The sequence below is a fragment of the Grus americana genome, chromosome Z (assembly GCF_028858705.1).
Source record: "Grus americana isolate bGruAme1 chromosome Z, bGruAme1.mat, whole genome shotgun sequence".
NCBI lineage: Eukaryota > Metazoa > Chordata > Aves > Gruiformes > Gruidae > Grus > Grus americana.
In genome coordinates this window covers 80,147,842-80,292,020 of record NC_072891.1, presented here as the reverse complement: position 1 = coordinate 80,292,020, position 144,179 = coordinate 80,147,842, and the positions used below count along the sequence as shown (strand labels likewise).

Here is a 144,179-nt window from a genome sequence, read left to right as displayed (position 1 = left end):
TTCATGTTTTATAAGAATGCTGTGGCAAGAAGTAACTTAACCCAGATGATGTTGTGTGATGTGTGGGGAGGATGGGCTATTGCAATTGGGAATGAAATGAATGAAATGTTTCTTCTTTCTTCAAAAATTACGAGCCATAACCTCAAAAGGAGACAGTCACATCCCTGCTATGCAGCATTCAGCTATGGACATCAGACCCGATTTCAGCAGGGATGAATTACACAGTGTCAGAGCTTTCCCTGAGCTGAGAGCTTCCCTTAAAATAAGTCTGATGGATAACACAGCTGATGGAAAATGCTGGGCAGCAATCACATGATGAGATTTTTACATTGCACAAACAAGCCTGACTAGCAGAAATAATCTGCAAATGGAGCAGGACAGTCCTGAGTGATGTGTAGGAAAGAGCTGAAGAAGTTCCAGAAAATTTAAAAAAAAAAAAAAAAAATCACTTTGCAGCATCACAGAATCATAGAATAATTTAGGTTGAAAGGGACCTCTAGAGATTATCTGACCTCCTGCTCAAAACAGGGGCTGCTTCGAAGTGGAATCAAGTTCCTCAGGGCTTTGTCCAGATGAGTTTCAAACATCATTAGGGATGAAGAGTCCACAGACTTCCTGGGGAACCTCTTCCAATGCTTAATGACACTCACTACGGAAAAACTCTTTTTTATAGCCTGCTGGAATTTTCCCTGCTGCAACTTGTGTCCATCATAGCATCACAGAATGGTTTGGGTTGGAAGGGACCTCACAGCCCATCTAGTTCCAACCCCCTGCCATGGGCAGGGACACCCTCCACTAGACCACATTGTGCAAAGCCCCATCCAACCTGGCCTTGAACACTGCCAGGGAGCCAGGGGCAGCCACAGCTTCTCTGGGCAACCTGTGCCAGTGCCTTACCGCCTTCACAGGGAAGGATTTCTTCTTACTATCTAATCTAAATCTACCTTCTTTTAGTTTAAAGCTGTTACCTCTCGTCCTGGGGTTTTGGGTTTTTTCCATTCTCCTTCCCATCCCTGTGGGTGGGGAGGGGTGAGCGAGCGGCTTCCTGGTGGTCAGTTACCTGCTGGGGTTAAACCACAACGCTGACTATTACACTTTCAGTCTAGCCACTCAAACAAGTTTCACTAACTTTGTACTCCACCCACCCAACCCATAGTCTCCACAATTTGTCACAAGGATACTACAGAAGATGAAGGCACATGATGTTCACTACCCTTCCTCATATGCAGGACCAGTCATCATAGAGAGCAACTACGTTGATCAGGCAAGATTTTTTCCTTGAGGAACACCTGTTGGCTCTTCCCAAGCATCTTAAGTTCCGTCTTGTGCCTGGATATGGCTTTCAAGAGGATTTTCTCCATAATCTTACAAGGGACTGAGGGGAAAACAGCCACCCTGCTGTTTTCTGCACCATTTCACTTGCCCTTTTTGAAGACAGGTGTGACAATTTCTTTTCTCCAGGCATGAGAAGCCTCCCATAATCACCAAGACATTTAAAAAATGACACAACCTCTCAGTGATGTCCACTGGTGACCTCAACACCCTCAGGTGCCTCCTGTCTTATCCCATGACTTGTGCATTTATTCTGCTTAAGTCTTCTATAATTCAGCCTTCCTCTGCTCCTTGGTAGTGCTTCTTCCCAAACACAAACCACGACTATATTTTGGTAGCCCTAATTCCTCTAATTTTTAAAACAGTGATCATTAATACATCCAGCCATCATGCAGTACTGCAAGAATTGCATGTAAGAAGTCAAAAACACTGGTGTCCACTTTATCTCTTGTGCAAACATTGTACATGGAGATCTGCAAGGCTGACATGAGAGGCAGCCAAAGGAGGGAGTCTTACGGTGGCAGGACGGTCCTGTTTCAGCTAAAGAATGAAGAATAAATAGATAAACAGTTTCTACAATCTTGAAGGCCACGGTGCCCAGAGTGAGACCTTGTGCTTGATTATCCATGAAATGAATATTAAAGTTAATAAACTGCATATGATAATGAGCTTAAAGAAGCACATGCTAAACATATTCAACTTTAGTACTCAACTCTCCACCCAAAACACATTAAACATCACCCTGGGGAGGGGAGCAGCTAAGGTTGGGGTATAAAGGATATTGACGAAGTTACCCTTGGGGGAAGAGAAGAGACTGAAGACCCCAAAGAGGCAGTTGATGGGCTGCACTCCTTCTCCTCCACACAAGGTAGGCACACCTTCTTGGTAAGCATTGTGCCTTCACGTTTTGGTGACAATACTTGGGACAACATTTTGCTGGCATTATAATCATATACTAGAGCTACTGCAGTAAGTGCATTGATCAATGGCTATTCCAAATTTTTTACATCTGTCATCTTATTAAATTACCTATCTTTTCTCAACTTTGCAAAACTGTCTCAGTGAAAGTCCTTTAGGGGCTCTGACAGGCAAACATTAACTTTGATATGTGACTACATATAATCCTTTAGCCATAAACCATTGACCAAGTCTGGGGCTAAGACTGGACCTAGCTGCACCTAGGCTCCTCTCTGAGAAGGAGTTTAGAAAGCAAAGGGGTCCTTTCTGAACCTCAGGAATCAATGGGAGGGCCTTCTTTAGCCACACATCAGACTCGCATCCTTTACGTGACAAATACCAATAAATCCATTCTGGTATTCTTTGGTGCAAGCTCTACAGCAGTCTTTGGAATAAGTGTCCTGGTTCTGGCAAGGACAGAGTTAATTTCACAAAGAGCCAGGACAGGTGAGCCAAGCTGGCCGGGGGCTATTCCATACCATGTGACGTCATGCTCACCATAGAAGGGGGCTAGTTGGGCAGGGGCGGCCGCATGGGTTTCGGCACAGTTCCAGGACAGGCTGAGCGTCCGGTGGGTCGGTCGTCAGATCGGTAAATTGTTCTCTGTTATCAGGCATTGTGAATATCTGTTATCAGTGCTGTTGTTGATTGTTCCCCTCTCCCTTGCTGTCCCAGTAATCTGCCCTTATCCCAACCCTCGAGGCTTTGCGGCTGTTTTTCCGTTCTCCTCCCCAGCCCGCTGGGGGAGGGGTGAGCGAGCGGCGCATGGTGCTCAGCTGCCGGCTGGGGCTGAACCACGTCAGTAAGTCAGACTACACCAAAAATCAAGGGCTATAGTTTTCTATACTGCCCAAAACCTTATTCAGCAGCAAAGACTAACAGAGGAGATACCTCACAGTAATTAATTCCTAGGGGCTGACTATCATGACCTGAGGCATTTTGATTAAGAAGATGAACAAATGAATTCCCTGATCTTTTGCACTCCTGGTACCACTCAGGCAGAGGGGGATTTTGTTGGGAACCCCATGTTAAACTCCTGGAGATGCACTCTGTTTTCTCTCCATAGAGCCCTGATGCTAAGCCCGTCAAAGTCAGTGGAAAGACCTTATTGCTTTTCGCTATTTCTGTTCTTCTAGTACTGTAGCTGCAATTTTTTAATTACAAGTAGACTGCTTTTTGACAGACTCCAGTTTGTCAAAAGTATATGCACTTTTTAAGTGTAGGTGCTTTGACCTAGAAATAATATGCTACTTCTCCACTGTTCAAAGAGTTCAAAATAAAAATACTTTAATCATTTAGCTGTTATTACCTTTTGTTCCAGTTTCTCTTTGGACCAAACAGAAGGTAAAAAGTTATTTGGCAAATGCTGTAACTTTGCCAAAGTTCTCTGACACTGTGGGCAAAGTAAACACTAAAGGACTGTGCACCCATCTTCTCAAAATAGCTTCTGTGCACTTAATTTTCCATAATTACAAGTGGAATTGCTATAGAGTGCAGTGTTTCATTGACATCTTGCTCACGTCACAACATCTGGAGAACACTGATCTTTTACCAAAGCCTTAGCCTTGATGCAGCACTGCCCAGCTCTCCTGGTCAATCAGTTACTTCATTGGCTCAAACCTATTTGTCTTCGTCCCACTGTGGATATGAAGACTGCCCAAACGTAAGAGTGCAACAACAGTGACAGCACCAGGACTCCTTGCTGCCCCTGTGATATGATATTCTTTCAGCTAAATCAATGCTCTTGTAATTCCCTAAACAGGAGATTTGATCATTAGGAGACCTCAACCACTGGTGACACGTGATTGGAGATGCATGGAGTGGACATGCCTTCGTCTTTAGAGTACTTGCCAATCCACAAAGCATGTGAGATGGAGCACAGCCTCTAAGAAGAGGCAAGTGGCTTGGGAAATTCATTCTAACAGGGAAACAGGAATCACCCTCAAATAAAAAAAAAATAAAAATAGTCACAAGGCATGCTGTGATTAATGCTCACAAAGGCTACATGCGGCTCTGTAAATTCCCTGGGGAAATACCTGCTACGTTCAGGGATCAGCTTCACTCTGCAAAGCTGGAAGAAAGAGTGGTAGGGCAGCAGGGGTAGGCAGTCGGTCAGGGAAACCTTAAGCAACTCTTTTCTCCTCAGTCTTCCAGGGAGTCCTGGCAAAAGTCACAGGGCAACATACTAAAGACACGGATAAGGGAAATTTTTGCAAGGTATGGTGGATCACTCTGATGCAGTACATCTTAATTTTTACCTCCCTGTGACAGCAAAGTAAGGCTGGTCCACAGCTGTAAAAGAAAATTATATTAATGAGGCCAGGGGTAATCCATCTCCTGCTGAACATACTGCATGTCTCCTGCTGACTTCAGTAGGAGTGAAATCAGACCCAGAATGTACAGACATATGCAGAAAATGTTACATATTGCAAAACAGGCTCAGTGGATAGCGTTAGACACAGACACGAAGGAGGAGAGCCATCTTCAAATGGCTTTAAGATGGAAAAGGCAGCAACATCTCCTGGGATCTTTCTAACAACTCTTTGGAAATATTACTTGGATTTACACTTCTCAGGCTCTGTCCTCCTGTAGCCTCACCTGCTTTCCATAACCGTGTAAGACAGCTGACTGTCTATGCCTTCCACCACGCAGCATTGTGTAATTGACATGATATAAACCAGCCCAGCTCTGTATGTCAGAACTGAGGACTTCTGAACTATTTAGCAGCTCTGGAACTTAAAGATGGGTGTCAAAAGCTGTAAGTCGTTTTCTGGGTTTACAGATGCTTCCTTTGGTATGTCGTAAAACTGCTGGTAATTGAATCCCATAAGACACTGTTTTCAGAGCAGTTTGTGAATCAAACTCAGCTAACAAAAAATGAGTTTCTCATGTTTCCCCTTGTAGGAGTGCGATTCTGCAGTTCCTAAGGTTTCTCAGCTCTCACCAAAGCTGCAGATGTAAGGGGACGTGGCCCATCAGCCGGGCTGAGCAGTTAGGTACCACGTGTTTCCCAGTGGATGCACAGCAGACAACAGAAGGAGAAAGGTGCAGGACTGCAGGTTTTCTGGCATAACTCAGCAGTCTGTAAGACAACTGCCCACGGCATTTCTTTTTCCTGCCAAGCCTCGCAGACCTGGCTGGAAAGGAGGAATCAGTCCTGTAGAGTTACCAGGTCTGCACTCCCTTTGCCTTCTCACCAACAAACTCTGGTATTTCTGGTTGCTGCTCACCTTTGCAGCCTCGCCTGGTCAGTCTCTGCTGCTAACCTGAACCCCACACCCCACCGTGCTCCGAAAAAGGAGCGAGAGCAGGGAGAGCACCCTGATGTGGGAACAGGACTCAGTGCTTCTCCCTGCGGTGCTGGCAAATCTCCTTGCACTGAACACTTAGACCCCAGCCAGGGACCGTGCCAAACCTTCCTGGCTCTGGTCTTTGCTTCCTGGCTGCCTCCCAGGTCCTCTGAATGCCTCCCTGTGCAGCTGTATCCCTCCACAAAGAGACGGTGCTTGTCCACCCCTCGGCCAGTCCTGTTCAGCAGCACAGGCACGGGAGACAACTCGATATATCCAGGGAAGGAGCGGCACTGGCTTTCCCTGGCTAGGTCAACATTTCACAATCCGGCCCTGAAGTCAGAGGCAATCCAGGGAAGGGGAAGCCATGCTCTGTCATCTGTTTTGTGCCAGAGGAGACATAAAGCCATGGCAAACACAGCCCACACAGCTGCAGGGGACACTCTGCCTTTGACACTTTGATTTGAGCACTTCTGGGTTTCCAGGATGCTACTAGAAGCCAATGTGACCAGAGCTACCTGAAGGAATCTGTTAAAATGCAAAGAAAGTAAATACAGCTTTGTAACTGTGCTTGGTTTGGACAGCCCAGTCCTTAAAATGTTGTTTTGGACAGTTTTGACCCAAGCTTCGACATCTTTGTGGCCAGTTATTTCCCAGATGTCTGCCTGTATGGACCATAATTTGGGTAGCTGCCATCTGCCAGAGAGAGCTTCCATCATGGCTATCCTTGTTTTTCAGGCAATGGAAAGCCTCTTGGATTCTGACACAGGACCCAATTCAGATTTTTGCGGTTGTAGAAAAATAACTGGTAAGCAGAACAGGAGCCACAGTGGCAGATGGAAGAAAATCTAATCTGGTGTTACCCACCCTGCCCCTCTTCCGTGACACTTCCCTATGCAAAGACTTCTGATGAGCTCATACACAAGTGACAAAGTGATGTGCACAGCTTTCACTACAAGGCGCATGCATTAGCTCATTACAATGGAGAAAGCTACCAAAGCACATAAGGAGAATTAACCTGTTGCAATTATAGTCACATTGTTAACATTAATAATGAAGTAAGAGATCTCCATCAGCTACTCACCTGGGAAAGATCTCTGATTCTTACTTGTAAGTAAACTGTCTGTCTGCAGGTCTCTTTAACTATGTCTCTTCAAATAATAGTACGTCTTCCACAGAGCAATACCTCACACCTATATGCAAACTTAGAAAATCAAGCAGCTTCTTTCAGCCATTTCATTTCTTGGTTTTACATTGCTGCTTTTAAATGCAACGGCAGCTTACAGTTCAAGGGAGTTCCCACACCTCCCAACATAAAGAAAATCACAAAACACTATGCTGCAGCTAAAAGAATTACAAGAGATGAAATATTCATCTATGCACACACAAGCATATACACACACATACGATACTATGGATTAGCAACAGGGAGAGCTGCTGCCCTTCCTCCTCCAACCTGCTGCAGGTAGATGATATACTGCAGCTTCTCAAGCACATACTCCCCCAGCATCGAGAGGAGGACACTGCAGGACAGAGGAGATGCAGGCATAGCCAGGGGAGTAACAGGGCTCTTCCAGATGGTGCATTTCCATCTGCAGGGTAGCAGAGCCCCTCTCCTGCTCCATCATCCCGTGTGCCGGACATAGCCAGCTCACATCTGGGGAAAGGGAGGAGAGGACTGCAGCCCATGCTGCACATGTGCTCAGCACAGATCCGTCTGTGAGGATGTGCAAAACCAGAGCCAGCCACGTGAATCTCGCTTTCTGCACGCAAGGCCTGGCAGAGCAATCATATTCATTTGCAGCTCTGCATTTCCTGGTGTCGTTGTGAACCACACATATGCATGACACAAATAAATTCAATTGACTTGTCTGAAAGATGTTGCCCTTATATGCTGCAAAGTGACCCCACGTCCTTACATCAAGGGGTTTATTTGAGAAAATATCCCTTGTTTGGTTGTCTTTATATCCTCCAATAAAATATGTCACACTATCGTATTTCCTCCTCCTGTTCGCCTTTCCATACTAAATAGTTCTGGTTTTTTTAAAGTTCTCCTCATGTGGTTTGTCCTCCCCAGGCACTGGGTAATTTTAATTGCCATACTCTGGACCTGTTCTCTCATACAATAGCCTCCTTTAATCTCTTCTCCTGTGAGATGCAGTCATCTGCCACAAGATTTTCAGGATGTGAGGAGGAAAAAGATTTTCCACATCTTTAATTGTATCAAGTCGGGATTGTAGAGGAGCTGCATTCTCCCCAAGCATCTGCATCCCCTTATTAAACGGGTTGCCTTCATCAGACTGGCAACGCACATCACAGCCAGCCTTGACCTGACCCTCTTCTGAAAGAGGAAGAACGCCTGAGGCTTGTGATCGCTCCTCTGCTTTGCATCATCTCTGTGAGGGACCATGGGAAATCACATCTGACAACCACAAGGAACGAAGAGGGGAAGTGCAGACCCCAAGGAATGAATCTGCAGCAGGGCAGGCAGCAGCGGCGCTCAGGCTTGTTAAGTATAGAAACTCTCAGAGTTCAAAAAAGGTTGGGAGGTAAAGGAGGGAAAAGAGAGCAGGAGGCAGACAGGAGAAAATTCCTCGTTGTCCTGTAAGGTGGTCGGTCCACCAAAGGGTGGGCTTTGGGTTACTCGAGTGCCACTGGTGAGCAGCTATGGAAAAGGTCAGGTAGGAACCATCTAACAAGGGCACAGAAGGAAGGGTCTCACCAGCTGTCTGCGTGGCAGGAGACTGAAAAAGGAAAAAGACCACAAGTGGGATGCTCCTGGGGCTAATTAAGGGAGCTGTTCTGCACAAGGCAGATGCCAATCTTCTTGACTGACAGCCAGGAGGGGAAGGTTATATTGCAAGAAACAGAGCTGAACAAGTACAGAGATGGAGTGAGATGGGCAGAGAGAAAAGCGAAGGTGCCCAGCAAACACGGAGCAAGAGGCTCCTCTTCCTGCTGGAGGGCAGAGGCTGTGCCTCCACGGGAGGTCAGGCAGGACTCCCCTCAGATGTACCCCATGGCACAGACACCTGGGGTCACCCCAGGTTTCATCTAATCCCAGACTCCCTTGTCATCCACTGCTGATGGAGCGGGAGAGTAGACCACTGGTCTGACCCACCTGTGTCAACTCCAAAGTCCAGTAAATCACTGGAGAGATCCTCATTGGCTTTTCTGGTATTTCACTTAGATTCCTGTATTTTAAATTAGTATGTGGCCAGAAGTGGTCAGAATAAATAAGGCAAAGCAGCGCATACATCGACTAAAATTAATTACACACCAGCTGAGAATCTAACTCAACAGACCAAAGTGTTACACACAGTCAAGTAAAGCCTCTTTATAAGGCAGCATACGCTTTGTTTGGTTTTTCCCAAAAGCGGATCCAACAAGGGCAGTCAAACAGTTGCTGTGGCAGAGGAAAAGTCTAGGACTGATGAGGCAAGGCAGGAACGGGATCGCAGCAGGTTTTGCCTGGGCAGGGAATGAGGGGTCTTCAGGCTCACAATCATTTTTGCTTCTCTCATGAGTTCATTTCTCCTCTGTCTCCCAGCTGGTGACTCAATGGACCTAGAAAATGGTAGTAAGGATGCCAGGTTGAGTCTCATCCTATTTGTACAGAGCAGGAACTTGCCACCTTCCTTGTGCATCCCCAACTCACAGTTTTCTTGCCTCAATGCCCACGGTCCAGCTGCCCACCTGATAAAAGGAAAAATGCATAAACTCGGGTTCCAATGCAGTTTTTTCCAAATAAAACTGACATTCCTATCCTGAGTGCCTTTGGGCAGGTTAAAAGCATGAAAACAAACTTTTTCAAATAAAATCTTGTTGGCTATGAAAAACCACAGTGAGGGTGCATGAACACTGCAGCTACAAGATAGGCTCAAAACACCTTACTGCACAGATTTCTTAATGGATTTTTTTTTTTTTTTTGAGTGTGCTGAACTGAAAAGCTTAGACTAGAAATAACTCTAACTCCTGTTGAAATACTTAAAAGTTGCCTACTTTTTTTCCAGAAGTCTTGTTTCAGCACAGAAGCAGAGGCTGACCGGGGATGTCCTCATGCATTTTGTTTACAACAGGCAGACAAAACTCCTTTGTACTCACAAAGGGATGTATTTCAGCCCCCTTGGGCTAGAGGAGGTGTTCATCCCTTACTTGGTGGCTCTACCAGAGGAAGGCAGCTCTCAGATCAGCTTCTGGAGGTTAACCATAAGACATTCTGAAGGTCTGCAGCTCCCGGTTGCCTTGTCCACATCTCCTCCATGGTCTGTCCCACAAGCCATACCAGCTGGTTCCAATCCTGCCCCAAAGAGAGCAGGTGAGAGGCAATTTTAGCACTCGGGGTAGGTTTCCATCTCTGGTACGTGGGACAAAGCAAGACAATGGATAAATCTTGCCTCAAGACAGTCATTTGGACACAGAAGGGGACAAATTATTCAATATAAACACTCATAGACTACAGAAAGTAACGGACCTTCTAACCAACATGTACAATTGTCGTGGTTTAGGCCCAGCCGGTAGCTGGGTGCCACGCAGCCGCTTACTCACCCCTCCCCCAGCGGGATGGGAGAGGAGAAGTATAACAAAAGGCTTGGGTCGAGATAAGGACAGGGAGAGATCACTCACTAATTACCGTCACGAGCAAAACAGGCTGAATGTACAGAGGAGATTCATCTAATTTATTACTAGGCAAAACAGAGCAGAGCAATGATAAAATACAATCAAGTCTTAAAACACCTCCCCCCACCCCTCCCATCTTCCCGGGCTCAACTTCACTCCCGGCTTCAACCTCCTCCCCCCTCAGCGGCACAAGGGGGCAGGGAATGGGGGTTGCGGTCAGCTCAGCACACATTGTCTCTGCCACTTGTCCTCAGGGGGAGGACTCCTCTCAGCATTCCCCCGCTCCAACATGGAGTCTCTCCCACGGGCTACAGTCCTTCACGAACTGCTCCAGCCCTTCACGAACTGCTCCAGCGTGGGGTCTCTCCCACAGGGTGCAGACCTTCAGGAGCAAACTGCTCCAGCATGGGGTCCCTCCCACAGGGTCACAAGTCCTGCCAGCAAACCTGCCCTGGCGTGGGCTCCCCTCTTCACGGGTCTACCGGTCCGGCCCGGACTTGCTCCAACGTGGGCTTCCCACGGGCCACAGCCTCCTTCAGGTGCCTCCACCTGCTCCGGCGTGGGGTCCTCCACGGGCTGCAGGTGGAATCTCTACACCCCCTCATCCTTCCTCCATGGGCTGCAGGGGACAGCCTGCTTCACTATGGTCTTCACCACGGGCTGCAGGGGGATCTTTGCTCTGGTGTCTGGAGCGCCTCCTCCCCCTCCTTCCTCACTGACCTTGGTGTCTGCAGAGTTTCTCACATCTTCTCGCTCCTCTCTCCAGTTGCAAAAGTTTCCTTTAACTCCTTTGTTTTCCTTCTTAAATATGTTAATCCAGAGGCGCTGATTGGCTTGGCCTTGGCCAGGGATGGATCCATCTTGGAGCCAGCTGGCATTGGCTCTATCAGACACAGGGGAAGCTTCTAGCAACTTCTCACAGAAGCCACCCCTGTAGCCCCTCCCGCTACCAAAACCTTGCCACACAAAACCCAACACAACAATCTTTTACTTGGTGTTCCTGCAATGTGCAGCGCAGTGGGGACCTGATTCTGCTTGGCACCTCTGGAGGACTCCACAGAAATACAAATAGATAAATGTCCATAATTGATCTCAATCCTCACATAGATTACAGCCACGGTCAGTTCCCGCCCTCACCTCTGATTTGATTAGTCAGAAGAGAGAAATTGTTTCATTTCTGTGGCAAAGAGTCTTTGTTTGTGTCTTTAAAAGTTTCTGAATTCAGAATTAAGAAAAAGAGAAAATGCCCTCAAAATAATAAATAAATGCCAATCTTCAGAGAAAATGATGGTGTGGCTGAATTTCCAATGCTAGTATCAGCAGCAGTTTCATTAGCTTATGAAAAAAATATAGAGCAATGTTATAGAGAAAGTGCAGTGGAGGGCAGAGAATGGAATATTTCACCAGACACATCTTCCACTCAAGGAATGGATATTCTCTAGAAAGCTCAAAGAACATCCTGGCAAATCTACTCCTGTATACCGTCTTACAGCAAGTGTCTCTGTTTTTTTACAAGCTCCGATTACTTTTAAGTTTTTTCTGATTGTTCACATGTGGGATCTTTGCACCATACACTCGCTTTCCTATATGTCGTCCTGCCTCCACAAAAGACAACAGGCAGCATGGCTGAGTCCACAGCTAATGATGTTCAAGTAATTTCCTCATCAGTGAATCCTGATGGCATATTGAATATGAAATACAGACCTGAAGACACAAAGACAATATGTCCACATTAAAGTCCTCAGTGATAAGGACCAAGGTGATAAGGAGAAACAAAAACACTATGTTCACAATAAAGTCTTTGGGGATAAGGAGAGTCTAGCAGATTTTTTGCTTCTGTTTTACAGAAATCTATGGTTTCAACCGTATCTCACTGCCTCCTTGTAGAGTTTTCTCTGAGGAGAAGGCAGTTACCTCACCACACACCTCCAATCTAGACAGCAGCATTTTGGGACATGCCGATGGCTTCTGCTGAAATATTAATGTTGTGTGCATTTTTCTGCAGTAGAAAAACAATCCAGAGGCCTAGCATAGACAACGTAGAAACAGTTGCTAACCAAAATAAATATAGACAGGTTTATTATTTATTTATTTCCTAGTCTGAAAGAAGAAAATAATCTTTGCAGGGAAATTACCTGGTTTTAAAGAAATCGTTAAAAGCTTATTGCTACAGTTTGGTTCTAGGATCTTTTAAAGAGCAGTTCATACTAAAAAAACCCTACTGCTTATGTCTGAGCTAGACTTCATACTCTCAGACTTTATCAGTCCTGTTATCCTGGGATGAAAGGAGAACAGCTGAGCAGGTTTTTACAAGACTGAAAACTCAACAAAAAACCAACCTAACGAAGGATTCCAGTCTCCCGGTAATTGCTAAAAAAGATTAAAAGAGATAAAAAATTACAAAGCTTGAGGACAACCACAGGAGATATTCCCTTGTTTCACGTAAAAGACTGTAAACATCTGAATCCATGGGTGAAAACTACTGATACTATCTTTTTTCTTGATGGCTTTACCTTCCCAGTGTCACGTTGCAAGCAAGAGTGGCTTCAGGCAGAGGTTGTGGGAAAGATACTGAAATCAGGCACCTTTTGGAGGAAAGAATCACGTCCTGTCAGCTCCAGAGATAACAGGTCCAACCAGTGAAAGTGCCACAGGTGTATTAAAGCTCACATTTTCATTCTTGACCCAGGCAAGCCTATGGAGATGATTATTGTATTTAAAACAATAATCTGTGAGGAGTTATCAGAGGTACATCTGTCCTCCACAGAAAAATGACTGTCTACCTACAACCACCACCTTCACCCAAGTGACATGATGAAGTCTTCAGTATGGCCAAGAAATACCCATTAGTATAAGGCAAACTGCATGAAAGAAAACAAACAAACAAAAAAAATTTTTTTCATATTATACAATGTTTCACTGAATTTGGATATAGCAAATGAGTAAATAATGATCTGTCTCCAGAATAAGGAAGTGAAATCGTACCTGTTAATTTTAATTATCTTTTGTCACAGTTTTGGCATGATTATACAGTGCCCCCAGCCAAGCTAGTTTTCTGTGAAGGTCTCCTTATTAACAGATATTAAACAGAAAATTCATCAGAATACATGAAGTGGAAGACAAAATTAGCACCTAATAGGACTTTTTTATGACTGCTGCTGTTCAGTGAAACATACAGGAAACTTTTACCTATCTACCCTTTGAGGAATCAGGATTTAAAGCATGTGATAGAAAATGAGATTTGACTGGACTATGTTGAGACATTAAATATATATATAGAGAGAGAGAGAGAGAGAGCGAGCACAGCACTGTGGGGAGGAGCCCCAGAAACTTTTGACTGGACAACATCCACTTGATGTGATAATTTGGCTCCCTCAGTGACCAAACTGATTACAAGAGAAGTGGAAGGAGATATTGGCAGGCTGGAGCCTCAATACTGCTACCACATGAAACTGAGTGATTTTACAAATTTTTCCCAGATGTTATCATGGAAGAACATAGCACTCTATAATAATGTAAGGAATATATCTTATCTAGATTAATAATCCTAGTGGAATTTCTTCTTATCTCGTGCATCTATTTTTCTATGCTTCTGCATATGACTGCAAACAGAGAGGAGTGTATTGACACTACAGTTTCAGCAATTTCATTCTGCATTACTCTAGGACTTGAACCTCAGCTTTTCTGAAGACCAAACAAGCTGCAGGAGGTGCTATGAGTCTGCCAGTGATCAAATATTTTTCTTGTTCTCCACATGCCAGTCAAGGAGACAACATAATTGTCTTTAACTGACATTCACACCCTCCCAGGTAGGCATCAGACAGCAGCTTTTGGTTTGCATAATTGTTGGCTCCAAAGATAAGTGGTTCCACAAGAGACGTTTCCTCAGGTTTTTGAGAAGAAATTTTAAGTCTAGAGGATCACTGTGGTTGTAGTGGTAATGGTAGTGCTATTATTATTCTTCACAGTGCACTGTATAAATATTGCACTAGCAAGAACATGTCTCAGTCCCTTGCACAGCCACAAGGCACCATCTCTTAGAGGGTTTTGAAAGCACCAGAATATGCGATGGACTGCCTGGAGTGGGGTGTTGCTGATTTGCAAAGGTTGTAGTCCTGAGTGCATTAAATCTTTTGGAATTTTTCTGTGAATTTGTAATCTGAGATGCTTTGTAAGTCTCAGTCCCAGGAGTTTATGTAAGCTCTGCTGGTAATACATGCAGTATGGCAAGTTGGTTAAGAAGAACAAATAATGCCCCTAGCTAAGAACAGAGAAATAAATCTAGATGAAGTTTAGATAAACTGATGTCAGAGAACCAGTCCATAAATTAACAGTCTTGAATTTGGGATTGATTTTTCAGCTGAATTTTTCCTCCCCCACAGTGAAGTCTTTTTGTTAACATACGTGCGCAAACTAATTGACCTAATGAAGCTGTTTTGTTTGTTTGTAGAATTTTAATACAAGAGAGGGAGGCCACTTTTCCAGGTCATTGGATGTTGAGGGTCAATAGCAACAAATTTTATTTGAGCTTCACCTACTAGAGCTAATTTCAGATTGTTCTATAATTGCTCTTACAAAGCAGTTCCTACAGAGCTAGGGCTAGTCTAGCAATTCAGTGATGTCTCATGAGTTTTTATTTAATTTGTTGGAAATTCAATGATCATAGAATCCTAGAATGGTTTGGGTTGGAAGGGACCTTAAAGATCATCTAGTTCCAACCCCCCTGCTGCAGGCAGGGACACCCTCCACTAGACCACGTTGCCCAAAGCCTCATCCAACCTGGTCTTAAACACTTCCAGGGAGGGGGCATCCACCACCTCTCTGGGCAACCTGTTCCAGTACCTCACCACTCCAACAGGAAAGAATTTCTTTCTAACATCTCATCTAAATCAACCCTCCTTCAGCTTGAACCCATTCCCCCTTGTCCTGTCACTACACTCCCTGATAAACAGTCCCTCTCCAGCTTTCCTGTAGGCCCTTCAGGTACTGGTAAGCCGCAATTAGATCTCCCTGGAGCCTCCTCTTCTCCAGGCTGAACAATCCCAACTCTCTCAGCCATTTATACATGATAAAATATATGACCTAAAGAAAACTTCTAAATCCCTAATATTTAACTGAAGCAGTGAAGCTCCCTGGCATCATGAGAATGTTAGGGAGATCAAAAAGGTTTTATTAGACTCAGATTTTAATTAGCACAAATCTTTCTGTGCATTTATTAAGGACAGGAGCTGAAGATGTTGCTCCCTCCAGGGATAAGGGTAGGAAGAAAGTGAACTCTTCAGAAAACAACATGAGATCAAGAGGCAGCTGACAGAGCCCTCATGGACACTAACGGGCTTTCACATCCCTGACCAGCCTCCTACACCCCTGCCCATTTTCCAGGACCCCTCTTCAGTCCACCCCAGGCCCTCGGGGGGGGCACACAGGATTAGGTGACAAGATTGGCACCGTTGGGTTGGAGCTAAGGTCCAACCCTCCCTCTAGAGCAGCCCTTGGAGAGGGGCTGCTCTTGGTGGTGTACCAGTGTCTGGCCTTCAGCACTGTAGGTGCTCTCCTGCACCAGGCACAGCCATCCAACACATCTCCAGCAGCAAAACGCGAGGGGTTTTGTTCTCCATAACTCAGCTCAGAAACATTACCTGCATTTCCTTCGAAATTCCCAGCCGCTCTTTGTAGCATGTTCTGGAAGCAATGAGATTTTAGTAATTCAGAACAATCTGGATGTTAGGCTTCCTAATGGGCCACAAAACATTCATTAATAATGGCAACCATTAACTCACTTTTGACTTTCAGAGAAGAGAAATGAGTGAGATCTCAGCTCCCAGCCCAGATCCCACACACCTTGCATGTAAAATGAGGGTTCCCACTGAAATCAGATACCAATGAAGCTGACAGCGAGGCAGTAGTCTCTGGCTTGATGTCATCTGTTTGCGTAAGTGGCTTGCAATGTCCTGGACCTGTAACCTTCTGATTTCAGTGGAGCTTATAGACATGATGGACTCCCTCTGCCTGGAACGGCTTGCAAGACCCAGGCTGGCATCAGCAGCTCACTCCTGTACCTGCCTTTATGCCTTTCTAAAAAGCTTAAAGCTTGTTCAGACGCAGTTCATGTCTCTGGACAGACATCAGCGGTAGCTGGAAACCTCAGTCCCGTAAGCGACAGGTCATATATTTTTCCATAATACGTCAACAAATGAAATGACCGATGCCTGCTAACAGGGTGACTGTGGTCAGATAGCGTGCCCTGATTATCCAGGAAGAAAAAACACGGGGGAATGATGCTATTTCAGTGAAACCCTGGGGCCGGGGAGCTGCAGTGGTCGGAGGCGCTCGCCAGGGGGCTCTCCTGCTCCGAACGAACCCAAAACCGGAGGCGGCACCGCCCCGCTCCCAGCCATCGCGGGTTGCACCTTTCGATTCCACAAACAACGGAAAACACGGCTTAAAAACGTCTTTTTAGCGGCTGGCCAAAGAAACACAGCTGAGTATGTCTTCAGACACTACCTGGCTGTGGTGCTGCGGCTACTTCCACACAAATTCCTACACGGGTTTTATGTAATTCACTAAGCAGATTTTCAGGACGACTGAAGTTTTCCTGGTCACTTTAATGACATGAAAAATCTGCCTTCGTAGAGGTTTGCACTATCGCTTTCCCTTCAGCAGTGGTCCATTAATCTCGCCAGTGCCACGGCACGATTATACGTGTAATTCTGTATCTTTTTAATTTTTACTGCGGAGTTCTTGCAAAATTTAAGAGGCTGTATGGCATATCCTGGGGACCAAGGTCTCCAATGATTTTGGCAGAGCATCATTTTTACTGTAAGTGTTTATATAAACCATTTCAACCCTTAAAAATTCCCATCCAGCACTACAGGCAACAGGCATGATATCAAAAGGGATGGACAAGATGAACAGCTGGATTTCAAATTCTTTCAGACAGAGCCAAGTCACCTCAAGCCAAATAAAACAGCAGCACATTTGAAATGGAAGAACATTAATACTGAGGGTATGCTTCTTTAGGATTAGGTTTAAGGATTTTGACCAATACCCTAAAAGGAAACAAAGACCTGAAAGATTTCTCCAGGGATATACCATCTTCTACAGCACAAACCAAACCAGCACAAGGCAATTTTAGACATCACTGCAGAGCAACACAAGTCTAGGTTGGAGGACATTTGCACAGTGTTTTTGAATTTGCATTCTCCACTATTTCCACTTTTTCTTTTTTTCTGTCTGGCTCTCCCTTGGGCCTGAATGTTTGTCATCTTTAAAATCACAGTTTCTTTGCTCTGAAATGCAGCCATACTGTTGGAGCAATATTTCTGTGCAAAGTCCAGCAAGGACAGCATATTGTTCCCGTATTTCACAAAGATACCACTTTGCCAGCAGGGATGTGGGCACTGGACCACAGCTATTTTTCTTTAGTGCTTAGGCTTAGAGCTACAAACCTCTGCTCCACAGCTCACTAATTAGGGGCAGGATTTGTAATGACTCCGCACCTCATTTCACAGGCCATGTTTTCAGACTGGTTGAATGCAAAATTTTCAAAAAGTGAGGCTAAAACTGTCTCTTTTGTCTTAGGCTTCACATTTTTGAAGTTATGGTTGTAAATGGAACAAAGCTTTTCATTTCCTTAAAGAGCCTTGATTAATATTTAGTGACAGACAACTGCAGCTGGGAGTGAAAAACCAGCTCATTGTTGAGAAGAAAAAACACCTCAGCTTCAAGGGTAAGAGCATGGTGAGTTTCAAACCATGGAAAGCTGCTGTTCGGGGCAAGTAGACAGCCTGCCCTGCAAAACCAAGGGGCAAGCACTCACAAAGCAGCAGAAAAGGCTAATGCGCTCGCTGGTCCTCCCCCAGGTCCCCATCCCACAGTCCTCTCGTGGCCCATCACACCACACCACATCCTGGGCATCAGGATCACCTCCAAACCCCATTACAGACACCCAGGCCATCCCTTCAGAGCCTGACAAAAACCCAAACGCTCTGTGCCGCTTGCACGTAAGATGGAGAAAGCTGCCCCTGCCTCACCTATTGGGGATTAAATGTCTCTGAACAGCCATGCTCCTGAAGATGCTTTTTAAATAAAAGCATTTGTGGTAGTGCTACTCCTGGTAAGGTAGAGCTGGGTGCTTGTCATTATGGCCCCTTTCCTGTGCCCTTTCATTGGGAAGACGAGCTTTAGTTGGAAGAAAATAATGAGAAATTGTGTCCAGAGCTGAAAATCTTGCTCATTCTTTTTGTCAGAGAAGACAGATAATAAGTGCTTTCCACTGCAGACACGTACGAATGGCAGAAAACCTGTTCTTCTCCAGAGGATGCTTGATCATGTGTGGTACTGGCAGGGATGAGGAAGAGAGGAAAGCATCTAGCCGACACTCTTCAGGCTGCCTCTGGAGACCCGCTGCCTCACTGGGCATCTGAGAGGCAACTCAATAGCCTAAGAGGCAGCATGGGGCCAAACAGGATGTGCTGCTGCTATTTCTGTGGCTCCGATCAATCTACTTAGCCTTCAGCTAAAGGTGGGAGACTGCCGTTCCTGGAGAGAGGAATGCGAAAGGCTGCAACGGTCAAGTAGCTGGTGTTAATAAAATGCTCTGTACATGCAAAATCTCACTTGGATGCATTGAAAAAAAAGTCCTTTATTTGGAGAACTTACTTTTACAAAAGAACGTCTAAGTGGTGGAAGTGCAGGAGTTTGCCTCAGAGCAGAGGTCAGTCGCCAGAGGTGGTTTCATCACCCATCAGCCCACTTGTCAGAGACAGAGCGCAGAGCCGGAGGCAGCAGACCCTGGAGCAGTGTGATGCTGGGCATGCCTTGGGCGGGCGGATGGCGCTGGCTCACAGCCACGTTGTGTGTCCTTCTCCCGGCCCGGAGGAATGACAACGCACACAGCTCCAAGGGTGCAAGCTGGAAAAATATGTCTCTGCCTCATACAGCAGGATTTAATGAAATAAACGGAGTAATGCACTTTGATTATGAACACTGATAAATTAGGTCAGAAAATGGATCATCCAATCGTGGTATTAAGATGAAGAAAGCTCTGTCATATGTCAGCAGAGAGGGTTACACAGCAGGTAAATGAGTAGGGAAAAGACCCATATACAGAAATCAATGTGTTTCCATCCTAAATCAATATTCCTTTATGTTCCCAAGTAGCAGTGCTTACCTACAAAGAGGCTATTTGCAATAACCAATTATAATCTTTAGGTAGCTAGTATATGGCATGCTGATGTACCAAAATTATAAAACTTACCTAGAAAAAGCACTCAGAATTAGGCAGATGCAAAATCTTTCGGAAGGCTGTTCTAAAATTTTCAGGAATTGAATCTGTTTGTCAGGCATCAAAAATAACACGAGTCATTAGAAAATTTACATCACTGACTTGGAAGAAACAATTTACATTTTCTGATAAATTATAAGCCATCAGCCTTAAGGAATAAAAGTGCAAAAGTATATATACAAGGTTTAGCACTTTCTTCTGGTTTATCTCATTAATGTCTTGATATTAACAGCATGCTCCTCTCACGTTAAGCCCTTATCTAAAACTCTACCAAAGGAAGATTATTTCTTGACTTTCATTGTAAGTTCTTATGGAGGCCAAGAACCAATTGTCATGAAAAACAGAGTTTTCAGCAGAGCCCGAACCTGTGTTGACAGCCATCTTTCCGGAAAAGCTGATTACTGGCATAGCTGGTCTCCTGTCTCTCTGCTGCTGTTTTCCAGTTCAGAAGCAGCTGCAAATACATCAATATTACCTGTGCAAATGCTACGCACACAGAAAATCGCATTTATTGGAATTATTTGCAGCATATACTGTTACTGTAAAGTTTGAGATCCCTTAGGCAGGTTACTTTGTTCGCTCTCTTTTAGGTGATGCAAATTCTTCCTTAATAAAATGCTTCATGTTAATTTTAGAACTACTCCACGAAGAGCCTTCACCCACACTGACAGACAGACGCAGAGCAGCGCTGGTCCAGGGCAGGAGCGGATGGTGCACCTGCTGACTTGATGATGAATCCCAGATTCAGTGTGTGTTCACTTCTCTTGACCATTCCTGCAAGCAAACCAAGCTTAGAAGACCACAGAGTGTGGCATCCAAACCACTGTGGCTACAAGTAAGTCACAGCTCTTGACGTGCTCCTTCAGCTGGGGCAAATTTTGAATTTTAATGAAAAGTTTCTTGAATATGACTGAATACGATTCATGTTAAATGACTGGCTGTTAACAGGGTTTGTGCAGCTCTGAAGGTTATTTGGGATCTTTGTTCTGTAACATCAAATATGGCCAGTAATGTTACAGCAAACAAATTAAGGGGTGAGCTAGAAACTTTTGAACTGGATTTAAGATATATCAGATATCAATTAAAAGTGCCCTGTCACAAAGCTTACTGGAAGTGGAGGAAACTTTAAGAAGTATTCAAGTAATGGTGAGGAACAGACCCATCTTGAATTGTTCTTTCATCGACTCTAGCTTCTGTGCGTATACGAAGCAACGGCAGTGAAGGATACGGTTCTTTGTTACTCCTGGTCGGATATAGCTTTCAGGATTGAAGTGACAATTTTTCCCATTGTACTAGGCTACCGTTTTCCCTAACAGGGCTTCTTTCTGTGCTCCTAGGGATACTTTCTGAAGCTGAAGGTTGCATCCAGCTTTTTGAAAGTCCTCAATTATTTAAAAAAAAAAAAATCTGCCAGAAATACCAGTGCTGCTACAGCAAGAATCCATGTTCAAAGAGGGGAGGGAAATGCTACCATTTTAAAAACTGGAAGGAAAGAAATAAATCTTTTCTTCTGGCTTGCTGGAATTCAGTGTTACTTACCAGCTAGTGGCTTCATGTTTTTTCTTCCTGTCTTCACAGTATCTTGGGTTTGATTATTCCTTGTGCATTCGTAACACACCATACAAACAGTTCACCACTTTAGTTGAAACAATGGTACTTAATGTACTGCCTGAAATCCTCGTTTTTTGCAGATGTAAAGTTGCCTAATATTAGGTTGAGGGGCAATTATATCAAATTTTAACTACAGCAGCTGAAATGTGCGAGAAACAAATGTATTATTTCTTCACATCAGTGTTATCCTTGCACTGTGAGAGCTGCGTAGTCTGTGAATTTTATCCTGTTTCAGTTAAAGGAGACTCTTCCCTTTGACTTTGAGGGTGGATGGAGCCCTGAATTTGAAACAGTGAATCAGTTTTGAAAAGATGTTATAAGGCTTTTGTTTGAATGAAAGTATATATGTTGAAAAGGCTGCTGTGTTCTCATGCAGCAATGAAATTATGCAGAACATGGACCATGTAAAAAAGCTTATATTTTATTAATGAGTCTGTTAGTGTCAGTGTAGCTTATTTTTGTAGTAAGCAAATAATTTTAATTTTCTTGTTTCAGGACCAGAGCAATGGAATGTCTCTGTTGTTCCAAAATGTGCATTTGATAAGGATTGTTTGGCTCACAGCAAAGACAGCCTACCAGGAATGCAAAAATCCGCATTTTGTGTTTTTCAGCCATGGGTGCTTGCTTTTATACGTGGCACAAGGAGACAGAAACTGCAATGATGATTTTTTTTTTTCTTCTGGTACTTTTTCCACTAAAGCATCATGAACTCTCTACAAACATATGGCTCATAATTCCAGTCGTATGACTGAACATTGTATTTCCTGTATAACTCAATTAGTGTATTTATCCTTTCTAATTCTTGCTGGCACCTGAGTAGAAATGTGAAGACACTGAGCATACCTGGCAGAGCAGAATCATCTGCCACTGCCAGGCAGGACTGCAGCATCAAAAGTCCCAGCAGAGAGAAGATAACTACTAACAGGAGGAAATTCTGGGTGTAATACCACTTGCACACTGGTTTAGAAAAAGTTGAGAAAAGGAGATGAATTTTCGTGATGATTTTTTCATTTTTATCTGCATCTCTTTTTCTTGTGAAGTTTACCTTGTAAATAGTGGGTATAAATTAATCCCCCTTGTTCAAGTGCATTCCTGCCGAAATGGCTCCACCCATTTTAATTCTGCACCAAAAATTCTGCACTGACACATGCTGGAGATTTCCAGTGCTGAGTCTCTCAAGCAGAAAGCCAGCAAGTATCACCTCACCCTCAAAACCAAGGTAAGGTGAAGGGAACATGATTGAGTTGCAAAGTAGCTAGGGAAGGAGGTTTAGGAGGACATGAGGAGTGAGGGACGTGATTAGAGGGAAGCTCCATTATTCCTGATTTATCAGTCTTGTAAGCAATGGTGCTAATATTACCTATTTAAAACATGCAAGAAAATGAAAGGTAAAAATTATACTGACAGCATCATCAGATGCTAACCAGAAGGTTAAATGAGCTCTGCAGGAGGAACTAGTGTACATGAGGCTTTGAGAGCGCTGCCATGCCCAAAGCCACCATGCACAGCTCTGCAGAGTGGGTATTTTACATCAGCGAACGATGGTAATTTTGACAGTCAGGCTACCACTGATTAGTGTCAGGTTTTTATTGTCTGACAGGCAAACAAACCCCAGGCACAACAGCACTGCTCCTCAGACTCTGAGGAACATCACCTATTTAGCAGTGGCATCCTGAGCTCCTTCTAACACTGTCATCAGCCTACATCTGTCATCGCTGTGTGTACGCAGAGGGGACCAAGCCAGCGACTGTTCTGCCATTCCACATAGAATGCTGTGGGGTTTATTGGCACCTTCTCATTTTAACCTTATTCAGGTTCCCAGACATTCATGTTTTTGCTTGCTTCCTTTATGAAGCAGATAAAGTTTGGCAGTAACTGGCCACAGCTAGCCTTGCCAAGTCACCAAAAGCTTGTCTTTTACGTCTCGTTATGCTTCAAAGGTGGTGGGTTTGTTCTTTTTTTTTCCTCTGAAGTGTTTTCCTAAATCAAATAACTGCTTTGGACTCCGCATTTAGTCTGTCTCATCTGTGCTAAAAATAGGACATCTTTGGACATCTTTCAAAGTGTTTAAAGAGCATTGCAGTACAGTTCACAAAGGCCACAAGCTCATTAGATCCACTACCTAAAATACAAAAAAAGCATTTGTTTACTAAATCTGGTTTTGCAGAAGATTTTCTAACATGCCAGGTTTTGCATTGCCTGTGACCTAAAAGCACTACAGTTCTACATCACTGCATTCTTCCTTGCTAGAAGTCAGGGCCAAATTACAGGCCAATTTGGAGTCCCCAAACTTAGATTCTAACAGAAGAAAGGATGAACGGGAAGACAATATCTTAAACACTCAGAAAGAGGAGTGAAAATTATATCACAGTATCCTTTTCACTGCTAGGGAGCTTCCACCATGTTGTTTATGGATATTTTCAATTACAGCACCGGCTATCTCCATTCAGTTAAAATTCCCTAGGGAGACTGATGGGATTTGACAGAAAAGAAATTAACCTAGAATTACAGGGTATAATGCTCATAATCCATCTTTTGGCATGGAGTTGAGCCGGGAAGTTAAGGGCAAGCCTTTGACCAGATGTCTATACTCTTCTTCAACTAGATCCTTACAGTAAGCCTCCAGCTTAGAGAAAAGTATCAAGATGCTGCTGTACCACAGCCATCACTATTTCATCAGCGGAGTGGATAATACACTGCTTACATGGCTCTGAAGACTCTGAAGGAGGAAAAGGAGTTTATGAGGACACAGAGGAGAGGATGTAATTCAGAAAATAAAAGAAAATATATACTGAGAAAGGAATGGATGCTCTTTTGTCAGGACACAGAGCAGGATGGATAAAGCAAATACAAAAACAGGAAAAATCTTGCCTTCTGAAAGAATAAGTAAAGAGATTTTTATTTTGCAATTGTTTTGTACCTTTATTTAATTTCAAAGGCTCCAGTACTGATTTGTTCTTCACGACTTGGTAAGCTGGTTGAAAAGATATGCATTTTGGTTTGGTACTACAGGAATAAACTCCCATCACGTGAAATCTCTTAGTCGCAATGGCATTTTTTTTTCTCTCACCTTGTTTCCCAAGGCATCTTTGAGATGGTTATCAATAAATAACAGACAATAACCGGCTAAACAGACTGTTACCAACTTTTCCCTTCATCATTTGGTGAAAAATCTGCACAAACTACATACAACAGTGCCAGCAGAAGAAAATACCACTTGTTTCACTCAGACAGACACATACTGCTAAATATAGATTTTACAGAACTGTTGGTTTCTAAGTTCATAGGGCTCATTCCCACCACTTCTCAGTGGCTCTTTCTCATCCCCCATGTCATTGTCTTTCATCTGTGCAAAATAGGCAGGAGAAGCTTTGCATTCGTAGTGCCTGTCAAGAGATTTCAGGTGGATCAACATATGAAGAGCATAGGCAAGAACCAGCAGCAGAATCAGGGACATAACCAATCCCATAAGTATTGCTGGAGAGAAAAAGGACGCACAGTCTTTTGCGTAGGCAAAATGTCCTTCTTGAATGTTAAAACCTTGAATCTACAAAGGGAACAAAAGGGGTCATATTAAATAAAGTATTTGCTGTCTTGGTTACAAACAACTTCATTAATTTGCTCCTGAAGCCTGTAAAAATTTTTAATTTAATATCTGCTTATTGCAAAATTGTATCTATCAGTGCTAGCTGGAGTTAATGCTCAGAGTTTATCCGGGTCAGTCTTCTAGAAAACGCCACTTATTCTAATCCCCTTCACTTTGCTGCCCCAAGGATTTGCAGTTGTGTTTTAAACTAAATCTTCTATGATCACTCTTGATAGCCCATAACATTTAATTGTAAGCATGGTACCTGCCAAGTTAATAGTACATATCCAGCATCATTTGCTGAGAATCTCCAGAGTCTGTTTCAAACTGCATAAACTTCAACACGACAAACAAGGAAATATTCTCAATTGCTTACCCTAATATTAGATTTTTCTCAACAGATCCAAGTGTGCAGTATATGGCAGTAAAAACTACATGAAGTTGCATTCAACTATGGCCAATACCAGTAAGTCTTCCTTGTGGCTTCAGTTCTAACATGAAGTTTACTACACTGGTATTCAGGGAATTGACTGTCTGCTCCACTAAATCAGCCATGGGCATTGATTGCATGGTGAGAAAAGGGGGATCAGCTTTCCCCTTCAATCCCTTTTCAGCTATTCATGCCCTACCACTTAGGTATCTAAAAGCAAGACATCCTAGTCTAGTTATCTTAGGCTCCCTTATTGCCAAATGCAGAAAAATAGGCACTTTCAGAAGATGATTAATCTCATCCTAAAATAAGGACTTAAGGTGAATCAGAGGAATTATCCACTGGCTTTAGAGGCAGGCTGGGGTGACTATAATCAGGGCACGAGGTTAAAATTACTAGGCATCAAAAGTTAAGTCCCATACTTGGTGATTGATGCTGTTATTGATGCTGGGTTTTAAAGCCCAGCTCAGAGAGAGGTAACACTGAAAGTTAAATTCACTCCCCACACTGAAGGGAAACTCAAGCAACAGACAACAGAAAATGTATAAAGCCCTTCATTTCCTTTGACAGGAAGATAAGTATAATAATTTAAGTCTTCATTTCTATTTCAAGTTCCATGGAGATCCTATAAACTGGACACAGAAGGTCATTATACTTTCTTGACAGTGAAGTGCAAAATTTCCCATCAGTCTACCTATGGGATCCATTTGGCTTAATTCCATGACATTACCTGGAAATCAGTAAAAGTGACTTCCCAAAGCTTTGAAAGATCATTTGCAGAGCTGGGTATGAGGAGCGCATCGTATCTCTGCAAGCTGCTCACATGTTCACAGTGGTAGGAGTAACTTGCCGGTGCATATATTCTGGTTGCATTAAACGTCGCTTGTATGGAGTGGTTGTAAAGAAGCTGCAGCCTGTGTAAACTGAACCAGTTCTGAACAGACAGCTGGTAATAACTGGTTGTTAATAAGAATCTGAAAATATTGTACAGGGAAAAAGATGATTAAGAAAGCAAGTCTAACTAAAAGCTGGAACTATTAAATTCATGTGTTGAACAATCTTAGAAGCAACACTGGTATTTCCAGAGTTTCATCCATTTATATCAGTGTGAGCCCTAGCTCCTTCTATTGAGTCTGGAAAATGATTTGAGTTTCTTCATTGTTGCAGCTAAAGGAGTCTGCCGCTCCCTCACACAGTGAGAGGAAAGGTGAGGGATTTTTCCTAAATGACTGAGAAAAATCGATATGCAAAATTGGTATTGTACTTCCATCCAAGATATAAAATATTATTTATCAAGGAATGCTGTTTTCTTCAACCACCAAGAAGCAAACATAAAGTAGGTCACAGTTTTTGCAGCAAAATTCCCAGACAAAAATGTAGCTAATTAGCAAGGTTTAGCAAAAATCTCAGACATGGGAAGATTCTATGCAAAAGAGATGGCCACAACTTTTCTCATAAATAGAAAAGTCAACATAGAAGAAGAAATGCCTTTATAAAGCAAAGCAGGCAAATGAGAGACCTATTAAATGTGGGTGTCTTGATTATACAGTTAACAGTTCTATCACATTATTTTTGCTTACACAAATTCATCTAAAACCAATTGCACAAGTAATTGCATAACAATGGATATTAACATGTGATTATCTAATATCTTCTTTATCATATAAACTTACCTAATAACAAGTCCCTTTAGATTGCCAATGTCACCAAACTTCAGAGAAAGCCTAGGTCAAAAAGCAAGCAATGTCAGGCTAGATAAAAACTTCAGAAATCTTAAGAGAAAAAAGCAGCACAAAAGATTAAGCACACTTGAACATGGAGCCTTTTGCTCAGTATACCTTTGAAGCCAGTGGGAAAAAAACCTGAAAGGATTAAATCTTTCTCCAGTAGTTCAGCTGTTAATCTGAAGAAGACCTAGACTATCCAGAAAAAACAGAACTGCATGCACAATTTTCAACACAACTCAATTCCACTGCTTCCAACATTGGCTGACAGTTACGTTCATTTGATCTGCGTTCTCCTTCTCAAGCCATGATATCTTAGTCATGAATCACCTCTGTATGTTGTTAGGAAGTGTAAATAGCCACATTATTCTCATCTTCTTAGATACCATGGCATGACAAATGCAGATGACATTTGAGTTCAAATTCCACACGTGCATCATTACAGCAATATAAATACACTGACTGTGAGGTAGCTCTACAAAGCTTATCTGTGGTGAGCATGGGCACCTGAAGTTTACTAAAGTGAAAGGCACTAGCAGGTTAATTGTAAACTAATGCATACCCTACCACCCTTCTACCATCTCTGGAATTAATGCATTGTAGCACTGCATGCTTAAGTGGTATACGTTTTCGTGGCTTAACAGTCATATTTTGCCTCACTGTTGATGTAACATTTTCAGACTAAGCTAGAGACAAAACATAGTGAAACCACACAGCATCTGAAAGGCTTCTGAACCTAAAGCTGAAGAAAATAAAAAACCAAAAAAACAGCTAGCCCTAAGATTTCATACAAGATCTAATTCTTTTTGTACCTTGACTAACGGTGGTCCAATAAGCCAGGACACTGAATATAGACTATCCCTCACTTTATTACAAAGGGAAATCATAGACAGTTGAGGATTAGACACAGGTGAATACAGCTTTAAACTCAATGGCCTGATCCAGAAGTTGATGCATAAAAAACCCCCCACAGACTGGATTATTATATTCATATAGCAAATACATATATGTTCAGTGCCAAATATTTTTTCCTAGCTCCAGCTACTTTACATTGATTGGACAGTATAAAGCAACTTGAAAGCTGACATAAAGCCACACAGAGTATTGTCTTAACAAAGAAGGCTGGAGAAGGAAGAAGTTTAAGGGATTTTTCTGGGGTGAGAAAAACTGGGCAATGCATCATGCAAGCACTCAGCCATCAACTGGCATAATTTAGGTCAGTCCTTAAACATAAGATTACAGAGCAACATTCAAGCCAGTTTTTCCCTTTCTTCTCTGCTGCAGTCAAATGCAGGTTGACTTCAAATCTAATCCAAGACTTGTATTTGGCAATTACACTGAGGCTAATCCTGACTCAGTGTTTCTCAGTGTATCCCAAATAAACAAACTACAGAACATGCAAGAAAGCAAAACCATTGGGAGGGGGTAGCATTTTCCTCTCTCTTCCCACAGAAAAGAGGAGAAAAGGCTCAGTAGTCATGGCTATGTGTCTTGACCCCAGCAAAAATATGCCAGCCTCAGCTTCAAACTAAGCATCAAGGTTCTGCTTGCTTTTAGCAGCTGTGTCCCTAGTTCAAGGCTACTCAGAAAACTATGCGAGAAACAGAGAGATCAGAAGACAGGGTAGATGAGATGGCTCTGGGCCCACAGATTTTGAGATCAAACCTCAGATATGGTGAAACACTGATAAAAGGTATGTTGAGAGTGTGCTGTAGAGTAGTTCTTCTTCCTGACTCTTCCTGCAGCTTTTTTAATGAATAATGCAGTCTAAAAACCCCCAAATATCTTCAAACATAATGCATCAAGCAGAATATAGAGCCCTGTGGTGAGCTGACCCCAGCCAGCAGCAAAGACCCACTCTACCCACTCACTCTAACCCCCACCCCACAGCAGGACAGAGGAGAGAATAGGAAGAGCAAAAGAGAGAGAACTCATGGGGCAAGACAGAGTTTAATAAGTGAAGTAAAGAAGAGGAAAAAAACACCAAAGTTTTGCCAGGGCAATCACTGACCATCTCCCATGAGCAGACCAACACCCAGCAAATCTGAGCAACAGCCACAACCCTTACCCACTTCTTCTTCCTCTACCCCAGTTTTTACTGCTGAGCGTGATGTTTCACAGCAGGGAATATTTTGTCCAAATTTGGTCAGCTCTCCAGGCCTTGTCTATTCCCAGCCTCTTACCAACCTCAACCTACTCGCTGAGGGACATGGAGTGACAAACAGAGAAAGCCTGGACACTGTGCAAGCACTGGTCAGCAAGAGCCGAAACACCAGTGTGTTAGCAACACCATTTTAGCCACAAACCCAAAACACAAGAGAATTATCTCCCTCCCAGCCAAAGTCAGGACAAGTCCTAATTTCTTAGAACTCTGTATTTACAGAATGAAGCATCCACTACAGCACCCAGACTACAGAGGTACCTGTGACAGGTAGGTACACCAAGTAGCCCGCTCAAATCTAACGGTCTCCAAACAGTAACTCCAGTAGGAATCTGCAGTCCAACACTGCACTGTCTTTCTGGTTTTTCAAGCCTTATGAACAACTATAAAACTATATTTTGTGTTTTGAAAGCCTTTTCTGTTAGGTTACAATCATTACTAATAAGACTAAGATTATCTCTGAATTGCAGACCACAACAGAAGGAATGTTTGCTATTATTTTTTATTTTTAGAATAATATTATGCCATTCTCCACCTCTGTCTTTCAAAACAGTGCTAGATTAGTTCACATGCTGATGATGTAAAACGCAGACTGCCTTGCTGAATGCTATGATACTACAGGCGGAAAACCTGGCTTCTTTTTCAATTATGCTTTTAATTTTCTTGTAACCTCACTAAAATTTCTGTGCACCTTGGGTTATCCTTCACAGATGTATAATCAGAAAGAGATAATACTTACTTTCTGTGGAAACATCTTTAGATGTACAGGTGAAATGCTGTATAGGAGCTAAATGAAACTGCTGGGTTTGCTCATGTTATTTTTATTGCGTGTCATTACAGAATTAAACTCCATTTATGGGGTAGACTTGACGCTCATGTTCAGCACATGCCCAGCTAGGTATCCACCTCCTAATTTTTAGACTGTTGCCTACCAGAGTGGAATCTATGCCCTGGTATTAGACATGAAGCCAGCCAGCATACTGCAGAGAGAGAAGTGGTCAGGTACACTACAAAGTAAATCCGAAAACCTACATGCCTTTCTAGTGTGGCCATGGGATCGGAGGATTTTGGATCCAGTTAGGTTAATACATAGCTCTCACTCGGGTTTAGCAGGAGCAAACCGTTGTGCTGTTCGTGCTGAAGAAATTCGTGACAGACTGGGATGCAGAGTTCAGGTTGTCAGAGACTCTTCAGGTCACATGCAAACCTGTAGGGAATTCACTCTTCGGCCTCAGCAACTCACAGGTCACACTCTGGACTTGAGGTTGTCTAACTCTGCTTCTAAATACATATCTGCATCTTGTACCAATGGTTCACATTACTGCTGTCACACATCCTATGAAGGGATAAGTAGTCATGCACAGCCAGCCCCTAAGCCCCCATATTCAGCATAGGATCAACTATTCAATCTCCCAAGCAGCTACGTAAAACAGCTGGAGATTAAAGAGACCAACAGCTTCAGCCTCACAGGCACTAGGAGCAAAACTGGTTGGCCACAAGGAATGACTACACCACTGCAAGAGGTGAAGACAGCTATGTACATCTATGTGCTCCACAAAAGACTGGTCTGAAAGTATATAACCAATGCTGCCTGCAACATCAGGACCTTATAGGAAGGAGCTTGCCCTTGGGGCTTTACACCACAGAACACAAGGTTTGTTTCCTTCAGTATGTATTGACTAGACTTGTTATCTGGTGCTAGTTCCATTGGCAGAGTAGAATGCCACCTTACATTGCATTGTCTTCACTGCAGTTTGAATCTCCAACATCCACTGTTGCATGGACACCAAACGTCTTCTCTGTCAAATCCAGCTGTGTGTGGTTTTCAAACTTTATCATGATCCTCTTGGCCCAGAAGAGAATGCAGGGGATGCCATTAACTGTGACGTTGAGAGGGCTATATTGGCTGTGGGTGAACGGCCTCCAGGATCCTCTTTCCCACTGTCCTTTCCTGCTCAAGTTGTAGCTGACAACCTGATTGACCACATAAAAGATCAGTATCAGATGTGTATTCCAGGAGTTACTCTCCATCCTACCAGAATAAATAAGGCCAGCACTTGGAGAGCATCTGTGGAGCCAGCTCTCAGCTTCCGCAGTACTGAACTGAGGAAGCAGAGAGATCTCCGGCTAACCCCTTCCCACCATGGGAATGGCATCATACAGACCTCTAGCTCCAGCACAAGTGGCCAGAGAGCCAATATAAGCTATATTTATTCTACTAGGGTAGTATAACTGGGGCAAATCACACTCTTAGCATGCTGCCATCTCACTCCAGTACACTGCAGATCTGCCCAATATAAAAAATAGAAGCAAAGCTAGAATCACAAGGTGCTCACCCCAGCAGAATACTCTCTAGGACACCTGTAAGAATTATTTCAACACACTAAACAGGACTCAGCTTGGGCCAAGGGCACAGTCTACTATGCTGAAAGCACACTAGGCAGCTGTCCAGGTGAAAGAAATGCCCAAGTCTACATCTACCTGGAGACAGCTTGGCTCCTGATGGCTTTAAAATCAGGGAAATGCCTGCTGCAGAACAGGATGGCTCAAGTATGGAACCCTGCCTTTACAAAATCAGTCATTCACTAGATTGAAACCTGGGGACCACAGGTTCCATGTCATCTGTAGACATTAGAAAAATGCTGTTCCTTCTAAGCCAAATTTCATAGCAAAAGGAGGACAATTTGGCTGCCAGGCAATATAATTTGAGACAGTGAGTTAGGGCTCAGAAAGGACTTCAAAATTTAACTGTCATTTCCATATTTCAAACTAAAATTTCCAGACATCAGCTTTATTCCATCTGCAAGTATGTCCTATCTGAATATAACATATATAATGTCTGCATGGCTGCTTTGCATGTCATATGATAAGCAAGTTCAAATCATGTACAAACAAGAGAGGTATTCTGAGTCCTAGTCATAAACAGCATCTTACCAGGCTCCAGAAGGTACACAGTTAAGCCCCGAAGCTTTGTCTTGGCTTAAAGAGAGATTTTTTTTTTTGCTGTTCAGATTAGCGAATCACGTCTCCCAGCTCAGACCCTGAAGGACCCCTTTTGATACTTGACCTTACTTATGGCACAAGACTGCTTTAGGATTAAAATTAGTACGTACTCACAGCAACAAGCTGGAAGCAAGGTAAGATCATGGTCAGAAAACATGATGCTAACATGAAACATTGACTATGACTGTCATTTGTATAAATGATAAGGCTGTCTTCTCAGAAGTACAGGTGAGAGACATTTAATCAACAGATTATCTACATCAGATTGCATCACTTGCAGGGGTTTTGGTAAGGAAGCCTTTTATGCTCAGTTTTTGACAAGACCTACAGGCTGGACTCAGGAAAAACTTCCATTAAATGTAAACAATCTTCAGTTTTGCTTCAGCTATTCATTTTGTACTCAGTGATACAAGCAAAATACTGGCAACAGCAGTCAAATGGCATTGTACAGAATATGGATGACAGGATTTGGTTTGTTCAGTAAGACTCTGTGCCCAAACCCACTGCCAGTCAGCACGAGTGACAGCAATGGAAGTCTCACCTCACTTCCCAGAAAAGCAGAAGATATCTTGTACAGCAGGTAGTGAATCAGTACCATATCACAATGATTTAGGCAGATTTGTTGGCTATTTCTTGTAAACAATGTATTATTTAATTCAATAATGCAAATTAAAAGATCTCAATGGGCTATGAAAAAACTTTACAGATCCAGTCCTTAAAACATTACCTGGGTAACTGCTACTTGATTTACGTTAAATTTTGGCTTCACACCACCATCATAAAGTCCACCTGCAGAAGAAAGTGTGTTATTAGCCTAGTAAGAAAATATCCAATCATTTATAAAAGCATAATCTTGCACATTCTTATGCACGTAATAATTATCCCTGCATAAAATGTGTATTTCAGAATACCTGATTTTGTTTTGGAAAATATTTGGCTTGGTGCGAATACTGCCTTCAATACATCCTTTTTCTAGTTTACCTTACTCGTACAACAAAGTTCCTTTTCTTTTCATTGAACATCTTGCCACCATTACAGGGAAGAATTCCAGTGCTCAAAAGTGTCAGGATTCAGCCTATACATGTATTTATTCATCCCAAATCCACTTAACAAAAGCTTCTTCTTTCTTCATACAACAAACTATTGTCAAAGGGGGTGTGTTGAATTGCATGTCAAAAGCATGTTAACTATGTCTGGGAATTTCTTTCCCTGCACTGGCCAGAGATGGGAAGCTGTGACAACCTGATGGCCCAACTGTTTGCCAGGAGAGTGAAGTTTCACAGATGGCAGATCATTTCATGGACACTCTCACAGCTCCATCCTTCAAATACTTAACTCTGTTTTCATTTTTTTTTTTTAAAAGAGCAAATACTTCCTTCTTCCACATTCCGACTGTATCTCAGAGTCAGTAAATGATTATTTTAACCAGAAAAATCCTTTAAAGGGTATTTTTAAAGAGGAATGTGCTTTAATAAAACACTTCACAGAAGAGTCACTAACGCCAATAGATGCCACATCTGGGAATAAAGATGTGTTACAGCTGTGCTAACAGAGCCAGTATCCAGGCATTCAGCCCACTGAAAAAAAAAAGCCATACCATTTCTTTGCAGAGAATCTTGATCTGAAAACACACGTGAACTAGAAGAGAGAAGAAAAAATATTTACTATGCAGCATTTGGATTTAAAGTCTGCAGCAAGTTTACTAGGGAGAGCTCCTGTTCCTGCTTCATTCAATAAAACATTCAAAATGTGACTCACATCCTTGGCTAGTTAGTGTCACAGAAACAGGGCAAATTAATCCCAAAGCCAGTGTACCCAGGAAAAAAATGCCTCATTTTCAGAGATCCCTCAGGTGGATCAGCCGCATCAGGCATTCCCATATCCTTACCATATTGATTAAAGGCTTCATTACCCCTCTTGTCCCTTTCCGTGGGACATCAGTTTTGGATTAGAGACTGAACCAGTTTCAGCCCCCAAGCAAGTGAACACGAGGACAGTGCTGCACCATCCTCAGCCCCCAGTTCAGATCAGAAGCAAAACAATGAATTCCTCCAGGATACAGCAAATGCACTGGGCTACCATGCCTTAAGCCTGGATTTACAGCCATCTAAAGACAGCTCCTGAATGGTTCCAAGCAATCCCAAATCCCATGGAAGTCAGCTGCAAGGTAGGGTGCAAGTGAAGCGCATCTCAAGTGACAGCTTCCAGGCTCATGAAATTTGCAGCCCTTGATTTTCTTCTTTGGTATAATTTAGGGATAAGTCTTCAGCTGGTGTAAGTATGATCTGCTTTCCTGAACTACACTATTAAGCCCAGCAAATTCACGTACATCATCAAAAGACCTACAAGATCAGAGTCCAAGAAACCAGGCTCTCCCTTAGGACCACACTCCACTCCTTGAGTCACACGAACACCTTCCCGCCCCCTCCACACCACAGCAGCTTCCTTGGGACCTGCAGCCCTCTACAGAGGATTGATCAACTGATCCGATGGCACGTGTCCACTTCTGAAGTCTGCCGTCAGCGTTCCCGAGCAGGTGAGCACACTGGCCCTCCTGCACTCTCAGCTGAGCACCATCCCACAGAGACTCTGTACACCCTGCCTGCACAGTGCCTTCCAGGAGCGATGGTCTGCTGGAGCTGCCTCACAGCCACTTCATGAGGAAATACACTTCCATCTTCTTTTCTTGCCTTGTTTCTCGCTGTCTTTCCAACCCACCACAAAGACCAGCATATAAGGACTAGGAATAAAAGTAGTTTTCAGTATTTATGCGTAAATTGCTTGCTAGGGAGCCCTGAACAGCTGGGTGAACCCACTACCTGATGGACTCCCTGGGTAGGGGGATCAGTGTTACCCACTAGCATGTACCACAGGAATGATCCCAACCCAATTTCCATCACAGCATCCTTAATGGAAGATAAATACAAGTCTGAGCAATGTAGCACCAACAAAGGAGAAACATGGGATGGCTTAGAGCCTGACCTGCGTCCTGCCATGCCCTTGCCGCCCTGGCAGTCAGGGAGTTTGATTACGCTGAACCTGGCTTGCCTGAACCCCATGGCAAAGTTACCAGCTTCAGCAAAGCCCAGATTTCACATGCAAAGTTTTGTTTACGCTTGAGGTTCAGGAGGGCAGCAGGCTCTTTCTTCTGATCAGTGTCTCTCCAGCAAGAATGCCCTTTTGCAGGCATACTCTCTGCTGCCACAAATAGATCTCTTGTGTCCCCTTGCAAACTCTGCAAACCCAGAAGGCAAAACAGACAAAAGTGAACCAGAGTCTGTATTCCAGCTTGTCGTTTTGCAGCCAAACACCAGGTCTGTTGAGCAGCTTTACTCCAGACCATCGAGAAGGCTGCTCAGTCCCTTCAGCAACCAGGGCAATAAAGCAGAAGACAGTCTCCAGAGAAAACATAACAGAGCACAAAAAGACAGTGATGCTCTGCAGCACCACAGCAGTGACTGTGATCTCAGCTGAAAGAACCTTCAAAAAGATCTTACATTCAAAAAAGTTCCATGTAGATAACACTGCTTAAAATCAATCTGGCAGTTTTATTTACATATAGTGCAATCAACTTGCTCCTCGGCTGTAGCTGTTAAATCCCAGCGACTTCAAGAAGGCTCTGTGCTTTCAGAGTGGGTCCCGCTTGCTCCCACTGCCCTTTGGGTGCCAGGGTTAGTGCTGGGCTGAGGTCTCCAAATCGCTCGAAGATCTCATGCCAACAGCCAGCAGCCTTCAGGGATGGGTGGAAATAATCCTCATTTTGACAGATAGGTAACAAAAGACATGGCTAAAATGCACCAAAGCTTGTTTTCTTGCTCAGGCAAAACTCTGTCTTAGGTTGTTTAATGATTTGGAACATGGGTTTTGTGATTTGATGCAGCCTTGTTTTCCTTTTCTAGTCTTCTTTCATGACAGATTGTGCCTTCAGGCTGGAAAAGGCAATTTTGGGGCATTTTTTCATGATAGCAGCTACAAAAATGAGGCACACCAAAAGGAAATCAATGTGAATTATTTAGTTAGCATAACTAAATCTAGTTTTAGTTAAACTTTGTTATAATTTAGTTATACTTTAATTATATTTAGTGACACATATATATATATTTAGTTATACTTAGTTATACTTTTAGCTCTTCCCTATATAAATAATTAAGAGCTCATAGCCCATTACTTGAGTTTGGAAATCACCATGCTGTAGCGTGCAGACTAAAACACTGGGATGAGAGGAGACTGGCGTAAAATTGTCTAAGTCACTTCCTTCCCTCACTGGACTTGAAAGGTTTTTATGTTGTTCTGGGAAAAGGAAGGGTTATTTTTGTTTTCATGATTGTCAATCAAAACAAAATAAATCATTACTTAGCTGGGATAAAGCTAATACCATGGTCATGCCAATTAAATCACCTTGAGGAATGCTAATTGATAGGCAACATCAAGCCTATCGAGAGCTTACAATGAATATACGAGGCATACCCATTACGAACGGCCCTGCGAGTTACCTCCTGAGCAGGACGGCTATAACTGACCCCCACGCAGCCCACAGGTGTGTGTTGGGAGCTCGTGACAATGCAGTTCGACTCCTCTACATCACACGTAAAACCACAGCAATGCGCAGCCAAGCTGCTCCGGATGAAATATCAAGTTTCTGCTCTCAGCATGAAGATACTCAAATATAGATGAACGTGCACAGCTCATGAAATATTCATGCTTTCATGAGGAATGCAGTGGAGTGACCCAGGAACCACCGCTAAGTATCCCAGTATGACAAATACCATCAGCCACACGGCAGGCACACTTGGGAGGCTGGCGGAGGCATGCGAGTGAAGTAACTCCATCCAGGTACTCCTGTTCTTTACTCTTTGTTAGCAATGCTGGGTGCCTCCTTTCCTCCTGCACAATGCAAGCAGCCCCGTTAGAGAAAGGTGAGGGAAATCCATCATGGCAAGGCTTGCTGTCTTTGTTTTGTCTTACTATAGCCAGATCACTATGGCACCGGCAGTCTATCAGTGGCGTAAGGGAAGGATCACCTCCCGGTTTCTGAGCAAGCACAAGCTGATGTTGATGTTATCGGGTCTGTCAGCTGCTTTTGACACTCATAACCCTGAGGTGTGACAGAAGTGTGTGATCTGTGACAGGAACGGGTGGCCTTCAAAAGCCATGCTGCTGTCAAATCAGCAGCCTTTCCAATCAAAAGGCAAGCTGGAGAATTCACAGGCGATCTCTGGCAGCGAGGCCCTTTTGCCCTCAGTTAGAGCATGTTTCACATAACAAAAGCATTAAAAGAAAAAATGGGAAAATAACAACACATTAAAAAATATGCATTTCCCTTTGTATATAAAAATGTTAATTACATGTATTAGAGGAAACTAGCTAGCACTGAAGCCGCCTTCTCCACTGCCTGCAAAACTATCAGCAAGCAGTGGCTAGACCTGCAAATCAGTGACAGCAAATCATTTTTAGCACACTGAATTAGAGATTAGACTTTTAAATTTGTAATTTTTTCAGCCACTCCACCCTAAAACTTCAAATTCAGTTGCACACATGGCATATGTTTTGATGGCTAATATTTTTCCTTACCAAATCGTAAATAACTAGCCCAGATACACCTAGACATGTATGTTGAATTTACCATACCAAGTATGTCAGGAACCCACATGAAATTGGATTAGCCCTAATACAAAGCACCAGGATGACTAATCACTATGTAAAACCCAATTAAATAAGATTATAAGTATAAAGAAGTGTAAATTCCCTCTTATCAGATGACATTATCCATCTACATAAGATAACCAAGTCTGGCTTGTTCATCTGACAAAGTTCATATAGACTCCAGCCCCTGAAGATTTGCACGTGAGGAGTTTTTGTCCAGTCGGACGAGCCACACGATAAACCTGGCACTTGAGCGCAGAGGTCATAGACGGTGTTCACGCCATCGGGTTGAAGGAAGCCATATTCATGCTGTCTTTTACTCTTCATGTTACTGCTCTGACAAACTGCATCAGATGGCAAAAGGTACTCTACTGCACTGTTTCGATTACTCCAGAATTATCACTCTAATACCAATACTGTCCAGCTGCAAACTACCTCATTAGATGCTGAACTAGTTTCAATTAATTTATGGAGCATTCAATTGGAAAATAACATGTGAACCTTCAAATGAACTAAGAACAAAGTTATGATGAAAGGTGATGAATGCTTGCGGAGCATCTGGTAGCAATGCACTAGTTGTAGTCCTAGGGACATTGGTCATAAGTAATTTCAACGAAGTTATAAAAATTATAAATGTGTAAGCCTCGGAGCCTAGATTCAGGACAAAAGCTAGTTCCTTCTAAGAAACATCTTAAAAAAAAAGTTACTAGATTGGAAATGTATCTATTTTAAGTAGTATCATTAGGAAAAATCTACAAAGCCTATGAGTCTTATAGTTTTTAAATTTTAAGTATTCTGTGTCATATTTTGGTAGCCTCATGTGTGATTTAACAGAGGGAGACAGATGTACGTTGTTATTGTACAATGTACTGAGTACTGGGGTTTGGTCTGCATTTTAATGGATGTCCAATAAGAACTGGATCAGAACAACAAGATACTAAAGCTTTCACTTTTAATATAAAAGAAGAAATTGAGCTCGTAGAACTCCTAGCAAATTAACACTGTGCAGGCACGATCCACTCAATGCAAAAGCAAAATCCCCATTGAATTCAGTGGCATCAAGACTGTAACTTCATTTCTTAATATTTATTAGAATAAAGTTCATGTAATGCTCCACTGCTTGCTTTCTCCCAGATTTTGATGTGATTGCAAAGAAGTGCAATTATACTAAGAAGACACTAACAGATCTGAAAACTGGCAGAGGAGAACAGCAAGTAAGCTATTTAAATGAAAACATATTGTAGTATTTATTGGTAACTGACTACCAGATCTCTTAATACAAGCTTAAGCAAATCACCACATGTCCTTCTTGCCTTAAATGCACAGATTTTACTGCCAACTGTGATCTTCATCAGCATATTTGATCTGTATGTTATTAGTGACTTTGGGGTATTATTCAACTAATACAGTTTAGGCTGTTTTCACTTTTGTAACGCTTGGCTCTAGAAAGTCCTCTCTTTGATTTGGGCTTCCTCTTTATATGTCATTACAGAATGAAATAGCACTATAAACAATGATAAATCCAATTATCTAGTAATTTCTTAAGTTTAATACTTCTTTGCAATATTGAATTCATGCTTCAAATATTCATTCTACACAAGCTGAATATTTTAGCACCTATGTTTCTTGGAGTAGTTTTCACATCCTTGCTGTTATTCTATTTATAACTTCGTTTTTACACAGACCAGGGAAAGTCAGTGTGAGAGTCATTAAAATGTAATGAAATATAAGACAGATGCTCAGAAAACACTCATTTTAAAAACATTTTAGTATCTTTTATAAAATTGTTTTAAAGTTACATTTTTAATGCAGTGTAAGGCTTCAAAATAATTCCTTTCTGTAATAGCCCCAGGTGTTTTCACACCTGAAAAGAAAATTAAAATCACATCCTGACATTCTAATCTGCTTCCGCACAGCACAAATGACCTAATTAGAACATTTAAAACATGCACTCAACTCCCCCAACAGTTTGCAGATAGACACTCAATTACTGACCTGCCGTCCGCTGTTGCAATCATTTGCTCCACAGAGACTGCGAATCCCACATGCAGAAAAAGCAGCAGGAACCCAAGGGCAGCGTTTCTTTCCATTGAGAAGAGAGCCAGTCCCTCCACACCCAGCACATCTGCTCCTCTGGACCAGCGGGCAGCCGGGCACCCGCGCTCTGCCGGGCAGCGTGACGGGCAGCAGATCCAGCCAATCGAGGCAGGGATTTGCCACTCCATCACTGCACCGGTACCCACGGGAGAAATTCTTCGTGTGCTCAGATTTATTCTGACGGCGGACACCTACCGCTGGCATGTTCCAGCTTCTTTGTGAATTAAACATTACACGTTCTGGGGAAATTGTACCAGGATGCAAGCTCTTTGCTAAGGAAAAAATAAAATCAGATGGTCTCTCCAAGGCTCTGAAATCACACTGAAAAGCACTTCTTGTCTGCACTCAACCCTGACCTTAAAGAAAGCTGAAGTGCTGATTCCAAACAGCACTGAAATTTCTCCTTTCATATGATAACCAGAGAAAGAATTACATGTACTTCAAAGTCTTATAATACCTTCAGAGTAGTATTATCCCCATTTTACAGATGTGAAAGCAGACATAGGAAGCTTAGAAGTCAAATAATTGGAAGTGGTTTCCTTTCTTCAGCAGTAATTCCGTTAGTGTGTGTCCAGCTTTCCGGCTCAATTGTTTTTATACTTACAGATAAGTCTAAGCCAGACCACAGTTGTTAAATGCCCACAGAATTACAGCGCCTCTGTTTCTGGACTGTCAGACCGAGACATCAAGGTGCATACACCTCACTGTGTATATGGCAGGGTGGTTTTGGGAGCAGTCATTCTCAAAAGATATGTGGGTCGCAGGCAGTAGTACCTCTTCTGCTGACATTCTGTCCTCATCAGCCTTCTCAAAATATTTATTAGTAGTGCTCATGATGGCAAAGAAGAGCAAGACACATGAGCTGGCTCCTCAAACCCTATCACCCACATGCATTCTCCACACATAGCTCACTAACTGCAGCTTGCATTGAAAGGAATGACCACACAGGACCAGGAAAGCTGAAATCAGGATACTCACTGGTGGACTAGGTGCAATGACAGCACTCTGCAGCGTGCTCACCTGCAGTCTGGCCACCCTCATGAGCACAGCCACGGATCCATGACCAGCCTGGAGGGCACTCTGGGGCCCAGGCAGAAATGGATTCCTGGTACCTGCCTTCATAGTCTCAAAAGGAAGCTCGGACCAGCGCTTAGCTGGCATTTCATCACATGGCGCCCTTCTCCACGTAAATATCAGACAGGACACAGTCACAACCTGCTCCTCCTAACAGCTACGTGTATTCATGTATGTATATACCTATCTACGTACACACATACCCCGCACACCCACTGCCTTCTTGTTCGGCAGCTACCTCCTGATGTGATAACACAGTAAGCCCTACCTCACTGATGAAGAGCTCCTGTCTATGGCATTCCAGATACAAGATAAAGATAGGGCCTTTAGCATCATAACTGTTAAAAAGGATTTACCATCTTAATTAATTTCTCCTTCAGTGATACAGAGTATTCGCTAATCTTAAAAGACTCTCAACAGCTTGTCCTCAGTAGTACTGCTTCTATCCAATTTAAGGAGAAATTCAGATACTTATGTGAGAATCCCAGCTTGAGAAATGAGATAAGGCAGCGTAGTGATAAACAAGGAACAGTTGAAAATCATCTCTAAATTTTCTGTGAAGCACCAAAAATGGATGATGCTAAACTTAGAATAATTACACCAGTACAGAGACATGGCTCAGCTGAAAACTTTAAGCAGCCCTGGGAAGAGGCAGAAGTCTTCCAGGCTCTTCCAAAAACTGTGAAGCCACTGATGTCACTGGCCTGTTGAACATTTCCGTACTCCTGACCCATAGTCTCTCCTAAATCAGTGTGGAGAAAAAGGCACAGAGCAGCTTTCTGATGGTGCCGTGAGATTTCATTCATGTGCCCGTATTTTCTAAGTGTTCTTTGTCAGCATGGGAGCAAAAGCTAAGAAATAAAAATGCTGAAATGCAAACCAGTATGGCACAAATGAATAAATAACGTGTCCTGTGAGGGCCAAGAAAGTGAGAGAAAGTAGTATAAACACCACATAGCAGGCCACAGCTAAAGTCTGTACAGGCTGAATCCAAGATAATGTGCTGTAGTCCATTCTGTAACAACAGAATGTATCTTTAATTGTATTTCCAGCCTGCACGTCTCCATGGTGTTATCCATTTCTAGAGGGAACCTGCCTTCTTAGACCACCATTTCACGTAGTCAGAGGGGAAAAGTATATCTCAATTTACTCAAAACAAATGGGGTTTTGCAGACAACCAAGAAAAGATCTAACACCAAACTGCTAACACAGGTTAAACCAGTATAAATCAGTGAGAATATATTGACTTCTTCACTATACATTAATACTTTGGGTGCTGATAGTAATTCACTAATCAGCAGTCATCATCTAAAATAATGGTAGAAACAAAGAGCATGAAGAAAAGTCTTTCCTTACCTCTTGACACAATAATAATAATAGTAGTAGTAGTAGTAGTAGTAGTAGTAGTAGTAATTATAATAATAATAATTTGATAGTTCTTAAAAATGTTTTTAATGAGGTTCAATCATAAACAGACTCACATGGTACCTGAAAAGAAATGAGACCCACTGAAAGCAAAGAAGTCATCCTAAGCATTTACTTCATTCTGGTGAAGAATGGTAACAGAACCACCCTCTCTGCATTACTGAGTTTAAAAAGAAAACTTGAATGGAGCCTTACATGCTGTAGTCCCGACAAGGGCATGATTAGATGAGCTCTTATGATTCAGCTGACGAATCACTGTTGTACATTTGCCTGTTTTACGTTGAAATCAACCAAACAAAGCTGGCTCAGCCACATGCTTCAACTACATGCATACAGAGTGGACAAAGGGTGAAGAGAGGATCACAGGCAAAGCCCACACACAGTTTTATGGAACACAAGAGGTCACATTCAACTCCACAAAAGAACATCCTGCAGGACAAAGTCAATGGGAAGTCAACAGTTTTGTTTACATCCTACAAGATGGGCTATGGTGGGCTAAAAGTGGCCAATATTCCAAGTAAGGGAATTAAACTGCTGTTTATCATCATTTTTTCCCAGTCTGGCAACAAATTTTTGCTCATGATTACTCATTATGCAAAACTCACCCTGTGATGATAACGCAGCTATTACCTGGTTGTTTTGTTCATCATACCATGGCAGTTCAGACATTTCCAATGCCAAGGAAGTGGCACAGCAGAACATTTTACACTACTTCAAACACTGCTCTTTTTTTTTTTTATTTCCCTCAGAGAAAAGGGAGTTAAGAAAGTAGCTGGCAATCATATTCAGCGTAAGGTCTCACAGTTTTGTGAGGTTTGTGATGCAGACACTGACAGGTTAGCCAGTCAGTATTGCTGGCATCCCACACATCCCCGAATGTGTTACCACGGTCCAGCAAAACCCCTGTCAAATGGGATGATTAGATAAATGTTGATGTAGACTCTGAGATCACAGTTGTTCTGCCTGACGCTGCAATGGTTATACACACACTGAGTTTGCATCCAACGAATGAGACTGCAGACATAATTTTAAACATGGGTAATTTATCTCGTTGGCTAACATCTCCAGTAGACAATGGCACAATTTAATTTCAACAGTTTATAGTTACCTTCACATGATATATTAGGTCACCATGAACTGAGCAGCTTTCTAAAATAACGTGTCAAGCAAAGCATGAGGTATCAGCCACTGCACAAAGTACTAGCACTTAATATATCATTACAATTTTTTTTTTAGTTTGAGACACGTGTTGTTCCTCCAGTTCAGATGTATTCACAATGCACTGACAATGCAACAGAAGCATGGACAGAAAATTGGACTTAATATAAAGGAAAAGCTTGTTTCAGTTCCAACAAAACCCTCTCTCTGGGCAACTAATTTGCCCGCAGGCATTTCAGCCTTCATCTCCACCACGCAGGCTGGGATGATACAAAAATTAAGCCTGTTCCAACTCTGACTCTTTACTGCCTGCCTTCTACTCCTTGCACCCTTCCTAACTACCCCAAAGGATGCCATCCTGTCCTGATAAATCTCCATACAGACCCCAAGCCCTACGGCAGCTGGTCTGGATGGAGACTGGATCAGGAATGAACCTTCTGATTCTTGGTCTACTGGGGCGGGGCGGGGGGGGGAACCACACAAAAAAAAAACCACAGAAAAGCTCAGTCTGCGTTACAAGGTAGATGAACCACTGTGGAAGGAGGTCCCTACACTTGTGTATCTCCACTACCCTGGAGAATGCAACCGTAGCAGCCATACAGTCCCGAGCACTGCTTCGCAAAGCCCTTGCCGTTCCAGCGACGGCAAGCCACGGGCTCCGAGGTACCGCCCCAGGCAGCCCCGGCTTGCGCAGGGAACACGCCGAACCACGGGGGGGCCAAGCGGGCGCCAAATGGCGGCGGCGCCAGGGACGACGGGAGCGGTAGTTCCCGCCCCGCCCGGAGAGCGGCTGCCGCAGGGCCGGGGGTTCGGAGCTGCCGCCGGGCAGGGGGAGCGGTGGGGGCGCGGGGAGGACGCGGTGGGGACACAGGACACCGCGGTCCCTGACGCCCTGCATTGAGGCTCTCGTCTTACAGCTCTGCGGGACGTCAGAAATCAGATTTCGGAGGGAACGCTGGAAATCAGATTATACTGGGAGGTTTAAGATAAATTGTGGGATTTTGGGGTGGATTTATCAGCTTGGCCAACTGAAACATTTAATTTTAGAAGTGCTTATGTAACTGCCGACAGTCCTCCCGGGCTACCAATTTGGGATTTTAACTCCCGAGTTACCAGTTTGGGATATTTCACTGAAAAACACCTAGCCAGAGAGAGGAAGGACCCCCCAAGAGCAGGGCCTTGCACACACCTCTGCAAGCACCCCTCTGCAGACCCCGGCGGGGAGCATCGGGGAGGGGGGGCCACATGCCTGCCTGACCCTCCGTGGGGCTGCTCGGTGCACAGTTCCTCCTCTGCCAAACGCACCTGCAGAACCGAAGCAGCCCAACTTTGCCATCCGGCATCCTGTTAGCGTCCAGCTGATCCAGAACGGCAGGGAAAAAACTGCCCTTGTTCCCAATGGTGGCTGCCTGAACTTCAGCCAGGTGAATAACCTGCAAATAAATAACCAACTTGAGGCTGTTTCAGCAGACTCCTCTGTACATGCATGTGTAAATTCACCAAAGTGAGTCTTGGTTGTTAGCCTTGTTTGACTTTATTCTTATTTGTTGTTTCAATTAAATTGTTGTGTTGTTTTTAACAATCTAGATTCTGTTCTAACAATTCTAGGAAAACGACAAATTTCTGGTTGCTGGTTTTGGTCAGAAGGATCACCCTATGGGTGACATTCATGGAGTTCAAGGTTGTTGGAGTAGCCACTGTTTCTGCTGGCCTTGTATAAGGACAAGGAGAGATGAAGATCATAAGTTCCTTTTGTGCGAGTGTCCTGGCTTCGGCAGGGATAGAGTTAATTTTCTTCCTAGCAGCTGGTTAGTGCTGTGTTTTGGATTTAGGATGAGAATAACGTTGATAACACACTGATGTTTTTAGTTGTTGCCAAGCAGTCAAGGCCTTTTCAGCTTCTCATATTGCCTGCCAACAAGAAGGCGGGGGGTAACCGAGAAGCTGGGAGGGAACACAGCCAGGGCAGCTGACCCAGACTGGCCAAAGGGATATTCCCTATCATATGACGTCATATTCCGTATATAATTGGGGTGGTGGTCTGAGAGGCTGGACAGCTGGGGGTCCTGCGCAGCATCAACTTCGGGTGGTGAGAAATCATGCTGTTCATCACTTGTTTTGTATATATTGTTGTTGTTGTGTTGTTGTTGTTGTTATTACTATCTTCCCTTTTTTGTTTGTCTTATGAAACTGTCTTTATCTCAACCCATGGGTTTTCTGTCACTCTTCTGATTTCCCCCCCCCCATCCTACCAGGAGGGGGAGTGAGTGAGCAGCTGCATGGGGCTGAGCTGCCAGCTGAGGCTAAAACCACAACAGCAAGCTAGAGTACTAATAAATATTTTAATTTGCTAATCTTTGTATGCCTTTCTGTGCCATAATAAATGGTTTGTATATACAAATATATCCTCTGCATGTTACTCAGCACTGGGTGACATGTCTGAGTGAACATTTTAGCAAGGGATTACACTAACTAAACCTGAGAACTTCCCTTTAGTTTTGGATCAAACAAACAATACGAATTTTGAAGATCATGGTGAAATGAAGAACTGTCATAACAGAAGTCTCCCAAAGTCCTACTGAAGTTTAAAAAGAAAAAGCAAAACCTACAGTAGCATCATCTCCAATCATCTCTTTCCTAGATCTTAATGTCTTAGTATTTGTGCACCTGATGCTAGTTTGTTTCAGTATATTCATTTTATTATTCATCAATTTCCTTCCTAGTCAGCTTTTAAGTACTCCTAATATTTTTAAGATTGTAAAGCAAAGCTGTAGCATTTTTACAATATTATCTTCCCTGTTCTTAAAATTACTGAATAGCAACTGCATTCTTCACATTGGAATTGCATCTTCTGAGGAGCTGCTTTTTATAATAGTCATCTGCTTGCTCCTGAAACTGTTGCTGGGTTTTCTCATGTTTGTTTGCTGGGTTTTAAGGGTTTTTTGTTACTTATTTAGTGGGGGTTTATTATTATTTATTCTATCCAGATTGAATGTAAAACCAGCCCTGCATAAACAAAGTATGTATTTTCTATTTAAACTGCAATTACAGGTTGTGTTAATAAAGATACACTTAGATCTAATTACTGCCTTTTCCCAAAATGGGAAGTGAATGTTCCTGACTTTGTCTTTTAGGGAGCGGATTGCTCAATGAGGCCGCTGTGCCTGTTCAGTTGGCATCTACACATTGCTGAAGTTTGGCAATATGGACTAACAGTGGCTTTCAAAATTAATAAATGCCTGTTTCTGTTACAGGGTTTTATTCTGGCATAGATCCACTGGAAGACTTAGGGGCATAGGTAATTAATTACATAGGTAATTAAGTCAAAAGTTGGAACTAAGAAATCCTGGCTCAGCTTCCATCAGAGCTCCTGCGTATCTTCCTCGCTCAACCCAAAATACCCCGTACGTGAGATTTCTGCTTCTGCTCGCGTTGTGAGCAGCCTGGCAGGCTGCATACATCTGAGGAGGATGCAGAGAATGGCGGGGCAGAAGGAAGCAGCCTCCCAAGCTGCAGCCCAGACCGGTCCACGCAAAACGGGGAGATGCCACCATGCCCGCCTCGCTTTGCGGGAGTCATCCTCCGTCTCTCTTAGCCATGGAAAGCACTGCAAGCACTCCTGATGCTACGGAGAAGGGCGGTACAGGCGCCATTTGGTGAAGACAGCCTGAACTTCAGCGTGCCTCGCACCTTGCCGTTCCTTCTGTCTCCTAGAGGCTGAAGCGCCTTTTCTTTGCCTCGCCCCAGGGAAGCGGCCGACGCGCTGCACTCCGCGCCTGACCCCCTCCCTACCGAGGTCGGTAACTCCCAGAGAAATATGATTAAACGACGCAAATCCAGGGACGAACGGCCCCAGGTACCAAACCACCACTACCCGCTGAGAAAACCGAACTCCCGCCCTCCGCTCCTCCCGCCCCGCCGGGGCCTGGCCGGGCCGTCCCACCCAGTGCCGGGCGGGAATTTCAGTCAGGCACGCCGCGGGCAGCCCGCGGTGGGGCCTCGTGGTGCAGTTAGGCAGCGCGGAGCGGGCGGGCCTCTCTCTTTCGCGCTCGGAAGCCGTGGTGGAAGGATGGGTGAGCGCCGCCGCGGGAACCGGGCCGGGCCGGGAGGGGTGCCCGGGGTGAGGCGGTGGGGCACCGCCGGGGGGTCCGTAGCGCTCTCCCCTCCCTGCCCCGCCAGCCTGCTGCCGGCTGTGCGGTCTCCCGGCGCCGCCGGGGTGGGCGGTAGCGGTGTCGCCGCCATTATCCACCACATTGCCGCCGCTCCTCGGGAGTGACGCGACCGGGCCCTGTTCCCTCACACGCGGTGAGGAGTGGCCGCACGCCGCTGGGCCGCCTCCCAGGCCCGGGGAGAGCGGCCCCCTCATCCCTCCCTACCTTTGTTCTGCAGGGAAGTGCCGAGGGCTCCGCACCGCCCGGAAGCTCCGCAGCCACCGCCGCGACCAGAAGTGGCATGACAAGCAGTATAAGAAGGCCCACCTGGGCACGGCGCTGAAAGCCAACCCCTTCGGCGGTGCCTCCCACGCCAAGGGGATCGTCCTGGAGAAAGTGTGCGTAGAGCTCCGCGGAGTGCCGCCGCCGTGGGGTGCGGGAGAGCGGCGGGGGGGGGGGGGGGCGGGAAGAGCAGCCCCGGTGTGCCTGGCTGCGGGCCTCTGGCTGTCCGGGAAAGTCCCCCGGAACATGGGGCCTCTCAGAGGGACCTCAGGGAAGAAAGACCGCTAAGCTATTTGATTTTCTAAATATGTGAGAGGTTTTGCTATCTGTAACGTGCCACGTTCCTCTTAGTTCCTATATGCTGGATTGAAAACGTGGTTTATTTTTCTAAGCAGCTGTGCAGAAAGGTATTTTTTCTCATAAAAATAGCACTTAGTTCAGGATTCGGGGGAGTGGATTTTGTGTGTACCTTGTGTCAAAGATCCCATCTGCTTGTCTTGTAGCCATCTTTTTTTTTTCTTAATTTATAAGCTTCACTGGGACACTGCCAGGGCTTCAAGGTGTTTCTCCCTTTTTTTTCCTTTCTCTCCAGTTCTTTATTTACTGAATTGGTATGTGTCAGTAGGCAATTAATTTTCATGTTTTACTCAGCTTAGGAACTGGGCTTTTATGTATTGAGTAGCTCTAAATAGATAACTAACAGTTTATGGTTTTGAAGTACAGATACAACTTGCACTTACTACAAAGTAATACGGTAATTTGTGGTGGTGTAATATTGCTAGTTCATCAAACTGATTTTTGCTTACTTATTTCCATGTGCTTCCATTTTAGTGGAGTGGAAGCTAAACAGCCCAACTCTGCCATCAGGAAGTGTGTGAGAGTCCAGCTGATTAAGAATGGCAAAAAAATAACAGCTTTTGTTCCTAACGATGGCTGCCTGAACTTCATTGAGGTAATTTTCAAGAAATTATTGATAATTGATGCATTTAAGGGATGGTTACATGAGGGTTTGTGCCATTCTGTACCATGTTTATCTTAAAGCTGTAGTGGCAGACAAAAAACATGAGAGGTGTGTTTCTGCTTTCCTCTAGCAAAGGTGTGCCACTGCAGGCTAAATGATGTCTCTGCTCATATTTCCTTTCTCCAAAACTCTGATGGGGATAACAGTCCTTTATTAAAGGATATCTATCAATAGCCTTAAGTATTTCTACCCGTTCTTTAAGTTTGAGCCTCACCCTAGACTTGCTAATGTTAGCCATTTCAGAAGTATGTACAGGTTTAATGTTCACAGCTTTGTAACTGTGTGGCCTTTCATTGCAGGAAAACGATGAAGTTCTGGTTGCTGGTTTTGGTCGGAAGGGTCATGCTGTTGGTGACATTCCTGGAGTTCGCTTCAAGGTTGTCAAAGTAGCCAATGTTTCTCTCTTGGCCTTGTACAAGGGCAAGAAGGAGAGACCAAGATCATAAATTTAGATTAATTTGCCAAGAACGTCAATAAAATTTTAATTGGAAAAACTTCTATGCTTGTTCTTCAAGGCGTATTGGTTTTTAATCTGTGTTTGCAAGTGACATACCTCAGAGACATTGGGGCTTGCTGTCTTTTTTGTTGGCAGCTGGTTTTTCATTCTGTAAGTGCTTTGCTCTTGAATGACAAAAGAGAGCCAGAGCACCTTCATAACTGGCAGGTGAACTCTAAAAGCACTTGCATTTCCGAATTTACCTTTGCGTTGCGTGGAGCAGCACAACTGTCTGCTGAGAACTTTAGTGGCTTACTTAACAGAACGAAGGGGTGTTTTGGTGCTTTGTGGACTGTTCCTGATTGCCAGTGCCTTCACGAGGGCTTCTTCCACTTAGTAACTAGAGTAGCGGCTGTCCTGCTGCCAGGTTGGATTGATAGATCCCTCAGGCATTTCTCCTGTCATACACCCTTTCTCCTGAAAGCTGTTGTGGAGGTAGCCCCACAGAACAATTTCTGGGTCCGAGTGTGACACTAACACTGAGCTAACAGGGGCCATGATGTAAGGAAGGAGGCTGCACTGCAGGAGAAGGAAAAGGTCCCCATGTTTGCTCCCATGCCTGTGTTGTTGAGAGGGCTGGAGTGTGGTAAGAGGGACAGAGAGCACAGTGTCACCTGGCATTCATAGTCCAGTACAGCTGACATGTGCTGTGTTCACAAAAGTGAAAGTGGGATACCTTGTTTTGGTGTCAGCCTCAATGGTCATCCCAAATCAGTGTATTGTTAGGGATGGCTTCTGCAGTGGAAGTTGTTGGAATAACAAGTTTTCTGCCACATGCTGCAGTAAAATTACATTTTCCTCTGTCAGTAAAGATCTTGAGTGGTTATTTCTTACTGGATGTTAGTGCAGCACTTACAGATGGAATGTAACTGTTAGGAGGGAAAGATTTGCCAGGCAGCAAGATCAGATCTTGTATCTCTTAGATCTACTGTGACCTTTTGCTAGTCATTCAATTATTTTTTTTTTTTTTTTTTTTAGTGAGGTAATTACAGTTTTATAAAACACCACTGTACTTCATGAAGAAAGATCACTTGCTTTTCAGGAGCACAGGATAACTATTTTTTTCTTGGGGGACTAAATAGTTCAACTATTGCATAACTATGTAAAGGTGGTTGGTTGTCAGTGTGAGGTTTTTTTCCCAAAGCCTGAAGTATTCAGTATTACTTGCTTTTTGCCTGTCTGTTCAGTAGCTGAGGGTAGATACTGTTTGAGAGATGTTTGTATTAACTGTAATAAATACTACACAATTCAGAACCTAATTACAGACTTAATTTTTTTTTTTAGAACAAACAGTTGTCTAGTGTAGCTGGAATTTTATCTTCAGTCATCCTGTCAGTCATAAAACTCCGCAGGAACTGGAATGAAATTTCTTACTGCTAGGTCTGGCCAAAAAAACCCCTGATGTTTCTCTGGGACTATTAAACTTACCAGGAATCAAAATATCCCCTCAAGCAAGTTGGGAGGAGAAATTGTATGAATTTTAATGCATATTTTGGAAAATGGCCTTCCTCAAATTGATAATGGTCACTGCCAGTGTTGGAAATGGTAATTTATTCATTGTCTTCAAAGGATGACAGCAGTTCTAGTTTCTAGTGTGAAGAGAGGCAATGGCTCCTGATGCACAATTAATCAGATTTAGGTCCTGAAGGGATTATTAAACCATTTATCTCATTTAAACTCATCTCTGTCCTGCTCAGCCCACAGAAGTCCACCTGGTTGCTTTCATGTTAAGTGCAAATTAACTCCCAAGTAGTTGGACTTGGGCAAGTCTGCCTGAAGACACCCGTTTCTTTCAGTGCATTCCATTTTCATTTAACTGCTGTATTACTGACTTGAATGTGTCTTTGAGTGGAGCTTTTTGGCTTTTGCTAGATTAAAAAAACTGCTAAATAGTTGGAATTTTTTTTTTTTTACTTTTCAAAGATGTCTGCACAATAATCAGGCTATTTGAAAAATTCAAGTATTTCGTCAGTTCATATCCTCAATCATTTTTACTCTCTGTATTGTCTGTTTTTTTCACCATCAGTTTAAAATGTGGATGCCAGAACTTACACAGAATTATAGAACAGAACATCATCCAAGAAGCCAACATGTCCCCCCCTGTATCAGCCTTTAAATCACTGCCAGATCTTCTCTTCTGTTGATACTTGCGCTCATACATTTTATCTTGAATTTGGCCCCTTGAAAGTACATTTTGCACAAAGCTTAGAGCAGAACACTGGGGTTTGTTTCATGTTAGAGCTATTTTGTGCAATGAAACCTCAAAACATTTATTGGGCTGAAGTTAGAGTGTAAACAATTCCCTTGTTATAATCACAATTCATCTGTCCATCCAAAAGGCTCTGCTTCAATAAGTATTCATTAATTTATATCACAATGGAGTAAAATTTAAGAACAGATTGAGAGGCTCTACTACTGGTTATTTTGTAGCTTAGTCATCTGGGAATTTGTGAGATTTGGATTCAAATCCTTGCTCAGGTGGATCTTGGGTTTCCCTTATCCTTGTAAATGCAGTAGCCTGAGCCATAAGGAGAACAGCTTTCGCTGCAGCCCCTTTCCAGGGAACTTTGGAACAGCGGCTCTCTGCTGTTCCAGAATTAAGACTCTCTTGGAACCTGACTTGAAAACTCTAAGATTTTCAGAGTGAGGCCTCAACTCCTTGATGAATCTGACACATGGGGTAAGCGCACGGTACCTGTGCCGCACCTCAGTCAAGGAGAATGTTGGAGCATAAGTGAAGAGGTTGGGTGGACTGTGCCACCACCTATCCCCACAGCTCACCAGCGTAGCCATGTTTTGGGTTTGCATGGCAAGGTTTTGGTACCGGGGGTCTACAAGGGTGCTTCCGTGAGAAGCTGCTTGAAGCTTCCCCCATGTCCAACAGAGCCAATGCCAGCCGGCTCCAAGAGGGACCCACCACTGGCCAAGGCTCAGCCCATCAGTGATGGTGGTAGCGCCTCTGGGGTAACAGTGTTCAGAAGGAAAAAAAACCCCAAAAAACTAGCAGCAGCTTATGCAGCCAGAGAGGAGTGAGATGTGAGAGGACAACTCTGCAGACACCAAGGCCAGTGCAGAAGGAGGGGAGGAGGTGCTCCAGACACCAGAGCAGAGATCCACCTGCAGCCCCTGGAGAAGACCATGGTGAGGCAGGCTGTCCTCCTGCAGCCCAAGGAGGTCCATGGTGGAGCAGAGATTCCACCTGCAGCCCATGGAGGACCCCAGGCCGGAGCAGGTGGAGACACCTGAAGGAGGCTGTGACCCCGTGGGAAGCCCACGCTGGAGCAGGCTCCTGGCAGGCCCTGTGGCCCCGTGGAGAGAGGAGCCCACGGCAGAGCAGATTTGCTGGCAGGACTTGTGACCCCGTGGGGGACCCACGCTGGAGCAGTCTGTTCCTGAAGGACTGCACCCCATGGGAGGGACCCACGCTGGAGCAGTTGGTGAAGAACTGCAGCCCGTGGGAAGGACTCCCGCTGCAGAAGGTGGTGGAGGACTGTCTCCCGTGGGAGGGCCCCCAGGCTGGAGCAGGGGCCGAGTGTGAGGAGTCCTTCCCCTGAGGAGGAAGGAGCGGCAGAGACAGAGTTTGAGGAACTGACCCCAACCCCCATTCCCCGTCCCCCTGTGCCGCTGTGGGGGAGGAGGGAGAGAAATGGGGAGTGAAGTTGGGCCGGGCAGGAGGGAGGGCTGGGGGGACGGGGTTTAAGCTTTGGCTGTATTTCTCATCGCTCTGCTCTGATTTGCTCGGTCATAAATGAGGTGATTTTTTCTTTAAGTTCAGTCTGTTTTGCCCATGACGGTAACTGGTGAGTGACCTCTCCCTGCCCTTATCTCGACCCACCAGCCTCTCGTGATATTTTCTCCCCCCTGCCCAGCTGAGGGGGGCAGTGACAGAGTGGCTTTGGGGGCACCCGGCCTCCAGCCTGGTTCAACCCACCACAACCCAGTATTGCCATTGTTTTATCTGTGCTTTCTCATTTCCTAGCCCTCCTGCTTTCCTGGATAGTGGAGGGTTAACTGCTTGTAATTTTTTTCTTTCATGCAAGAAATCATATGCATGTTCTGGATGTGTTCTCTTTTTACTCAAAATGCTATGTGGATGGATTTTGAGGATCTTCTACATCTGCCCAGTATTTCTTACAGCTTCACTGAATCAAAGCTATTGTTTATGCACAGTAACTTCAACCATGCTACTGTATGCCCAGAAATCCCAGATATGTCCTTATCACATCTGCTGTGACTCCATCTAATGCTTCTCTGAAACTTGGAATACATATGCAGTAATTGGAGGTAGCAGATAATAGAGATGCATGCATATTTCACTACAAACTCTCTGAGATCCGGCCTTCACCTAGGAGCAGAACCACACGAGTAGACCGCCAGATTTGAAAGCACTGGCTGCCATCAGTACAGCTACATTTACTAATAATATCTGTCAAACCAACTGCAGGTACACACGAGAGAAATCAGGTACGCAATTACATGCAGAACAGCTAGAACGTCACCAATTTTTTTCAGGTGATCCTTGAATACAGTCAGACTGGAAGCTGCCAGCTGAGCGAACCTGAACACTGAACTATGAACTAGGCACATGGAAAATAAGGAGGTCATTGGTGACAGGCAACACGGCTTCACTAAGGGCAAATCATGCCTGACAAACTTGGTGGCCTTCTATGGTGGGGTTACAGGGTTGGCAGACAAGGGAAGGGCAACTGACATCATCTACCTGGACTTGTGCAAGGCATTTGACACTGTCCCGCGGGACATCCTTGTCTCTAAATTGGAGAGATATGGATTCGATGGATGGACCACTCGGTGGATAAGGAATTGGCTGGATGGTCACACTCAAAGAGTTGTGATCAATGGCTCAATGTCCAAGTGGAGAACAGTGACAAGTGGCGTTCCTCAGGGGTCGGTACTGGGACTGGCACTGTTCAACATCTTTGTTGGCAACATGGATAGCGGGATCGAGTGCACCCTCAGCAAGTTTGCCGATGACACCAAGCTGTGTGGTGGGGTAAATCCACTGGAGGGAAGGGATGCCATCCAGAGGGACCTGGACAGGCTGGAGAGGTGGGCCCATGCAAACCTCATGAAGTTCAACAAGGCCAAGTGCAAGGTCCTGCACATGGACGCAATCCCAAGCATGACTATAGGCTGGGCAAGGAACGGATGGAAAGCAGCCCTGAGGAGAAGGACTTGGGGGTATTGATTGATGAGAAGCTCAACATGAGCCGGCAGTGTGCACTTGCAGCCCAGAAAGCCAACTGTGTCCTGGGCTGCGTGTCCAGCAGCGTGACCAGCAGGTCGAGGGAGGTGATCCTGCCCCTCTACTCCGCTCTGGTGAGACCCCACCTGGAGTACTGCGTCCAGCTCTGGGGGCCCCAGTACAGGAGAGACATGGAGCTGTGGGAGAGAGTCCAGAGGAGGCCACGAAGCTGATCAGAGGGCTGGAGCACCTCTCCTATGAGGACAGGCTGAGAGAGTTGGGATTGTTCAGCCTGGATAAGAGAAGGCTCTGGGGAGATCCAATTGCAGCCTTCCAGTACCTGAAGAGACCTCCAGGAAAGCTGGAGAGGGACTGTTTATCAGGGAGTGTAGTGACAGGACAAGGGGTAATGGGTTTAAGCTGAAGGAGGGTCGATTTAGATTAGATGTTAGGCAGAAATTCTTCCCTGTGAGGGTGGTGAGGCCCTGGCACAGGTTGCCCAGAGAAGCTGTGGCTGCCCCTGGCTCCCTGGCAGTGTTCAAGGCCAGGTTGGATGGGGCTTTGGGCAACCTGGGCTGGTGGAGGGTGTCCCTGCCCATGGCAGGGGGTTGGAACTAGATGGTCTTTGAGGTCCCTTCCAACCCAAAACATTCTATAATTCTATGATTCTACAACTCCCAGCTTGCAGACCTGACAGCAGTTCCTGGTGGAACTGCCAGATCCCAGTCAGCTCGTTCAATCTAGAAATCATGGTCTTATGTATGCAAATGTTATCTTACACAACTGCTGGTGTTAGGATTCCAGCCTAACTTCCACAGGAGATACAACAACAAAGAAAATCAGCAGCTTTGGTTTTGTTATTACAGCAAACTGAGTTTGTTTGGGTTTGTTATTTTGATTTTTCCTGCGTGGCAGAAATTATTAGTAAGGCTGCCAGGGATACTCCTTTGAAGAAAAGGATTTTACTGCAGCCAGTGACGACGGCTATCGAAGTCCCCGTGGTTCAAATTCTTTTCAAATTCTAAAGTCAGTTCAGTAGAGGAGATGAAGATTTACCGGGGCTTAAATGGAACTAGACCAGTTTCCAGAAGTAGGGCGTTGTCATGAGGTAATTTTGCCACTAGATGTTGCTATCAGTACAATGAGGGGAAAAACTGAAACGTGAAACGTGTAAGCCAAAAAGTTGTTTATGTGGACTTTAACAAAGGAAATCTTCGAAATGGGAAACGTAGCTTTGAACCGATTCCATGAGTTCCTGTTAGGAAAATGGACACTTACTACCTTGTTGCCTTTGCGTACCTAAACGGTGGCTAGATGCTACACAGAGGCAAAAGAGCTTAAGGAGTAAATTCACCTGAAACCTTGTTAGTTCAAAAACATGGAAGAGAAGAACACAGGTACTTATTACTCCATCAAGCATGTGTACATTTTACAGGTTTGGTTGAATTAGGGGCTTGTTTTGTGTTTGGTTGGGTTTTTTTAAACTTTTTTTTAAACAAGGAAAGCACGATGTTATTAAAGCTTGCACATTTCGAGCTGTGTTTTATTATTTGTTTTACAAGCATGTTTAACACATAACGTCTAGTCAACGCTTGGGCACCAGGATTCTTCTAGCAAACATGTCCGTGGATTCTGTCAGCGCCCAGGAATAACTTGTGTGATCTGTACACTGTAGAAAGAAGTCAAAGGAAGATGAGCCAAGCCAAACCTCGTCACCAGGTGATGAGGGGTTTTCAGCCTAATAATGAAGCGTTGAAACTATGTGTTATACAACCCAAATCCTCCATAACAGAAGGGAATGCACAGAGATCAGAGAAGAGGTGAACTCGTGCAATAGATACAGCAGGCCATGTTTCCAATTCATTAGCAAAGCATGTGTAAATATTAAAAGACTTGGCTAATCATATGAAGCTAACAATACCTGACTGCTGGATGCAGGAGAGTGACCTTTACAAGCCCTGGAGAAGCAATTAATGCTTGGTGGAATAAGGCCTGGCTGGAATCCACCAAAATTAAGTTCAGAACTTTAATTTGGATCAGGTGCAAAGGAAAGAAGGATTAGTTTATTTCCACAGTTTGTCAAATCTTTTTCCACCTATGCTCAGCCCGTGTTTTCCTCTGCTGTGGGCTCTACCTGCCCGTGGAAGTAGAGTGGCATCAACTGCAGCGCTTGTTCAGCAGAAGTAAAAATCATTAAGACCAGCCCCTGTGCTTCAAGGTGATGTATTCCAAAAGAGACATTGGGGATTGTTCCCAGTGATTGAGACGACTGCTGGTGAAAATCTCCTTACTGGGATTCTTCTCTATCTATAGCTTAACCTGGGCAGCAACAAAGGTGGGGAAAGGAAGCACCTGAATAGTATCTCACTGCATCTGGACTCTGCTGCTGAACCCAGCAGCGCACAAAGCACGCAGCCTAATCTTTTTAGACAGGACTACCTTTTCTAGAGTGCTGTATTAACATTACTGAAAAATAATACTACAGGAAAACATGTTGTTTTCTAACAGGCTTGAGGAAAAAGGCGTTCAAGGCACGGTTCTGTAAAACCATTCTCTTTTCAAACACAGCAGTAAACTGATCTTTCGCCTTAAGTTGAAATTCATCTTTGGAAGGTGACAGTTACAACAAGCTTTCAAGTGGTGAAGGGAAAGCTTCCTTGTGGCACAGTGTTTTTCAACACTCTAATGAAATCTAGGACATAGAGATAACAGGTGTGACACCTTCCTAATTCTTCCCAAGCAGTCAATACATGGTTACTCTCTTCAAGGCTACTCTCCTGGCATGCCTCTGTATCAGCCTGGCTTTTTAAATTTAGGAATTAAAGCTGCCGCTACTTGACATGGCAGTTTTGCAGCTATGAGATTCAGATACGCTTTTTTTTATTCTAGAAAGTAAGAACTTATTGCTAAGAAATTCTCTAAACTCTCTGAAACACTTTTAAAAGCCTACAGGTTACTAAAAATATGCACAGATATTCATACATACACTGTGCTCTAGAAGAGAGTATTCTGGAGGAAATAGTTGTAACTTCACAGTTCAGAGGAAAGAGCAACCTTTTTTCCTTTGTGCTGGAACTGAAATGCTATGCAATATACGTACAGATGTCCAAACAAACTCATTAAACCAATTAAACCATAGTCATAGCAAATAGAAAAAAAAAAGTTATTGAAAAAGTTTTGCTGAAATTCATGGACTTTATATTGATTACTTCACTATATTCAGCTTTAATTACCTAGCTCAACATTTACTGTTGTGAAAACAAGCGTGCAATTTGACTGAAGGAATGTTTCTTCAGTAACCAAAATCAACCAACTACAAACCTTCTGGCACACCAGATGGAGGTTAAATTCTAACCTGATCATGCTGACACAAACAAGAGATTATGTAGGTAGCAACTGCATTCCAAAGCAAAGCATATTTTTGGCGTAGTTGAACACAGAAAATTCATTCTTCTTGCTAATTCTTGTAACCAAGGGCAGGTATGAGTCAGTTCTCTTAAAATGAAGTCCCCAGAAGCAATGGTCCTCAATATGTCTTACCAGATTAGCAAGGATGAACGACTGAGCAAATTTACAAAACTGTTTGGAACTGGAAATTTTCTTTGTGGTAGGCTGAAAGATTTCAGATGTACCCAAAATGCAAGTTCAGATCTAAGAATCTTCAATAGATATGCTAAATAAAATTACAAAATACTACTGCAACTAACTTCATTTTGAAATAAGATAGGGTTTTTGTACATAAACATTCTGTATAAAATACCCTATAAGTCATTAAGGCACAGATGTAAACGGGAAATTAGATGCCCACCTCCCACTTAAGCCCTTAGAAAGCAGATATCTAGACAGGGTTATATCTCTTCTTGATCCCAAATATTTATGTTATACTGTATTTGTTTCTCAATCTAAGCTTAGTGTATTTGTACTAACTGAGCTGAATTTTTGTCTAGTGGTATTCTGGACAAATTTCAGGGAAACGTTTGACACTGATGATGACACTGCTCTTTTACTTCATTGTTTATGGTGTTAAAGGGTTAAGAAGTGTAGCAGGGCAGGGGAACTGTCAGTTTCCTTGTCAGTTTCATGGTCACCATTATTATCATCATGTCTCAGTAACTGTGGGGACAAGGTCAAGGCACTGAAGAGGAATTTGGAGGGGTGTTATCAGCGGGAAGGAAGCAAGACAGAGACAACTACATAAAACTGGGAACAACCTGGGTGTCCAGGCAAGTGAATGTATGGCTATAAGATACCTAGGAGGTAGAGCAATTGCTGGGAGAAGGCGTCTGGGAGTTAGAGTATGACTGTCAGGACATTGACAGAGCAGTATCCCGCTGTGTGCAGCCATCCATTAGACAAGTGCCTCGGGTTGTCTCTGACAGAGGAAATCTTAAGTCTAGTACAATGTGCGATGCCCTGTCCAAATAATACTCCATTTTGTTTACAAATGATAAATTAAGGTAGAAAGTAATGGGTGTTGAGAATTCCTCCATGTAAAAGAAAAATATTTATTTTTTCTTTACATACAAATTCCACTTTTCTTGTAATTCTTGGAAAAAAGAAGGGGAGATTAAGGTGCAACGGAAGGCTGATGGAGTGGAGAAAGTGACCAGAGTATATTCTCCCAGACTTATTTAATGATTGCTTTCTTTTGTCTGTACTTACAATCTGTAAGTTACAGTGCCCGATGTACAGTGTCACATGGATGACATGCTGACATTCCAAGTAGAGCAATGACACTTCACAGACTTGCAATAAGAAGTCTTGCCTATAGTGGAGAAACCCAACTGGCCAAATCCTATTACAAATACTACTGTTGTACCACAGTTTCTCCTTCCAAGGCAGAAACAGGAAGAGCGGGTCTCCAAGAAATGCCCATGAAACTATGCCTATAAATCTTGCACAGCAGCATCTTAGCTGTTGAATCTTCTAGTACTGAAAATAATACTCAAAGTTGTTCCAGGCTCTTTTCTTCTTTACCAAGGAACAGCTCTTGTCCAGTATATGAGAACACTAAAACCAGCATTTCAGCTAGAAGTTATTCCAAAGCCACTCTGTACTCAGTATTGCATTTTATTATTTCTATTGTTTAAAAGTGGAATTTCTTCTGTATATTCAACCCTCAGTGCAGTTACTGGGTAATATCTGTGATGCTGTGGGAAAATGAGCATAACTGATCCTCTAATACGCTGATGCAGCATTCAGTGCTGATGGTTTACAGGGAACAACTCCATCAATCCTTTCCACTTCCCTGATCCTAAGGTCAGCAGGAGCTAATTCAGACCTTGGTTTAAATAAAGCTACTTGAGGCCAATTCTAAGTTATACAGGGAATAAAGGTCCCAAGGGCTAGCCATCACGGTGTGAGTGTGCCAATGTGCTGGATAAAGGCAGGAAAAGCTGTCAGAGAGCTGCTTAGCAATGCAGGGCAGCTGAGGAGGGCTGATTGTTTTTCCTCCTCTGTTCCACTGTATCACGAATGAAGATCACAGAGCAGGGATGAACATTTAACAGCTCTTTAAACTGCTGTTATCTGGGGTTTTTTTTGTTTTTCCTCCTGTGTAAGTCTCCCTTAAATTTTAAAATGGGCTATGGATGCAATTATCAAGCATGTGTTACCAAAAGTGTTAAAAGTAGCTACTGTCACGGTACATGAACGGAAAGCCATATTTTATAAATCTTACATGGAAAAATGGCTTTTCAGGTTGTTATGATGCAGAATGGAATAAATTATGTGCTTTCATTATTAATTCCAAATGGCTGGCAAAAGAATTCTGCACAAATGGAATTTTAAAGACTGCACTGTATTTCAATCCACCAATAACATATGATGTAAGTTAAAAATATGCAACCAATCAAAATATCTGAAAACCCAGAATCTGAAACCCGATGCATTTCACATTTCCAGCTTTGATGTGGCATACGTTGGACTCTGGATGCAAGTGACATGTTGCTGAATGTATAAAGTAAAATCTGTAATTCCATCTCAGCTGCTCAGGACTTGTGGTCTGGTTTATACTGCAAATAAAACATGATTGGGAAAGAATCCAAGATGACTTGTATGGAAGTTACTTCTAATCTGTTTTTCACTGATTGCACTACTATGCAATTCCTTCTTGCTCAAAATTCAGCAGCTGTCCCAGGAGGCTTGCATAAAGACTGAAGGATAGGGACCAGACCTGACAACAACTACTAGTACAATGAGAAATACTAATTGACTACAACAGTAACTCCCACAGGGTATGGCAAAGCTTCCTTTGGAGGCAGTGAAGCACAGAAAAGACAGATGTTCTCATACGATAGCATGAGGCACCTTGAACTCTAGAACTGTACATGCTCAGTCAAATGTAGACTGTAAGTACTCTGTCTACAGTCCTGATCCTGTCTGTTCCCTGATGCATGACGTACACAAAATATTCTCAGTGAAGTATAACTCAGTCCTCGGATTAAGATATTCTGTGCGTGGTGTGGAACCCAGGGATGGTCCGTGCATCAGGCTGTGGTGGAGAAGGTGGTCCCTAGGCGAAGTAGTCTCAATCATACACCGATTGCCACAAGCTTAAGCCACATCCTACAAGTATTTTGCTGTACATATCCTCAGAGATGGTGCAGATTTTCTAGAGACATGACATTTAGTAGATAAGTTTAGTAGATCCAAACTCCACATCTCAACTCTGTATCAAGGAACCATAGGCTTGTGCATTTGTGTACTACGGCCATAACCACAGTAAAACAGAGGTAGGAAATGAGTGACTTCATGGAGCCACTGAAATCACAAGGGAGTTCAGGTCTTGGTGGTGCTTGAGAGTTGTCATCATAACTGCAGCCAACTCAGGTCTTCCATTGTAACCAGGCAAGTTCTTACCAGAGAAAGAGCCATGAACACTCATCTTTCCACACTGCACTGCTTACCAGTTGGGAAGGATTCCTTTGTTTGATTTCATCTCTAGGAAAGTCTGCAGTAGCTTTACTACAGCTAACCATCATCTGTCCTTCAGCTCAGAGGTCTGAAATGGAAACATCAAACAGAAAAAAGAGATGAAATTAAAATTATTGTAGCAGAGTTATGCTAGATCACACTACCAACCATGTGCTGGAAGGACCACCATAAAATGCTTTTACACACCTGAGAAAGACCTCAGGACATCAGGGACCTTCTGACAGTCATGAAGGGTGTCAGCAATGTGCCAAGCACATCTCTCTCGGTGCAAATTTTCATGGCAAAGTAAGGCAATAAAGCAGCCATGTAAGCAAAATATCAACAAGTGAGTCCTAAACGAACTAAACCAACAGCTCCAAAGGAGAAGATAATGTTTTTACCAGTTATCCAGCTGATCTTTTTAATTTCATAGGAGGATGGGAGAGAAAAAAGGTGATTTCATTTTCTCTTACCTTTCAGCTGAATCAGCATTTGTATTCTTCTCAGGTGATAGTTTTGCGTAACTCAGGGGCAGATTTAGACCCACAACTGGGCCTACAGTACTGAGCCACAGTATAATGTAATTTGTGTGTCTAGGGGGAAAAAAACCAACAAAAAAGCACCATAAACATATTACCCCAACCTTTTCTGAATTGCAAACACACTTGACAGACATAAAATAACTTCAGACGGGGCTATTCTTTCACTTTACCTATACCAAATGTATTTTAACTTTCAGCCCCTAGGTGACAATCCAGAATCTTATTGTATTTGGACCAAGGAAGATGTTTTGACCATTTCTACTTCCCGGCTGATTTATTTTATCTGCATTGCATAAAGCTTTGCAAGGCACAGTACTGTTTCTCACCTGTTCTCTTTTCGTGAACCGGTCAGTACAGAAGACATGAATTCATAAGTCCGGCAGGGGTGCAGAACAAAAAATGGCTGCCCAAGTAAGGGATGCTCCTAAGAGGGAACATCAGTTGGTTTATTATGCAAGAAGAAAACAGAAAAGACACCATTTGCATTTGGAAAAGACAAAACAGGGGCCAATTAATCCTTGGTGCAACTTTTGTCATTTCAGAATCCAACTCACATTGCTCTTCTACTGATAATCATTGAAAAATTAATATCTGAGACCATATTCTCTTAAAAGGCAAATGAGATCACCAACCAGGCTATGCCACTGTTTTAGTTAAAACATAATGGTTTTTGAAGTAGCTCAGGTTACTTTATTAGCATTACCTGAATGCAAGTAGGCAAAGCTACTGTGTAAGCAAGTATCTGATCGAATGTAATGCCTAAAACAAATCCACTCCATGGAAAAGGTCTTTAAGATCCTTGACCCCCTATCCTTGTATCTGCTCAAACTGACTTGGGAAGTAAACAGAGTTTTATTTGGAGCCTGTGAGGGGGAGCAAGAAGGAAGAAGGAGGAGCCCTCACAGTGGCTTCGACTTCCACTAGGTGGCATATCCTCGTTTCAGCCTATTCTACAGAAAAATGTCCTAAAACGGCTGTTCTTCAAGAAGCCCAGTCAAAACTGTCCTCATTTAGTGACAGTTAAGTTTGCAGTCAGACACACTCCCTACAACATGATAAGACTCTGTCTGTTCGTCTACACCTTCACGCTGCACATGGTGTTGCCGAAAAGTCAATCCAATGCTCCATAAAGCTTTCATCTCCAGCCGGTGCTCAATACGTGTTCTGACTTTATCAAGCTTGCACTCAATGCGAAGCTGTAACAGTGATCTCATCAGCTCTTGCACGGGTGATACCACAAGACCAGCATATCTGACGTTCTCACACATCACGCCCCATGGAAGTGATTTTCCTTTAATGCTGCTGAGGTCACTGCTACTACTATTGCACCAAAAAACCCAAATCCCACCTCATCCTCACGCGCAATAAGAGGCATAACAGCACAGCAGCGAATGGCTAGAAGGGATTTCAGATGTCAAATATGAAACGCCATGATAGCTTGCTCACAGCTGAGCACAGACTGTGCTGGGATGTCGCTAAGCTGAGGGCTGCCGGAGCTGAGCAGCACACAACACAAGGCAGCAGAGTGGGGAGAAGCAGGCATGGACCACGACGGAGAAAACTGCAGCATCACCACCTCTGCAAAGGTTCCCCGTTCAGCCATGCGAGCCTGGTTGGCTGCACTACGCTACTCAGCAGAGCCACAGCAGAGACTGACTACGAGGATTAATGTGATTGGGTGCTTTCTCCTGGGTGAAGACCCTTTTACTTAGATGTGCGTCTTGTGGTGGCTCTGTTTCTCAATGGCAAAGAAGAAATACTAAATCTATGCTCCGACACAGATTTCCCTTGTCCAAGCTGATAACAGTTGTGGCCAGACTCCCCTAGTTCTGTGATGGCATTTCATCTTTTAGCATGTGGTATACTGCTTGCACTGAAGAGAAAATGCTCACAGAGTAAGTCTTCCTGATAAACAGCAAAAACTCCTTCTCCAACCCCTTGCCTAGAAACAAAAAACAAATCCTGGCCTGTCACATTCAGCAAACAGGAAATGTTCCGTATTATTAATCAGGGTGTCTTACAGCTGAAGCACACTTGGTTCTTATGCTGAAAGTGTACTCATGAGGATCAATCATTTTGTGTCTAAGACAACTTTAAAACACTTCCAGAAACTTCAGGACATACAAAAAATAATGTTCAGAAAGCTTTGTTTTACATTGCAGTGCAAACAGATAACTTGCACAAGAATGCTACCATCTGCTGTTGGTAAAAGTGAACTGATGCTGTTTTCCATTGAGAAAAAGTGGCAGTTTGGATTAAAAATACTAATTATCTGCTATCTTAAATCAGCTTAGGCCTCCAAATAATTCTAGCAAATACATAGATTGCGCCACTGTTATTCCTCAGAGATAGCAAAAAAGATAGTTAACAATATTTATAAAACTATTAAACAAAGAAAAAAAAAAGTAGATTAAGCAGCCATTTCAGCCAGCTCCCCTACACAAGGAAAGAGCATAAAGAGGTAGCACACACTCCCAAAAAGAACTGAGGTGATAATCTGGGCTTTAAGTGACTTAGCACTCTGAACAAGACATAAAGATAATTCCCAAAGTTGAATATTCATTCATTCCCAACCATCCTGTTGTCTGGTATCTGATTCTGTCCTGCGCTTCTTGCTTCAGCAAACCACCAGTGAGTGACAAATGGAGGCCAGACTTGATTTTTTTAAAATTGCCTATTAACTGTATATTCCACATTTTTATTCTTTTAGTCCTTCCTCTTCTTACAACATGACAGAGTGACACTGAAAAAATTCCAAACTAACAACTAGATGTCCGTATGAAAAAGCAGAGTGCATTGCCACTCAGTGTTTCAAAAGGGTAACATCCTTGGTCCCACCACCTTCGGCATCAATCTGTGACTTACGAGCATGTGATTGTGGTGACATCTGTTCACACTCCAAATTCCCTGCAATTTCTCCTCCATTCTTCTTGAACAGGTGGAAAGGCTTCTTCTTCCCCTCCGGATCCAGCAGATGTAAAGGGAGAGGCTTTTGCTACAGGACCCAGCTATCAGTTTCTGGGTTGATAGGAAGGCTCTGAGGACAGTTGGTCTTGGTTAGTCAAACCTTCTTCCTAGCTTGTCTCCTTGTTCTTTGCATTATCAAGGGTTGTTTCATACAATTCCTGAAGTAACAGCTGTGCCAGTGTGGTGTAAATCTCACTATAATCCACAGAATTTTCAATGGCAACAACAAAACGACCCAAGGGTTTAGTTAAACTCCTGCCGCTCCTTGGCCAGGCTCTGAGAACAGCATGTGCACTACAGCTGCATGTCTGCACATTCAGGAAGAGTTGCTTTGGTTTCCATTTAGCAGAGTATTTTTGAAAGCTGAGAACCGTCACTTATATGTTTACCTCTGATCCAGGAAACTTAAGTTCATTATTCCACAGATCCTTCAGCACTGGAAGTCCACAGACATGATGTCATGCAAAATAGTTGTGTGCAAAGTGGGAATTTTTCAATAACCTTGCTGCATGCATCTTTCTTATCCTAAACAAAAAGGATGAAACTGCAAGAATGCCATAGTTTGTTCAAAACCTGAAAGACAGGAGTATGTCACACACTGACAGGAAAAACACAAAAGTACAAGAGATTAAAAGAAATCCTGAGCCAAGACCCATTAAGCAGAAGCCTCGAAAAAGGGAAAAGGCTGAGGCAGGGAAGAAAAGCTGTTGAGCATCAGGGAAAACACTCTGAGAGCATCAGATCTGATTCAGTCAAATCCTAAATTCCAAATCCTGTACATAATGGCATCCCCATGAGGCTTTAATGTATACTCAAGGTTAAATCACTGACACAGCAGCTCTGAGGAGGAAGTACCGGACAGCTGCCAGTAAAAATGCAAGAGTTCTCAAAGCCCTGAATGATTTCAGAATTGGTAATGGGCTACAGAGCCTTTTCATTGCCAGGTCACCAGTTCTGATTTGGCCTGGGCTGGTAGCAGCTAGAACTCATTACTGTACCACGGCTGTATATGCAATTGTCAGGTTTCGCACAGTCAAAGTGCCATTAATTAGTGCCCTTGCTGGTAGCTGCTGCAGAGGAGCCCAGAACTGAAAATGGTGGTTTATCTTGTCACCGTAGGAGGGTGGTCCCTGTGGGTCAGCTCTGAAGTCAGGAAAAGCAGGAAAACTCGCAGTTTTGCTGCTCATGGCATGCCCTGAGAGAGGGCTGTGTGACTGCAGTATGATGAATTCCACATCCTTCTCAAACACTACCAAAAGCAGGAGAATGAATGAAAAGTTTGTGCTGCATCAGCTTCATGCGCATATTTACTACCTGCTGCAGTGGAATGATGACATTCCACACGCAGTGAAAAGTATCCTGAGCAAAATATTAGGGCAGCAATACTAGCCTTCAGCTAGCCTGATCCATGAGCCAGTTACATGAAAAACATAAAGTCCTACTGGGACTTCATGCAAAAAAAAGCCTCACTTTAAATAGTATAAAAAGAGTCTTCCCACTTTTAGTTTATAATTAATCTTTTTCCCATCAGTCACATAGCAATGCATTTTAGATACTAATGTGTGAGAGTTTCAAGTTAATTCTCACAATTATTCGCTGGCATTATACAGCAAGAACCCATTTGCAGGTTGCCCACCACTCTTCTGGACAGTAATACAAGGACACACAGTTTATTGGAAATCAACAGCATTATTTTCTTGTATCTATCTATGATCTTGTATCTATGAGGCTGATTCAGCACCATACACTGAAGTCTATCATCCACCTGCATATTCCTCTGAATCTGACCCAACTTTCATGGGAAATTATATTTTTACAGGCCACAACTAACTCCAGTGAATTTGAAAGCTCAAAATATTGCTTCATTTATTTTCTGTAGAAAGAACTCTTTTACTTCAAGAAAGATTTGTAAGGATGTTCTGTACCCATTTTGTAGTTGTTAACTCCTCCCATACAAAACCATGCAAGAGATGGATGGATGAAAGATGTGAAATGTTTCACTGGGTAGTTTGAAAATGAATGTACTTTTGTTTAGGAGTGCTACACAAGATTGAACGTGACAGAGCACTGGCAACGCAACAGCTTAGTATTTGTTAGCTGCACAACTATAACCAGTGTGCACACGTGCTGAGCTGCCTTGGTTGTGAGGTTAAACTGGAGAGCTTAAACCTCTTTCATTGAGGTTTATGTTACAAAGTGTGCCTGAGCCCTCGGGAACAACAAAAAAATGAATGCTACAGGCTCCCAGAGGACTGAAAAACATTTCAATTGAGCAGCAGCTTTTTCTATGTGGTGTGAGAAGGCCTCTTCCCATAAGGTCCATCAGGGATGTGAAGGCTTGATGAACCATCCTTCACCTGTCCTGTCATCATTTACTAATGAAATTGGCCTGTCCCTCACAGGGTCATCAAGAGTTAAGATGTAAAAAACTAACTTCATTCCCTCTCCTGTGCAGTGCCTATAGCACAGTGAAATGTTAAGATGTGAATCTGAACGGTGGCAAAGAGTGGGTAGCTCCCAAGTACAAGTATAATTAAGTCTAAAACTTCGTCAGATTGGATTATGTCATTTTATCAAGCAGTGCGTGTAGGAAATACTATCCACGCCAGATTTAAATTAAAAATAAACATGACTTCAGGTAACGGGTAATTGCCTGTAGGTATCAGTACTGTACTCTGCTCTTTCCCAGCCAGCAGGTATTTTGTTGTCAGTACATCTCTTGTAACAGCACCATTTATTTTCTCTGTCACAACTGGAGCTCTTCCAGTAGTAATGGCTTCTATTTTCTCCAGTGCTACATTAAACTGCCTTCGAGCATCCATCATAACGTTTACGGTCTCTCTATTTATGATAGTGCAAGGGATTTGTGCCTGTAACTGCCTCTTCCCTGATCCAGTTTGCATGATGTTGCTTTGCAAAAATAAATTCGTGGAGTGGTGTCACAACTTTCATGCAGGGTACTACCACCAAACACCATAGCCAGGACCAGTTCTCTTCAGACATTTTCCCAGCTGTGTTCACAACCCCACTCATCAGGTCAGAAGAAGGCAGGATACACAAAACATGTCCCTCATAATCTTTTCCATTTAGGGAAATGGAAATAGTGATGCAATGAATAAAGAAGTTGCATGCTCTTCCCTTTTCACTGATTTTTAACCACACTTACTGAAACAAATGCCTGTTTTTAAGTAAAAAAGTAAAAATCCTTCACAGAAGATTATGATACTCTAAGTATTTTATGTTCTTGAATTCACAGTCTATCATCTTTTTCATTCCTTATTTTTATATACATCAGTAATAGCCTGCTTGTTAATAAAATCTAACTCTACTCGATCAGAAAGAAAGTAATAAAATTTTGCTCTTCAGATTGACAGCATGCCCCACAACCAGAACAGTATCTGTGCACATGTGGACCTTAAACTGTGTTGAACTTGAGGCTAAAGGGATTGCTTTATGCTTAAATTACACATGTGCTCAAGTTCGGGTGTAAAAAGTGAGTAACATTTTTATGAATGAGGGCTAGTGAAACTGAGGCCTTTGCATTAGTATGTGCACATTGTGTTTACACGGACCAGTAATAGTGCTTGCAAAAGCAACGGGACAGCAACAGCTGTCACAAGAAAAACGTTCCAAACTTTTCTCTCTGCCCTTGTCCTCACAGAAGATTTTCCTCTAATAATGGAATTACTGTGACAGAAACTCTATTACTATGGAATCACTATGTTGCAGACGCCACTTTAAGGAACTGTAATTACGCAGAGAACTTTTATCATCCTGATAGAAGTTATAGATTATAGTAATAAAGCCGTTGTTAGAGTACTAACTGTATAGGGCTTCTCCATCCTACTGACACAGGCCACAACATTTCTATTAATGCAGCCATTTCATAAAAATAATGCCTTAGTAATAGTAATTGGTTACAGAGAAATTATAATTTAAAAAAATTTCAGACAGAGCAAAATGGCTGTTGAAAGAAATGTGCTTGCTGTAATAGCTATCAACTCCAAAAAAATCATTTATCCTAGTGGGCATGGGATACAGTTTATTACCTGGGACAGGTGACATATTTATCATCACCTTGGTTTCAATTTACAGGCAGAAGCCAAGTCATCCTACTGATATAACTGAGGAAAGTTTCTGTAACTTTGCCATAAAACCCAGAGAAGCACTCCCACTGCTAAGCCCGCTGAAGATGAAACAACCTACTTCTGTCTGTAACGGGTGCTGAAGAATGACTATGAAAGTGCAACTACCGCTGTTCTCCTGCATTTTCTTAGACAATCAAAATAAATCTGCAATGGTACTGAGCAAGGGAAAACTTGAAGGGACCCTGATGAGGCAAAGAAGTGCAAACTACACCAAAAAAGCAAATTTCTGTCATTACTGATCCTGTTTTTGGAGGAGAAGGCTGCGGAGGGATTTTGATTTATGCCCAAGTTGTTCTTCGCAGACGAGCAGTTGCAATTGCCCTTATGATTTCATACATCTGCTCCCTGTGTATTTTGAGAGACATACCAACTAACTTCAGTGACAAGTTTTTATTAATACTTTTACTACTTCTAACCCCCACACAGCCAACTAAGCTGGATCCTATCCTTCTTTCATCAAATATGAAGTCCAAGCTGAAGAGGTAATTAATCAAATGGCTAAGTTTTTCTAAGGAAAATGGAGTTGCTTTGGCAGATCCTACAACACAAACACATGAGGACACTTAACGCAGCCAGAATATCTATAAGATGAACCACACCTACCTGCTATTTCAAATCCATCATGGCCACGAAGGTGGAAATGCAGGTTCTGAAGAAACAAACACTTGATGGCACAAACTGCTCTTTTCATGAAGTATGTCTCAAAACCCTACTAATGTCATTAAGCCTGGCTGATCACAGCCTGAATGCCGCCTCTTGACTACCGCCTGCAACAAAACCGTCTTCTCCTTCGGACAGAGCTCTGACCACCATGCTCCATGCACACATCACTGCTATACAGTTAACTTACTGCTACTTACGTTGACAGCTGCAGCTTCTGCTGAATGTGACAGCTGAATATGCCTACAGTTCGATGCCACAAAAACATCAATCTTGCTTTTCTATTTTTAAAGCTATATCACAACTACCAGGGTGCATCCAAAACTTGAATAATACCTCCATCCACGACCTCTGAAGACAGCTTTACTTCTCTTGTACAACGCACAGTGCAAGTTAGAAAGTCACAGACAAAGCCAGTGTGCCAGAAGTGAATTGTTTTCAAGGGTGGCAGATGGAAATGGGTTTATATCAGAAGTTTTACTTTACTTTACATCTTTAGGCCCTTCCTGGTTTAGGTGTATTCAAAAGATAAATATATTCTCCACATAGGGATTTCTATAACTAGGACAATGATAACAACAGAGAAGGCTGCCATAAGATCTGATGTGCATATGCACTTTTTCTGCAGAGCTAACTTCTTATTGTAATACTTGATACAACAGAATACAAACTATAAGAACTATATGACCAAAACCTATTCCATATTTCATCCCCAGAATCAGTTTATCTGCCTGATTTTAGATTATTTACAGTTTTAAGGGGGTGGTGATCCTTTTTTATAATTTATAATTTTACTATTTTTTTAAAAATTGAATAGCTAAAACAATATCCTTGAAAGGCATACCTAAGAGGTAATGCAGGACTAACACAACATTAATCAAGAATAGACAACACTGCTGATATTTATATATTTATATTAAAATATATATATTTATATAAAATATATTTATATATTTATACATTTATATAAAAATTAGTTTTATATATTTATATGTTTAAATATATAGAATAAGGTTTGAATTATTAATTTTAAGAACAAGAGGAATCAAAGCACTAGGTGATGCTCAGACAAAACCATGTTTTTAAAGCTTAAACTTCTCACACGCATGTAACTTGCATTTAGGATGCTTTAAGAAAACTTTATAGTTAAAATTGGAAGGACCATAGTTACATTGTCAAGAAATGGCATCTCAGCCATTTTCCTAAGAAAATAAACAGATGATTCTTCTTCCATGCTTGCCAAAATAAGATTAATTCAGTTGTCACCATTTTAGTTATGTAGCATATAGTCTTAATTAATTACTATTTAAAATCTGTTCTTAAGTTAAGAGATTCATCTAAGGTGCAAAACTGAAAGAAACAACAAGCTGTGGAAGTATGGAAAGGATAGTGGAGACAGATTTCCTACCCTGATTAAAAAACGGTAAGAAAAAAAAATCCAAACTGGCATTTGACAAATGTGTCCCAAAAGGGTTCATTTTATAATCCCAGGAATTCCTGGACAAAAAGATATTGGGAAGAGAGATTCCTAAGACTTTTGAGTTTGAAATACCATAACCAGCAAATGAGGTAGCATATATTCCTACCTCCTCTTCACAGTTTTATCAAGAAGGTAGTATGACTGATAGCTATAACAGACAGGGGAAGGACGAGTACCACAAGGTGATGAATGGAAAGCAAATTTCTGCTGCAGCAGAGCAGCAGAACACTAATTGAACTATATCAAATATAAGGAGGCAATGACGTGTCCGTAGAAGTGTGACTCAACCCTCGTTTTGAGTTCAGGCCAAGGGAAGACTTTCTTTGTTCATCATCTCTCCCTGTAGCAGCAGATGTCTGTGCTCCCCTCCTCCAGTCAAGGCATCTCATGTTACCCATCATTTGAAGTAACATTTGTTGGACCAAGTACTCCGAATCACTATTGAAACTGAATATCCAAAGTTCTTGGACAGACAGGGTAGGACTGACAATATTCCTGGTAATTCTCCTCATGATAGATTCCATATAATGCTACAAACTTTTTACTACCTAAAAGTCAGTTCTGTCGCAAGTTTGCCCAAGGTACTTACGGATCTCTATAGACAGTATGGTGGAGCCAGAGGTTTGAACACAGATTAGCAACCACCAGAACAGCGATTGCTGGCACAACAAAGGTGGGCAACAGAAAACAGCACAAGGACACTGAAACCGCTTCCTGCAAGGCTCAAGTGCTGTCTCAGGACTGTAGCTTAATGCTTTGATGAAAGTGGTATTTGGAGTTTTAGAAAAGGCTTTGATCACATCAGCATCTCAGTCAACACAGGACTGAAATGCCAAGCTCTCTTCTGAGAGCACAGAAGAGCTACAGGTTGTGGAAGCTTGAATCCACCGTTTCTACAGGAGCCATAGCTCCCACTCTGCAGGGGGATTTTGGGTGGTCTCTCTCCTTATTCTTGAATCAGGCTGCTATGCAGTCAGAAATACAATATACAAAAAGAGGAGTCAAAAAGGGACTCCAGTTGACTTTTGACATCAAGGACTCTCAGCTGGCTTCGTGAGCCTTGGAGACTGTATACAGCTTCACCCACAAGTCTGACCATGTGGAGTAAATAGATCTCCTTGGGAGAGTTCACCTTCTGTTTTGAACCTCAGACTGCCTTAAAAATGTACGAAGTGCCTGACTGGATTGGACCAATGGTCCATCTAGCAATGCATCCTGTCTCCAATAGCAGCAGCTGGAATGGCTGTTTTGGGAGAACACAGGTCTGGCCTCTTCCTGTGGTTCACTCCCCTTCCACTGCTCCAGCATGTCTGCTGTATTAAGGATAACGGAGGACTCATTCCTGCCTGGTAATTTTACATCCATTTATGGACAACTGGTCTCATGAATTTGTCTAAATGCTTTTGAACTGCTGATACCATCTGCTTTCACAACTTGAGAGCACAGGTGCTTAGACATAAATTGCTTTCTGTTAACATGGATACCTAACTTCCATTTAAATAGCACATATACTGCTTTTTTATTTAAAAAAAAAGAAAAATCTGCCAAAAAGCTTGACCAAAAGCCCTTGCTGCAGAAAACAAAAAGGGAAACTGTTGTAAAGTTTTCAACACCTTGTGACCATACCAGTTGCCTGTTAAATGGAGCTGAATGTGTTATATATAATATCCACTTCTTTCATATCGTGTAATCAATGCTGTTGTGTATTTTAGAATTTCTCACAAAAAAAGTTCAATAAGGGGAAATGTTCAGTAACCAGCTTCATTCTAGTAGTGAATTGTTAGAGGTCACGGCAGGGGGAAGACAGATGAGCAACCCACCTCAGCCTAGAAGGAGAAATGCCAGATCAGGGACGGAACATGCTCTTACAACTTCCCTCTGCTTGGGAAGCTCTGTGGGAGCAAAGCCACTGCTAGATAAATTATCTGTAAATGCAATGTGTAGCACTGAAACAGTTTTTCTACAGAAGTAGAAAAGAATCAAGAGAATCAATACTATCACATTGTAATTAATTCAATTAATTACATATCTGTGTGGAAAATATTATTGAATCTTCATTTCAGAATACCTGATCAACTCAAGTAACAATAGGACCAGGACTTGAAAGTCTGTCCTGAATTGTGCCCCAGAAATTGGCAAGAATCCTCCTACTGCTTTTTATCTCTAAATGTAAATTATCCATTAAGCCTCTGTATTTATTCTACATAATTTAGTATTAGTCCACTATTTGGTCTTTTCCTCTTTTGAAATTAGTCAGACTAGGTTTATGTCCATGAAGTCTTACTGGGAAAAGCATGATTAAATTGTAGGGCAGCTACACATTACTAACTAAAACTTACTTGCTAGCTTGTACAATACTACCACTTGGTTTGAACCACAGAAGTTCAATACATCACAGAAGATTTTAGCTGGAAATAAATATCCTCCCAGCTTTCCCATTCTTAGATTTTTCCCTTTGAAACAGCTTTCCAGTCTACACTGGTAAGACTCCCTTTCCTCAGGAAGTTGTACTAATAATTTTCCAAAAATATTAGCAGGGGATCCATAGCAACTGGTGATATGACTCAAAATTATTTAAGAGCAATCTTAGCAACCTTCTGTTAAGATATACTGTGTACAGCCTCTCCCACTTAGCAAAATCCCACAATATGGCAAGAAGGATTCATATGTCTAAGAATAGCTACCTACACACATTTTTCAAGATGACTGAGCCATAATGATTTAAATCCTCCCTACCACAGTTTCAGCAAGATGTGCCTCTACAACACTATATCAATGTGTTCTGTTCAGAGTTTTGCATCTTTCTCCTTTTTTTTAAATCACACCATTAACATCCCTGACATTTTAGAAATAATGTTTATTGATTTTTCTGTTAACACTGCTATAAATTAAGTGATGTAATGGCCAGGATTATTGAAGTAGTATAAATAATACGTGCTGTTATTTTGGTAGTTTATGTTTGGTTGGCTACTTTTTATATGACAGAATGGACATATAACAGAGATGACAGTACAACTACCTGCTAAGTATCAAATGACAGAAGAAAACCACCTCATTTGGATGAAATTGAGATATAAACGTTGAGGGAAAAAAACAGACATAGGAGAATTTCTTATCACTTACTATTCTGAAACTTAAGATCAATACTTTGTGGGACAGAGCTGCTAACTCACCCCTTTTTGCAGAAGTGCACATTTACTAAAATGGAAAGTTTTATTCATTGTAGATGAGGACTCAGAAAAGGGTTGAATAGTCCACACCTGATGATGCATGAACAGTGCAGAAGGAAACCAGCAGAATCGCCTTCAGTCCTCATGACTAGCATGGGCATCAACAGTCCACACTTTTTATTTCAAGGTGAGCCCATATTTAAAAACTTATTCAAGGTTACAGAGCAGCAGGAACACGCCAAAGGAAAAATAAACTTGGAAGGAAAGTGTATTTGCAGAGATCCCTATTCATAAGTTAGACCATTAGGTTTATTTTTTCTGCAGTGCCATGAAGAAGAGGATCATGAAAAAGAGGTTTTATCAGAAGACAGAGTGGCAGAACACCACAATCAATGCAACCACAGGAAACTTCTCGTTCTTAAGAATCCAGAAGGTTTTTGCACTCTTCTGGAAGCAGAATTCCAGACCAGCAGAAGACTTGAGTTAATATAATGCCAAGGCTTAGATTTGCACTGTCCTGACAAACTGCTGCATTTACAGTCAGTATCTGAATGTCTTTTTCTGGAGCGACAGCAATGCACTAAACAAGCAAAATGCTGATTTATTGTTGGCAAATCCAGAACCAAGGTATGACACATGAAATGTGCCCACTCCTGTGGCTGGGGGGAGCGCCCTGCCCACACACCTCTAAGTCACAGTTCGGTAACAGAAGTAACTGCATCTGAACAGTTTTGGTTAAAAAGGGCAGGAGGGGAGGGATGTACGGACACATGTGCTTGCTCTGTAACTTCCATAATCCTTCAGAGTCCTGACTCAAGATTAGTTTTTGAAACTATTTCTGCAGGACCTTCAAGTCACCAAGCTTTCATTCTTGTTTTATTGGGTAGTTTTTCAACTGCTGAGCCTCCTGTAATAATGCAATTTAATTTCTATCCTTGGATGTTTGATTTTACATTCCATCATCACTAAGCATTGATTAAGCCTTAGCACATATACTTGGTTGTGTTTATGACACTGCTTTTTTCAGGGGAAGGTCAGGCTTTATGACAACATCACACTGTTAAAATTTTTGGTGATACTTTGTACTGACTATGATCAGGTACATTAATCGGCTTTTAAAATTCTCTTGCTCGTTTGCTTCCATGCAGGAAAAGAAAAAAAAAAAGACATGGATTTGCACGAGTGACAAGAATCAAAAATGGACTTGGGCACCTATGTTCAAGGGCTTGTATCTAAAATTCATAAAATTATTACTCAGCTTCATCGTTGCCTTAGAAATGCACATTTCTCAGAGTGTTGTCTCTCACTCCACAGGAAAAAAACCACACATTTCTGTCCTTGGGCATGTGCATAAACAACTACATCTTGAAAAAATTACCACTTTATGGCTTGCGCCCTGATATGACTCTCAGAGTATGTCTGCAACAGCAATGCAGGTAGCCCGTAGGCATTCACACAGCATGCCCACCAAAGCAGGTCTGGCACAAACATATCCAAAAGAAAGATGAGAATGCACTTACACCTCCTCTTTACACCACAAGCAAGTACAGAGCTCACCTGAGACACAAGAGACCTAGATTCAAATTTCTTTTCTGTGTGACTTAGAGTAAATCTCTTGACTTCGTAGGAGAGCAGTTCACCATTGATCTACGCGGCATTCTGAAGCAGGAATGCTTCACTTCCCCCTGTTGCAGTAGTTCTACTTTGTATACACTTTTATAAATACCCATCAGGGCAAAGAAAGAATGGAAAATTAATAGTGTCTTTGCCCATTTTTTTCAATCTGATAAATATTCTACTATTAAATTTCAGAAGGTGGCTGGGAAACAAATGGGTCGCAGTTTACCTTCTAATAGAAGACTGCATACATCACCAATCCAGTACCATCTCACATTCTCTGCAGAAAACAATAACTCAACTGCATGTGGAGACTACACTATTGTCTTGGTCCTTGATGCAGGTACTTCAAAACAGGTTTGGAGCACCCAGCCACACAAGGATGAAAATTAATGTACTGTCAATGCCTACCCCATACCCATTCTAACAAAAAAGGGCTTCAGTCTTGAAGACTGTCATCTCAGCAACTCTTCACAGACAACTAGTTATCTTATAGAAAAATGTAGACATGGATCACTAAGACAGCTGAGCATCTCTGTTCAGTGCTTTATTTATATTTTTAAATAGTTCAATTATTATTTGAAATTTTGGCCATTAGACATACATTAAAATTTTCAAAGCAGCTTTACTGCTGCATGCAATAATGCATATAGCTTATATGGAAGTGTGTATATAGTATCTGGTGAAGTTATTATGCTCTTAAACCTTCATGATTACCAGGCTGTAATTTTGAAAAGCAGTTTTCTAAAATTAGAGGAGAAAATCTGATATTCTCAGGTACTTATGGCCTCTGTATTTCCAGCTTCCACAGCAAAGACCTAATACCACACAGTCTGACGACAGAAGTTCTGGCTATAACCATATAGTCACCTTCTGCTGCTTCACATCTCCCATTCACGTTGGGAGAGATTTCCAAAATTATAAAAGGTAAAATGTAGCCTTTACAGGTTAACTAAACTTTAGTTATCCTTGGTTTTTAAAGTCCTGGTTGTTAAATCATGCACTACCATGTGGTAAAATATGTTCACCTTTATAATCAGGAAGATTTCTCCTTTGTTTCATTTCCATTCCTTACTCTGATCTTTGTTTTTGAACCTTTTTCCTATCCTTGTGTTTTTTTCTTTACACGTTGCCTCATCGCTTAGCATTTGACCATGGCACTTTTGGACTGCTGCCAACCTCACTAAGCCTCTGCTATATCATAGCTGGATTTTAATGTGGTGGATCTGCTGTTCAGTTACACAAAGAAGGGCCATTATATGTGAGCTGTTTCACGCAATGCCACTACGTATTCACCGAAAACTGTACTGGACTCCTCTGCTGAATATCGGAGTACGCATGAGAGGAGTGCTTGTCTCCCTTGCTGCCATCCATTACCATGATGACTTACTTCATCATTCTTTTGTCTAGACTTTTCTTCCCATTTACTGCAACTTTCTTTTAGACAGATACATTTGCCTGAGTTTTTGGAGAACGTGTCTTTGTTTTGTTTTCCACTATTAACTGAAATCTCTCCAGAACCCTTAGTGTTATTTTTACCTTCATCCTATTTGCAACCTCTATCAGTTTGACATATCTTTTTCTCTCCCCCCCACCCTCTTCCAAACATCTAGATCTCTTATTTGCTCTTACGGCTGATATATAACTGGCTTAGTAAGTACTTTTAAAAAGCTATGCGGTCAGGTGAAACACCGAGGCTGGCAGCAGAGGGGCCTGGAAGGTTACCCAGCGTGGTGGTATGGGGGAAGCTGAACAGGAAAATCCAGCCGAGGAAAGCTCGGTTTGTCTGCAGTCAGGAAAGGCTACAAAGACTTGGAAGGGAGCTTCTTGTAAAGGGTACATTTTAGCATCCATTAATTCAAAACGGTGAAGAGATATTATTTTGTGTAGAATGTGTGGAGAGAAATAACTAATACAGGAGAGTCTCAAAAGCACTCGCCGAGTTACAAGTAAACTATTCAGGATAGGGGCATGCAATGTCTGCAATTCCCTATCTGACTCTTTGTAAAAAGAAGCTAAAATCACACTTGGCAATGGTGCTGAAATGCAACAGTAATCCATAAATACTCCTTAATTTTCCTGTCATTGCAGAATTAAGCTACTTCCAGCTCACACAGATCTTACCAGGTGTGCTAAATTGATGTCATTATAAGCCATCAGGAAATACCCACAGAGACCTGTAGCAACATTTAGAAGTTTTGTTAAACAGCTGTGTGTTATAATTGATTTGTCTTATTTAAAACAGCTAAAGCAAGTTATCACCGGATGTAGAAAAGGGATGACTGAAGACTCCAGGGAGATTTAACTCACAAGAAAGCCAATCATAGGAACTTCATTTGAGCATTCTAAGATTACTACTAGAGGAAGTGCAATTAAATCATCACCATTTATCAATTATCATTATAAAATACTATGCAACCTTATCATATTAATTTATTTATGAGAAGGTAACTAGTTGACTTCTGCTTTTTGCCATAAAAATAATCTAGTCAGTAAAAATATTTGAAGATGCTTTCTCTGAAAATAAGCATGATTTTCTGCAATAATCAAATGTAACCAAAAAAGTTCAAATTTTACCTAAAATTCGGTTTTGGCAATATAATTGCCAAAAAGCTAAACTCTTTAGAGCTTAGGCAATGTCTCAGTTCCTTATCTCAGATATATTTTATCATAGGGAGTATAAGTCAAAATATAGTTGTATCAAAAATGTGCACAGGCATGGCACCCACATTTCATAAAATACATGGAATATAAGTCCAAAATGATTAGTGTAAGATCCTGGATCTGGGAGAAAAAAAAGAAGTATGACTTTCTTTTCCTAATCTGCTAACTATTGAATCAAAGTGCAAAATCGGCCCCAGTTAAAAGTTAAGTAACATTATGCATGGACAGCAGTAAGCTCATTTTTTCCTCCCAATGGTGGATTGCTTGTAGAATTTAAAATTTCTATCTGTTTTGGACCAAAATCCTAAACCTTTTTTCTCTGCTATTCATGTGTACTGAGAGTTCAAGCCTGATTTGGTGAGTTTGCCCAGTGACTTGCATTGTATGATCTGTGTCCCTGCAGGCAAAGCCTAACCCACATAACAAAATGGGTCAGCAGAAAAGCAGAAAGGGAAGATAAAACTCTGTATTTCAATTCAGAACCCTGATTCATTTGAGGGGGGAGAATATTCTTTTTCTTGCAGACTTAACTCTTGTTTTGATCTGAGCCTTGCAGGCTAGTGCTTACAGTATGTTGTTATTGTCCTTCATAACTCCTTTGAGAATACTCTGATTTTTACTGCTGTTTTTTATTTGGACTGGCATATGCATCTCTGAGTTTACAAGGGTAAGTGTTTGTTGCACCAGTGGTTGCTGGCACCGAAAATATGACAGTGTTCACACTAATTGTACTGGTGTCTTCCTCTGCTCTGGTTCAGCTCCCGAGATGTTCACTTCCACAAACCATGCATTCCTTTGTCCTCTTATCACCTGACTGAATGACCATAAGCAAAAGCACCCTCACTGCCTGGTGCCTTTCTGCTTTCATCTAAAATTAAAACTGTAGACCTCTTAAAGCTGCTTTCCCGGAGGCTCTCTCTTGCAGCCATGTGGGAAAGCACATTTCCAACCCAGGAATGCAGCTGGGGCCCTTGGACCAAGTTCAATACTGATGTAAAGCAGGCTAACCTCACTGAAGTCAGTGGAATTCAACAGCCTTGAGCCACAGTACACAGTCTTCAGGGAGAAGGCGTACATACAAATGGCATAGGAAAAAAAGTAAATTAATTCCAAATTATGTAGCAGGATTGCTGGAGCATCTTAACTTCTCTGGCTTCTGCTATCTGCCAGCAGTTCCACTATTGTGCTATCACCTGAGGTACAGTCTATATTACTCTAGGATAAACAGTTTAAATTCATTTATAAGCTCTTTATTTAACGGAAAGTCACCCTTATGTTATGTTCAATAGTATTTTGCTGCTATAACTTTGCTAAGTTCTCCAAAATGTTTTTCCTTACATCTTAGTTTGTGTTTGTCACTGGACTCACATTGGCTGAACCACCTCTGAGAGCTGTCACAGAGACAACAGGTTTAGCACTCCACACAATCTACCACTCACAAACCTGTTTCTGCAAGCCTTTGTGTGTATGTATCTCTAGTTATCGGATGCAGGGCAGTTTTACTTTACTCCTCCCTATGAGGCAAAAATAATCCCTAGGTCAGAGTGACCTAGTTTTCCTTTTGGCTTCCGCCACTCTGATTTTATGCATTCCAAACATATCGTTTATGTTTTTTTGTTTATGATTTATTACCTTTACAGAGCTGTAGGTTCTTGCAGTGCTTTGCAGATGAATAGGAAGAGGCTGCGCTTTCTACAGAGGAGCTTGAACGTGGCTTCAGGCCACAGTATAATGTGAGTGTAGAGGAGGCACACCCACCTCTGGAGTGCACATAGTAGATTCTCCCGTACATTTTTGCAGGTGGAAATATAAACTATCCACAAGTCAGAACAGCTCAGCTGGGAAATACCAGAGATGTCAGCCCTAAAGGATACCTAGCATCTGACTGCGGGGTTACTGGTCTCTATCTACTAGGAATGCAAGAAGGTGGATGCAGTAAAGGCAAACTTAATTCAATCCTCTGCCTCTCTATGCAGGAACAGTCATGATTTAGCTACAAATCTTAAACTTCAGCTATAAATCATAAAAGTTTACTGAAAAATCTCAACTGCAATACTTTTTTGTGGAGAAAATCAGTTATCTGCTACCATGTTATATAATTTTATTAAAACCTAATTTTCTCATCTTCATTCTGCAGTAGACAAGTCAGGTAATTAATAGTTTATTTAAAAGTGTGTATTACGACAATGTACAAACTCACAACTGGAATTCAGACATGGACAGCAAACACCAGAAAACCAATGTCTGTTAGGTTCTCAGGGAGCTATTATAATATAAATAATAGTCTCTGGGTGCAAAAAACATGAATGTTGCTTGTGTTTCCATGATTGAGTACCATCTACAAATAGGTATCCTGTAATTAAATTGTATTAGTTGAATTAAGGAAACACCTGTAGAGCTCTGTTGAGGTTACATCCCTGTTGTGCCAGCTTCTGTGACAAGAGACCTGTGTACCTGGAAACAGCTAAAATCAAAAAGTCAAGGAAGAAAAGGGAAGGAAGAAAGGACACATTAGTATCTTTGATGATAAAAAATTGACACCCAGAGAGTCTCTATTCTTTGTCCAAACTAGCACCGGAGGCCTGGAGCCAAGGGAAGAAATCAGAGCAACCAACTCAGCTCTGAACCCTATTTCTCTCTTCCTTGAACAAGCATGAATGTTTTCAAGAGAGCCATCATCACAGGTCTGGGAATGGTTGCTGAAATGATCTGGTGATTTTAAAACCACTTTAAATAAAAGTGATTTGAATAGCTCTAAAAGAAGGCAGTGATATTACAGTTTACTAATCTGCTTCCTCTTGTAAAACATGGCACTCATTAACTACTGATTCTTAAGGACATTAGTTGGCAACAACTTATTATATGACTGAGAGACCAATTTTCCCTCCTTCAATCCTAAGGATTGCAAGTCTATTTAAAATTGAAAATTACACAGTCTTTTTTGGTAATTTGATTAATAGACAATCTGTGAAATATTAAACTAATATATTTTACTCACATAAATAAGTCTGCTTTTGTATTTACCCAAATCCAGAAATTTACTCAGAAATCACCTGAAGTTTTCAGGATTGGCTTTGGAAAAGTATTTTAAATGAGAGATACTGTCACATTAAGCCTTACATGGTGAACACCTTTGAAATCTAATACAAACTATTGTTGCTCAGCACAGCCTCAGTTAGACTTTTACATATTTTACTTATGTCCAGGAGAGGAATAAGGCCACTGAGGATTCAGGCATATATTGCACTCATCAAGGTTGTAAATGACAAGTGGTTTCTCACCTGCTGTGTAATAGTGTCCCAGGGCCCCTCCAGCAGACGAGCCTGGTAGCATGCATGAACACTTCTCCATATTTCATCCAGAGTTAAAGGTCTTCCATCTGCGAGGGGAGGGAACAACCACCCACAGTCAAGGCTCTTAAGCATGCTATATCTTTACTACTGAATAGCAAAATTAAATCTGAAAATACTGATTATCTGGAAGGAGATGGAAAAAATAACTGCAAACCATGGCTGAGCCCCTTCTAGCCCCATAAAACTCCAAAACAGCACTGCTCAAATCCTGACTGAAGGTGCAAATAAAACTATCCTAAATTATCTTTTCAGCTTTATTCTCTGTTACCTGAGAGTAACAACTTACTGTTCTGGTTGTAAGGTGTGAAGTTAAACTAATTTTGTAAAACAATGCTTGGATAAGATAAATATAAAACCACAAAGTAGTATCAAGAACAGTTATCTCAGGTAAATACACACAATTCTTAGCAAGAGAGTGGAAAAAATCCAAGGAACAAAATTCTGCAGACAAAAGTTTACTGCATTTTTGTAACCTACACGCTCATAATTTTGTTTTGAGCTGCATTAATATATAGCATTGTTGCATCAAGTTTTTAGTTGTGATGCTAGAATTATGCCAAGATATTAGTGTCAACCAGTTAGAAAATAAGCATGTCAATTTTTCCTGAATATTTGTTTTTGGCAAATAGCAATAGAATATTTTGATATACTTTCAATAAGTAGCTTCATCTTGGCATTTATTAGGTGTCAGAAACCATTATCCTGTGACAAATAGTTTTATTCTACTGACATTTTCATGTCTGTAAAATGAACAAGATTTATTCACCCAATTAACATTTGAATGCCATGTTTAGATATAAGTTAAAACCAGCTGCCTACAGCCTCTGTTTTCTCTTATTTTCTGCACATATTGATAAAAAGGCACCAAGTTCTGAACTTACGTAAGTACCATACAGCAGAAGCATGTGGCAAATAAAGTATCTGAAGGAATAATAGCCCACACACTAGCTATACCAAGCCATCCTCATGAACGTGAGACTTGTTAGACCACTGTCTTATGATGGCAGATACCAGAGCTGTGCTAGAGATGGTCTAACATTTACTAAGAAATTTGTTACAAGAGTGTAAGTTAACTTTAGAAGGATGTATTTATGCTCAGATGTATGTATCTGGGTGCAGGTAATACGAGATGCCAGGCATACATGCAATTTTGTGTTTTCTATTCAACCTGCAAAGACAATGCAGAGAAGAGTCCAAATGTAAAATCCAGAATACACGTTCTACTGCAAAATTTGATTTGCCACTCTAGATTTTGTTCTGTAGACCCTTCTTTTTATCTGTGAATATGTATAGTAACACTTGAGCAAATTCAGATCGTACACACGGAATGGATTACTCCCACTCTAACTGTTAATCTGAATTACAGAAACTATCAAGTATTGTTGAATCGTATTATAGTTAAAATTGAGTTTGTCTTTACTTTTTTATTATTTATATATGAGAAGGAGTATATCTTCCATTGTATTTCAGTATAGATTTATTTTCATTTCACGGAAAAAAACAAATACGTCCAAACTGAAAGTAAGTTTCACTTTGCATCATAGTGAGATCACAGACAGTAAAATAATTAAACAGTTAATATAGAGTAACTGCAGTGTTTCACATAAAAACAAAAAACTGATCTGGGCATTCTGATTATGCACTTATATATTGAAATATGCTTGGATTTAAATTTCCCTACATTTTGAATTTTCTGCACTATTTTAATATATTTCACTAAGCTTTAAATGAGTTTGAATTAAGTGTGACTTTTAAACTGAGTAAGCTTTTATACATGCTCCCAAGTATTGTCTTCCTGTAAATTCTGACTAGTTCACTAGATGAGAGGCCAGATGCAGCAGGAAAAAGTAAGTTATCAATACTTAAAATGGATGTGAGGTTCAGCTAAATAGTTGGGAACTGCCAAGACCCTTGCAAAAGGAGAGGGGGTGGATGGGCAGTTTCCTCATCCTCTTTTGTAGGATGAAGACCTGAAAGTCTATTGAAAGAGGTATAAAATAAAATAAAATAAAATAATAACACAACACTAAGATCTGGAAATGACTGATAGAAGGATCCATTTCAGGTAATCTGGCTGAAGCTGTGTTTTATACTAAAGACCTCCTCAGTTTGCGTGGTCATCTGTTTAGGATGATATAACTGAAACCATTTTATTTGCAAGCTCCCAGATTTGCACAAAACACACATCTGTATTCTTCGGGCACTTTTAGAGCCCTTTTTCCAGGGCTGCCAGCATTCACATGTTTAGCAGCCCTGTTACACATTCTTGCAACCCACTGAGACCTCAAATATCCAGCTGGGCTGACAGCGCAGCCTGTAATTGTTGCTGCTAGCAACAAGGGGCCACTGTGGCACCTGCTGAGCCAAGCAGCCGCTCTGCTTCTTGCCTCATTCTTTCCTGTGATGGTACTGAACTCAGAAAAGTTCAGCCAGAAAAAGAAGGCAACAGCAGCATCGAGCCAAGAGAAGCTGCAGGAGAGGGAGGTAGAGGCTTCAGATTCACGCAGCAGTACGTTTACTCATCATCCACCCGCGACGACACAGCTCCCAAGTCTTATCCCAAGTCTAGCTGGGAGCGGGTGTGCAGACAGAAGTGGAAGTTTGTGGTTATAGGTACATTTTGTATAATTCAGCTAATTAAATAATTACACAGAGTGAAAGGAAATAGCTGCTTGTGGGTCATGCCAGATTTACCGTACCTTTATCTGAAGCTCCATGCCTGTCATGACACCAGTCTGGCACAAGACACATCATCAGCTCATCAGTACTATCACAGGCTCTGCGAAATACAGGCTCTTACACAATCAACCTACCCAGCAAGAAAGGCCAAAAGAGCCTGGGAAGTAACCAAGATTTTTGTTGAGAGAAAGAAGATAAAGGATGGGAGTCAAGAGCTCCTAAGTACGGGTTCTGTCTCTGCCATTTACTAACTCGAATCAATCAGTTCATCTGCCCTAACAGCCAGGCAAGAACACCTACAGCCTTTCTATCACAAACTCAGATTTTTTATTATTTAAACCGTTTAGACTATGACCAACTTTTCTGAGAAAAGCTTCTGGATGGTCCACTTGGGGTTAACTCATTTACATCACCACAAATAAGAAATAGTTAAAAAGCAGATGGCTGAGTGCCCCCTCACAGCAGCAAGGTATGGCGTTAAGACGACACATGAGCTGCAGCTCCCAGATGACTTGGCACCTTAATTTCTGCAAAGAGCAGGAATTCTTTAGGCATACAAATTTCACGTATATTTTCAGAGAAAATTTTCAGGCTTCCCAAGTTGCTGTATTCTGTTTTCTTGAGATTTACTGAGGGCTTTTAAAAATTTCTTCCATTTCTAATTATTAAAGGTTATTTGACACTTTTGGTGAAATGGTGCACAAATTATTTTTAGCCTTCATTCTGGTATACTTTCCAAAGAAATATTAGGTTTTGCCACTCTTAAGAAACCATTGCCACAAAGAAAAAACACCCTTACAACTTAGGAGAATATCTGATTATACCAATTATATTTACATCCAAAGCCATGATAAAACCAGTTCATATGGGACATGGCCTTAAGAGGAGCTATTTTTCTGAGAAATGACATAGTGGTTACGTGCTTGTGAGTTCAGGGAGTAAGCCTGTATTCCGGAAAGCGCATCAGTCAGGCCCAGTATGGTTATGAATACAGAAAGTCATGCCTTCAGGGTTGGAGGAAGTTACATTATCTTACAAAATCCTTCTCTCTAACCACTGATTAGCATGGTTTTTATTGCCAGGGATCTACCTATATGTCAGAGAGCTAGACGTATTTTGAGTAGGTCAACTTGAAGATCCCACTCCTTCTCTCTTTTCTAGAGGAGTTAGGCTGCAGTCCGTGCTGAGTCCCATTAGTCCTGCTCTTTCTTGTCAGTGCTTAGCCAGCATTCGTGATCCTTCCTCTACCTTTGTAGGCAAAATAGCAAAAAAGTGTGAGACAAAATGTTATTTTCTTGACAGGCAGGTTGATTCCAGAATGATGCCCGTGTCCACCTGTGACTGTGTTGCTGCTACCTCACTGTTGGTGCAAGAGGTTTCTGAATGTATGGCTTCAGATGATGGCAGTTCAGGAAAAGTTCCTTGACATCTTAAAGACTAAGAACAGAGGAAAATACTCTGCCGATTAAAGAAAGCTTACTGGACCTAGCCCAGCCCATCTGGCTGATGCTAGCATTGAAGGGGAAGGCTAATTGCCTATACCATCTGTCTCTAAGAAGGCTAATTGCTGACATCAGATATCAGCAGGGGTTTCTGCATTTCTTCAGCTACCTATTTGGTAATCTCAGAAGCCAGAGAAAGAAAGAGGGGTTCCCATTTCTGAAAGGTATGGCATGCATAAGACTGATTTTGGAGAAATGACATCTAGTTCTCTGAGAGTCTGAGGTACTGAGAACCACTGCCTTGAGCTCCTGACAGACTGGGACTTCAGTAGGTCTGAATTTAGGAATATATGCTATGTGGGAACTATCACAAGGTGGTGAAAATTTTTATTACATATATATGTATATGTAGCCTAAAAATATCTTCTTGTATCCTATAATGTTCCCAAACATCTTCCCAGACAGAGTCATCACACTTAATCGTTATTTTCAGGTGAAGTATTTGTCCTTACCCAGAACAAGATCTTCCCTGTAAATCTATCCCTGGAGACTAACTACCAAAAAGCTTAGAATGTTTTAGTTCTGTTGCAATTAAAATTTCAGACCCTTACCTTGCACTACCTTACATATCAAACTTCTCACCAAAAAAAGAGGTCTAAAGATGAATTCCAGAAAATAAATTATTTCATGCAATTTAGACAGCAGCAAGGATAAGGGTACAATGCAACTTTTGTCCTTCTACAGGAAGAACTGACCTATAATGTTTGAGCACAATCGCTAGCAGAGAGGAGTGAAAACCGGATGCCCTCACTGACACAAGCTCCGGAAGATGCCAACTGCGATGAATATGAAAGGAAAATCTCCCCAGCAACTCTTTTGGAAACCTTTTTCCTAGGAGGGAGTGCAAGAGACCAAGTGGTCAGTGAAAACTGGACTTACATACGGTGGGAGAAAGGCAGGATTTAATTGTTCTAGGAAGGTTTTTAACGAGTCTCTTTGGAAGAGCGCAGATTTGGACAGGCTGGCACCAGTTGCTATTATAACATACAAAGTGAGGAAGTGAATATTGCAAAACAAGCAAAACTACTTAGTCAGGTTGAACAGAAGAATTATTATTTCCTAGGCAGGCCTCGAGGTGTAATGGCCACTTAACACACTGCCAGAGAGGAAGCAGAGCTTTGAACTCAAACTCTGTGCCCTGCTGCTGGGGAAGGCAAGACAGGGCAGGGCTGTGGAAACACTGGAAGGATTATAGCTCACCTTCACCTCCTGCAGCAAGTTCTAATTAACATGAGGATCAGTATGGACAAGATTCAAGGGAAACCATTAACAGTTCAGAAGAGACTTGTGAGGAATCAATTCTGTTACTTAATCTACAAATAATGGTAGGAATTTAGACTGGAAAATTGATGTAGGTCTCAGAAGATTCTTCCCCAATTACTTCAGATGAGGAAAGCAGCGAATATTACTAGTTCCCTGAGAAACAAGGTGAAGAACCTATCACATGAAGACTATTACCTCAAAGGAAAAATATCTTGGGGCATTAACTAGTTTTTTCCTTATAGCAGGTTCAGGACAAGACAAAAGATACTTTGTTCAGATATCAAGTGATCATGAGTGACTGTCATCTGCACGTTCCTGAAAACTCCATGTTGGGACCTTCAGACAGCATGGCACAGGCGGGCAAATAACTTGCAGGGATGACAGAATTTTTCATTTTCAAAACTAAGCTATCCATAATTAAAATCAGAGAATACTAGCTGAAAACATTGTAGGAAAAGTACTTATTGCCAGCAGTTTGTATCCTTCTCTCTTCAAGACCCAGAGAATGTTAAACGTTAAATACTGAAGAGAACCCAGGTGACTTTAGGAATTATCTTTAAAAAAGTCCTTGTTTTCCATCATGAGAGATTCCCAAGAAGCGTTTAAAAACATAATTGTACTTGTAGGAACAATTGCAGTTTTGTACTGCAAGGGGAGCTGTTGGCACATAATACTACGACTGTGCATTAGATCATCCACTAGCTCCTGTAATATCCACTTCCAGCTATAAGGAGTCATGTTTCAACACCTCCGATTCCCTGATGCTGACAAGCTAAACAACTTGTTTTGTCTCTGGGAGCTCTTCTCTGGTGATTAACTGCTTATGGTGAATACTAATTATATGAAAGTACAGTACAGTAGAAATAGCATCCTATTTCCTCTACCTGCAGCGTCTCCATCCTCTTCTGTAGAGACAGTACACTATTAATTCAGCTAAAACCAAGAAGATGACATTTTTCAGGACCACAAATAGGTTAATCTGTCTCTTGCAGCAAAACTTTATCTTCCCGTCTGCACAGTAAGTTTAGAGGCAAAACACTGCACATTTGGAAATGCCTGTAATAATTCTAGAAATAAATTTGCAGCAGGATGTGTGCAAATGAGTTCTGTTGGTAGTAAAGGCAGAGCAATGTCCCCAATTCCCCACATCCCAGTTTGAAAATTTACCCCAAATTATCCATTCCTGAAACTGCACCTCAGACTAAAATCTTTCCACCAGGGAGTCTATGTGAATTTGTTCTTCAATTTTAAATCTAAAGTGCCTTTTAAAACGCTAACACTGCAAAATTAGAAACCATTAAACAATATAAGGCAGAGAGTGATTAAATCTACCAAACACATTCAAAGCAGCTTAAGCTACTTTTTAATTAAAAAGGAAAAGATATCACTGGCAACATTCAGACATCTTTATCTAGATAAAGTTAGGAGATTATTCAAAACACAAAAGATGCTGATGCTACCATGCAGGAGACTGAAATGTCTTGAAGATTTCAATCCCTCTGTCCTAGGTAGACAATCTTTGGGCACAGAGGAACAGAGCACAGCCAGTGCTGCAGTGTGATCACTCTATGTTTGCTGATTAAATAAGTGACACTAACAGTGGCCTTGGAGGGAGGCTGTGTGTTCCTCCTTCCTTCCTGACAGGATGGTGAGTGAAATCACACTGGCTATAGCAACTGAGTAATGGGTAACAAGATGTACATATCAGGGTGGAAAGAAGATCAGTTAGTGTTTCAAGAGCCAATTTTAACAGACAGAAAAAGGCAATACCTTATCAGTATTATTTTACTTTTTTTAAGCAGCAAATTTAAATGGAAAACAGCATATACTTTTAGAGGTACATTTAGACCCCAGCCTTGCAGCTCAAATTCAGGCTCCAAAGAAGACGACATGGTTCTGCTGAAGCACTGCAATTATGTCCACTTATTTTGTAGCCAAATTCAAACCTCTAGCTTTAAGTTTTTGTATTCATTTAACAAAAAGAACAAGAAAAACGACCAGCAGTTTTAGTCAACCGCAGGCAAGATGCCAGGAGCCAAAGATCAGCCTCCTTCAGGCTGAGATGATATCATCTACTCCAAGGTCCTGAAGCTCTGTATTCGGAGTATTACAAAATGTACTGGTAAACAGCCTCATCTCTTACTTTCTTATTATTTGTGATCATTACTCTGTTCCTCAATGTAATACAAAACCTATGTTTTTAACACCTACTGCATCCAACATATTTTTATTCTTTCCTTTGTTCAACAGAAGATTTGTCTTACCTAAAAAGCATGCCCTGAAATAAAGCACAGGTACTTGGTAGCTGCTGGAGTACAAGACATGATATTCATAGCGAATCACTTCTGCTGCTGCACAAACTCCAGCTACTTGAGAATCATCCAAAGACTCCTGAAACAACAAACATGAACACAGTAATACATCAACTTTTGTATTTGTATCAAGGGAAAAGTAATTACTACTATTGTAATAAATTCAATAAATATACAGAACAGAAATAAAGGCAATCACCTCTTTCACAGCACTACTCATTTGAATTCCCCATGGAAGTTTTCAATACTAGCAAGAAAATCACTAAAGTCCAAAACCTACAAAGACATCTTACAGACTTACTTCCACAAACTGTGAACTATGTGTAAGCATTTGTAGAACTGAGGTCTTTCTATGTGCAGGCTGCTTTTGTAGGCAAAAGACAAAAGCTCTCTAAAATATTTACGGCACAATAACTGGTACAATAAGGTGACTACAGCTGCCTATCTCCTCATTACCTTTAGTACAGACCATTTTAAAAGTGTATCCTTAAATAATCTAATTTTGCTTGCCAAAAGACAGATCAAATATACCCATCAAAAATTCTCTATTTGCTTTAAAGGTTTTTTGCCAGAGGTCGTTTTTGCTAATAATACCTCTAAAGCTGAGACAATTTTTCCTGTTAAGGTATATTTCAGGTGTAAAGTAACTAAAGTTTATTGTAGATTTGAAATAAATAAGAAGAGGTGGAACTTAGTGCATTGAGATATACCCCAGTTGCAGCATAAATTTCCTAACATTTCAAATTAATATTCAAACAGTGCTGAGTGCCCCGTTGTTCTGACATTTTTAAAAATTGTTGATACTCAACATCTCTGAAAATGGAACCATTAAATTAATAATGCCATTAAGATTAACTGTTAGAACAAACTTTGGAAGAAGACACTATGGGTGTAGACTTGTTCACTTTTCAAACCCCCAAATTTACATGCATGAACTAAGCAACCATAATGCCCCACAGGTTGGGTGTGCATTTCACAACTTCACTATTGCCAAGCAACTGTGAATACTGGCTTACTGTCTTTGTCCAAGCAAAATAAAAAAGACTGAACCGAAAAAAAGAACCAACATACTTCGAACATCATGCTGGTTTAACACACAAGAAATTTAAAGCTATTTTGCATTTTTATCTTATATCCGTAACTCAACTCAGCCGCGAATCAATCTATGAGGAGATATAAGAACTGATAAACTGTAACAGTAATGACACATAAAATACTTTCAATTATTTTTTTTTTCTTTGACAGATCACATAAAAGTGATTTCCCCCAAATTTAGTGTATTAGACAACCAGATACTGCTGAGGCACATGGATACAAGACACACAAGTGGAGAGTCCAGACCTTGGAAAACTACACTACAAGGTACTGTAAATACATTTTTGGACATTAAATGAGAAAATCATTGATGCTCACACAACAGAAGGTTTCTAGGAAATTCTGGACGGCTGTAGGAATGGCTTATCAGGAAACAGGTATCTAAAGCACTGAAAGAGAACATTAAATAAAGTTCTCTCTTTGTTAACCTAGTTTTAATAACTGTATGTGAAAGGATACTAAAGACAATATGCCAGAAGGGACAATGATGATTACTCTATCTGACTTATTGGGCCAGGTAAAGTTAGTATGCTATGCCCAGTTCCCATGTAAATGTGTAACAGACTAAGAAGGCAAGTTCTTTTCCTCCTCACACATCATACCCTGTGATCAGATGTGAAATACAGATTTTAAAAAATCTCAAGGAAAACAGAAAATTCTTCTCTACAGTAAGCTGAACTTGCTTTAGAATTGATCCATTTTCAATGCTTTAGTGAGAATAGTACAAGAAAGAACAGCAGCAGCATGTGGTAAAAGAAAACAAAAACAACTACAGACTGGCTTTCAAGTTTGTAGGGGTGGGAAAGAAAAAGAGTCTGTATTCAGAACTGAAACTACATTAAAATTTACAAAAGCCGTTTGGATCAACCTCCTGGCATCACAATCTTACTGCTTTACAGACATTAATGTTTCATCAGATACTATGGCCTTGCCTATTGCTTAGTCACAAGCTTACCTTGCCCCAAAAAAATACCTCTCCTGGAAACGGCAAGACTCCCCGTTGATGGCAAGACTACTTGTTCATGTTAATTAATTAAATACTATTGTTCTAGAAAAAAGTTGTGTGTATACACATACTTCTCTCTTCTGCTTTCTGTGTATAAGGGTAAAATGACTGTATAACCTCACATAAATACTGATATCTAATTTGTGATGATCTTAAACTGAGTGATAAAGAAGCCATATTTTTTATTACTTCCAAATACTTAGAAAAAGAAGTTAATACTCACTCAAAAATGAAACACTCAAACCTGTCTACCCTTAGGGAAAACATGCTTTATAAAAACCCTACTTACTATCTCAGAAAGTCATAAATTAAGTTAGGAAGAACTTCATCATTATGAATTCAACCTACTGGGTTAGCACGGATTTCAGCTGGTAAGCAACTTCTATCTTCATTTTCTGGATTAGGAAAAGAAAAGCAAAGGAGAGACTTCTAATTTCACTGTTCCCTGAGATGGCCACTGAGAAATCTTAAGAATTTCTGCCATTACCAGACAGACATTAGACTGAAGTACTTCTATTACTTCCAGAGAAAGGTGATTTTACCCAGAAGTGGCCTTCCCAGAAGATGCAGATAGTTTGATGGCAGGAGAGGCAGCAGAGAAGGGAAGAAGGCAGCTTTAATGCTTTATTCTTTTGAAGAGCAGAATATTATTGGACACATTTATTTTACATTATCCTGGATTTTTTTTGACTGATAGTTTAGGCAGTTTCTGAAATCAAGCATTCAGCTGAATGCAAAGCTGAAAGCTTTGAAACTGACATTCTTCTGCTCTGTAACAAGATGGACTTTGGGCTACTACAAAGTTTCTACACTTTCTCAAAATAAGTTTCTGATACTCAGATCTCTTTTTCTGCTGTTTCTAGTGACAAGTGGGCGCATTGTATTTGTGATCTGCATACAAAGGCAGATAGCTGAATCCTTCTTACGGCTACCTATAATCCCCTTTCCTTTCGGTAAACAGCAGTTTCAAGACTTCTTACATAAAAAGATACAGCAGTGATGCGTAATCCTGTACTTTACAGTCTCTGTAAGTACGACGCACAGTATTTATGCAGCGAAAATACACTTTGGAGCCTAAAAGTTTTGATGGTATCTCTCTAGCTGATGAGATGAACTTTGCTGATGAGATGAATAAAATGAGTACAGTCATTTTAGGCGATCTTTGGAACATCTAAAAATCTATGCATGGCTGAATAAAGCCATGGAGCCTCAGAGAGTTTTATATCAGCCCAAAAGAAGAGATTTATTTTTTACTCTTTAACCAACTACTGATAAAACCATAAATATAAAACACAGGTGTAACTTATAAAAAAACCTCCACAGAATTTTATTTTTATCTATGTCACATGATAGCCTACTTAAATTTTTTTTCAATTGTTCTACTTTCCTTTTTTATGTATACTGTTGTTCTATCTCTCTTTGAGCTAATGTTGAATTTAAGTTACTGTAACAGACAACATTGAAAGCAATTTTAACTTCGGAAGATTTTGTAACTGCTGCAAAACATTCATACATGTACACACATCACAAAACAAATTCGTAATTTTGCTTAGATCTTGTAAAGACAAAAAACCCATACCTGCGTTAAAAAAAAGGGGAGGGTGAGACCATAAAAATGCTATGAAATAATATGATTTCTTGATTTTTTTGTTTCTGCTTTGCAAATTTGCTTCCATGCTTGCCATGCTTCAAGTTAAAACTGTGAATCCAGAACTCACTCACTGTTTCCTAAACAAATTGGGAAGCTGTCATCAGGAAGCATTTGCCTCTCTATTGCGTTCACGTTAAAACATCTCATGCTATCATAATGGACCACGGAGCAGATGTTTAAAAGCAATATATGTATTAGAAAAAAAGATAAGCAGCAACTACCTAATTAATTATATTAGTTCCATGATAAATGAATTATCACTAAATTTAATTGATATAAAATTGTTCTCAACCTTTAAGTATCCCCTAAACAAATTAAGATGATTTGTTTGGCATTTTTAAAATGCTAAGTATTTTAAATCAATAGATAAGAAATGTCATTCTGAAGAAAAATAACATTATCTGTACTACTGTTTTTCCTCCTGATGAAGAGGGCAAGTTAAAAACCCGGGGTAACAAGTTAATTAGACAGCATGAGAGAGTTCATAGTGTGTTTTGATACTCTTTAGTAGTAACTGTGCTCAGCAGACTGAAGAGCAGCAGGAAGGTATGGGTTAAGGCAGGTCACCTTTGGAGGGAGGGCTCCAAAGGAAAGGGAAGGGACAGGGAAGGGACACACAGGGTACGCTGGGAAAGCAACAGAATTACCTGATAAAAAAGGGATTTTTCTCTGCTGACACCAAACATTTCCCTCTCTCCACCTCACCCGCAGAGACTGGCTGAGCCAGCCTTCTTTACTCAGCCCAAATTCCCTTTGAAATGCAGAAGCAGGCCCTAATGCCCTTTTTTGGGGAAAAATCTAAGAGAAGTGGTTTAAAGAACAGCAGGCACATTTCTCCTGGATCTTGAGTCACTGTTGCCTTTCTCCCAATTCCCATGTTCCTCATCTCTTTTCTTGCTGTCCTGACCTCTATTTCCTTCTGCTGCAGGCCATCCTCCTGGGAAATTCTCCTGCAGGAGCGGGGCAGGATTGGGCTACAAGCAGGAAAGGGAGGAAGAGGTGACGCAGGCACAGTTACTGGTACTGCTAGTTTCGTTGCGGGGGGGGGAAGGAGATGCAATCCAGATTAGTAAGCAAATCTGATTTCATTGCTTGGAATACATTTACACTTAATTTCATTTCAGCCTCTAAAGTTGAAAACAAATGTATTGCTGTTTCTCCAGCATGGCGTTTCTCTTTCTTTGGAGACAACTGTGAGCTACTGTGTGAAACACAAGAGCTTTCAGGGAGCTGCTCCCCTCCCCATGCAGCACTTTCCCTTTGGCAAACAGGGAGATCTGAACAACAAAACTGAATGGTAGGACAGTGTTCATCAGATAGAATTAAAACAGAGCTTAATGCGGAGGGTGCGGCAGCGTGGTGAGATTGTATCTCAGCTCTTTATTCTTCCTCCTGGGTGTTCTCCACATTTACTTGGACCGTGTCTCACTTTTTTTGCCTGCAGCCCCCCACAGGTCTAGTCTCTGCAGATCATTTTTTTGCTTTTTGTCCCTCCCATGCAGCCTCAAGTCATCCTCCACCCTTACCCAGACCTCAGATCTCCGGATCCCATCGTCTCTGTCCCTTCCGTACTGAAAACTCAGCATGGGGTCACAGTGGTTGGCAAGGGTACCGTGGTAGGAAAGGAGGAGGGTGGGAGCTCCAGCCAGCAGCCCACCCCACCTTACGCCCCCACAACCAGCTCGGATTGTCCCGGTAAGCTGGAGGGTGGCAGGAGACAGGAGCTTGGCTGACTGAGTTGAAGGCTGAACCGCCCATACGCCTGGTGCCTGGATTCAAGTCTCGAAGTATTGCTTGAAAATTGTAAGGAGACCTAGAAAATAAAAAATCTCCTTGCAAAACTAAACATGCTGAGGAACAAAAACCCTAACATACCATGGCTTGCAAGAACCTCAAAACCATACTAGCACTTTTTTTTTAATTTAACATAGGAGAATTTCAGTTTGCATTAAGTGATTGTCAGAATCTTCTGTTCACTATTAAATTCATACTATGCTACATATTCATACTATGCTAAAATTTATAGGCTCTAATCAAACTTACCTCACTGTATCATGGCATGTAAAAATGCATAAAAATGTGGACATCTTCCTGAATAATTTAAATGTAAGATGAATGGTGTACAAATGTCTTTGCCACCAGTTGCAGCATTTTTATATATATTAATAAATTGCTCTTTTACATTAAGTATATACGGGGAAACCAACAATCTCCATGTGTCTTCTGGTGCCGCCATCATTAGTGACAGATGAAGCAATATGAGGATAACAGAAGAGCTCTGAAAAACAACAAAGCTACCTTAAGCATTTCTTTTCTGCATGCAGCTACAAAATCCTCACCATTATCTTGGATTTCTTCAAATTCAGTTAGCCAAGTGAAGAACCTGGTTAAATACTGCCCCTCAATATTAGTAGCCCGTAAATTAGTCGGTGATGTTACTAAATGCCATGCCCAAAGAGCCTTCTTTTGGAAGACACAGCTACCTTGAAAAGCCACTACCTCAACAATGGAAAAACTCAGATGTGAGTAAAAGTAAACAGGCAATGCATTCCTCCAGGCGCACAGATCCATGAAATACTTCATTTCCCAAAGAAAAATCTTCTGACTGCAAGTCAGCACCCTGACCGTGACACAGTTAAAACACCTAGTCATTATTAGAATATTTTCCTCTCAAAAATACAGGTTACTAATAGAAAAACCCACAGCCTTTTGTCATTCAAGGCATACCAAAAAAACAAAATCAAGACTTCCACCCCAAAAAGACGCAGCACATAAAATTGCAGTAGTCCCTCAAGCATTAACAATTGCTTCTAATGGTTGGAAATTAGATTTCTCTTTTGATTGCTTTAAAACTGCTATCACAAGTGAGAGCAAAATCTATTCAAGCAAAAGAAGCAATGGACCATGAAAACAGAACAGTTGTGAATTTGTTCTTCACATAAAGGTGGGGAATTCTTTCAAAAATCACTCTTCAGTCCTCCCAGGTTGTCACATATAAAATGCAGAATTTGGTGGCTTCTCTCCTCCCTCAGAAGAAACGTTTTCTCTTTTTTTTTTTTACGTAGGAAGTAGAAGACTCCATTCTGAACAGGGCTGAAGCACTGAGACACAGTACATTAGGAAACCTCTTCTGGTGGAAACTACAGTTAACACCCAGTGAAGCTGGGAAGCCAGGCAAGGTAATCTAAGGAGCAGGAGAGACATGGCCCACCTGCTGAGGAATGATGGACTAACTCAGGCTATTTGAAATTCTTAAAAGAAGGGTGCATGCAAAGCCACAGACGCACACCTTGCAGAAGAACAGAGCAACCTCATCTGTAAGGTGTAGGGATGCATTTATTTCCACCACCTCCAACCAATGTTCTTTGTCAATACTATTCCTTGGAACTAGGCATTTACAGCAGCCCTTATTTCTAAGTATGATAACATAAGAAACAGTTGGAGATGGTGGTACCCATACCTCGTATTTTTTGCCTCTGGCCTTTCTGTAAGGAAAGTCATGCAGGACAGATAAGGTATGGAGATCGCTCTGCCCATGTCCCTCTGCAGTGACAGAACCTCCAGCCTCTTCTTCTGAGTACTGTCAACATCAGCCCAAAGTCCCTTCCTCTGTCTCATCCAACGTATACTTAATTATTCCATATGAAGCAGAACAGCTTCCACAATACCTTAACACCCAATGAGTCCGGTGTTTTCAAAGTGGCTTCCAGCACGCCTGCCAAAGGAGAGAACTGAGATCAGGATCCATAACCCCTCTCAAAATACAGGGCAACACGAGACACTCAGCATCTCCTCCAGCCACCTTTTGCAGGGCACACTTCGGCACTCGTTCTCAAAAGCCCTGCCAGATCTGGTCCTGAGGGCGAGACGGGCCATGGAAGCTCATGGCATCACCAACCTGGGATTGGACTCCCAGGGCCCCCAGGCACATCCCAGGTTAAAGGGCAAGTGAGAAAGTCTTTTTCCGGACCAAATTTTGGCCAGAGGTTCCAAGGGTGTCCACATCCTCTGGTGGACATAAACTCTCTCTAGTGCCTGTAGCAGGGGGGCTGGAACTAGATGATCTTTGAGGTCCTTTCCAACCCAAACCATTCTATGAGTCTATGATTCTATGATTTAGATCTGTGAATTTTCCTACTCTAGGATTACAACAAGGAAACTATGTTTAATAGAAAGTTTTGGAATTTCGTTCACAAGCCTTCACAAAAAATTCTTGCAAAGCACGCTAGTCTTCAACAGTGCTACCATATGAGAACAAGCTACACATATACATAGGGGTGCACAGAGTTTTCAAGGCTCATGAAAAACAGATCAAGTAGGTGTAACTACACATTGTTGAAGTTAGTTTGCAATAATTATTAAAGTAAAAAAATTAAAATTCACAGACAAGAAAAGTTTTATATCACTGAATTTCATCCAGACAAACAAACCAAACTGCAGCATTTTCACATTATTTTTGTCACTATCTTACTTTTGTACAAATTGGGAGAAGTTACTACTTCAAGGTTAAGTACAATTTCACAATATTATTGCTTTTTTATATCGAAGTGCTTCCAGAATCAGCCTCCATGCTTCATAATAATATGCTTTATAATAGGGAAAAAAAAGAAAAAAAAAATGCTACACTAGAAGACAAAGGTACGAGTTCAGCTGTATTTTAGGTCAGTTTTACATTTTTTAGAACAAGGATTATTATTTCTGCTTAGAGAATCTCAGCAGCAACCCAGTTTTGGCCACGCTTAATTCAATGGGGAGACTGACAGCAAATGCCAACAAACCTTTCCTTTATAGAAGACAAACTCAAATCCTCATTAATTTCTCAGATGGGAAACTGTATGAAAATGGTGCCAAGAATGACAGACAGTGTTTAGCAGTAATTCAAGTGAAAAAAAGTTACAGACAGAAATGCTCAAATTGTCACAAAATCTGGCATTATAAAAACATGAAATTTGAAGTTAAAGGTTACAATTAAAAGCAGCTTAAGGGAAAGCAGGGACGGTGAGTACAGTTCTGGAGTCTCTTGCTGTGCTACAGGCTTGGCAGCCACGGCGGGGCCAGGCAAGCGCTCGGGGAAGGCTTGCCTGCACGGATGCCCACCAGGACACTCAGAGAAAGGCAGTGTCTCTGGGACAGAGACCTACTGCAGTACATATAACAGTTGCATGCTGCCTACTTGAAAAAGGAAATAGTACCCGATTATGTTAATATCTCTCAAAATGATACAACTTAAAAGTTACCTGAGATGCTAATCTAAGTTTGGCCATAGCCTGTACGATATAAGTACAACAATCAGAAACAATAATCATAAACAATGTAGCCTAATTACAACCGGTTTATTTGAATCTGAGATCCAATTAAATTAACTATACATTAAGGCTAAAGCATATATTTTATTCTCTTATTAAGATAACAGGAGGAGAAAATTAAAGTATAATGTGTTATTTAAAATTCAAAATAAACAATTAAAAATTTTAACTATCACTCAAAATAGTTATGAATTTACTTCTAAATGTAAAAAAAAAAATAAAATCTGAAATTGTTCCTACACTTAAATAAAAACTGGTAGGATATTAGGATCCAGAGATCTTTTCTTTTGCCTAAATATAATAAATACATTTTAAATGGAAAAGGGCCAGACCCTACTGAGTCAAATGAGTTCAGCTTTTGCTTGCTCTGAAAAACTGTTTATTTTATTAATATATGCTATAATACAGATGTACTTACTTTCTGCTCTCCAATCACTGTTACCTGGGAAATGCAAAGCTCTGAATTCAGATTTGGGCAGGTCAAAAGCCCTTCCATTCATTTTCAAACAAAATACTCTGTTTATTCTAAGTATTAATAAATATAATGTTATCAAATGACATTGATCACAACTAGTCCAAATGTATATTGGAGACATTCACAGTGGATGGAGACAAAGTACTGAATGACTTCTTTTATTAATTTGATCTCAAATGAAAACTGCCACGCTGTATTACACGATACTATTAATTTCCAGGAATGTGGTACATAATAGATCTCAATGCAAATATAACTGCTAGCAAGCTCTACAAAGAAGTAATTGTAGTTTGACAAAATGCAGCTAATATTCACAAAATTCAAATGAGAAGACACAATGCAATACATTCTTGCAATTAAAAATTGCCTGTTAAGGCATTATCTAACAATAAAGATAGCTATACTATATTCCTATGGCTGAATAATATGGTTAGGAGACTTCTATGGAAAAATAAAGAAAATACAGAAGTAGAAAAGGATCTCAGCTATAGTGATAAACCAACGAGAGTTTTATTCAACTCAATACAACTGCCCATTGAAGCCAGCTACACTCCAAAACTAAGGATTTGGAATTTGCTTTACAATTCTTTAAAGCCAAGTGGAAAATTTGTATGAATTATTTATAATGTTTCTGTCTGGAATGAACCTTCTAACAGTCTTCATCTTCATGCAAACTTTGTTTTATTAGACAGGAAAGTCCAGTGCAGATTTAGGACTATCCAAATATTTCAACAGCAGTATGTGGTGGAAAACTCCTGTAATGGTCAACAATACTACATAAATACAATGACAGACACCACCACTGTTGCAGAAGGTTTACAAAAATCAAGAAATGGTACACACTGTACATACATACACTTGGCCAAGCTCATGTACAGTGTTACTAAATAGATTTTACACAGATGCAAAATTCACATAGTAGGTGAGCTATTAAATACATTGATTTATCTAATTTTAGGGAATTATTCTTATAGTTGAATTGCTCAGTACTAGCTGGAGGGACCTGAAGAGATTGTTCTGTATACAACTGTTCAACAAGTATATCCACATTTTCCTTCAAACTTTATAAATAAGCTATGTAAAATACTTTAGGCAATTAGCAAATTGTTCCCAAAAAAATGTTCAAGTTGAGAAGGAAAAGGAGAGCTGACATCTTTGCCTCCTCCCGCTCAATGTTGCATTCACCTGTTTTACACAGTTCCTTCTTCTGCGTGGGGCAATTCGAAGGCACATTTCTCCTCCCTGAGAAAAGCACTTCAGACACCGAGCCACACAGCACTTGAGGTGACATCTCTCCCATTCCACTTTGCGTGAGTCACGGAACGTTTGCTGGAGCAGGGAACGGAGCCCAGGTGAACAACACCATGCCGTCCTAGCATCCGCAGGTGATTTTTGTGTTCAGAGGGCACAAAGCATGAGAGGCTGAATGTATCAGAAAGCCGTTTGCTCGGTATCCCGTAGGATCAGAAACACAGGATACAATAAGTAAGGAAAGGGCAAGTAATGGTATATGTGTGCAGATAAAGAGCCAGAACACCGCTTTGACTGTTTGCTACATTTTATCTGCTCTCCTTTCCCTCAAAAGCTACTCTATGGCTACTGGAGTTAATTTATTACTTCAATTTGATTAAGGTATCTCAGGGACTATTTCATATATTTGTCCCTATTTACAACTAACTGAAATCATAGCTAAGACGATGAAGTATTTAATTGGTTAAATTGCTCTTGCTTTTCAAAACTGAGATCTTCCAAGTGTCTCGAAGGCATTTAATTCCAAAACAGGAAGCCAAAGAGGAGAGCACTCAGTAATTCTAATCGTGTGCAGATCTCTTGGAAAGTATTTTCCTAAACATTTGCTGAAAGAACCTTTCATTTTACTGCATGCTGCTGCATGTACCCCAAATAGGGTCCCACAGAAACGGCAAGGTATGTACTACTTAAATTACTTCTGGTTATGTAAAGGAATCAATCTAGACTCAACTAAGAGCATGCTTTCCTAAATGCTGAAGTTCAGTCATGTGCAAAACAAAGGATGTAGGGGAAGAAAAAACAACTAAAAATACATTAAATATATTTTTTAACATCCTATACAATAACTATTCATAAGGCAGAGGCTATGAATGGTAGTGCTGCACCAAAATCAAAGACACAATTTAATTGATTTTTTCTTAACTTCTGTTTATAGGTCTCTGCAACTCAACTGCAATCCCTGGATGAATAATTTTAAAATAAAGGCCTGGTGTCCATATGATATTTCAAACTGCTGAGGTCCCTATTCTGTTATGTATCAGGTAAAGGAGGACATCTGCATTTTTGACTTTGCTGAGTCTGGAAGTAATATGTGAGCAGATCAAGAATTTATGGCTGTAGGAATCAGTTCTCAAGTACCAGGATCTTTCATATGGTGAATTCTACAGAACTGCATGCAGTTTATAGAAAAAAGGCAAATGTTGGCTTTTTATATCAATGCGTACGTTTTCATATAAGAAGCTAACTTCCTGACACAGCTGGTAAGCAAGCCTATCAGTGGAGGTGTCTCACTCAACCTGCTGTCCACAAACAGAGAAGGACTGGTGGGAGATGTGGTGGTCAGAGGCCATCTTGGGCTTAGCGACCATGAAATAACCAAGTTTTCGATTCATGGTGAAGTAAGGAGGGGAATCAGCAAAACCGCTACCATGGATTTCTGGAGGGCAGACTTCAGCCTGCTCAGGACACTGGTAAGAGGGTCCCTTGGGAGACAGTCCTGAAGGGCAAAGGGGTTCATGAAGGCTAGGCATTCTTCAAGAAGGAAGTCTAAAAGGCACAGGAGCAAGCCGTCCCCATGTGCCCTAAGATGGACCGGCAGGGAAGATGACTGGCCTGGCTGAAGAGGGAGCTTTGGCTGGGACTCAGGGAAAAAAAGAGAGTCTACCACTCTTCGAAGAAGGGGCAGGCAACTCAGGAAGAACACGGGGATCTTGTTAGGTCATGCAGAGATAAAATTAGAAAGGCAAAAGCCCAGCTAGAACTCAATCTGACCGCTGTTGTAAGGGATAACAAAAAATGGTTTTACAAATATATTAACAACAAAAAGAGAGCTAAGGAGAATCTCCATCCTTTATTGGATGCGGAGGGGAACACGGCCACCAAGGATGGGGAAAAGGCTGAGGTACTTAATGCCTTCTTTGCCTCAGTCTTTAATAGTCAGACAAGTTGTCCCCAGGGCATTCAACCCCTTGAGCTAGAAGACATGGACAGAGAGCAGAATAAACCTCCTATGGTTTAGGAGGAAGCAGTTAGCGACCTGCTACGCCACTTGGACACTCACAAGTCTATGGGCCAGATGGGATCCACCCGAGAGTGCTGAGGGAGCTGGTGGAGGAGCTTGCCAAGCCACTCTCCATCATTTATCAACAGTCCTGGTTGACAGGGGAGGTCCCAGACAACTGGAGGCTTGCCAACGTGACGCTCATCTACAAGAAGGGCCAGAAGGAGGATCTGGGGAACTACAGGCCTGTCAGCCTGATCTCGGTACCGGGGAAGATTACGGAGCAGCTCATCTTGAGTGCGCTCACCAGGCAGGTGCAGGACAACCAGGAGATCAGGCCCAGCCAGCACCGATTCATGAAAGGCAGGTCCTGCTTGACCAACCTGATCTCCTTCTATGACCAGGTGACCCGCCTAGTGGATGAGGGAAAGGCTGTGGATGTTATCTACCTGGACTTTAGTAAAGCCTTTGATACTGTCTCCCACAGCATTCTCCTAAAGAAGCTGGCAGCTCATGGCTTAGACAGGTGCACTCTTCGCCGGATAAAAAACTGGCAGGAAGGCCAAGCCCAGAGAGTTGTGGTGAATGGAGTTAAATCCAGTGGGTGGCCAGTCACAAGCAGTGTTGCCCAGGGCTCAGTACTGGGTCCAGTCTTGTTTGATGTCTTTATCAATGATCTAGACAAGGGGATTGAGTGCACCTTCAGTATGTTTGCAGATGACACCAAATTGGGTGGGAGTGTTGATCTGCTTGAGGGCAGGAAGGCTCTGCAGAGGGATCTGGACAGGCTGGATCCATGGGCTGAGGCCAACTGTACGAGGTTCAACAAGGCCCAGTGCTGGGTCCTGCACTTGGGTCACAACAGCCCCAGGCAATGCTACAGGCTTGGGGAAGAGTGGCTGGAAAGCTGCCTGGCAGAAAAGGACCTGGGGGTGCTCGGTGACAGCCGGCTGAACATGAGCCAAGAGTGTACCCAGGTGGCCAAGGAGGCCCACAGCATCCTGGCTTGTATCAGGAATAGTGTGGCCAGCAGGACTAGGGAAGTGATTGTGCCTCTGTACTGGGCACTGGTGAGGCTGCACCTCAAGCGCTGTGTTCAGTTTTGGGCCCCTCACTACAAGAAGGACATTGAGGTGCTGGAGCATGTCCAGAGAAGGGCAATGAAGCTGGTGAAGAGACTGGAGCACGAGTCTGATGAGGAGCAGCCGAGGGAACTGGGGTTGTTCAGCCTGGAGAAGAGAAGGCTGAGGGGAGACCTTACTGCTTTCTACAACTACGTCAAAGGAGGTTGTAGTGAGGTGGGTGTTCGTCTCTTCTCCCAAGTCACTAGCGAAAGGACAAGAGGAAATGGTCTCAAGTTGTATCAGGGGAGGTTTAGATTAGATATTAGGAAAAATTTCTTCACCAAAAGAGTGGTTAGGCATTGGAATAGGCTGCCCAGACAGGTGGTGGAGTCGCCATCCCTGGAGGTGTTTAAAAAATGTGTAGAGGTGGCACTTTGGGACATAGTTTAGTAGATATGGTGGTGCTGGGTTGACGGTTGGACTTGATGATCTTAGAGGTCTTTTCCAACCTTAAGATTCTATGCTTCTATGATAAATGTTTGCATACTTATGCACAGCATGAGTGTAGATACATAGAATTTTTTTTTTTTTATACCAGACTAATTTTTCGCAAAAGACCTTGTTCAGCACACAGGACAGAGTCAGCAGCAGTACCACACTTTTTATTCTCTTCACTCAATAAGCAACGGCCAAGCCCCAGATGGATATGAAGTGTGGGAAACTCCGCTGCACGTCCCTCATACTGAGACAAATCATAAACCTCCATTTCTGCAGAAATGACTCACAGACAACTACATCAGGCAGAGGAAAATGCTCAAAGAACAAACGTTTCATGGAACTTCCAGTGGAAATGTTGTGATTCTTTAGGATTTGCCTTTTCAAAGGAAGGAAGGTGGAGGCATAACATCGTAGTGTTCATCAGCAGACAATTTATGATTAACTTTGGAAGATTTGAGGATGTTTCATTGTTGGTAGGCATTCACACAAAACTGACTTCTCTCCACAAAAAGACATCATTTGAGCACGGGTAACTCATGTTTACAGTCGCATCTAGTGTAGTTAGTAAGTGTTTTAAAACAGAAAATTGGGAGATAAGCGTTGTGAAAGATTTGTCTGTTACGCAAACAGAGAATAAAAACGTAAGTGAAGAAATAGTAAAATACAAATAATTTTTTTTTAAAAAAAAGGAAAAGTGCTGGAAACATCATTAGTGAAGAAGAGTATGATCCCTGAAACCAGTGTTCACAGTTAGCGAAAGGGCTGTATTTGAGTTACAGAGGAGACGGGAAGAGGTCAAAGAGAGCACTCACAGTGTCAGTATACTGACTCAAGAACTCTGGCAACATGGGAATAACCAGAGACAACAGGTGAACTTCTGGTGCAAGACTTGGAGGAAGATACTACAGTAGCTTCTCCCTTTGAGAGAAAATGCTTTCAGTGCCTGTATTCTAGCTGTGGATGCTGCAGAGAAGCACAAGTAACGCAGATGAAGATAGACTTGGCTAGTGTCAAAAATTATCTAGGGGAAAAATTATAAAAATAGGGTCTATAAGAGTACAAATAGGACCGACAGGATTTTATTTGGATAGAAATCTCTCAGATACTGTTAGAGAGATTAGTATTGCCAGGAACTGTAGGAGACCATGTTTCTAGTATTGGCAAGACTCACTTTTTCTTAGATGCAATACTTGAATTATTTCTTCATCAAAAAGTCACTGAATTAACAAAAAGATATTTTTAGGTAGAATAACAAAGTTTTGAGATGATTATGGAATAGCTGCTTAGGTAAAATAAATCTGACTCAAAGACTTCAATGACAGGTAAGTACAAACAAATACAGAAAGATAGATGCATACACGATATTAAGCTTATTTGACGGTTGTGGCTTGCACAACACAAAACTCTCAAAAGCAACGAACTGCAAGACTGCAAATCGAGTGGGAATCTCTCCATCATCAGAATGGCAGAGATCACTGACATTTTAATGCCTTGGACAGAAGACCAGAGTGAGCTCTGCTTTCTAGGATTGGCTAGCAATTTTACAAATTAAAGAAGTGGCTGTTGGTATTTTACAACAGATCTTCACTTTGTGTGATGAACTGAGAAATGTGTTTTGGCCTGCAATATGGAGATGATCACAGAACAGGTACTTTATGGATCCTTCTGTATGGAGTATCTGTTGAGAGAAGCTGTCCATGACAAGCCTTTCTAAATTTATATTAACATTTTTTCAACTATTTGAGAAATTAAGGGAGATAATGAGTTAAAGCAGCCAAATTAAAAAGGTTAAGGACTGAAATCTGGAAAAGGCTTAAATTTATTTAAATCAGAGATACAAAAACTGCCTAACATTTACACCCTGAACCACTGAAAAAAACGTACTGTATGATAAAGCTGCAGATTTGACTGAGAGAATAATCACCTCAGAAAGTATACCAAAAGTACGCAAAAAAAACCCTACAGAGAATAGAAAAGTGGAATGGCAAGCAAAAAAAGCTACATCTTGAAGTCTAAGTTAGAAGGAGAAAGTGAGAACTGCCAAAAATCAAGCTGGATTTACACTTACAAATGGCAAAAAGGCTCACCAGACATGAGTAGAAGAAAATCAAGGGAAAAAAGTGGTGCAAAAATGTAGTAAGATTGAGGTTCAAATTAAAAATAACAAAGGAACAGCCCGAAGCCTAATTTCAGATTTTGTCTCAGTGCCTAGTATGTGCATTCAGAGCACTAAGGTAGAAGATGGGAGCACGATATAATGGTTAATGAGGATGAAGGTATATTCATCCCCTGACAGAACACCAAGACATATCTTGGTCACTGGTAGGAGAGCCAACAAGGAGAGGGACCGAAACAAGGTCCAGTCTAAATAAATGGACAGATGAAGGTACAGATCCAGTAACAAGGGGTTTTTTATAACTGAATCATCCTGGAGTGATAATACCTGAATGAAAAATAACAAAAGAAGTATCTGCATTTAAGAAAGGGGGAAAAAAGCTATTTAGGTAACCGTTGTCTGACCTCAGTGTATATAGGGCTTAGAACCATTTTTGAAGGAAGGAACAATTAAACATACAAAGCTACATAGAAACCAGGATAAAACATAACATTGGTTTACCAAAGAAAAAGCATGCCAAATTGACCTGATATCTTCCTCTGATATGATAACTAAATTAGTGGACAAGGAAATGCAGGAGATTCAATCTGTCTGGATTCAGTAAAACATTTGATACCATGCCAAATGGGAAATTATTATTTAAACTGGAGAACATGAGGATTATGTTAAAAATGTAATACATAAGAAACTGGGAAAAGGGGAGATAATAACGGGATATGCTACCAGGACAATTATCGAGCAGGAGACAGTTGACTAAGCACCTCTAAAACTGGTCTGTAAAGAAATCTTAGTTAAAACATTCCTTAATAACCTGAGAACAAAAGCAAGAGATCGTTGACAAATTTTGTTGATGATACGAAGCTGGGAAGCATGGTCAATAGAGCAGGAGATAGAAACTGTTACAGGAAATAGAGTTTATAACACATGTGTTGCCACATCAAGATTACCACAAGCTGATCTCAGCTCTTCTCTCCCTCTTTGTCACAAAAGTATTGACAGTATCAACAAATCAAAAGACAAATGCCCCTCATTCTCCTATTGCTACTAGGGATTCCCCCCACACTTCACAGATGTAATTTGCTCAACCATGTTTTACACAAAAAAAAAAAAAGAGAACTCAAAATGCTGTGATCTGACTAAATACTGCCATTTCCATTCCACAAGAAATTCCACTATTTTAACATTTGTCATTGTCTTTAATCAACATAAACGTTAAATATGGACATTTTTCATATGACAAAAAATTTCTGGTTAGACATGGTAAATATTATAAAAGAAAATGCCAGTATTTCCAAATTAAAGTGTGCCAAATAAATCTGCTGAACCGTTTCACTTAGAATCAGCTGGACGTTTGGTTTGATAATCCTAGAAGTATGTGTAACCTAATGCACATCTGATTCTCACCCACAAAACAGAGTTTCTAGCCAGCCTATCTCTACCTTGAGGCATTCAAAGGCACTTCACTACTCTAATGGCCATGGAGTCGAAAGAAATACTATACCACCAAAAGTATAATGCCATTTTCCCCAACATAGCATTGGCAAGGAAAGATCTAAAAAATACAGCTCTGCTAGGCAATGCAGCATATTGTTGAACTGTTGCTAAAAAAACTTTCAGAAAAGTTTAATAGATTGTCACACTTTCAGTAGGATTAAACTCATCCTAGATAAACTACTTGGTTTTCATTTGTCTAAATAGAAAAATAAATTCCTGAAGAGAATTTTAGTTTGTAGAAAATTAATTTTCCATTAAAAATTCTCTAACGCCTTCACCTCTGCCACAGTATTCATATGGCACTAAGCAAAAGAGAACTGCAGGTTTATAAACATCACTGCAATTATAACTCTGAAAAAAAAAATAAAGCCACTTACTAGTCAAAGAAAATGCATTTATTTCATATTGATACCAGGGACATTTCAAATCCTTTTATAAGGCTTTTACTACATGGACATACTGAGCATACTGAAAAAGTACTTCAAGAGCCAAAGTATGCATTTGCATGACAGAATATGAAAGCAAAATTAATTTACTGCAGCTCACGATGTAGAAGGCTTTGGTTACATCAGTTTTGTTCTTTGCCTCTGAAAACAACTGTCAATACACAAATCTGAATTAAAATAAAATCAAAGGTCTAACTTCAAAACAGCCCAGTCCACAAGGTCTAAAGCTAAAGCATCTACCACTTCTACAGATCTGCCTTGTATATCACCTAAAACATCTAAGCTGCTCAATAACCTGAAGAACTGAGATAGCAGCAGCCTCTAACATGGTGCAGGAGGTGCAGTCACACGGACAAATCTGTGGCTTTCTCAGCCCAGTTTGCCACATTCAGGGCCGGGGATGGTTCTACCTACTACCACAGCAGAAATTGCTAACAGTGGCTCTTGAACTACACCCACACCAGCAGCACTTTGCTGGTATGGCCTGATGGTACAGCTTGCTTAGTGCCAACTTGCCATATTACTGAGACACTTCCAAGTAGATTCTTATATTTTTCTAAATGAGCTTTTTAAAATGTCTGTATTTCAATGGAATCAGAAACAATGTTCCTGTTTTTCCCTTGAGTATAAACGTTCACAGGAACCCATTCCACCCCTCCCAACAATTAGAATACATCCAGCAAGAAAAAAAAAATCGTATTTTCCTCCCACTCTGCTAGAGACGCAGACCTCCAACAGGAAGCTGTATTTCAAAGTAAATTTGAGGGTAGAGGGGGTTAAGCTAGCCCTCTAGTCATCTGTTTCTTTTTCTTTGTTTTGAATTGTCCTCCAATTGCTCAGACATATGGGTCACCAGAGAAATGCGTAACTGCTTACAATACAGTATGTTAGCAGTCAAATAGAAAACACGTTGCTACTCAAGCCGAATAAACAACCTGCAGCAAGGGACTCCATAACGATAAACATGCTGTCATTACTACAGAACATGCAGTAGGGATTCCTCACATCATACACTGTGTTTCATTTGGGCAACATAATGTTTCCCCCTCTTCTTTGCTCAGGGAAAACAGCAAAATTAAAATTGGATGACAATAAAACCAAGAAAAATGGGGTCAAATTTATCCCTTGTTTAATTCTACATGTTTTAATGTGTCACATGGAAGAAAAATATAGACCACTGCACTAACACTAGTTATATACAGTTTTATGGAGAAATACAGTTTGTTCTAACTTTAAAGTAGAGGTTGACCATCTGTAACATAACTACCAAACAGCTCAGTCCTGAGATTTTTATCCTCACAAACAGTTTTTACTTGTATGATTTTTTTTTTAAGTCAGACCATATTTGCTCATTCTACAGTTCCAGCTTTATAAAAAAAATAGGCAAAATTTTCAATAATAAGCCCAGGAGGACCAAGACAGAACAGAGAAAGGCAAAGTCATAAATATATCTATTCTTTTCTTTTTAAAATGAGAATAGTTGAAAGAAAAGTAAACATTACAATGCAATGAAGGATTAATTCAAGGTGAAGCCCTTGCCTTAGTAGTCTTACTGGATATCATAAGGAGGTTTTTTCCATACAAAGTTCACTGCATATTCTGTATCAAGATTACTCTTTTATAAAGTTATTTTGTTAACTTCTACCCCCTACAAACACAAGCTGCTCTGTGAAAACTGCGACAGAAAGGTGAAGTGCTTTGATCAAGCTTATATGGTAAATTCACAACAGAACTGAGAGCATAATTTAATTATTCTGATTCCTAGTGCCAAAATGTTGTGTATTTCCAAACACTCAAAAAATAATTAGCTACCTTACAACTGAGTATTTTAGCAAAAGCACTTCAAAACCAGTTCTGAAGCTTCAGTAGGTAAACCATTTATGAACATTAAAAACCTTTAAAACAAGGTATGGCAGTAAAATACACAAGACATTTCTTTTCAAAACCAAACATTCAAAAATGAAGATCAAATATTATTAAGCTGTAATCACTCAGTGGTAAAATATAAGCATGTTTAGAAAGCCCTTTTTGCAACTGTTTAATTTAAAAATTGAAATCAGTGCAAACCATGCTTAATGGTTTATCAAAGATCGATGCCACCTTTAATCACAGGACAATATTAAGCTAACCATGTCTCAGACAACCTTATAAAACATCCTGGGACTTTCACAGCTTTAGCCACTGTCAAAACTGTGCCTCCAAGAAATCTAAAAAATAACTTAAGAATAATAACTCTCTGTACTAAATACCTAAGTTTAAGAACAAAAATACTCCCAAATTGTTCCATGAACTATTATGCAACATGCTTTTGAAAGCTGGATGCCCCTGCATCGGCAAAGGTTACGTTTTGTTTTCAGCAACCTTGAAGAACAAAATGCAAAAATACTTGAACCGGGTTAACAGCAAGATTTTTTAATTTCTTCAGCTGGTGCAAGACTATTACTAGATATAACCACAGAAAACCATATGACTTTGCCTGTAAACTAATATTATCATGCCAGTAAGTAACTTCCAGAGTAAAACCAGGCACAGAATTTGACACCAGAGAAGCAACCATAGATGCAACGTGTTTCTATCTTTAACTTATAATTTAAACACTGAGATGGTTAACTCCTTCACAAATTTGCCTTCTATTCAAATAAGGATTAATCACAGAAGTAGGTGCTGAAAGTAGACTGAAAACATAGTTTTACATATTTCGATTAAAAATTCTCTTCCCATGTTTTCCTGTTAGCATTCCTGTTAGCTGTTCAATCATACAGTTTTTCCTCATGGTAAAAAATCTTTATTTTTTTTTACATAAAACAGTAGTGGAAAATCTCAATCCTTAAAGTAATATTTGGATGAAAGATAAAAATGGGAAATAAAAAAGAAACATGAATTTTATAACAGCAATTGAACATACATATATTTCTTTTAAATTACGAAGGATGATGTGTGTGCAAAATAGGGCTTGGGTCAGCCTTCCAAAACTGACTGACCAGCTAAGGTGAATTTGCTTTTTTTCATTTTTGCCATGGTTCATGGTGGTTGTACATGAGCAACTTTCTTGATACATGACACAGTTTTACAAAATTCCATTTGACTTGGAATAAAAAGGAATTAACATACAAATAAATGCAGAATACTTGAATCATGTTAGCCTGGCAGATCGCATGTCAGGCTTTACTGAGGTCCAGGTTTTCCAAAATGCATAAATGCTAGATAAAACTCCTGCCCACACATTAACTGCAATACTGGAAATGTGAGTTAGATGATCATGAACAAGGAACAGGATGCAGCATCAAACCTAGTACTGGTCTTGCACAGCAGTTGTACATCACATATTCTCTTAGAGATGCTAGCTCCATCTTGAAACCATTAAGTCTCCTTGCCCCACTCCTCCTCCTGACAGTCTTGAAATTTCATAGTGAGAAGGAACCTAACTTTCAACAGGATTTCTGTAGCTTTCATTCCTTTGATATCAGGTGCTCTCAAAATAACTAGCTTTTTCTGGCTTATCTCAATCACACTGGTACTGAAGGAACTGCTGATATTGCAGATATTAAGCAACACACATGTAACTGAGCCAAAAGATACATACCATTTGGAACACACACACACACAAAGAAAAAAAAAAATCAGATGCCAGATAGAAATATATAACTTTGCTAAATAAAAATAGAAAGAAAGATACTTAATTGTTCATTATGGAGATAAGACTCAAGAAAACAGGAAAAATCATACACCATGTTGGGAAATCAAAATTATCAGAGATTTTATTTTGGTTTTAAGGTTAGACACTGTTGAGAAATAGCAGTTACATAAGTTATATTACTTGCATAAAGGCTAAAATCCTTGTTTCTCTTCCTAAAAGACCACGTATGTATGTACCTAACACTGTTCTACTTTCACGTTAACAAGCCTTTCTGAGATGCCATGTAGAAGCTCCACTCTGTTTCAAATTTCTAAAGGGTATTTATAAAATACGTCTTATCAGCTACTGCTGCAAATGTTTAGCATAACTTTTTAAATGTCCATTCTGTTTTATTATTTACACTTCCCTATTCTTACATAAGTCTTTGTCTCTGGTACTTTACACATTAATTTCTTCACCCCCCATGAACTCATTCTTTATAAAAAAGCAGAGCAATCATGTCTCTATCTGTGCAGAAAAGCAAACAATTATACTGTCTGCTCTGAGGCTTGTCATTTTGATGAAGAAACATGACTTAGTGCTCACATTATTGCTATTGATTGCCAATCACAATTGGGAACTGTCTGAGTCACTCAGACAAAATTAACCTAAAGAGAGCACATTAATATTAGATTTTCTCATATAAAACCATAATTCTATAATCAAGGTTAGCTTTTTTTTTTCTTTTTGCAGTACAAACCTCTCCTAAGACACTGACTATATAGATGGTCTATCCTCTTGCCCACTTGTGATTGCATGAATACACTTCAACAGGCACGCCTAATCAAAGGATAGGCTTCCACAAACCTGTATAGAACATATACAAATTTACATGCACTATAGCTTTGTCTCCTGGGGATCCTCCTGAGGCTTCAAGGCACATTAGGGGCAGAACACCAATGTGGGCCAAGAGATCAGTGCCTACACAAACCCAGAACTACTGGCCGTAGTCCTAATATGGAGATAAAGGCTGCTGAGCAGCTGAGTATTAAAAATGAAACAGAAGTGAAGATGGTATTTCTGAAAAAAAGCAGAATGGTCCTCTGATTTAGGAAACAGGAAATGAAAATTCAACACATTTGTAGATGAGTTCTACACAGCCTTCATTTTATCATCATCAAAAAAGTATTCACCTCAAACTCTTTACTCTGTATTGGCTCATTTTTCTAACATGAAAGTAAAATAATAAGCTTGAACCAAGCTCATGAAGATGCGTGGGGTTGAGAACAAGGGCAAGGGAAGTTAAGAACAATGTTTATATTCAAAACTCATCTATTTCACTAGGGCAAGCTTTCAGCACAGATATGTAAAATGGCACTTTCAAAAACATTTTTTCTTTTTCCAAAAGACTGCACTTTCAGCCACTAGAAGGTAAGTAATATGGACCATTTATTAGCACATATGCTTCAACTCGTAGCATGGTTCCTGAATACTAGTCATTTGTAAAGATTGGGTAAAAACTGCTTTTCTGAATCTGTAACTGTGCAGAAGCGTGCAACGATCTGGAGGATTGCCCAGGGCTCAGGTTTACTCCACCTGTACCTTGCTGTCAGGACTTTTTCCTACCTGACAACAGCTGATACCAGGTGCACATGGACCCCTCCAGTTGGCAGGACTCATGCACAGCTCCAGAAAATCCCAACCTTCTTTAAGGTTGTAGATCCCTGTTGCTTGGCAGCTTTACACGCTGCTCTCCTAGGATACATCTTCTCTGAAGAAGCCTGTCTCTCAGTTCTGTTCGTTTTTAACACCAGATGACTTACAAATGAAAACAAATTTCACCTAGGAAAGCAAAAGATTACATTCTTGGTAACAAAGCTGGAAACAAGATTACCATGAGAAAGGTAAAAATCTAAAGCTATGGATAATCTAAAACTGTGTTTCATTAAAATCGGCATTTTTAACCACCAGAGTGTTTCTCTGCTTCAAGGCAAAGCTCAGCTACAAAGGTGAAATAAATTACTAACCTTGCAGCATCCTCTCTCTTTAATCCATCAGAGCTCAGCTCTAAAGCTAAGTTGCAAGAGCCGGGGACCAAGTTTTCACCCTCTGAGGCTGCTCAGAGCAGTGCTCTCTCTGCTGTGTTTCTCCGCTTTGTGTTCAGAATAGGAACTCTCATTCCCTCTGTTCCCTGGCTTAATAATCACTTCCTGGTTCTTTTTATCCGATAAGAATGCAGTTTTTAGACTGACATACTATAAAGGGCTATGACAACTCACCATCTCCAATCCCATGGGGAAAAGAAAAATAAAAAAGTAGCCAAGGGGATTTAATCATTCGTTGGTCTCATCCCATCACAATTCCTAAATGTCTAAATGCTCATTACAAAGTGGACACAAGCTACCTGGGGCCCATGGGCATTGCTTAGCATTACCAACAATACTACTTCTGAGTAGCAGTATCAGGTCTGAACCATGGAAGCACAAAAGTTCCTCCTTCAGCCTCTGGGGAAGAAAAACACAACATGTACCATCATTAAGCAAGTTTTAGGAGGGAACAATCCCAGTCCATACCAATAACTTATTCTATACTTTCGCTGCATGCTACTGTTCGCAGTCCAACCATAGCAAGCACTCCTGCCCTCTTCCTCACATGTATGAAGGGTGATCTTGCACACAATCTCACCCACAAATCATAGACTCATAGAATGGTTTGGGTTGGAAGGGACCTCAAAGCCCATCTAGTTCCAACCCCCCTGCCATGGGCGGGGACACCCTCCACTAGACCACGTTGCCCAAAGCCCCATCCAACCTGGCCTTGAACACTGCCAGGGATGGGGCAGCCACAGCTTCTCTGGGCAGCCTGTGCCAGGGCCTCACCACTCCAACAGGAAAGAATTTCTTTCTAACATCTAATCTAAATCGACCCTCCTTCACCTTAAACCCATTACCCCTTGTCCTGTCACTACACTCCCTCACCGTCTTTCCTGTAGGCCCCTTCAGGTACTGGTAAGCCGCAATTAGATCTCCCCGGAGCCGCCTCTTCTCCAGGCTGAACAAGCCCAACTCTCTCAGCCTGTCCTCATAGGAGAGGTGCTCCAGCCCTCTGATCAGCTTCATGGCCTCCTCTGGACTCGCTCCAACAGCTCCATGTCTGTCTTGTACTGGGGCCCCCAGAGCTGGATGCAGTACTGCAGGGGGGGTCTCACCAGAGCGGAGTAGAGGGACAGGATCACCTCCCTCGACCTGCTGGTCACGCTGCTTTTGATGCAGCCCAGGACACGGTTGGCTTTCTGGGCTGCAAGCGCACACTGCCAGGTGCCTCAGCCCACTTCCTCTAACTAAACCAAATTATTTCCTCATTTTATTTTGAAAGCATATCCTAAGATATGCATTCCCCATGGTACACTGGAGTCTCAGTGATGAAGCAGGACTCAAAACAATAAGGGGAAAATGCTAGCTAGCACTGTGAATTGTTAGTCTAATTCTTGATAAACTTCCTGTATTTTCTTTCCTTTGCTGTGAAGGTAAAGTACTTTCTGATTTGTTCTGGGAAGAATATAAAAGAAAGAGAAATTCTTAGCTAAACTTCACAAGAAAACATTACTTGGGAGCCAGATTTTGAAAAACATGAGCGATTTTGAGAATCACATTTTCTAAAAATCAGATCCCAGGCTTTTAGGACTCTTTATCTAGGACAAAAGTGAAAATCTCTCTCACACAGGTAATGTGAAGATGAGGGTCCTGTTTCACGAGGGAAAATACGCATTCTTGTGCAATCTCAGCTGCAATTTCCTGACCCTCCAAGCAGCCTTGCAAAATCTGATATAGATATATATAGAGATAAATAGATCTCAACAAAGGCATTAACTCTAAATACCCATCTTTCACCACAGTCATGGATAACACAAAATGAATAATAATGATGTATGAAATAGGAGGGCAAGGGACCTTTTGGATCATTAAGTTCAGTATCTCATTATCACAGGTATCAAACATCATATAATGCCTTCTACTAAATTCATATAGTTTTATCTGAAAACTAACCAGCTTTAGGATACTATCGTTTCTTTTGGAAAGCTATTTCAGCATCTCACTTCTCTGGTTGTAGTGCAAGTTTATCCAAATTCAGTTTATAACTTTTAATTCTAGTCCCAACATTTTAGTTTAGTTTAAATAGTTCTTTCACTCCCTGGCATTTCAAACCTTTTTTCCCCAATGTATTAACAGAGATAAATCATTTCCTTTCAGGCTTTGGTTTTTTTCCTAGGCTAAAAAAGATTAATTTTTCTGGTCTCTTCTCATAAGATACGCTTCTCCCAATCTGATTTTCCCAATCATCGTAACAATTCTACTTTTTTTTTTTTTTGAGTGGGAGTAGCTGAAATTAAACATACAGCATGACAGATGAGTCCTCAACATCCTTGTTGTATAGTACCAATTTCAGCTGAGAGCAACAACCAGACAGAACCTAAAACTGTCTTTATTTCATTCATGCCCATTAGCAGCTCACAGTAATCCTACGATCAACTAAAATGCCCATGTCTTTCTCCTCCTCAGTCATTTCCAACTAATGAGCCACAAGTTTCTGAAACAGAATTATCTTATCCTTACTCCCCAAGTACATGACCTTGGACTTTGCACCACTAAATTTCATCCTGTTTCTGTTACACTAGTCCACAAGGTCCTTGGTTCTCTCCGTAGGAATTCCTTATCTCCTGCTGTACTGACAATGCCTCCAGATATTTTGCCATCAGCAAATTTAATTAACCCTCTCCTACTTCCTGTACTACAATTACTAGTTAAAACATAAGATTTGTCTCAGGATGTATATTTGTGGTATTATCACTCAGCTTTGTTTTCCTGTGTGCTATTAATATAAAATGTTTTACTGACGTCTAAATGGATTAGAAGCACTGAATTTTCTTTCTCCAAGAAATCAGTTATTTTGCCAAATAATAGGTAATGGTTCAATATACAATGGTTTATCTTCTGTAAATCCATTTTGCATTCCATCCTATTTCCATTTTCAACCTTTACTTATGTCTTCTTAAAGAATGTATTCAAAAACCTTGACTACTGCTGTTAGGTTCATAAACCTATAGCTTTTTGCCTTTTTAAATAAATTGTAAAAAAAAACAGATTTTTTTTCATTCCAACACTACTACCCAATAAGACAGACACCTGACAGGAATTCTAGGGTAGAAGTTATCTCTCACCTTCTACTTCACAATCTTCTCTCAAATTTTGCTTCCACTTTGATCGATGTAATTTCTGTCTACATACACCCCCACTCTCATTAGCCATCCTGCCTTCTCTGAAATCGGCCTTACTGAAAATGGGAATTCATTTCCATTTACCTAGTGGAAAGAGTAAAATATAATTTTGTCTGCAATCTCTTCCTTGGGCTTGCTTCTCTTCCTTTAATCTTTCTATACGCAGGGTTCAAGAACTTTTTGACATTTGTCTTAGCATCTTTTCACACCTATTTTCAAGATGTAATGCAGGTTGTCTTTTTGGGAATTCTTATTCTATATCTAAAACATCTAAGCTATACCTTTGCTGCATTCGTTAAGGTTGCTTTATTTTCCTAATGATCTGCCTACAATGGTGAGGTTTCAGACTATTCTGCACTTTCAGCTGAAAGGAAGTCAAAGCACGCTTCAGCCAAATTCATTAAATATCTTTAAGAAATTCCAATTTGTCCTTTTGAAATTAAGAAACTTAAACACTTAAGTTGTCCAGGTATTTATTTTAAACAGAATCAACTAATGATACATCCCTTCAAGCCTGTTTTCTAAGGCCAGCTATTCTTTAATTCTTACTATGTGCTAAAACCAAATCTGATGAGTTTCAGGTTTTGCTGCTGAAAAAAAATCCATCAGCTGTTACATACAGGAGACTCCTACTATTTTTAGAAATAATACCAGAATAATAATTAAATTTAATAATGCCATAGTTATCAACAAACCACTTGCAATAGACTAGTGGGGAAAAATAATTCTACAAGTTTGCTTTAAAATTGCATTATTGACATGGTAAAAACTTCTTGTTTCAACTGTTCTTTTAACCTAAAAGGCTGTAAACCCTCCAGAACTGATTTCTATTTCCATAACAAATATTTTTCCTAACCTATTTTGGAGAGATGTGTTGAGGAAGCTTTCTGTATTCTTCCAAATGCTACGGATATGATCACTATTTATCTACCATTACTAAAAATACTCCAGAAAAACATTATAAAGTGCAGCAGAAGGAAAGATGGAAAATAAGGACAGAGAAAAGATTACACATATTCCTGTTTATTTTACTGTAAGATTCAGAGAATAACACACTACTGAAAACAAATGTGGAAGGTATGGACAGATGGAAACTATTCAGTGTATGGAGTCATTTTATTATATTGTTTGGTTTCCTGACATTATCAGAATGAATCATCTGCTTCACCAAAAGGCATCTTCACAACTTCTAGAGAGATGGCTCAGGTACCAGAAAGAATGTAGCCATATTAGTATGATACTCTGCCTGGGTTAACAGAATATCCTACTTCTCCACAAGGTTAATTATGTCTAACAAAGCAGTTCATCAATAATAGCTACTCTGCCTCCAGAAATAAGCACTTGTAATTCCTTCAAAAACAGAATAAATGGAAAGTCACTGAAAAACAGTTTATAACCTAAGTTATTTCCTTGTTATAGCCACGTTTTAAACATATGAAAATCGTTTTCTCTTTTTATCTCTTCTCTGTTATTTGCAACATAGAATATGTAATTGCAAACTGTGTGAGTGTAGTGGGAGAATCCATTCGCAAGGGTTCTCCCCACTCTAAGTGGCATCCGCTGTTGGCTAATTCAATACATTTCTTAAAATTTAATCAATGCTTTGAATTTCTAGGATTTTACTAAATGATTACTTAAGGACAAACATTTTATTTCAGAACCAGCTGAATATATCTGTATTTGCTCTACAGTCAGAGATAACATATTTTTTAAGACTCTTTGATACTGGTAGGGGACAATTTCAGGAAAAGATCAAAAGATGGAAAGAAGAAAGAAGAAAAAGGAAGAGAAAAACCACCATTCTGGTCTCCTGATCCCGAACACGGAACTGTTTGTAATCTAATTTCTGGCTTTCTGAAACTGCTAGAAAAGTAGTCTCTAACTGACTAGAACTGGCTCATCCCCTTCCTTACCAAAGTATTGCATCAGCTCACTTCCCTCCTACTCTTAACACTTGTTACTATTCATCCGTGCACTCCTTGTATGTCTGCATATTATTAGTAAGTTCAGTTCAAAGTGTTATCTGTTCAGTTCTTAATGATTATTACTGAAAAAATTTCAAGGCACTTGATTTTGATTCGATTTGCTTAAGCACTTTGTTGTATTACTCATGTATGGTTACTAAATGTTCTTCAATCACTAAAGAAAACTGATTATGCTTTTTAATTACATATTATTTACATCTTTGAAGAGTGCTGTCCTTTATGAAGGACTTCACTCATATACGGGAACAGCTCATCACAGAGAGATTTCTAGACTGAAAAGAGATACCATTCACTTGGAACACCTACAACATAACCAGCTGTCAGTATAGTAGACTCTTAAAAAACTGATGTTTACACATATTTAGGAGATCTATGATGAAGGGTTGCCTTTGAAAAACAACAGGTAGAAGTTATAGTTTAAATTACCAATGGACAAAATCCGAAGGTACCAGCCAAATACAATACTGTGAGGACATCTTCCAGAATAGTAAGTTTATCAGATTACAACAGGGATTTCAATTGAAGATAATGAAGTGCATTAACTGAAAGACATCAATAACAACCCCACTTGTGATATTATTCTATTTCTTCCTTTTTACCAATATTTTCATCACACCAGCAACTGGGCAGTTTTCAGAAAGAAGACTTTAAAAAAAGGACATTGAAGTCTAGCTATTTTTAGAGGTATTTCTAGACATGGGTTTGAAATAAAATGTAATGAGACTCTACTGTGGCAGCAGAATGCTCTTTTCATGCAGAGAGAAAGAAAATTAGTAGAAGAGGTGGAAAACCTGGAGAACTACACAGAGCAGTAAATAGTCTAATACAACAAATCTCATTAGCAGTGGCAAAAAATACCTTGTCTAGATCACTGATGGTCAGGTTATTTCAGAAGGTTATAACAGAGGGTTAGAGTAGCTCCAGTGTTTGAAAACATGATTTAGAAATACCTTTACTTCATCATACCTTAATGATTCACTTTGATTCAAAAACTTGGATATTAAAAAGCCTTGCATGTCTGGCTACTGTTACCTGTAAAGCAGAATTAGACACAGTTCACAATACAGTGAGTCCTCACATTAACTTCTGTGAAAACTGGATATAATTTTAATATATCCTTGCTCTGAAATCTGCTACAGCAATCAATGCCCATGCAATACTATTGTTATAAAATTATGAAATCAACCAGGAAAAAAAAAAAAAATCTTCAAATATGCAAAAAGACAGGGAAAGTAAGTATACCTCATACTGAATTAAAAAAGAGTATTTCCATCTTGCTTTCAAAGATGGCCATCTATCGTAAGCATGAGAGATGCCTAGCACTATGCAGTGCCTGCACAGTAAGTCCAATGTTTTCCCTGGAAGTGTTAAGAATTTTAATATATGAAGAACTGGGTAATAAAGCTTGGTGGAATCACTGGGTTTGCTGTATAGATTATGGACTTAAGTGAGTACCACACACACACACACAGCAACTTTGGATAGGATCGTGTATGTCCAGAAATTTAGGACAGACTTAGCAAGTCCTGAATATCTATATAATGTAGGATCAAAAATGCTACCAGAAAGGTTCATTTCAGCACAGTTTTACTATTTACAGACATTCAAATCTTCCATTCACAGGGACAGATGTTGTATCAACTAAAGGTATGCTGGGCTTCACCGAAGAATGCACTGTTTTAACATCCATGTACCCAGCATATTCTGACAGGGTTACAAGGCTGCCCATCAGGAGACTTTACTCATAGTTAGTCAAATGCACTCTCTGTCTTCCCAAAGCATAGGTACTTGAGGAAAGAGGGGGAAAAAATTCAATACCACAAAATACAATCTTTTGTTTATGTAAGCATAGTTCTTTAATCAGCTCATGTTTGTTTTTTCATATTGCATCAAATCCACATGACAAAACATTTTGAAATTGCTCATCGTGTTGCTTGTTAAATATTGTACACTCAGAATTACCTTGAATTATTTTGAAATGTTTTGTCTGATTTTTCTTTCCTTCAGATTTGCATCTTGTGGTCAACTGAGTTTTAGGTCCAAGGAAGGACGGGGCTTTTCCTTCAGCTGGACATTTATATGGTCTTTCTCATGTGGGTTCTCTGGCACATAGTAAGTTATCAGCACATGTTGCAACTTTTCCCTCAGGCAGAGAACTTTTATGGTCTCTGTCCTCCACTCAGCCATTTAATTCCATAAAATTTACAGGAGCTTAATTATCTTTAAAAACCTCTACCTTGTTCAAATGTGGTTAACTTCATTCCACTGATGGAAGAATTTCTGAGTAGAGGCAAAGGCAGAGACAGAAACACACTTCACAGAAAATCAGATCAAAACAGTTTTTCTAATACAATCCAAAGGATAGTATTATACCTTGCTAACTCTTGCAGACCTTTTGCATTCTCATTTTTCCAATGTTTAACCTTGTTCTTAGGGTTCAAAGCTGTGCATAAAAATCAGTCATTGGTCTGGACCCTTATACCACCATTAGGAGCTGGTGCCCATGCAGTATGTACCTGGAACAGATCTCCTAGTTTAGTTTCCGCCAAAAGTAATCTAGTTCACGTGCACCAAACCAACCAACTCATGGAAAGTGGGGACAGTTTAGGGCTTTGCTCTAAAACTACACTATTGCTCTGAATCACAGCACTCATGTAGACACAGGCTAAATAAATCTCAGGCTCTCACTATGGCTTCCATCCCTCCCCTTTTCTTCATCCCTGGGTGGAAATCAACCCAGGGTGGTGAGTTACCACCAGCAATTTTCTTCTCCATCTCACTGACTGGTATTGCAAAGCTTGTTATGAACTTATCATCTTCAGAATATGAATAACCTCTGCCAGATGTGACTGATCTTGGCAAACAACTTCAAAAGTACATTGTGGTGAAGTGGCAGACAGACAGTATGACCTCTTCAGATCATTTCTGAAGGAAAGCAGTCACAAAATGGTTACTCACAACCATACTACATATTACATATTTCCCATATTACTGCCTATAGGAGGTATGCTTTCGTCCTAAATGTCCTTGATTCTGAAAGCCTTAAGAGAAGACCTTAGCATAAACCACACTTTATACAAAGTTTCATTTATTTATTTTGAAATCTTGTAACACAGTAGCTGATTGTTTGAAATGGAAATATGAATGTTATCAGCTTATAATAATAACAAATTGTAAAAAGTGGCCAGGATGTGAACATTTTAAAACTGTATAGGAGAACACACAGTGCAATTTTAAAGAAACTTTTATAAGCACATTTACTGCACAGATTGTGATGCTATATATCTGTACAGTGTTTACACCTTCCCAAATTTTTTGTGCACTGCTGCCATCCTACCAATTACAGCTTATTCCTTCAAACTTCTCTCATTAGCTATAAGACTAAATGGGTTTCCCTTAATTGAGCCTTTTCCTTTCCATGAAATACTGATTTTTTTTCTCCCACAAATACCATATCAATAGTAAACGAACATCAGTGGTGTTCCAGCTGCTATAAACTGTTCCTTCTTCACAAGGGTTCTCCAGTCCAGCAACTAGCTGTTACTAATTCAGTCACTGCACGTGCAGCACACGGGTATACAACACACAGTGACAAATTCCATAAACAACTATCCTAGTTACATCGATACAGAGAACACCAAATCCTTCAAGAAAGGGGTGAAAAAGACAAAGTTACATAGTAAAGCACCTAAAAGCTTCCATATGCCAAAATGAACGTTTCCCATGTAGTCTCAATTCACCCCCTTGTTGCTCACACTTTTTGAAAACAAGATTTACATAAATGCATATTATTATATGACATTTAACTAAAATAGGCAGAATGCTAGGAAATCCTATGATGCTTTCACAAAAACTATTAATAAGTTAATTCACCTGCTCACTATTGTGGGACTGAAGAGATTAATTTATATTCTGGGAGAACAGAACATAAAACAGGTGAAGGCTAACGTGGCAAGCCTGTCTTGCTATGAACATGATCAAAAACTCTTGCCATATGAATATGGTTATTTCAGGTGTTCAGGAAGGACCAACAGTTGGATATTTTTAACTGGTTTGTGCTCAGGAATTACATATCAACTCCTTTATCTCTTGATCTGGCAAAAGTAAGTGTCCTTTCTCTGTCTTCAGTCGTTATCCTTCTGACAGAACCTTGAGGCTTTTCCTGTAAATACTGTAAATACTAAACCTGCCCGTGTTTCCTCGAAATATTCCTCATGAGAACCTAAGATGGTCCCCGTTCTGCAGTAAAGTGACAAAACTGGCAACAGCAATATTGCCCCAACTGACAACCAATATACAGAAATGAGGAAATACATTCCCAAATAAAGTTGTCTCCTTTTGCTACTGAGAGCAAAAAGCGCCAGATCCAGCTCTTCCCCATCCTTTAGTTCACAAAACTATTGTTCCCCCTCAGAGTGACACCTTCCTTCCAGTCAGTAGGTACCTCACAATTCTGAAAATTAACCAGTCCAGATGTAACAAAGAAAATAACTACAGAGATTCTAAGAAAAGAAGGAATTTTGAGGCTGGAATGTTAGCTAACATAAGCCAGGAAATTTAAAACAGAAATTGAAATTTCAGTCTAAGACAGACATTTTGGCACAGATACTGCATGATTTTCCTTTGAGTATTGTCAGTCAAGATCCTCACTCCTGGGACTACACCTTCACAGTACATTCCAAATACATGCAACATGGGAAGATGCTTTGAATTTTCATGATATTTGCATTTGGACTGACATAATCTTGTAGTACGTTTGACACTGAGCACTTTTGTAACAAAGAATTGAGCCGATTTCAACCCAAGTCCTTTCCAAAGCATAACGGGCAGCCACACATGAATGAGTAAGTGAACAGTTTGCTACAGCAACGAATGCCTCTGAAAACAGCAAGTTTGCAGGCACCAGATGGAAGAAGAACATTATTGCAATTCCTGCATCCCATTGTGTAACAGCCAACAGAGCCGTTAACGCTTTCTGGTGATTTCTAAGCTTTTTAATATGCTTTCCTCTGAAGGTGTTTTTTTGTTCCTTGTCAGTCTGCAAGCTAGGTTCAGATGTCTGGGAAAGAAATTCTATTGGCAAGCTATCAAACAGGGAAAAATACAAAATATAGATGGAAATAAACACTAACGGTCGTATTACAAAAATCACTAGATGGACACAAAGCTTACGTTATAAAGTATGACCTATTATTCACAGCACAAGTCTTTCGCCTCTTACAAGCCACAGCTTTCTCTCTTCTATACTGGAGCCGTCTGTCTTCCTGCATCTTAGTTTATCACTTACCCACAGAAATGCCTATCTCATGATCCCAAGGAGTTTTTACACTTTATTGTTTTCTTCTTCAGAAAGCAAACTTAAATCTTATTTAGCGTATGACATTATGTCTTCCTCCAGAATTCAGAGCAAAATGATAAAAGATGTTTGAGTCAATTGAAATTACTTATCATCATTGCTACCACCACAGATCATCATGAGTAAGCTACCCATTGAGCTACTCCCGGTTACAGACATCCGTTTATGCTAAGCAGTATATTTTCCTGTCCCCAAACATATATGAACATTTAAACAATGTTTCCTTTGCTCAGAATGTGCTTTCGGTATCTTGCATACAGCAGAAGTGAGAGTCTCATTTAAATTGTCAATAAGCATGTCTAAGCGATGTCTGAACGAGTCCCTGGCAAACCAAGGCAGAAAGATTACACAACATCAACGAGCAGAATTCAAGTAAAAATACCTGCTATGTATTAAAGATACATTGTCTTGCTCATTCAGGAAAACACCTGTATCTCATACAAATTCACAGAAACAAATTCATTTCTGCTGTAAACTAGAAAAGTAATTTTGAAATTGAGGTGTTCATAAGCACATTAGTACCAAATTTTAACACTCTACTCTAGTAGCATCATGTTGAGTACCAGTCCAGCATGAAAAAAAGTCTTATTTTCATAGCTACATTTTTAAAGGACATATACTAAGACTCAACTCCTAAAAGGTAAGAAAGCAGTGTCTCCTCACTGTGTGTATGTCTGTATGAGGAAAGGTAAATTATTGTTATTATTCACAACAAAATATTTTGTATCTCTAGAACATATTTTCCTGCAGCAGAAGCTCCTAAATCTCAATCAACCTCAATGCTACTTATATCTAGGAAGGACTAAACCTCAAAATCACACACTGATTACACACTATAACTCTACAGTGTCCTTGAGGAACATCACATTCTGACCTCAAAAATAGTTAAATCTCTATCTTTACAATATTAATATAAAACTAGCAGTGGCTGTTTCTTAATTAGTAAGACTAACAAATAGGATTTGTGGCATAGAAAGATTTAGCATGCAGGAAAAAAAGTATGGGACTGTGTCTCTTTCCAGAGTAGGAAATAATTGTTCTTTGTAACAAAGGGGAGAAAAGGATTGTCCCATGTATCTCAAGAGTGACCCATGTGAACAGTTCAGAGATGATGGTGAAATGGTGTTAGGGAGGAAACAAAACTCACAGTTAGATCGCACGGTTAAATGAACAATAACAATGATTAGTGAATCTTAAGGTGGGTAAACAAACTGGAAGCTAGGATCACAATTATGTGGCCTGACTTTGTAATAACAGCACTAACAAGCACGTTTAAAGACGGCAAACTCTTCTTCATTCAAGATAATTTGCTGCTTACGTTTCTGATATATTTAAAGTTTCAGTGGTATAAGTGAAGGTGGTCTAACCCCAACAGCCCAAGGGATGGAGTCAGGTCTGGCATTCCCCTGCTCCCCACCTCCCACAGAACAATCCTCTTGATTTTCTGCTGAACTGCAGTCCAGGCTATAAAATTTAACACCGCAAAAGGGGCCATTACTTAAGAATCTTCTTAAGAGAAGTAAAATAATTTTCAGAAACAAATAGAACAAGCAATCCGTAAGCTTTTTAACGTTGGAATTTTCCACAAAGCAGCAACATGTGGAAGTTTGGCCATTTTGCCACTGCTCACTCTAAGGTCCTAAATCTGCGATACTCACTTCAAGCCAACATGACCCGTGTGTTGCAGGCAAATCATCCAAAGACACTGAAAGACAAATCATATAACGCTGCTACAAAATACAGACACTTGGCCAAAATAAGAGTATTGCTCCAATACCGATGAGCGTTGTCCCTAGAAAATTAGAGCATAATACTGTACCAGTACAATTTAATTTAAAAGAAACAAAGGAAGGCATATATGTGAGACTAGCAACATGAAGTATTGTGAGGTTCACCATAAAAAGTAAAATGCTAACAATTGACTAGATTGTGATTTTGTTCCCTTTGTGGTAAAACAGTATTGACAAATACTGTAGTGTCATGTTTCTTGTTTGTGAGCTAATGTCATAAACATTTGAAAAATACAGTCTGGACAAAAAGACAATGCTCTGCCCTGAGTTAGGGCAGTGCATCATCAGACTGCCCCTCGAGCAGCCAAATGCTGAAATTATGATTAGGATGTTGCAATCTCCCTCAGGACTCCCTCACCACTCTGGGAAGGAGCAAACTAATCTACACCTGGCACAGCATACACCGCCCAATGTGCCAGTGCAGCAATGCCACCCGGAGTGCTGGGAGCAAGGCTCGTTCTCCTTCACTCCTGTCCCTGTTTGCCACCATTGCTAACTTAGGATAAACATAGGAGCACAAAGCACACTTTAAAACCCAGCTTTCCAAAATGCTACTCATGATTTGGGTGGCTCTCTTACATCTCAATACCCTACACTGACCAAACCAAATTATAATTCTGTACCAATTTCAAAAGTATTTCTGTTGCTCAAAAATCCCTTCCCTCTACTTTCTTAAAGCCAGATTATTCCAAACACACATGAAGAACTGGTTTTAGGCATGCAAGAATTTTAATAATCTTCTATTATATTTAACATTACCGTCAGCTTCAGTGTACATGCTTGGACCATAATCCTTTTGCATTTTGCATATCTCAGTAATTAATCAATTTTGAATGTCTACCACCATTATGTATCACGTGTTGTACTGAATCCTAAAGTGTATAGTCTTTCATATATGAAAATGCACGCAATTTAGAGATAAAGCAAACTGTGAGTAAAATTCAGAGTAACACATGGGTCTTTCATGCATTCTAGTCAGCTTTTAACCACATTTCTTCCCATTTATGAGCTGTAGTGAGTAAAAACACTGTAGTGTACGGCCTCTTTTAACTCCTGCTAGTTTTGGAGGTTTAACTAGAGAAGTGCTTGGTATCTATTTGCTCATACGTGACAAAGAGTCATTATATCTTACTGATATGCTCACCCCAAACTCTTCATTCCTCTTATCCCCAAGTACAGCACTGCTTAGGAAATGCCACAATGGTACTATGTTACAACGCACATTAGTTTTAATACATTTAATAATATAATAGGATGTCACGGTATGGCCATATATGCCACCACAAGAACAGCAGATACACCCATCACTTCAGTATCTTTTCCACTCATTTTGAACTTTTTTTGGAGGGGAAAAAAAAAGGGGGGTGAACAACACACTGTAACAACAAATCACTGTATCGTGAACTTTTTTTTTTAATAGTAACACAACAAGCAAGAAATGTCTATGGTTATAACAGTTTTTCTTATTGAGACTACTACAGTAATATTTTTAAATTGAAAACAGAAAAACAGATTCTAATTTATGACAAGCCCTTCCACTGACAAAACAGTAGAGGTTGGATGTTTTGTCCAGATATCAAGGCATGTCAAGCATGCGGTTATCAAAACATTTGATGCAAAAGTCACCAAGCCTTGTAAAAAAAGACATTAACCTAGCAAATTGAGAGGGGAGACACACAGGCCAGGTAGGTAACTATCTGAATGTGTGTCCTACGTATCTCTGATACTTCTGCTGTATATGCAATTACACACGGTTTTAAGGTAAATTAGTCAGCATAATTTACAGGGCAAAGACAACTGCTGTTGAAGTTCACTCAGGCACAACTTTTAAAAATTATTTTTTACAATCTCATAATAATTCCTTAATTTATGAAAAAGGCACACATTTAAAAAGGCACATTGTACATTTATGAAATTAAATCACACTTTAAAATTATTTAATTAAATTTTAACTTGAAGAATTAAAATTTTAAAGACTTCAGTCTGGATTTTCTTTTTGTCTAGATGCACTAAAACCACCCATATAAATTCTTCAAAACAACTTTCTAGATGTCATGAAAAAATGCACTAAATGGAAATAAAATAAAAATACTTCTTTTTAATATCTATAATACAAGATCACCAGGCCAAATGAGGGAGCTTATGAATGATTTTGTCAGTGGTATTACTAGTCTCTCGGAATTCAGATTCTGGGAAAAACATCCTCACTTAACACAGTCTCAATGTGTGCTCCATAGGAAATGGAAGTTTATTTACTGCAGAAGGAAGACATTATGCTGGGATTACACCATGTCTTCTACCATGGCAACTCTAACTGAACTGTCACATTCAGTTACCAAATCTGAATTAGAGCATCTTTTTCTGTGTTTGATGTAGCATTTATTTGCTAATATTAAGTGACAATTCTGAATAGTAAGATAGGAGATAAAAACTTGAGATGACTGTACACTAACATCTAAACTGAAAAGAAATCACTTTTGGAAGTCATACAATGTGCTGCTTCACTTCTCCCAAAAGCTTCATAATTAGTTTATATATTTGCTTTGATATAATTTCTAAGGTTTGTGAAAACTTATTAAGCATATCCTACTGGGTTAAACAGAACAGCAATCAAAGAATGTATAAGAGAATTAAGATCAGAGTCCCACCACCCACAGTGATAGTCAAGCCAACAGCATGTCATCAAAGCTGTTGAAAACTAAACGCAACTACTGTTAGCAAGATTTGCCAGGATACCAAAGTGACACACAGAAAATGATCTACAAAGGTCTGTGCGTGGGAGAGAAAAACTTCCCATGTCTCCCAAACTTTATAGGAGCAGAAGCATTTAGCCTCTTCCATGAAGACTGAGACATCCCATCAGTAAGGGAGTCCAGAAGCAGGACATATCTGGGATTGAAATGACTTTTGTCACCACAGCATTCTTCCTTTATTGAGGTCTCTCCAGCTCAAGGAAGGGGTGTAATTCCTACACCGAAGTTTCTTCCAGCCTTGATATTTCTAAACAATGTCATTCTTCTGCCAAGCCTTTTCATGCAGAACACAGTTAATAAAATCCACATCAGAATATTTTCTTGTGGTTTAATAAAGACTAATTCCATTTTCAGATTAATACATTTTTAAGCAAAATCACAAGCATCTTCACTGCATTTTGCAACACACTTTAGATCTCCTTAGAGTAAGTAGTTTCTTGATTTTTTTTTTTACAGGTTTATGTCAACAATTTGGGTTTCCTTTCTGTGACCTGGCATTTGAAAAGGTTTCTGGTACATATGCTAGACAATGAAGCATGAAGGCAATTTGGAAGATGGGGCCAAACACTGGCCTGGCTAATATAGAATTATGGGGCACAAACATGTACTGTGGCCCAGTTAAGGCTGACTAGTAAGACTGTGGGCAGCAGCACCAAAGAACTCACTCCCAGGAGACCAAATGGAATTGGAATAGGAAGCCAAGCGTGATGAAAAGGGTCTGAGTAGATCCGAGATAAACTGAAATTAGAGTACTTCCTTCCTATCAAAGCTACCAAAACTTCCCACATTAGTTTTTCAAGGGAACGTATTTTGGGTTAATACAAACACAGCATGATTTACTTCCCTTCTCAGAGCAACAGGGAAACTATGGAAAAGGCTAGGGGTAAACTCACCTGTTTCTCAGCAACTGCACTGCTCTTAAGCTCGGATCATTCATTACAAACTGATGTTTTAGGTGAGTATGCAATACTTGATCTTCTCCCTCTTTACTAAGGTCCTTTCATCATTTTCTGCAGTGAGTGCTGGATTCCATTAAATGTATTTACATTTTTCTCCTTAAGTACTGTTTGCTGGGTTTTCAATTCACATTTTTGAACCATCCAACAAATACTGTGGTTATGCAAATGTTTACACTGAGTTCATCTTATTTACTTTTGCACAAAAAAAGGAGTTGTTCTTAATTCTAAAAATACTGGATTTGTTTAGAGAAAAAATGATTAATAATTACTAAGAATTGTAATTTTCTGGTTGTTATAAACTAAACAGCACAGCTGAACAGCAAATCACATGGTACTGATGTCAGACTTGTTCCCACATCCTCCATCAGACAGATCTTCACTAACACTAATGAACATCTGCCAGCAAAGGTGGAGTCCACATAAAAGTAAATACGTAACTTAATCAACATGTTTGTGAAGCTCAGTGCTCATTTTCCAAAGGCAACATCAGGTATTAACAGACCTTCAACATTCCCAACCTGCCCACTCCTTTATAAAGTAGCAATGGCTGTAGCTTCAGAAATGGTTCCATGCTGACTCACTTCTTCTGCAATACCCAGAAGAATTGAGACAAACCACACACAGAGAATTATTACTCCAAGTTATTGCTTCCCTTGAGCTATTTGAATAACAAACAAAAAGAATGCATAAAGTGAATCCAGATTTTCCTACTTTACTCTTTTGAAATATAAGCTCTTTGAGGCAGCAGTACTATCTTCATTTTGAATTTTGCACAGTATTTTTCACCTTATGAACAATTCACATAGTAATATATGTAATTGCTCTGTCCTTGCTTAAAATGCGTCCACATAGGACTTAAAAGCTGGAGTTGGATACAGCTGATGGTAAATACTAAACTCTAGAATGAAAGGCATCGTTTCAGTGCAGTTGGCTACCTGGGTTTATAATAAAGTAAGTAAAATACGACTTTGTAGCATTTAAATAGTTTCAATCATAGGGAGGAAAAAACATTCTGTTCACTGTGATTTACTAAGACTGGAAAAAAAGAAGGATGATTGAAATAGGAAAAAAAACCCCACAAATATAGAAGGGTAAGATTCCGGTTTCAGTGGAAGCAGAATCTACTGCCTCACACAGTCCAGACACCAGTGCCACAATATCCCTCAAAACCAAGCTCGGGTTAAGTTCATCAAACATACTACCACCCACAGCTGGTCATCATTGTATCTAGTCTCAGTGAAGAGCTTGTGATGAACCACTTACTTGAATCATGTTTATAAATTTCGGTAAGGTAAGGTTGTCAATATAGAAATATTTGAAACATGTTTCCACATTAAAAAAAAAAAAAAAGAGTTACACAAAAGAAAACACAATTCCATGTTCATTGATACAGACCCTGACAGATGTCTTGGCAGGACAGATTTGATTTGGATCAAGAAAGAATATAAACTGAAGACTGTGGTTGAATTAGCCAGAACACAGTATGGTGGTTACACAAGATTTATGCTGTCTGCAGAAAAGTATAGATGACACTCATCTGGCATAAAGTCAGGACAGGATAGAAAGACAACAACTGATTCAATAAAAAATTAACCAGAACAAAATTGCAACTTAAAAATTTTCAAATGGCACTGTGTGTTTATATTAGTTCCTTGCTTTGCATCTCATGCTATTTTTACTCTATTGGAAGATACTCTAACAGATTTATAAACTCTTCATAAATGCTCGTAAATCCTCATACCCTAAGGACTGAGTCCAATCTTGCTGGTTAGAAGGGTATCCTCCCCAAAATCAGTCAAAAGTTTGTTTATGGTTAGTCACAACGTCATTAGTAGTTTCTGTATACTAATCTGGGTGTTAAAAAAACCCATCTTGATTAAACTAAATCCATAGAAATCAGAGAATGGTATTCCAAAGGAACATTTTCAATCCTTTTCTAGTAAGATGGCAAACGGAAAGACAGGGTCTGCATAAAACAGGATCCCCAGGCACCTGGTTAGATAAACAGCTTGACAACTCAGTTACTGCCAAGTACAAAGACAGAAACTTTCTGGAACCACTCTAAGCAAGTATTAGCATTTAAGCATACCTGTCTCCAGAAACTTTACCTTTACGGAGTCAGTGCATTTATGTGAGCATAAATCCTTTTTTACATTTAACTTCATCTAAGCTTGTGTTAAGGGTCATTTCAATATAAAGAATAAAATCCAACTCATGACGCTTATACCGTACCCACTTAGAGCTGTGAGCTTTCCCATAGCTTCCAACACCCTCACATGAGTTCCTAAGGTAATTCCTCTACTGCCTAGGACAGCTCAGGAACTAGCAAGACTATGTCTGGAAACTAGCAGATATCAAAGGTTCACTGACATGTGAAAGGATAAGAAGGAGATAGCCTGAATTCTGCAGGCTTGCCAATGCGCTGAAGAAACCATCAATTAACTATTATGTGCATGGCAGAAACCTTGGAGTTCCAGAAAATGGAAAACCTGCTTCATACTAGATAACATGACAACTTGCTGCGGTACAGCACAGTGGTTCCCAAACCTGTTCTTAACTTCTGCTGTATTCTTGCTGGTCCTACAGTGCAGGCTGCCTCCGATTACAGCAACTTACTGTCAATCAGCTGATCCTCCGCATCTCACCGTACCTTCAATACAGAAACCTCTCTGCAAGTAAAAAGTTCCAATAGGAGCTGGAATACAGCAACTCACACCACCATATCCCAAAAAAGGGTGGTACTTTGGCATACCAGCACACACAGATCCATTACATGCAGTGACTGTGAATGCCTCTTCTGACCCCCAGTACCACAAAGGCCACAGCGTTCCACTGCACAAGCATGCCGGTCTCAATGTAAGGACTTCAATCAAAGCTTAAGTCAATGAGTCAATGTCAGTTGCTCCAACAGTTTATCCTTAAATACTTTTATTCTTCTTTTTTTTTTTTTTTTGAGTTGCTACTTCACAAAATACAGTCCTCAACTAAGTATAAGTTTTACCGTCAAAGTGAAATCTCAGCCTCAGTGAAGTCACCAGCAAAAATTACAACTGCTCTTAATGAGCTTAGATCCATATTTTGTTGTATGGCATTCACATGACGGAATGCAGACATCTACATCCAAGTTAACCATCTAACTTCCCTTGATCATGAGCGAAGAAAACCAGACACTTTTGGACTCATCTTCTCCTAGAGAAGACACATAAAATACGTTGATTGATTTATACCCAAAAATGCTTTTTTACCTTCTCAGGCTGAAACAAAGATTTCAGTGACAAGCTCTATATTGCAGATCTCTAAAATAAGCAGAAAGAAACCCACACAGAATTTTATTCTTGGTTTTCAGATGAAAACACAACTTGTGTAAATGGAACCAAACACACCACATAATACAGACTGCTCTGTAGAAAAGACCAGAATACATAGTTATTCATCACTCCATCACCAGGAAGACTCGAAATATTTAGATATCAGACAATGAGATGGAAAGTTGGAAACTTTAACTGTCCATATGACCAATGAGCTGAAATAAACTTTTCAGATAATCTGATCAGGTTCCCTGGAGATCCCATAAGATTAGCACTTTTTTTTTTTTGTACTGTGATAACTGATAATTGATTATTTGAATAAAGTTACTTCAGCTATTCTGTGCATTTTATGCACTGTATCGTTGTATTTCAGTATCTCTTCACAGATTAAAAATGAACAGAACAGTAATAACTTTGCTTCTCTGCAGTTTCAATGTCATAACTGTACTCTTTGCTACAACAGGATATATTCACTGATTTATTCAACATCATCTCTTCCCTGATGTGCCTTCGGCTCAATTACTTAAATAGGAGTTATATCCTCAATATGGATAACTTTCAAGTATTTCCCTCCAGTTTCAAAAATTTGCCTTCTAATTTTCACCCTGTCTGCCACAACTAACGTTCTTTTTGTAATCTCTGAACTGGATTCCCAGGAACAGGAGAGGAAAATCTTGCAGCCTCTTATGCCCCATCATATACCGCAGCGCATTTTTTTCCTGGTCTTTTTGTCAACACTGGTTGTTCCTAACAATGGATATGGATTACTTGGACCTTAATTTCCTAATGTTTTCTTTCTTGCTATTCCTAGTTAATTATCTTACATAAAACTGTGTGTTGTATTTCCTACCACACCTTGAAGGAGAAGATCAGACTACTGACAGATGGAAATATCTCAATAAGACACAAATAGTAGAGATATAATATAGAAAAATCTATATCACAACAGTAATTCTGAAAATTGTGAAATATGCAACTATCAGACAATGGCCACAATTTTTCCAAAATAAATTAAAATTCTTATCTAGAGCTCCTTTAGACTTCAAATATATAAAAATAAAATTTATAAATCTTCTAAGGAAAAAAAATGTTAAATATTGAAGGCATATAACCAGGGGACACCTTTCCAAGTTCTACCAAGACCACAACATTTGCTGAACTCTATTCATCAGAATGTATTTCACTAGCTTATTGAAAGAGATTGTAGTAACTCCATAACACCATGTGATTTATGGGTGCAACATGTATTTTTACAAAACCTATTTAAATAACAGACTGTTAGAATATTGCAACAGGACTCTCACATTCAACATCTGTGGAAAAGAACATGCATCTTACACATGCACTGCTGTGCTTGAGCAAACTTATCCCCTCTACAGTCACCATTTCCATCTTTCCCTTAGTGTTAAATATATAGTTTTACTTTATGTATCCATAGCAAATTTCATCTTCCAACTTATTGATGTGCTTCTCCCATTTTTTAGATTAAATAACTTTAACAGCCTGGTTACCCTTCAGTTCAATGAAGAATATAAATTTGACATAATCTCTAGAAGGCAGTGAACATTTTGGAGGGGAAACTCAATTTTTTTCTTATGCATAACCTCATGTCTTATAACACAATTTTCTAAGACCTTTCTCTTGCTTCATTCTTCATCTTTACTGCCAGTATGCAACATGAGCAAAGGCTCCTTCTCCAAGAGGACCAGCTGATGTTCAAGGTCCATTTCAATCTAGACATTCCTATAATTCAAAATATAGAAATCTCGCACAATATTTCAAGAGCTAATTATTAATATTAGTCTCTTGATAAACCATACAGTTTGGCCTGGAATCATATTTCAGTATGTTAAAGACTCTGTTTCAGTATGTTACAGGCTCTGAAGCATTTTTTGTGTTCTGACACTTTTTCTATAGCTGATAGTTCTTTCCAGAAGGACTCAATAGCTTTTTACAAGATGTTCTTTTAAAAAACACTCTGTAATTAAGACTCGATTCATTATTAAAAAAAAGTCACAATCATCAAAAGCAATTTTGAATATAAACAGTAATCTGTTCTTACAAGTCAGGACTGAAGTATACAAACACTGATGTAGTGACAATTAAGTAAGAACCTCTGAAGCATTGATACTAGCCTTCATTTTAAGAAATACTAGAATTTAAATTAAAGTAGAACTTAAAATGCTTCAGCTACTTTTTGGTTGACTTACGTACTACGCTTATAATTGGTACTTATCAAACAAATGTAAGGTAATGATTCTAAAGATTTTATGGATTCCAATTCGTATCAAAGCTGGTGTATCAGCAATGGGGTTGTGAAATTTTCTTTTTTTTTTTTGTGGATTGAACGAGTTTTCTAATTGGTAACAGAACCATGTCTTGTTTCCAGCTTACTTGTGTCATTTGAACTCTAGCTGTTCCTCATGGCACTCTGAGGGACCAAGGTGCTGCTTTAGTCCAGCTCTGTACTTGCACTGACTAGCCAAACAGAACATAAAGATCAGACTTCTACCTGCCTGTAAAAGTCATCTTTCATCTAGCCAGCTGTCTGCTTTCACAAATTTTTTAAGAATCAAATACTTTTTGATATCTACCTCTTCTTAAAATACAGTTGAAACCTGTGAGCGAACTCAAAAATCAGTAGAAATTACTACATCGCACGCTAGCAGACAGCATGATTGTTTTAACTGCCATTTCCTTCAGAAACCAGGCGAAAAGAATACTCATTTCAGACCCTGTACCAGAGTCTCTGTAGAAAAAAAACCAAAAACACCGTGCTTATGAAAAAAGAAAAGGAACTGTTGCAGAAAACGTTAACTGGAAAATATATCATGTCCATCTATTCAACAGTTTATAATATATAGAATACATTGTTTTCAGTCAATCATAATCCAAGATTTCTTTCCATACTTCTGGTAACAACATAACAAGGGAGTGAATTTCTACTGTTTAGATCTCAATTAGTCAATAATCTGGAGGTCCAATGCAGAATCAAACAAACAAATAATTATTCAGATCAGTCCACCCTGAGTTTAATGAATAGTTTTCATTTTATGGAAGAAATAAGTTGATTCCCCTTTAAGAACAGCAGATTTATTTTATTTCCCAACACCAATTTCAAAAAACTGCTCAGTATTTTAAGTTATGTCCACAGTAGAAAAGTATACACTGAGTATAAAATTCTTATACACAACTTACTTAGTAAACTTCACGTGAAATTATTACTAACCTCAAAGGTGGGGTTTTTTTAATATTTACCTCTAAGATAACTAAATGTTGATGCTTAATCTTGTTCCACAAAAAAAAAGTTTCCTTAATGTTAGTGAATCAACGTGCGAAGAAATATTATCTTTCCATGAGGAAAATATATACATAAGATGCTGGAACCTTTCCATTTCCTCACAATTTTCATCACCAATATAGCTGTACACCTAAATGAGAACAACTGTAAGAAGAACAATTAAAAGCCACAGGTAATTTAGGATCTGAAATATTTCTGGAGGGGCTTAATTTAATAGTATAGTATTTTTAAAAGTCCTGGTCATGATTTATTTTATAAACACAAAAGTCTAAAATCTGTACTTACTTCAACATGTGTAAATAACGTTTGTTCAATGTTGTCATTGTTTTTCTCCTTGAGATCTGGTGGGATGTTTCTATTTCTTACTTGGAAGTGTGTTTTACTAAGATAACCATCACCAAGGTCCTGTGTTCAGAAAACAAGAAAAAAATTCTGTAACCAAAATGCTAAACACTATCACTGTTCTAAAAAATAAACAGAGCATGGCATTTAGGCATAAGCTCCAAGTCTTTTTACAGGCACCAATGACCGCATTGCTTTTCAGCATCTTCTCACAGGTAGTTTACACTAGTTCTTCGTGTTAAAGGAAGTCAAAGACCTGAACAGTAAAAATAAAATTTAATATAGCTACTAATTGAATAAGACAACTGCAACCCCACCAGTATAAACTTCCCAATTCTTGGTAGATTGGTATATTTGTGCTCTGCTCCTCCTCTAACTTTCTTAAAGTCCTAAATAAAAACCAAACACTTCAGCACTTATGTGTGGTCAGAATTCACTCCCTTCTCTTGATTACTTCTAAGGGTCAAACGTAAGAGAAAGCACACAAAGCTGTACCTTCTCCCAGTTGCCTTTTTATCATTCTGCTTCCGAGGCCACATGGTCTACTGCTGTAAAAGGCCCTTATGCGATTTCAGAGTGGCAGGAGAATGTTTCAGGAGCTTTCCCTGCTTCCTGACTTGACTATCTGCACACATATATAAACTTTTTTTTTTTTAATTAGAAGTAAGAGGAGAGAATAAGTTTAATAACAGATCATTGGAAAAACATACACTCTGACAGCGAGGAAGAGTATGCAAGAACACAAAGAACAGTAGTTGCACGTTAAGAATTTATATCTCGAAACAAATAAATCAGGGTTTTATTAGCTGTTTCATTACATTTTATTTTAGACAAACACAGAAAGCATATGCACAACATCTGATGAAAAAGGATTCTATTCAAAACAGTCTCTCTACAAAATTCATTAATGTAGCATTAAATTGCTTGACAAGGTTGCAAATTTAACTATAATTTAACTCTTTCGTTAATCTGTCATTGCTGACACAGTTTTTTTCATGTATTCTGACCTTTAAAACAACATGGGTTTTATTCTGACACACCAGTTCTCTCTTTTCAAGGACACTGTAGAACATAAAAAAAAAAAAATCCAAAATCTGCTATGGGCTATTTGTTTACTTTCTTCTTATCTAAAAAAAGATAATGCCCTCTACATGTATTTTTCTCTATTTATTTTTAAGCACGAGTCATACTATGAGCAATTACCTTGAATTACCTTGCTCATAACTTTTCTACTGCATGCCTCATTTTCTCACTAGATCTCATCAAGAGCATGAATCCACCAAACTTTGCTGGATGTCCTGGCTGCAGAACCAACTGCATCCTGTGCAGTGATGAATCAAGTATGCAGAGGACAACAGTGACAGAAAAAACTAAGCCTAACTTGGTGATACAAAAGCCACTTCTCTCACTCTCAACACTCAAGTCTCTCTTTGTGGAGCTTCTTACAAATGTCAGCAGCAGTGAAGCTACCTGTGTTGGTATTCATCCCCCTAAGAGCAGCAAAGAAAGAACTACAGCCACCCAGGGAGGTAAAATGCCCCAAGGCACAATGAGTTTTGCCAGAGAAGGGTTGGATATAGCATTCACCTCCCTGAACCAGTTCTTCCTGTCAGCAGAAAGGAGCCAAGCTCCATAGTCTTTGCATTGTGTAGTATTTCAGTGCCATGAAAAAATATCTATGGAGAGCTGGAATTGTGGAGTCAGCAGCCTCTGTATTTGATAACTATGTCAAAGGCTAGAGGAGAGGTGACAGGAAAGAGAAGCAACCCTCCTGTTGCACCCTCTGTAGTGCTACGTATTTTGCACACTTCTGCCTCTATAAATAAACCATTATTTTAGCAGGACTTCGATGCCATTAATGTGGAAAGGGAGTGCATTTCTACTTCAGCTGTCCTCTGAGTATCATATGCAAAAGTGAACTGATACAGCCTTTGATATGATTACCTAGATTAACCTAACTAAATGTCAAATAAACATAAAGCAGAAAGCAAACGGGGGGCGGTCTTCACGGCCAGGATTTAACTATCCATGCCTAACAACAGCACCCAAGTTTAGCTCCATCAGGTCCTACAATAGAGGTGCTCTTGACTTTTTTTACAGCTTTCTTCTGGGGAAAAAAGAAGATTATAAAAATAACATAGTTTAGGACATTTCATTTACAGCTATAAATACAGAGTTCTGCTTGGGCCATGTGAGCTTATGCCACAAGAGTCAGCTCCACAAAAACAATGAGTATTTCATTATCTAAATTGAATCTCTACAGAAAACACAGGAACACAAGAACACAGTTCTACAAGCCTCGTTTACTTGTGTGGTCTTACTGCTATCAATGGGTCTATTCACGTGAGTATGGAATGAGGAATGGGATCCAAGTGCATTACATCAGCAAAATTAAGCGTGCCCCAAACTACCCATAACACATATATTGGTAAAAAAAGCAAAAAGACAATGAGACAACTTGTTAATGAAAAGCTTCCTTCCCAGACTACATACTATAAGTGGATGGTCTTGATGGCCAGGTTTTTATCACACACTGAAATCACAGAGTCGCTAAGTTGGCCCATTAAAAAAAAAACAAGCACTTACTATCTTTTTTTATATGTGAGAACAAAAATCTATCTCATTTGCTATTTCCAGCAAAGCTTCTTATTTCACAGAAGTTCAAACTTTGACCCATGTATTAAATTCCCAATAGAGGCTCGGAGCATCTTTCTTTGTTGAATAAATCCTCGCAAATATAGCCTTGGACTGAAATCTGAAGTTTAAAATGGTTGCCTGTAAGAAAGGGTGCATTATAATGCTTGGCTAATATTTGCACTCTTTTAAAAACTTCTAAACAGAATGCATCTAAGGCCAAGATCCTGCTTCTTACTGAACTTCTGTTTCATCTGTGATGAAAGGGTTACAAATACTGATGTACAGTTCCTTAAGTAGAAATGACTGCATACATTTACTCTGGGACTTCTTGCATTTCAAAATGGTACAAGCATGATTTTTCTCCCCAAAATTCATGGAAGCATGGGAAACCAATCAAGCCATTAAAGTTAAAAAAAATAAATAAAGCTACAGCACTAAATTTTCTACAGCAGAAAGAAGAAATACAATAATGATATTAATATTAAGAAGAACTATCCCAAACCATCCATTACTGAAAACCAGTCAGAGAAGCAAGAGAACCTACATTGCCAACACATAAAAAAAAGCATGGCAAAAAGAAATGCTAGAACCATGTGGATTTATTATTAGACAGAAAATAACAGAAGCATTCAAAGTAGAAAAAGCAAGTATTCAAAATATTTCTGTTATTTCTGTTGTTATTACAGAACAAATACAAATTATGTAGCCATAGGCCGTAACTACTACAAAATTTTTATTTCAGCAGTGGTTTAACAGGACATTAGCATGAAGTGGCTATCATCAGGTATTTTTAAATCAGTACGTAGGAACTGCTTATTTTCTTTAAGTCTTCAAGCACTGTGGAAATTTCAGAGAACTTTGAAGAAAGCCAGTATATATTAATACATCTTCATATACTGGCTAATTTGTGTAACTATATACTTATTAACTTGACATCATCCCAAACAAAATAATAGAAGATGTCATACAGAATTCAGTAAATAAAGAAATTTATACAGTAAACGTAGTTATTTTTTAAGAAAAATAGATTTCGTCAGGCTAACTTAAAAAGATGTTCTGTTGATAACCATAAAAGTTGTAACAAGATATGCTCAGACTTCCATAAGATAACTGTTGATTCCACAAGTAGAAATCAAAAAATCAAAATAATCCCACACTAATCTGACACACACTAAAGGAGGAAAAAATGATTAATTCACAAATCTCAAATGTAACTTAAAAAATGGGGAATCATCATAGAAGAAGTGATTCTAATGGGATCCAGTGGGACTAGTCTTGGCCTCGCGCTATTTAAAATTTGATTAATGACCTAAAAACAATACGTAATTATTATCAGTGAGGTTTTAAAGTTATGGGGAAGCAGCAAATAATGAGGATTGATCATTAATACAGATAGATTCTTCTGGTTGCTGTATGCAACTAACATGTATTTTAATATAAAATATTAAGTCATACATCTGTAACAAAGACTATGTGCTATTTCAGCTTAAAGGGTTAAAGTGATCATTGGATATATAATCACAAGCACTCGTCCAGAGTAAGAAGGTTTGAATTTCACAGTGATACAACATTTGTTGTCTAGTTCTGCCCACAGCTGAAAAATTATTTTTATATACTGGAAAGGATTCAGAGGAGATCCAAAAGAACGATTAAAATATTGGAAAATACGTCAAATAGTCAGGGAGCTCAACATGTTTTGCTTTTACACTGACAAGGTTAAGGAATGAATTGATCTGAATCTAAGTCACAAAACAGGGAGAGTTCTGATAAAAGAAGGGTCCTCAGCTTAGCAGACAAGGTACAGCTACCAGTGGCTGGAAGATGACGCTAGGCAGTTAAGAGTAAAAGTAATAGCTTTTTTTTTTCTTTTTTTTAATTCAATTTTAAGCATAGCCAACCATTCAAAAGGCTTGTTAAGAGCTGTGACTGTTTTCCCATCACTGGGAATTCTGAAAATGAAGACTGCATAATGTCTTAAAAGACATTTTCTGATGAAAACAAAAATCACCTCAGGTAATCCTACCGCTTTATTACACATGTTGCACTCAGCCATCCCAGCAGCTGTTTCTGGATTCATGAACCCTATTCAATACATGCACTGGCCTAAATCCTCATGTAAACCACCTATGCGCTACTTTGTTCTTGGACCAGCTATATAAAATGCCATTTATTTCATGTGTCACAAACCCCCCTTAAAGCATGTTCCAGCTTGTGGTGGTTGCCAACAGCTCAAAAAGGTCAGCAAGTGTATCTAAAAATTAACACTATGATTATTTTACCTTGCTAGTTCTCCACTCCCAACCATCTCCTATCTGCTGTGAATGTTTAATAAATTCTTCACAGTACTGCTTGAATTTCTTTTCTTCCAAAACAAAGTCCTCTTCACCTGCCATGCTACAGGACACCTGCAGAGCAAACTAAATGTTAGTACTGACAGATGAAACGAACACGAAAAACTTTCAGAGATTTACAGCAATTGAATAGTAAAGTAACAAAGCACTGCGGAAAAAAACCCCACTGTTTCTTTAAGTAAAACAAAGGCACGTCTTCAAGTACATTAGAGAATCGTAGATACACAGACTGGCCAAGGTTGGAAGGGACCTCTGGAGATTGTCTAGTCCAATCCCCAGCTCACAGTAGATTGAACTAGAGCAGGTTGCTCAGGATCATTTCCAGTTGGGTTTTGATTATCTCCAAGGATGGAGATGCCACAACCTCCCTAAGGAACCTGTTCCAGTGTTCAATTACCATAGCAGTAAGTATTTTTTCTTCTGTTTAAGTGAACAAAATTATGGATCAGTTTGTGCTCATTGCCTCTTGTACTTTCACTGCATAGTACTGAAAAAAGTCTGGCTCCATCTTCTTTACTCCCGCCCATCAGGTATTTATACACCCATTGACCTTTCTCTTCTCCAGGCTGAAGAGTCCCAGCTCTCTCAGCCTTGCTTCATGTCAGACACCCTTAAATCATCTTTGTGGCCCTTCACTGGACTTGTTCTAGCATGGCGTTGTCTTTCTTGTAGTGGGGAGCCCAGAGCTGGACACAGTACTGCAGTTTTGACGTTTCCTTAGCAGTACGGTCTAACTCGCGACCAGAAACCTGAATACACTTGTGGGGTACTTTCATGGGTCTACTACCTTTTCCTTGGAGAACTGAACGGCTCCACAAAAGCTTAACAACCTCAGTGTTTGTGGACCCAGAGCCTACATGATGGCCATCAGAGTACAGCCAAAGCAACTGTTCCTGCTCATGCCAGCAGCAGAGCACTCAATGGCTCAACAATGTAGCTTCAAGGGGTTATAGCATGCTTCAAGTGAGCACCTTCCCCACCCCTTGAATGCTTCACTCCCAGGGCCTTAAAGATACCAGAAAAACTCTCTGAAGAGAATCTGGCCAGTTTTACTTTTCTACCCCTTTCAAAGAGGGTGTATCATAAATACAGCTGTTTCAACGTGTTTATAGACATCAGGCATCACTGCAGCACCAAATACTCAGTAACTACTACAACTAGACCACACCTTTTCTTAACAAAGGAATACAAAGGACATGGCACCTCATGCAATGTTCATTTTTCAGAATCTGGCCCTAAATCACAACATCATTCTGTATAGCCATGACATAAATTATTTACGTAGCACTGGAAAATACATTATTTTCAATGCCAGTTAATCCAAACCCTTGTTAATCTGTTCATGCTACTTCGATGTCAATGTAAATGTCTCTGCAATTTCCCAGTCCAGATGAGATTCTAAGTGCACATAATGAGAGCGCAGTTACCACATACGTTTTAAACAGAGCTACGTGCTTTAGGAAATTAGCAGCTGTCAAGCAATAATAGGCTGCTGGCACGTGTGCAGCCCGACTCCCTTCCTTTTCTTAAACTACCCCAGAAAGAATGACGAGCAGATTGAACCAACCCGTCCCACTCGGCCACAGGCGCCGCAGGCACCAGGCAAGCCCCAGCCAGGCCTCCTCCTTGCCCGCCCTGCTCTGCGGAGCCCTTCCCGCCCCTCCGGGACGGCTCCCGCGCCGCGGCCCTCGCCCCCCCGCCCCTGTTTCCCCGCTGGAGGGGCTGCCATGGCCAGGCGATGTCCACCGGGGCAGGCGGGCGCCCTGTGCTGGGGGTAAGGTAGCGGCGGGGCCCGGTGTGAGGCGAGGGCGCTCCGTCCGCCTGAAGCGAGGCGAGGCCCGGGGCAGGCCGCGACGACCCCGCACGGAGGAAGGGGGGCGCAGCCGCAAGGACGGTCCCCGTGAGGGGCGCAGGACGGGGACGGCGGGAGGGAGCAGCCCCGCCGCGCCGCCCTCCACATACCGTACCCTCCTCCTCCCGCCTGCTCCGGCTCGCGCGCCCGCACCGCCCACCGCGCATGCGAGCTCGCAGCGGCCGGCGGCCAGGGAGAGGCAGCTGCGCATGCGCGGCGGGACCTGTGTGTGGCGTGAGGGTGGCAGCAGCAGCGCTGGCGGGAAGCTGGGGCTGACAGGGCAGTGTGTCGGGCCCCGGCCGTCCTCCGTCGGGCCCCGGCCGTCCTCCGGCCCTTACGTGTTCGCCGTATGAGGGGGTGAGACATGAGCTCTCAGCAGGCCTCTGGAAAGGCCCAGCTCTTCTGTCAGTCCCCTTCTCCAGCCCCTAGAT

The 144,179-nt window shown here is 40.7% G+C and overlaps 3 protein-coding genes across 7 annotated transcripts; 1 reads left to right on the top strand and 2 right to left on the bottom strand.

Moving 5' to 3' along the window:
• Positions 1–24,042: 24,042 nt before the first annotated feature.
• Positions 24,043–39,753, bottom strand: LOC129199498 (V-type proton ATPase subunit S1-like protein). Its single transcript, XM_054810068.1, has 7 exons — positions 39,639–39,753; positions 33,598–33,638; positions 32,728–32,789; positions 30,730–30,971; positions 26,786–26,836; positions 25,843–26,086; positions 24,043–24,643 (listed from the first exon to the last, which is right to left on the bottom strand). The coding sequence occupies exons 1-7, from the start codon at positions 39,731–39,733 to the stop codon at positions 24,341–24,343; spliced, it is 1,038 nt and encodes a 345-aa protein (XP_054666043.1). The 5' UTR covers positions 39,734–39,753; the 3' UTR covers positions 24,043–24,340.
• A 7,626-nt stretch (positions 39,754–47,379) lies between these two features.
• Positions 47,380–49,349, top strand: RPS23 (ribosomal protein S23). Its single transcript, XM_054811027.1, has 4 exons — positions 47,380–47,470; positions 47,787–47,946; positions 48,662–48,782; positions 49,151–49,349. Exons 1-4 carry the CDS (start codon positions 47,467–47,469, stop codon positions 49,295–49,297), a joined length of 432 nt encoding a protein of 143 aa, XP_054667002.1. The 5' UTR covers positions 47,380–47,466; the 3' UTR covers positions 49,298–49,349.
• A 6,716-nt stretch (positions 49,350–56,065) lies between these two features.
• Positions 56,066–143,919, bottom strand: ATG10 (autophagy related 10). Of its 5 annotated transcripts, XR_008574742.1 has the most exons (9): positions 143,464–143,842; positions 141,825–141,950; positions 136,852–136,971; positions 89,775–89,901; positions 81,995–82,092; positions 62,334–62,431; positions 61,939–62,058; positions 61,459–61,553; positions 56,066–56,219 (listed from the first exon to the last, which is right to left on the bottom strand). XR_008574742.1 is itself a non-coding variant. In XM_054810803.1 (8 exons), the coding sequence occupies exons 2-8, from the start codon at positions 141,936–141,938 to the stop codon at positions 61,541–61,543; spliced, it is 690 nt and encodes a 229-aa protein (XP_054666778.1). In that variant the 5' UTR covers positions 141,939–141,950; positions 143,864–143,919; the 3' UTR covers positions 56,066–61,540. The 5 variants fall into 5 exon arrangements, 4 of the variants coding, with proteins under 4 accessions (XP_054666778.1, XP_054666779.1, XP_054666776.1 ...); XM_054810803.1 differs by lacking the exon at positions 143,464–143,842 and adding an exon at positions 143,864–143,919 and having other exon boundaries at positions 56,066–61,553; XM_054810804.1 differs by lacking the exon at positions 143,464–143,842 and adding an exon at positions 143,859–143,884 and having other exon boundaries at positions 56,066–61,553.
• Positions 143,920–144,179: the final 260 nt, after the last annotated feature.

Coding starts and splice junctions, on each gene's coding strand:
- ATG10 (XM_054810801.1), bottom strand. CDS start 143,625: ATGGCAGCCCCTCCAGCGGGGAAACAGGGGCGGGGGGGCGAGGGCCGC. Junction 136,972..141,824: donor GGGAGTGGAGAACTAGCAAG/GTAAAATAATCA, acceptor TTCTGAACACAG/GACCTTGGTGATGGTTATCT. Junction 82,093..89,774: donor TTTCAGGGCATGCTTTTTAG/GTAAGACAAATC, acceptor CTCCCCTCGCAG/ATGGAAGACCTTTAACTCTG.
- LOC129199498 (XM_054810068.1), bottom strand. CDS start 39,733: ATGGAAAGAAACGCTGCCCTTGGGTTCCTGCTGCTTTTTCTGCATGTG. Junction 32,790..33,597: donor AGATTCTCTGCAAAGAAATG/GTATGGCTTTTT, acceptor TTTCTTCTGCAG/GTGGACTTTATGATGGTGGT. Junction 24,644..25,842: donor TCACTTTTACTGATTTCCAG/GTAATGTCATGG, acceptor TTCCCTTTGTAG/ATTCAAGGTTTTAACATTCA.
- RPS23 (XM_054811027.1), top strand. Junction 47,947..48,661: donor GGGATCGTCCTGGAGAAAGT/GTGCGTAGAGCT, acceptor CTTCCATTTTAG/TGGAGTGGAAGCTAAACAGC. Junction 48,783..49,150: donor GCTGCCTGAACTTCATTGAG/GTAATTTTCAAG, acceptor CTTTCATTGCAG/GAAAACGATGAAGTTCTGGT.